Here is a 109,913-nt window from a genome sequence, read left to right on the forward strand (position 1 = left end):
GGAGAGTTGGTGTCAAATCAAAACAACTGCTCGGAAACATCTTGGAAAATCAGCAGAGTTTTATCTTCCCCTTTGTGATGGTGGTTGATTTATTTTGTGAAGGGTATTTAGTGTATGAGGAGGTTCAGTATGAGTGGATCCTTCACACACAAACAGATGGTTCTTTCTTTCTTTCTTTCTTTCTTTCTTTCTTTCTTTCTTTCTTTCTTTCTTTCTTTCTTTCTTTCTTTCTTTCTTTCTTTCTTTCTTTCTTTAACTTTTGGCCAATTTTTCTATTTCCCTTTCTATTAATTTATGTTAATCACTGATGTGCTCACTAAAGAAAAATGTGACTTACAGTACAATGAAATTTATCTTCCTGCTTTTTACCATATTATCTGTGACCTTATTGTATGAAGTGATGGCTTTTTTCCCTACCTGACAACTAGATTATTACATTTTAAGACACGCGAAATCTGAATCATAATACGTGTGTGAAATCCAAGTGGCCCGTGTGCAAACGAGGGCTCTATATTTAGCCTTCGCATTAACATATCATCTGAATTCAGTTACCTGACACAATTGCAGAGATCAACACAGTTGATGTGTCAGCTACATGTATGTGTTGCCTTGTAAAATCGCCTGCACTCAAAGTCAAGTGGATGTTAATGCCTCACAGAGCCGTCAGTCTGATTTGCCTCATAAAGCAGGAGCACATTTGTGCGCTAGCTCTCCTTGCATCTTTTAAGAGAAAATTGTGGAGTTTAACCTCCCAATATTATCTTTCCTTTCCTCTTTGTGCAGGGGACAGGCGTATATCCACAAGGAATTTAACACAGTCCACACAGTCAAGACGCTGATAATCCCACGTCTTTGACTGCTGATAAGACGGCCAATTTAACTTAATTATAAACCACTAGTATGAATAGTAACGATTCATTAATTCCGGACATAGAAGCAGTGTGGACGATAATTCTCATCTAACATCTAGTCCAAATTATCACTCGTGATAATGATTTCATTAAATCATGCTCAGTTTTTGGCATTATAAACATAATTGTTACACAGTAAAAAAAAAGCAGTTTAACATAATAAAATCCCGGAGTGTAAATTAAAGCATGTCTGTGCTGCATTAGAGAGGTGAGGCTGACAAATTCCTCTCTCAAAACAAATGCTGTTGACCAACACTATTATTACCTCCACACTTAATTACTTTTTGCTTTTTGGTTTAATTGCTTCAATAAAAATAATCTATAACGCTTTTTTAATTACACTTTCTGAGTGACCTATGTAAAGAGAATTTTATTATGTGTGCATAGTAATTACCCTGTCACAGTTCAGTTGGGGTCTATTGTCTAGCTATCCATTGCATGACCAGCATGCCTAAATACCTCTTTGCTCAGCTCACAACTTTAACTCAGCGGTTGCAACGGTTTGGTGTCAGATATTCAGCCAAAACAGCAGCAGCTGCCTCTCATTTGCAAAAATACATGAAAAGTTAAAGCAAAAATGAATCCTCTAATGCAATAACAAGGATCCCACCACAGTTTTCTTAGTACAGTAGCTGGTGCACACATCAGTATGTTTTGATGTGGGATTTGTCAGCTAATTGGTGTTTTTATGATTAGAATTAAAAAGGTAGGGGGGGGTCTGTGAGTGATGGAATCACTTTAATTAAATGGCTGAGGAAATTGTACAATATGTATGTTGCTAATGAGTTGCTAATACACGCGCGGTAATTGTAATGTTTTGTCAGTCTTAGTAATGGCATGCGTACCTAAATGTTGGGTTTGGTTAGAAAGCTGTAACAGATTCTCAGCATCACTCTGTGATTCACTTCGTGGGGAGGGATCCGTTTTGTGTTCGGCACGTGCGAATGACAGTAGTTAGGAGCGATAGAAGTATGATCAACAAAATGAGGCTCCAGGAAAATCAGTATTTGTGTGATGATTAATACTACGGCTGCACCGCGTCATTCGCCTCCCCTCCCCCAAAGTAGGAAACGAAAGGCTAACCCTTCCTTTGTGTCTGTGGCCTTGTCAGTCCTCATCCATTTCCCAGCAGCTATGGCCTCCCTTATTCTAGCAGCAGCACATGTAAATATGCATGGGCACAATGAAATAATCAGATTTTAAGTGTAGAGTATAGTGAAGACAGTATTCCTCATATTACAGCATTTACAGTAGCATGCAGAAACATACACAACATACAAAAATACTAGAGATATTGTGTTTCCGATCATAAAACATGATATTTGTCTCCTAACATTTTGATGCCTTCAAAATAAAAAAATATGATACAGACACTTTAATGAACGTGATTTATTGTTTTCTCAATACTTGATAAATGAATAAATAATAGAAATAATGTAATATTAATATAAATATGAATGTTAATGATGTTAATATAAATATACACAAGAGTAAATTTAGTCATTTTGTTTATGCCACAATAATTTTTTTCCAACTTAAATTACTTCAGACCTTTAGAGAGAAACACTGAGCACAGACCTCATTTAAGCAGTTTAGCATGTGACCCCGCTATAAAACCACCGCTGACCAGGCTGGGAGCGGACCTTCGCAGACTTTGACTGCTTCCAACCGTACTGTAGGACGCCCTCGGACACCAAAAGCCTCAAAGCGGCTCAATCGTCCTCAGAATCTGTTAGTGAGGGCTGAGTGGGGAGCAGTGGGACAGCCTTGGGACTGGGGGCCTTCTTCATGCTGGCTTGCCAGAAAGCTGCCCAAAGCATAGACAATTAGAGGGGTCCCTGGTGCCTCTTTGCTCTCTGTGCGCCTGGTGGGCTGCTCTGCGAGGCACCGGGGGGCTTGAGGAGCTGCCTAGGTTGGCTTGGCTGGCTGGGCCAGAGGCATAGAGCTGGAGGAGGCCTGATCTCAATAATCCCTTTGCCCCATGAGGCTGTCACACCACTCACACTGCTGGAAGCTAGAATGGAAATGGACCAAGGGCTTTCTGAAGCTTTTATCTGCGAGGAGAGATCGTCGGGAGGAGAAGACAGAGACGTACAGCACTGGAAAAAAAAAACAGACACGGTGTTTGTATATAATTGAATGAAAGCCTTTGATTTGACGCGCGGCGCCCTAACCCAGCTTTTATTAAGACACTGTTTACAAATCTGTAAATAGACGTTGTGGTTAAGCAGCGCTGGGCACGTCTTTATTTGTACCGCCATAAATACAAAAAGGCAAAATCAGCCGTATTTTACACCCCAGAAATCTTCTCCTCTCAGGAGGTCTGAGACTCCTTTACTTAAAAGATGGAGACAAAAAGAGCAATAACCCTGACGCAACTCTTCTCTGCAGCCATTCCCTGCTTTCATTAATCTACAATTTCTTCTTGAAATTCCCTGGACCATGTCATAATCTATTGGCCTGGTGGAGGGTATATGATGTAGAATCACCTTGTTGTACAACTTAAAGTGAGTCGTCCCATATGAATATGGCCACAGTCAAAACCATTGGCCTAATTAGACCGTCATGCCTCCGAATGTGAGAGGAAACTTAGTGCAAATGGATAAAGGTCTTTCAGCACTGTGCCACTGGCTGTCTCAGTCCCTTAATGTATTACCACCTGCACCTTCAATCAGCACAGGAACATTTAAATGACTGCGATTCAGAGGAGACCAAGCTCCAAACTGGTGGGAAACACATGAGAGGTGATTTAAGATATTGGCTGTAATGAAGCTGACCGTTGGCTGCTCTGCTCTGAATGCGATGGGGGAAATTAGGGGCGGGAGCGGGTCAGCGGCGGACGTATACCGGGGGCACGGCGGCAAATGAAATGCAGAGTAGAAGCCTCCAGTCCGGCGTGCTGTTTACTCCGTGTCAGGTAAACATCAGCCGCGCTGAGCTCTGGGTGTCTGTAAAGATGATATAATCAATGTTTTGTGTTTGTTTTCCAGCAGCTAGACTATATTGTGGTGTTCCCCTCTCCTCACCTCTGACTGCTCCCCTCCCCAAGACGCCGGCAGCAGCACAGAAACAGGCTGGAAAGCAACCATTATTCTTCCAAAGCCATACATTTCCTTTCGTCCGCGTGAACTATGAATTCAGACGCAACATCAAATCGAATTAGCATAAGCGCCCGCCGTCATTTGTTTATGACGGATAGGCGGAAAGGCTCCAGCGACGTTAATGGAAGGAGGACGGCCCGTGGTTCGGAGCAGAAGATGAGGATGGAGCACAGACGTCTGGGTACGGCTTGTCAGACTTCTGGCTGCTAACTGATCCTTGTGATTGTGATTGACAGGCACTGACCACCACTCTGCTGGCCCCGGCTCCTCCACACTGCTGAGCACAGCAGGTAGTGTGAAGGCTCGCTGAGATTCCCAATAAAATGGACATTACAGGGATAAACAACAGGCGGCCTCGCCGAGGTGAATGTCGGGCACGTAGCGCTCCTCCATCACACAATGTACCAGGGTTCAGCGACTCGGCACTGGTTCGGGAGTGCAGAATATAAAGCCACACTCAGACAAGCGTCGTGTTGCGAGAGCCAGAACGGCCAGCGGTTCCCTCCGGAGGCGCCGGCGCCGCTCAAACGAGAGCTCAGCCGGACAGAGGAGCGAGAGGCGGCGTCGGGCCCCAAGCCCACGTACGTGCAGTCGGGCTCACAATGAACACAAAAGCCGCCTTGCTTCAGTCTACAGTGCGTCTTTTTTTTTTTTTTTTTTTGACAGGTGCCGCGGCTAAAAGCGCGGTTGTCCTTGAAAATGGCCGCACACTCAGAAATGAAAGGGTATGTAAAATGTAGGTTACGTAAGTGGCGTCTTCATCCGGCGCATATTCCCACGAGCGATGAAAATAAAGACTCGGAGCCATTTACATCTCTAATTTTCACATCCATTAAAGAGATGAATGTTTTGATACCATTGCAGTGTTTATTCGCCGTCCCTGGGGATTCATTAAAGTGAACACTCCTTTCAAAATATAATCTATTGCTTAATTAAACTTCCAAAATATGAAATTTGAACCCACATATCAGGAGAGAAGTTGCTGCTTTGTTACTCCCTCATTTGCACAATATTTTAATGAACAAGTTGCTAAGATATATTGTCATTTGCATGTAAATAAAGGTTTTTCTCAAGCACTTAACAGCTTTGATTTGGGTTATATGTTTTGTGTGTGTGTGTGTGTGTGTGTGTGTGTGTGTGTGTGTGTGTGTGTGTGTGTGTGTGTGTGTGTGTGTGTGTGTGTGTGTGTGTGTGTGTGTGTGGGAATTCAGCCCCGCTCGCTTGCTTAGGAGATTTCACAGCTTCCAGCTCTGAAGTTAGCTCTAAAGCACATCATTACAAGGTGTGAAATTTTAATCAGAGATGTTGTGAAGAAACAGTGATCAGCCGACGCACATAATTAATGTCCTCTGTCATAGAGATTATGATGGCAAATTTGAATGTGCAAGTGTTTTAAAGACCAAGGGGGAATGCATTAACTAAATTGCGTAGCATGACATGAATGAGCCATCAGGCTTTTCTGTCACTTTATATATACAAAAATATTCTTTATTATATAGGATGCCATTACTTTGCTTTAATTGAACAGCATTTTGTTTGGCACAGGCCTACTGAACTTTGCATCAGCCATGCATAAATTTTATGCATAAATTTTATGCATGGTTTCTCTCATACTTGTCACAATCAAAGTAGATTTAGAAAGAGCAAGATGCTACAGTACACGTGGTTCGGTGTACGCACAGAACACAGTAAATTAAACACCATAAAAACTACAATAAAATATTAAACGCGCTGAAATGTGTTAAATAGCCTCCAAAGTATAATAACGAATTATCGGCAAATGTTTAAAATCTTTCAGAGTCATATTAAGCCGTACTGTAGCGTTACTGTACAAGCTGCTGATGTGGGAGCCGTTTGTTTCATAATACTCATTTTCTCATTAAAATGCAAATTGTGCACATGCTTTCATTCTCCAGACTAAGATTGTTTGTCCAATCATCAGCCTCACTGTAAAGACAAGCAAGGCTGCTAAGACCAGACATAGGCACAGATACATTCACCTACTAGTCCTTGCACACACACACACACACACACACACACACACACACACACACACACACACACACACACACACACACACACACACACACACACAAACACACACACACTTTTATCACTCTGATACATACAGTAGATTAATAGTTGGAAACTCAGAACAAAAGTGCTTCAAAACTGTGCTTGACTAGAGCACAATCCAGTACTCGTTGTCAAGGACTAAATGTAATGCAAATCTAGGAATATTTCTCTCTTTTTTTAGAAATACTGTAAAATCCATTTTGGTTCCTTTAAATAAGAGGTCATCCATGTGAAGAGTCCTCGCTCACGAGCCTTCTACAGTCGCTGGCGAAATTCAAGGCAACAAAGCGAAACGCTCAGGGGGAGATAAAGCCGCTAAAGTTGTCCCGGTGGTCACATTGTGGGTGTCGTTCACGTGTCACTAATGTGTGTTGGAGAGCGCGGGATGCGGTGGAGAATGACTGCACGCCTGGCACAGAGCCCAACAGTCCGCTGGGCCGCTCCTCTCCTTTCTGTCGCCGCCATTTGTTTCACGATCCTCCTAATCACTTGGAATGCAGCCTCCGGAGTAGGACTCGGACGCTCAGCTGCTCCATTGTCCCGACTGGTCAATGCCCGGAGAATGCGGCCCGTCACTCACGTCACTTTCCAATTCCTCCCTTTAACGGGGGTTAGTGGGGAGGACATTAAACACACTCTGCATTAGTGCCCTGCCAGGTTGTGAGATGAGGATTCCTACTGTACCAGTCATTTGCCGCCCAACCTTTTGTGTTGGGCTGACAGGCGGCGTTAGCGGTTAGCTCGGCCTCAAGGCCTCAAGACAACGCTGAGTGGGATCGGCTCAGTTTGAAACACCGTCAGGAGCCGGGACGCCAGCGGCTAATTTGAGATAAACAGTGGGAAAAGCCGAATCCCCGGCGGAGCGTGTGAGGACTGATAGACCGTCCCCTCCGTGACATGCCACTGCATCAGCCTCTGCATGTTGCCATGTGCTCCCCCGCTAATCAAGGTCAGCCCGCTTCTCATTGTCTCCATCGGAGCCCGGCAGCAGATTCATCACAGGCCGGGTTAAACAGGAATAAAAACACATTAGTGTCATGTTGGACTGATAGAGAGAAGTGCCTGGATCGCTGCTCGGCAATAGTAAAAGTCTGACTGCGTATTGATTTGTGCTACATAAATCTTGTTTTCTGTCTGCGCCAGTGAATCAGTCATGACCCCTCGGGTTAACAAACATTGTTGAGACTTTCAGCTTGCAAGTGAGCCAACAACGCCCATGCATCGCAATAGCCGTGCCCCATCTTGTCATTTCTCAGCCTGCCTGGCTTTACTAATTGCTGGCAATAAACACACAATATGATGGGGCTGAAAGAGGTGGTGGGCTTCTTGTGGTTTTTGGCTCTAACAAGGAGATTTGAGGCTCCTGCAGCCAAAAACTATCAACAATGGATGTGAATTGGTCAGCAGGAGTCTGTGAGTTACAACCTGGATTAATTGGCATAAGGGGATCCAGCATGGCCAGCGCCAGATCACATTACGCTGATGAGATTTGACTCAGTAAACTTTCACAAAGGCAAATCCCCAGCTGCAGCGGCTGAATGACACGATTGCATGGAAGCCTCACTACTTACCGGATCTGTTACTCCTCTGCTGAAAAGACGCTCAGAAAAGATCCCAGCTGTTGAACAATAGTGGTTTAATGGGCGAAAGCGCTCAAAACAAGAAGCTACTGTTTACTCTGAGCCCAAAGTAACAACGTACACAATATGTAGGCAATAACTGCTGTAATATGTCTGGGTCCCAACTGGCTAGTTCTTGTTTTAATAAGTCATGGAGACATCAGGTGTTAAATTGTTTAATCTTTCGGTAGTATATGAAATCCATTTGTTTGTAGCCTTGGAATATTACAATTGAAAAAGTAATTACATTATTACGTCTGCTATCATCATCGTTTATCTGTTTGACATTTTAAGACTTACTAAATGCCAAAGTGATCCTCAGAGGCAGGAGCTCAGTTCCACGGGATGCTTTTGATTATGTGATGATTTGGATTTATATATTTGAATCCCAGTAGCATCTAATACAAATGTTGGGGTGTGAGACGTGTATTACCTTGGCTATTGTTTTGACAAGAGCTGAAATATTTTTTTCCTCTTTTCATTAGACGAAGTTAATTCCGTCCTATTGGATAGATGGGTGTTAGAAGCCGCTTCACGAGTCCAACTAGCTGACATCAATCGGCTCACCTGCTGAGAGGGAGGTCTGCTCTGCATGTTTGCGGGTTGTGAGGCATAATAGAGGAAGTTAAAGAGATGGAGGATAACAGCATTAAACTGATAGATATAAAGGGGGGGGGGTGTCCCTGGAGGTCTCCACACCAGTGCTCACCCTGCTGCCAGGCACACCACACACACCAGAGACTTTATTTACCCAGCAGCCCCGAAGAGGCCCGGGCCCCAGCTCTTATTTACTCAGAGCCTGGGCAACCATCAGGTGCTGAGGGGATCTGGCCAGCAGCAAAAGCAAATACCCCAGATCAAAACCAAGCATGGAGGAAGAAAGGGGCACTCAGCCAAAGTCCTGGTCAAGTGCTAATGTTTACTCTGTGGTTTGAAGGGCTGTGGATGGACTCCATTTGAAGAACTCCAAGCTGACACAGCCCCCCCCCCTCTCCCCCCAAAACACCCGCCAAATAAAGCAAAAACTCTGATGGCTACCACTGTCTCATATCCATATATCTCGACTACCTGCGGTAATGTGGACCGCTCTCGTCTTTTATACCGGCACTGCCACCGGTCTTCAGGATCAGACATGGTGTCAGGGGAAAGAGAGATGAAGATGGAAAAAAAAGCCCAGCTAATGACTAGCTCTTATGCATCAGTGCACTTACTAATGAGCTTCCAGGGAGAGGCTGGCAGAGCCAGAGCTGAGGCTGAGCCGGGATGTGAGAGGCCTGGGCCATCACTTCCCCGCTGTGATCCCTGCCTTCCCACTCACAAGGAGCCCCGGCTCCCAGCCACTAATGAGTGTTAGAGGGAAAGTCCAAGCTCGCGTCCACCTGCCAGCCTTCAGAGCCCAGCCTGCTGCAAGACAGTAGGGGTCAGATGCATTCCTGAGCTCTTAATAATTTACATCATATTGATTTCCTCACTGTTAGACACTCTCACCTGCACGGGCTCTCACTCCCACTTTCTCTGTGCCCCCTTCTCCTCAGAAATAGGCACATTTCACCAGAGAGAGGAGTTAGAATGATACAAAGCACATAACGCAGCCCTGGTTCCGAACCAGTTAAATACAACATTGAACTTAATAGATTGCGGACAAGGTCTGTGTCAGTGGGGACGGTGGGAACTATCTACAGTATGTGTCAATTAGTGAAGCGTGAATTCTGGAAATGATTCGTTTTGCACAAAGCATATCTTGTAAAATAGAAATTTCAAATACACTGGACATTATTGCTTAGGTGACCAAGAAATTACAAAGTTCTTTGCCATATTTCACTTTTGAAAGGACAAAAGAAAATCTACAAAGAGCAACATCAAAAGGTACAAAAACAAAAGAATAAAAATAAATTATGCAGTTTGCATTTTGCCCAACCTCTAATCAGACTTTGCCAAAAAGACATTAGTATTCTCCCTTTGTCAATACGATGATCTGTATACTCAGCCCTTTAAATATTCATCAGCTCAGAAAGCAGAGTTTTCCTTACTCTGATTCATAATTCAAAAGATATGAATGTTACATAGGTATGCTACCCCACCCCATCCCACAAGAACAACTTTTTATCATCAGTGCCACACTTAAGAATGACTTCTGACATTATACGCCTCCCACCATTGGCGAGGCAACTTTAAAGTTTAATTGCTTCACTCTCTAATACGATGTCTCGCTAATAATTAAGAACAGGAAAACGAAGAAAGGGGGAGAATGGCGGGAGAACAAGCCAGCTGAGCGAGCGAGCGAGCGAGCGAGCGAGCGAGCGAGGAGCGAGCGAGCGAGAGAGCGAGCGAGCGAGCGAGCGAGCGAGCGAGCGAGCGAGCGAGCGAGCGATCGAGCGAGCGACCGACCGACCGACCTACCGACCGACCGACCGACTACGTAGCGAGCGAGCGATCGAGCGAGGCATCGAGCGAGCTATCTAATCTATCTATCTATCTATCTATCTATCTATCTATCTATCTATCTATCTATCTATCTATCTATCTATCTATCTATCTATCTATCTATCTATGCTCTTTTGTTTCCGTCTGAACATCTTTTGTCAGGTCATGTCTCTGGCTGCCTCTGTAGTTCTCACCCTGCCTCTGGCAAGCCCAGACAGACTTATAACTTTCCTCTGTTAATTCCCAGCGTGGTAATCTAACACATACTGTGCCACAGGGTTGGTCCGTCCAGACAGGTCACTGTGAGCATCGCTCTGAAGTTGTCCGGGACCAATAACTTCAAGCTTGAGATGAGCGCCAGAGTACAAGAAGCAAGAAGAAGGCTCTTGTTTGCATGTATGTTTCCGTGATCCGTGGACGACTTCATGCATGAGGTTTGAGACTCGATTCAAATGTCAAAAGATTTTGTAGGTTACATTAAAAACGATCTTACATTTGAAACGTACTGCATGTGCTACCGTTGATATTTATTCATAAAGACCAGTAATCCACAGAGACTCATATGAGGAAAGTGGAAAGTGGTGTTTTAACTCACAATAAAAACACAAGTACTCTTGACTTACTTAGTCATGTGTTGGTCAGCACTGCCCTCTTCTGTTTTGCATTAGTACTGCTTTTGCGTGCATCCACTAGCACAGATTTGGTTGTGAGCGAACCAATCTAGCTCAGATTTTAAGACACAGATGATAAACGGGGGACAGAAAACAAGATTTAAAGGAGCTGCAGATAAATGTAGATACGGTATAGTCACCAAATGGGTCAGGTGAGGATGTATTTAATAGTCTGTAATCTTCTTTTCATTCTATCAGCTGTCCAAACACTAAAACATGACACCGTGTACTGATCCCACACTGGGATAAACGGCAGAGTTTCACCATGTGGACGTAACTGTCAGTCATTATTATCGGCCTGGGCCTGATCTGCAAGGTCTGCAAGGTCTTACATGGGATCACATGCTCGTGTCACGTGCCATGCTGCTGCAAAGGGGGGCAGGATAAACAGGGGGACTTGGCCTCCAAGGTTGTAATTTACCACAGTAGCCTCATGGTGTCAGCACACACACAGAGTAGCTATTACTGCACTGATTCCTTGCTGCACCTTCGCTTTGGGTTAGTTGAAACTGATACGCTCGTTACGCTCACACTCGCAGGACAAAGTGAAGTCAGGAATGAGTACATATGAATTAAAATAACACCTAGCACAATCAGGCCGAGTTCTCTAAATCCTGCTGTAATCCATTGAGATACTGAATGCCTCATGCTTGAGTGCTTCCTCACTCTTCTTTGGACGTCAACAATCACGAACCCGTTTATGTTGTAATCCTTTCAAATAATGGCATCTCCATTAATTGATTTTACAGTGGACCACAGTGAAGATCAGGGAGAAGCACAGTGCAGTGCAGCATCGTGGGATAATCATTAAAACGTGTTTGTGCAGCTTCACTTACAAAAATAAACCTTTTCCCTCAGAGAGAAGAAGCAGAGAAACAGCACCTCATGCTTCCCGTTCAGACTTTTATGATTAATGATAGAACAGACTAACATGCTGCATTCAGCAATTCTACACTGAGCCGTACAGTAATACACAAGTAACCATGTCTATGTTAGCAGCCTCGGTCTGTCGCTAAAATGCATTAATCCAGTTACCCAGTCGATCTGTCATAGCACTGAATTAATTCGCAGGTGTTGCAAAGGTGCTGTACGCTGAAATAATAATAAGGGAAACACCACTGTGGAACAATCATGTGAATCTGGCTAGCGTTGCCGGAGGGGCAGGGGCAGTGGCATATCCACTGGGGCACACCAGTTTCCATGGGAACCTCAGATGAGCGAGGGGGATAAGTGAAAGGAGGTAAGCACTCCATTGAGCCCTGCCAGCAGTTTGACAAGAGTGGTAATGAACTCCTCTCAAAACTTGTCAAGAGGACGATAATAGCTGGAGCCTTTTCCACATCTTGATGACACAGATTCCGCGCGGCAGCGGTTGCGTTGTCGTTGTGTGCGTTAGCTTTGTAGACACTGAAAAGGGTTTGATGCATTTGGCTTTCTCGCACTTTCCCCCCGCCGACGTCCCGTCTAGACTGATTTAGCGGCAAAACGAGCAGATGCGTCTCATCATATGCTGCCAATCCAAGATTGATGGCGATGAGTAATTGCAGCTGATGAGTGAGCTGCTGTGAATTAACCACGTCTTTAGATTCTTCATTGTAGGAGCTCCATCTCCAACCGAGCAGAGGGCCGTACTTCTGTCTGCTGATGTCATCAAAGTCATTTGAACCCGTGCTCTTTCACTTTATTAGTCACTTTCAGACTGTTACTCATTGAGCAGCCTTCCACTGCCACCAATGGACGCCTGACCTGCAGCACAGCAGCTTTATGATGACTCAGCAGGCACAGCATAGTCAAAGGCGAAGGGAACAATAAGTCACGCAGGTAGCTGCTCCCTGTCAGATGGCTCCGTAGCCTATTTGTGGGTGTCAGCATATGGCGCCCGGAGACTGCGGCTGCATTCACATGAGTTCCCCGTCCACGGTGGTGACACAGGGGACGGATGCTGTGATATTTCTGACCCTGTAAATTAACACCGCAGCAACATGTGACGCGGGATGATTCAAAACAATGCGAGTCCTCAGGTTCTCGCTTACAACACAGTTCATTCACGCCGCGCTCTGAATGGTTGTAAAGCGTGCAGTTCAACATTTAATGCTGCTTTAACCTTTGCAATCGGACCCAAAGTACAAAGGACTCCCTTGTGGCAGATTATATGATACTGTCAAGTCACATACTGTACTAAGCCAAAAGTGCAGGGTGGCCTTTATTTATTTATTTGTTTATTTTCGCTCCCTTTTTCTCACCGAGGGCAGATGGTGAAGAATGTGTGCAGCGGCATATGGGGTGAGGCACAGCAGCAAAAGCAGCACTCTGCTCTGCAATGCTGGATTATTCTCCGAGACAGGACCTAATAGTTTATATGGACAATGAGCAAAGCCCCCGTCACTGTCCTTCACACAGTCGCTGGATGTGCATGGGCCACAGCAGCGGAGAGAGACAGGAGGGCTGAGAGACAGAGAGACATACTGCCGTGAGACCTGGATTAGGCTCTGGACAGTGGATTCTGCCGCTGCTGTTGCTGCGGCTGCGGCTGCTGCTGCTGTTTTTCAAATTGCTCTCAATTCTAAGAGATTATGTGGAATGAATGAATGAGTGAGTGACCAAATGAATGAATGGCAGTGTGGCTTGCAGATCAGTCATTCAGTATACAGAAGGAGTCAGCGCTGTAGACCTTGCACATGTTTTGTTATATAAACATATATTGATGGAAAGTTATAATTTTTTTTAAAAATGACTAATTTTTCATTCTTGTGTAGAAAATATTCCACCTTTGTTTGCATTTAAGGATGATTAAATCTGAGATCACTGGTAGTTACAGACTGATGGACATCATCTACCTACAGTATTAATCCAAATAGACCATATCAAGCAAAAAAAAATAAACCTGCAGTTGCAAACTTGATTTAATGTTGCCTTCATTTCTAAGTTGCCCGTTAATTTCAAAGTCAAAGAATTGCTGCCGCTGACTTTTAAATTCATCTCTTAAGGCTGGATGCTGCGAGGAAGCAGAGCAAATACTGCCCCTTCAAAATGTAGGTCAGTAAAGCTGAAGAAAATGAATGAATTCCTGTGCTGTGTTTTATTTTTCACGGCACACCTGCTGCCCCACACAAGCCTCCAGGACACACAGTACAGTATAACTCAACCAAACAACTGCTGTAAGTGTTAGTATTAGCATCATCTTCATATGAGGCACTGATGAAGATGTTGGAATAAACACTTGCTTTTGGCTGCATCTGCAGCTTGGAGTTATAATAAGTCCTACTTGAAATGCTGGGACAGATGTTTCCTGCCTTCCACTGAGGGTTTGCATTATGCATACAGCACATCTTTATTTTTTCATCAACTGGCTGTCGGCTAATTAGCTGAATTTTTATTTCTCCCATTTGCCTGCGTCTATTTATCAAAAACCCCCATAAACGACAGCGAAAGGTTAATGGTGCGTGTGTGTGGGGGGCTGTTTACTGTACATAGTAGCGGTTTACAGGACCATGGACAGCACCTCAGCCACTTGTGGTATGATACAACACATACAAATGAATTTGAATGAATTTTGAATTTTCACATGGATTAGCAGATATGCCTGACTAAATTGAAATTCTATTTTCGTCTTGGAAACCAGTCTTAAACAACGGCAGCCAAGCGTTTTGTTGGGAATCGTCCGCCAAGCGCAGACTGTGAGCCAAAAGTGGGTTTTTACCTTTCTATTACCTCTTCTATTACCGATCTAGTTTGTCTCTGCTTTGCACGTCCCATTGCACATTTCTCATTTCTCATTTCTCACCGGACTCACCAACCAACCAGCCCATCAGTTCTTAGATTTAAAGTCGGAATAATGGCAGCTTTAAAACCATTTCACAGTCTTAATACTTGCTCATAGGAAAAAGATGCCGAGGCAGCACCTGGTTCAACTTTTTATACACACACACACAATGTGAAAATACAGATGTGGGTTGTTGTTACAGAAGATGTGGCTGCTGAGACCAGAAATATCAAAAGCTGACAAACTCATACCAACACAGTGTGTCAGCTGTGAACCATTCCAGGTGACTACCTTCTGTAACTGATCAGCGGCTGACGCGGGTGCGCCAAAGCCGCACGCGTCCCCCCTCCCCCCCTCCTCCAAATGAGCGCATATTCCAGCGGTGCTCATTCTGCGCGCACAGCGCTGTAACTTATCCCCACAGTAGGTGGAGGGAACTAAGCCCCCTGGGAGCCACGTCACTCCTCCTGGCATATCAACCACCGTCCGCTGTGCGCGTGCAGCACACCGCCGTGAGGACGTCAGGATCGCATCCATCCGCGGCGCGACATGTTGTGCGCACTGAATCTAAGTCGAGCAGTCCTCCCCGAATCCGCGCGTTTCGGCGAGGAGGCGTTTGCGTGTTCAGGCATACAAGCGGGCTAAAGGGAAACTCCGCGGCACAACGGGGAAGGTCGTTCAAAGTGGAAGGGAGCGCTCGCGCCGAGCATGCGTCTGCGTGGCGACGGACGCATCACGAAGAGCCCGCATCCGTAACTTCGGGATTTACTTGTAAAGCCGCTTTCTGAGGAGATCGCGGGATATTCCGTGTGTACAAACATGCCGGTAAGAAGAGGTCACGTTGCGCCACAGAACACATTCCTTGGAATAATCATTCGGAAATTTGAGGGTCAGAGTAAGTATCTTGTTTATTTCAATTTGTGTAAATGTTAGTTAAACAAAAAAATAGCGTTATAAATAAAGGAAGACATATTGAATGCTTTTAAATAAATCTGGCATTTAATTTCAGCGTTATATAAACAATATGTGAAGAGTGAGAGTGAACATAATGTTGTTATTGCTGGTTGATATGTGCCACCTGATACTGTGCTGTACACTGGGTTCTGGGGTCAGATGTACCACGGCAGCGCTCACTGGCTTTTTCCACGCAGACCGCAAATTCGTGATAGCCAACGCCAGAGTGGAGAACTGTGCGATCATCTACTGCAACGACGGCTTCTGCGAGATGACCGGCTTCTCCCGGCCCGACATCATGCAGAAGCCGTGCACCTGCGACTTCCTGCACGGGGACCTGACCAACCAGGAGGCCATCGGACAGGTGTCCCAGGCCGTGCTGGGGTCCGAGGAGCGCAAGGTGGAGATCACCTACTACCGCAAGGACGGTGAGTGGGAGACGGGGGCTGTGGGAGCCCAAACGGGCCTCCGGGGCAGAACCCACTGCAGCCCAGTGCTGTGTTCACTGTGAGGTCACTTCCCACACTTTACAGTGGGAGCGGGCGGTTCTAAAATAGCCTCTGTCACTTCAGTCATGCCAGAGGCTTTTGTGTTCTAGGTGACCTCTGTGTTTACATCAAGAAGGTTGTAATTAGAGCTTTTACCGGAACCCATATTATATTCGCAGGGAATAATCACAGCATTAGAATTAAAGTGTGTCATATCCTTGTCCCTTTGACCTTAGCTTCACTTTAGTTGGCTGCTTCTTTGTGTTGTCGTAAAACCGGCTCCACGGCGACGTTTAGGGTGACGTGTGCAGCAGAGGACGCTCGTCAGTGAGTCAACAGAAAACGCAGAGGTTGAGATACTGTAGGAGACACATCTGTTTGCTTTCTTCCTCCGAAGCGCTCACACCTTTCAACTGGAACGGCGGTTCACAAACGCAAGCGTGGAGGACTTTTAGCAGCCAGCAGATCAGTCCACTAATCCGTAAAATTGCGCTACATGCGATAGGACGCGGCTTTGCCAGCTTTGCATCAAAACGCTCCCGCCCGTAACGCCGGACTGGGGCCTGTCATTCATTTTTTTTTTTTTTTTCAAGTTGCTTCCCGTTCTTGAATGAACGGTGAATGGAGACACACATCCTGAGTCAGAGAGCATTAATGGGAGGCCTCTCCTCGGCAGCACAAATCCACAGACTGACCACACGCACGTGAGCTTTTCACGGTCGCTGTTCCATGACTGTGTGGAGTCAACCTGTGCAACATCAGCTGTAAAACCCAACAACAAGAACATTTATTTGGATTATTGTCTTTATATTCTATATTTTAATAAAGGAGGACATTTAACACATTCTATTAAATCGCAAGGAGCCAGTTTCAATATTTAATTGTGAGTTTGATTAGATTCTAGGCCATGGATACATGTTTAATCTACCATCAGCAGGAATCAGCCTCACGTTTGTTTTTTTCTTTTTTTTCTCTTTTTTTTTTTTTGTTAATCATGATGAAGCCAAGAGCCAGCTGCTACACTGCTAAAATAGATTGTTTCAGAAACCTGGAAGACAATTACTCAAAACACTCCAGGGCCCGTGTGCGAGAGCACACGCAGCTCGGCGCACGCGTTGAACACGTACGCGCCGCTCGCCGCCTCGACGCCGTTCGCCTCGTGACGTTCCAATTGTGGCCGACGCGAGCTCCAGAAGCCTTCCAACATGATCATTGTTCTCCGTCTTCACAATCCCTCCCTGGTGTGCATCTCAACTCCTAATACTCCCCCAGAGGAATTCATGGCGAGCGCGTGTTGGTGAATAAAGATGTCAGGGCTGACAGTGCCGTGAGTGGGAATGAGCAGCTTATGGAGTAAATGCATTAACCCGGTGTGGGTGACGCCGCCGTGGCGGAATAAAAAGCCTGACAGCAGCCTCGGGAAGCGATGGCCCCCTCGATCCAAGTTGAAAGTCACTGCATTTCAAGATATCAGCCCTCATGCAAATCAGTTAATCCCTAAAGCTTTCGGTTTTCCATTCACCTGCTCTGTAGTACGTCAAAAATTTCCATGGGGGTGTTAGGAAACGAACTGTTTTGCAGCCAGTATTCCCCCCTCTCTGTTTTTCTGCAGACACAATCACCCTAAATGTTAGATTGTGATCAGTGAGCATGGGCTAAATGGTGAGTATGAAGCATTTGCTCCCACCAATAACCAGATTGGGAATATTGATGAATAAGGTTGGGATTTGAGGAAGCTCTGGGACATCAGGAGCAACAAAGCTTCGCCTCTTTTCAGCGAAAAAGGCAAAAGTTAAGCTGCTTATGCATATGCTTAGAAATTAAAAGTAGTGGAACAATGGGGGAGCGCCGCGACAGCACAAGAGCATGTTATTGTGATTTTTCATGCTCCCCTGAAAAAGGGCTCCGAGCGGAGAGCGCCACACGTGCGACCCCCCCCCCTCCAGTGACGAGGCAAAATCAATGAGATAAGTGCTTTCCCTGGACGGCTTTGTGAAGCTATCCTATTCCACGGGGTGTAATAATACTTTGTACCTGAATGAGTTCAAACAAAAGGAAGCTGACACCGTGCAGCGTGCGGCTAAGTTAAATGGATAATGGCTACATAACAGCGGCAGCTTAACTAATCGTGCTGAATGATCTCGGAGCATGTGGCGCGCGGGGGGTGTAGCGTTTCATAGCGTCGCCGACTCCCCCACCGAGGGGCCCGAAGGGGCATGTCCCACTGGGGAGGCTTCCAGTGGCGGCGGTAGGGGGGGCACGAGGGGGGGAGGCGCCTACGGTGCTCGAGGTGTGCTGCAGACACCCCCAAAGAGCACAGCCATTTTCCATCACGCTCAGAAAAACACACGGCGCCCCCTCATCAGGTTTCATCGTCCGGAGAGGAATCGTCTTGTCCGAGCAAATTAAAAAACATGGCCGTTCGACCTCGTTTGTACAGTAAACAACAGCAGCATCGTCTTCCCTCTCGTACACTGTGCTGATTTGTTTGGATCCTTCCGATACCAGTGTGAAGTAACGTTACTGGTAGCGAGGAGGAGCAGATGGAGCTTTGAACACTATAACAATGCATGAGTTTGTACTTGAGGTGGGGGTCTAATATTCCTCTCTTTGCCATCTGTGTTTTTCTGTTAATGCTGAACTACTGAATGCGATAACTTTAATTCCTCTCACCCATTCCAGTCTGCCAACACGCGTGATAAATTAAGCTGAATAATAGATGCTGAGGGGGCAAAGTATCGCAAATTGATAACCGTAAACACAGATTAAATGTAGCTTGAGTTGCTATCGCTGATGGCTCCGGAGACGCTGATTGATGTTGAAATTAGGGCAGGCCGCGTGGCTGCGAGCGGTCTTCGCCCGGGCAAGATAGCGCCGCAAGACCCGAGGACTCGGAAACAAAGGGCCAACTTGCGCGGCCTCTCCCAACGCGCCCCGCTCCCAATTGGCCATGCCCCAGTAACGTTGCGTATTGGCTTAAGCAGAGCAGCCCTAAACGAGAAACATGTCAGATTTCATTATACAAGATTTACTACCGGGGTGTAGTCTGGGGCTGTACTGTTTAAAAGCTGTGGTTGTGGACAGTGAACTGGTAGAAAAATACAAAAACAAAGATCAACGTGCCGATAATATTACTCATGTTTCTCCCTAAAGCAGATCAGCTTATGCAGATTAATAGGAAGGCCTCAATACATCTAAATCTAAACGTGAGGCTCAAATAAGAAAAAGCTCCCTTTTTAAAATAAGATTAAAAGATATTTAGTACTTGTTCTACTGTATAAATATAAACACTGCCATAAAGACCTCTTACGTTAAACTAAACCTCTGTTTGACCCACGAGTCATCGCTGAAGCAGCGCCCAGAGGATCACTTGATTAAGTATCAATGTTTTAATAATTGATGATGGAAATAGAATCTACAGTAATGAAATTTCCATCATCAAAAGAGAGCTAACGTTAATGCACTGTCCATTCATTCAGGCAGGTGTGAATAACATTCCTTGGGTAAAGGTCAGAGAGTGAACGGACGGACACTCTCCCGCTGGTCCTAACTGCTCCGCTGTCAACGATGGTACTGTAATTGTGTCCAGCGGCTACGGCCGAGTTTGGACAGCGCTTTGCTGTCCGGAGCTAAAGGACATAAGTATTGGCTAGTATTCACTGTACTGAGTGTACTGTGTGTTAGAGAAGGTCATATTTTAATTTCTATGATTGTAAAAATGTAATATTTGCTATAAGCTGGATCAGAATCACAATAAAGGGTCGGATGCAGTAGATTAAATGTATCAGCTCTGCTCATGTTGCTGACGACCAGCAAGAGGACTGGGTACAGATAATTCATTTATTAAATGTGGAAATACCAGAAGTATTTTATAATGTACTGGCAGAGAAAAGAGTAGTCACAGCCAACAAAGCTGTGTTCTCTGTTCTGCGTTTATTCTTAGTATTATATAAAACTTCCTAATGTGCTGTGGGTGCTTCGGCGGAGGCTTTTCCCATCTGAACCAAACCCGGTGGCCACATCTGGAAAACGGGTCAAACTGCAATCCCATATTATTTCCTAGCGAATCTGAAAAAGGCTGCAGCGTCTCCTAAAAATGCCTGGCAGCTCATCGTTGCACCTCAGCCGCGATGTCACGTCGACCGAGGCAATTTGTGGCTCAACGGGGGGTGCAGCATCACACGTCCAGTAAAACGGGATCTTCCATCTGACATCAGTATTTATTCTGGCTTTGAGCGGCTGAGCCCATTTAGACAGCGACATTTGGTTTGGCTTGCGGCGGCTTTGTAAACACGCCGGTGATATTTTGAATGTGGAAATGATAATGGCTCTGTCTGGGAAGTCCAGACGCTAAATCTCCTTAAAGATGAAACGCTCCAGAAGTCAATCAGCATAAGCACCAAGGAGATAAAGTGAATGGGGCTTTGTTATGTAAGAATCTCCACAACCCGGACAAGGGGAGGTTTGAGTGCGCATCATTTCCTTCCCAGAATATCTTCGGTTAACTGCTTGACCAGGTCAGACGTGGGATGGCTAACGCGCTTGTTCCCACTCAATAGCTGAGCCTGTGTTTCCCCACGTCATGAGTGGCGCTGCTGATCGCATGGTTTGCTGCCCCCATCCCAAGGCCGAGCAAAGAAAAGCGCCCGTTGTGTTAATAAAAAACCTCACTTGTGTGTTAGTGTTGAAGCGCCGCAGGGGAAATACGCACACGTCATCAAATTGTTAATTTGAAGAAATGTTTTATAATAGCATATCATATTTAACTCCGAACTGCCCCAGCTTCATTGACTGAACAGAGTGGCTACAGAGGAGCCTTCCTTTGGTCCATTTCGGTAGAGGTGACATTCAGCAGGAGGCCCGATGAGAAGCCGCCCCCATAGCTTAGCCGTTCAGCACCACCATTGTTTCCCATCTGCTGGAGTAAACTCCAGCCCAGGAATTATTCTGCTGAATGAACTGCACTATATTGGTGGCAATTAGTAACAGTACAAATATAATGCTTTACTTTTAGTTGTCTTTATTTATAGCTCGGATATGTGGAAAAACCTGTACTTTGAAGAATAAATGAAGTGAGCTGGCATGTACTACAGTATATAAGCAGTAATAATGTTCTGGAGAAAACACATTTTTAATTTATGGGCTCAGGATTCCCTAAACTAAAGCTGTTTATATTTAATGCACAAGCTATTGATTTATTCATAAAACTAGAAACCCCCAAACTAGAAAACCCCAAAGAGTGAGCAGAATTTAGATGATGTGCATCTGTACGTGCGTACAGATGCCTGAGGAGCAGTGAGCACATCTGCAGCTGATTCCTCTCAAGGAGGAAGAACACAGATTTTTACAGTGTATATAAACTGTGGATGTGCGTGTCTTTATTTATAATCATGAATGAGTCTCTCAGTCTCTTTTCCTGCTCCCTGAAAGATCAGAGCGTAGTGGAACCAAACGTGTTCTTTCTGGGTGGGTTTAGTCATTGCTTAGCTCCTTGTTTTCCCCGCCAAATCCCGAATTCCACTCACATTTCCCCATTTTCAGGTTAAAGTATTAAAAATCGCATGGCCGCATGGTCGGAAGTGACTTCTGGGAGTTTTGATGGGAAGATCTTTCCAAAAGAGCCGCGGCATGCAGAGGCGGCCCGAGCTTGTTATATTTAGTCAGACAGCGAGCCCACTGCTAATGAATGCTGCTGGCAGGGTGTCTGTGAGCCCCGAGGAGATTACAGCAACCATTGGTAATATGTGTCCTCTGCGAGCAGGAGAAGCACCACAAGCCTGACAGATGAACACAGGGCGACAAAGGGACAGTTTGTTATTCAAACGTGTTTTGGGCTTTTTGCGTTGTTGGCTGGAGGAAATTCAGTGACACCGGAAGCCTTCTTCAAACTGTGATAATGTACAGTACTGTATGTCATTTTACAGTAACTATCCTGTTGGTGACCAGTGGCCAGGGACGTTTCATTGGAGGACAGCTGGGCCTGCAGGCGCCGCTGGCTTTTGCTAACACAGCTATAACCAGTGCAGATGAGAAATGATGATATTCTGGGCTCCGGACTAACTTTAGATCGTGGGCTGTTTTCTGCTCCACTGCCTCACACGAAGCTCAGTCGCAGCGATTATTGCTATGAGCACGTTGCAAACCTCCAAATTGGCTCTAATTTGTTCTGCCCATTTGATCCATTCTAATAAACAATGCTGCGTGGCTCATTTTGACGCCGCGTGTTTGCTCATTAAAACTATTACATTCCAATTGCAAATAAAAGCGATGACCTTTGATTTCTCCCAGTGGACAGATAGAAACATATGAGGGAAGGATATTGCATGATTCAGCTTTTTGCCCTTGGTTTTCTCTCAGGCTCTGATTTCCAGTGCTACACTCACATAATCCCAGTGAAGAACGAGGAGGGCGTGGTGATGATGTTCATCTTAAACTTCGACTACGTCCTGGACGAGGGAAGCGACAACTCCGCTGAGAAAATAAGCCCCACGTCGCCCACGAAGTCTGATCAAAGTGAGTGAACAAATTAAATGTATAACGATTCTCAGTTCTTTATACACGACGTGTGCAGCAGTACGGTGTGTGGCTGCAGCGAGGGAAAGTCTGCTTATGTAACCTCATCTCGCAGACAACATTTAATTATTCATATCTGCTTTATGTCTTTATGGGAGAGCAGCGTATACCACATGCCTGGTTGCTTCTCTTTTATTTAGACGCGTGTCAGGAGATGTAAATGTCAATGAAACCTTCCTGCTCCAATGCGATTGGAGACTCTCGGCTCAACTATCCACTTCGCTCAGCATGAGTTGCTCCAAGGCCGCTGACATTTGGCGTCTGCTATAACGACGTATATTACATGCTGATACAGTATTGTATGTGCATCGGAAAATGCAGTGCAGTGTTCAACAGCATCTATAATGAGTGCAAGGCTCAATTAACAATTTTAACACATCATTACCTTCAAAAACATTTTCCTGTAGCCTCATTACTATAAAGTAGCAGCTTCCAAAAAGCAACTTTCAGATATTAAGGGTCTAATTAGAACTATGGAGGCATAAATTAATTAGCTTCTACTCTATCTATCTATCTATCTATCTATCTATCTATCTATCTATCTATCTATCTATCTATCTATCTGTCTGTCTGTCTGTCTGTCTGTCTGTCTGTCTGTCTGTCTGTCTGTCTGTCTGTCTGTCTGTCTGTCTGTCTGTCTGTCTGTCTGTCTACTGTATCCAAAAAATCCATCCATCCATCCATCCATCCATCCATCCATCCATCCATCCATCCATCCATCCATCCATCCATCCATCCACCTCTCTATCTACTGTATCCATCCATCCATCCATCCATCCATCCATCCATCCATCCATCCATCCATCCATCCATCCATCCATCCATCCCATCCATCCATCCATCCACCTCTCTATCTACTGTATCCATCCATCCATCCATCCATCCATCCATCCATCCATCCATCCATCCATCCATCCATCCATCCATCCATCCATCCATCCATCCATCCACCTCTCTATCTACTGTATCCATCCATCCATCCATCCATCCATCCATCCATCCATCCACCTCTCTATCTACTGTATCCATCCATCCATCCATCCATCCATCCATCCATCCATCCATCCATCCATCCATCCATCCATCCATCCATCCATCCATCCATCTATCTACTGTATCCATCCATCTATCCATTCGCAATCCGTTAGCATATGAGGACTAAATATATATATATGTCATCTGCAAAATCTGCACATACGATACACCTGGCCTTTTTACAGCCCAACTGTCTATTGCAGCAATCAGATGACTGTCAGAGCTGCAGCTGTCAGTCTCTCGCTCCATGTCTTGCTGAGACACTTGAGCTCCTTCACTTGGTGCAGCATCCTGCTCACAGCCCAACTGAAATAATCCACTTCCTAGCAGCGTGCAATAGCAAACAACAAATCTGTAAAGTCAAAATACACGCATCTTTGTCTATAGTATGGGGAGTAATCACATACAGGTATGGTTCATTTTAAAGATCATTATGTGCATTCCTTCACTGTCTATTTATTTTAGGTTATGCTATTCTGTACTTTAGCTGGACTTTTTATTCCCTTCCTTTACATATCGTTACTTATTGAGGTCCTTGCGATTTTCCAGAGTGCCAGTTCAAGGCATTCTCAGTACAGATGACAGTCACCCCACAGAGAGGCAGGTTGTCCATGGCACCGTATCTGCTGCCAGCTCAGGATGTCATTATGGTTCCTCTCCAGGAAACCTGTTGACTGTCACGGCTCTATTGTGAGCTGCTGGAGTTGTAGCCTCAGCACAGGGACTGGAAACAGATGGCAGCGACTTTATGTAACAAGGGTGCAGAGAGGTTTCACATTCGCCATAATGAGCTCAAAACATTCACTCTTTCCCAGGAGGAGTTAAACATATGCTACTGGGCCCCTCCATTTATATGAAGGGGCACAGTAAGATCATAAGGCTTTTTTTTTTGGCTTCCCAGTTTTTCTGTGTTGCCTTTACGTAATTTTGTTTGAATGTTTTTAGGGAGGAGCCGATTCTTCCGCTTCCGCCAGGCTGCTTTGAGCCTAATGAATACCAACAAGCAATCTCTTCCGCAAGAAGACCCAGACGCTGTAATGGTGGACTCCCCCAAAGAGAACGAGGACTCAGTGGCCCTGCAGAGCTTCCCGTCTCCCACCAAAAGCACTTGTACGCCCATCGAGGCAAACGACACGCACGCCCTCATCAGCTCCAGCCACCACTCCTCCCAGGTCAGCGTCGGCCCGGAACCAGTTGACCATTCGTCCCCCAAACTCCCATGGGAGAAGCTGTACCATGCGGAGCCACACCAGTCCTCAACCTCCCTGTCCAACACCTTCCCCCGAGGCAGCATCAGCAGCATGAGGCGAGCCTCATCCGTCCATGAAATCGAGGGCTATAGCTCGAATCCTAATAGCCTATTCAGGGATCGACACACCAGTGAAGGTTTGTACTGAAGTCAGATCATTTGAAACGAGCTGAAACAACTCCTGCTTCAAACATTCCGTGCTGTTTCGTTCTGTACCACAGGCCCTTTTAACCACATCAAGTCCAGCCTTCTCGGCTCTACCTCCGATTCCAACATCAACAAGTACAGCACCATCAACAAGATCCCCCTGATTGCGCTCACCTTCTCCGAGGCGACCGATAAGAAGGCCCATTCCCCGCCGACATCGGAGAAAGCAATCATAGCGCCAAAGGTCAAAGACAGAACTCACAACGTCACAGAGAAGGTCACACAGGTGAGTCACAGAATTCTGTTCAGGACTAGGTTTCAGGTCCTGACAGCACTCGGGATTGTATTCTGCATTTTAATTTAGTGGTTGAGACGCTGGTTGTAACGTCCTTGTCACTGCGCTAATGATACTTAATGCAATTGGTGGCAGGGGAGCCTCCGGGGGGAGGCTAGTGCGATATACTGATGCACAGCACATGTTACACACTGCTCGTGACATTTGTTGCTGGCAGGTTAGAAAAGCAGCCGGTGATCTCATGCGTCACATGGCCAACAAATAGCTGTCTGCCCCTGTCAACAGTGGAGCGGTGACATGAAGGATAAGAGAGAATAGGAACGATGCAGAGGAATAATATGTCAGTTATGGGGCACTGGTTCAAAAGTGGATCAAATATTCTGTTACCCTGCAGTCCCTGCAAGAAACATTACCTTGTACCCTCTGTCAACACCGTGTTTCATTCCTGATAATGGCCGGCTCACCATCAGAAATAAGTAATAATCTATCCATGTGTTGAACTCGGAGGGATGCGCTGAAGTGAACTATATCCTGACTCAGACACAAACCTCTCTGTTGGTCTACCTCTGCTTACGAGGCACAAAACAAGGGGTGCCTCGCTTCCACAACGTGCTGAATAATTTACAGTGCCATGCAGTCAGGGTTCACATGGCAAAGTGTTTCCTTGACAAAAGGTATGTGTAAAATATCTATGAGTACAAATACAATAATACAGTAAAGTAAAGTCCGCCGCCACTGTATCATTCATAAAGTCAAGAGTCAGCAGCGTTTTCTTCCCAAACTAGTGAGAAATGCTCTCGCACTTCACGGTGCCAGAGAGGAATCTTACTTTCATAAAGTCTTTACAGGATGAGGTTTGATAATTTGTTCTTCTGTACTTGTTTTCCACAACCTGTCGAGGCCGATGACCGCCCTCCCTGGGCCTGTTGTGGTTCTATGTTACGAATGATCTAAACCCACACGTTTGTCTCCTCTGTCCGTTCTGCCCCGCTTTTCCCGCCTCTCCAGGTCCTGTCGCTCGGAGCTGACGTGCTGCCCGAGTACAAACTCCAGACGACCCGCATCGACAAGTTCACAATCCTCCACTACAGCCCCTTCAAAGCCGTGTGGGACTGGCTGATCCTGCTGCTCGTCATCTACACGGCCATCCTCACCCCCTATTCCGCCGCGTTCCTCCTCAACGACCAGGAGGAGCAGAAGAGGCGGGAATGCGGCTACTCCTGCAGCCCCCTCAACGTGGTGGACTTAATAGTGGACATCATGTTCATCATTGACATTCTCATAAACTTCAGGACCACTTATGTCAACCAGAACGAGGAGGTCGTCAGCAATCCAGCGAAGATCGCCATCCATTACTTTAAAGGCTGGTTCCTTATAGACATGGTGGCAGCAATCCCATTCGACCTGCTTATATTTGGCTCAGGATCAGACGAGGTACAGTGTGATATCTCTAAAACACGCACAGAAGTCCTTATTGTTTTGATTCTTCCAGGGAGTTTTTAAGCACGTCACCAATCCATGCTTTCACTAAGTCCAGGGTTGTGCCCGCGGGCCACTACTTAAAGCTTGAATCTTTCTGTCTCTGGTTCTGAAAGGATTACCTTAAACAGCATGTTATTTTTTTCCCTTTTTCTTTTTTTTCCTTTTTTTTATTTCTGAATAGCCCTCATTCTAGAATCCATTTACACGGATTAATGGCTTACCAAATGGCAATCAATGATGCATTTATGTGAGGAGCAGGCCAACAGAGCTGTGTGCACAGCTTACATGCAGATGTGAGATGGCCATTGGTAGGCCGGCTGCCAGGCCTGCTGGCTGGTCCGTCGGTAGGATATGTCCCCTCGGGCTCTGGATCTACTTCAGTGCTTTATCGGTCTTTGTGCGCACTCCATTACACCAGAAAAGCTCCTGATTATGAAGCATAATCATCCACCGCCATCGCTGCTCTTGCTGAGTCAGTCCGATGGTGACGACAAATGAACCGAGATTGAAAAAACAAGATTTTGATAGATAACCAGTGCAAAATTGACTAATTCACGAATGTTTCTTTATTTCTTTAATTTAACATAATCCTTTTCCCTTCAGGTTACCGTGTGATACATTTCTTCTAAATATAGCTTTCCAGCTGGGTGTTTCTAGGCTGAACACGCAAAGTACCGCTCAACTGCGTTCTCATTCAGAAAATAAAAGCAACTGAGACAGCGGCAGATGGTTTTCGCAAGGCTCATTTAATTCAGCAGTTTAATAAGACGGTTTTAACCTACAAGCACTTGAGTAAACCTTTTGATTGGAGAGGGAATATATGTACAATAGATGACAATCAATGTTTGATGGCTTTCAAGACTTTTCCATAGGTTTGAACGTGGCCATTATGCTATATATAATATTTATATATAATATTAAGCCGTTAGCATTAAGATGCTAACGGCTGTATATTCTGTGTAGACCACCACTCTGATTGGCCTCCTGAAGACCGCTCGCCTCCTGCGCTTGGTGCGCGTGGCCAGGAAGCTGGACCGCTACTCCGAGTACGGCGCCGCGGTCCTGATGCTGCTCATGTGCATCTTCGCCCTCATCGCTCACTGGCTGGCCTGCATCTGGTACGCCATCGGCAACGTGGAGAAGCCCTACTTGGAGCACAAGATCGGCTGGCTCGACAACCTGGGCGTGTCCATCGGCAAGAGATACAACTACAGCGACCCCAGCTCCGGTCCGTCCATCAAGGACAAGTATGTGACAGCGCTTTACTTCACCTTCAGCAGCCTGACCAGCGTGGGCTTTGGGAATGTTTCCCCGAACACCAACTCTGAGAAGATCTTTTCCATCTGTGTCATGTTAATTGGCTGTGAGTATGTTATGGTCCTATTTTGCATTTCTTTACATTTAGCTTTAGGTGGTTAAAGTGTTTTATTACTCTAATAATGGAGGATGTGTGCAGCAACATTTGCTTACACCCAATTAAAGGTGACAATAATGTGTGCGTGGCCCATAAAAATGCAAAATATTGCATCTGAACTGAACTCACCTCATCTGTTCTCCCTGTGTCTCAGCTCTCATGTATGCCAGCATTTTCGGGAACGTCTCCGCCATCATCCAGAGGTTGTACTCAGGCACGGCTCGCTACCACGCCCAGATGCTGCGGGTCAAAGAATTCATCCGCTTCCACCAGATTCCCAACCCGCTGAGGCAAAGGCTGGAGGAGTACTTTCAACACTCATGGACCTACACCAACGGCATTGACATGAATACGGTAAATAGCAATCTGTCGACAAAAAAACTGAGCTTGTTGAAAATGAAGTCATCATAATCTATAATATACTATAATAATAATATTCTAAAGACAACTTTCTTTTTCTCTTCTGCTTTTCAACTGGACTTAAATCTCTTCATTGGTAAGAGCAGGAGGTACTTATTTATTTTTATGGCTAAATGAAACTTTTGTAGAGTTAGTCAGAGCCTAATTGTTCTGCATCTGTGCATTAATAAAAGGCATTAATGCTTTTGTAATTGTCCATTTGTCTAAGCTGTATGTACTCATATTAGAATTTTATATTTTTTTATCAGCAGGTTTCAGATAAACGCTTGATATTAGCCAAATTCTTACATAACAATATTTTATTGTCTATATGAATTTTGTTTTATATATTCTCTAAATGTTCAAAGATGAATAAACCAAATTCCTCGTCATTATTTAATACAAAAAACTCCTTTTTACATTTTAATTCAACAAACGTTCTTCATTATTAGTAGTAGCTGTCATGTCTGATCCTTGTGATGATCTAACAGTAACAGTTACAGGAGCATCTGCTTCCTTCTGTCAGCCTCCATTTAGTTTTAGTTTAATAACTGATGTTTAAACATCTAAATGATTCATCAAATAACTTCTTGCCTTTTACTCACTGATCTTCTCTGCACCGCAGGTGTTAAAAGGTTTTCCTGAGTGCCTGCAGGCCGATATCTGTCTTCACCTCAACAGGAATCTTCTCCATAACTGCAAAGCGTTCCAAGGAGCCACCAAAGGCTGCTTGAGGGCGCTGGCCATGCGTTTCCAGACCACGCACGCGCCTCCTGGAGACACGCTGGTCCACTCTGGCGATGTGCTCACGGCTCTCTACTTCCTGTCCCGCGGCTCCATCGAGATCCTCAAAGACGACATTGTGGTGGCCATTCTGGGTAAATACAAGCCTATTCGTTTCGTTGAGGAGGTTTATACAGGACAAATTGCAAAAGGGACCTGTAAATGTGAAAACATAAGCAAGGTAGTTTCTGATGGACACAAAATATTTGAGGTCCGTATGACTCAGAGTGGTTTCCAACCTTTATACACTGTGACTTCCTCTGCACGTGAATAGTTTTCAGCTCACTGCAGCAGCTAAAGTGTCCTGTTCACACATTCTGTGTAGAAAGGCAAGGAATGGCTGCCACCACCCCGTCTCTGTCCTCTGGGCTAAAGGGCTGTTCATGTGACAGGTCTGAGACTGTGACATTTGTATTAAGTGGCTCCGTGTAAGGTTGTTTGGCAATTTCAAAGATCGTGGGTAAAGAGCTTCCACTTTCCTGACAGTGCAGAGAAATGTGGATTATAGAAAGGGCAGGAAGCTACTGGGAAGCTCTGGCTGTAACGAATGCAGGCTTTAAATGTCTCGCCTTAGCAATGCAGCCGTGCTGAATACTCTGTAGTGTGTGGGTTTATGGTTTTGTTTAGGTCAAACCACAACCAGGTGCTACAGGCCAAGCCTGGACTAAACTTGCCATTATTCATGAGATGGATGCTCTGCAAAGCTGCACCTGACAGAATGAGGCGTTAGCTTAGCAAAGCTGCCCCATCAGAACAGCTACTATTCACACACACGGCTAACAATGTCTGCTGTGATTGACCAGACCATAATGCTCCATAAGCAAAAAAGTCATCCATGTTACCATGTCCTACACCAATTTACCTCAGCCTCCAACCAGGTACTGGCCAGTTCTGTTAAAGCCTGTTCCTCCTAATGGCGTCCAGTCCAACCCTCTGCCTCCGTGTCTGTATCTGCAGGCTAATGACGATCTGAATCTTTTTGGTCAGGGCTGCGGGGGCGCGAAGAGACACCACTCTGTGTGATGGTCCGCTCTGTGTGTGGAAAGGTGTCTGGTGCATGCTGGGAAAGGCTGCACATCACATCTCTTCCTCCCGAACCCCTGCTTGCATTGTTGGCATTTAGTGAACCCCGGGAACAACAAAGGGATTTTTTATGATGCCCTTTAAGCAGACCTCTGTATCTTTGCGCGCTGGAGCCCTATATATATCTTCGCTACTTTAAAAGCAGAGCTTCTACCCGATTCCTAGATGCTTCATTATGTGATCGCCATTACCAACACAAATATTTGCTTTGAAGTGCACCACAAGTATGTCAATCTCAATCAAGGCCTCCTTCCCCCCCACATCAAAGTTGCTTTGAGTTAGCGGTTATTCCTCAGCATAAATTATGGATCAAAGATAGAAACACAGTTGATGTGCAACACAGAGAGAAGAAGCCTCATGATTTTCAACGTAAATGCATCAACGCTTCCCCTTCGAAAACATGACACAGCTCATTTTTCTCAACAGCCCGTGCATGTTATTTTCTATATGTTTGTGTGTGTGTTTGTCACAACCAGGAAAAAATGACATCTTCGGGGAAATGATCCATCAGTTTGCCAGTCCTGGAAAGTCCAATGCTGACGTGCGAGCTCTGAGCTACTGTGACCTGAGCACTATTCAGAGAGAGGATCTGCTGGAGGTGATTGACATGTACCCGGAGTTCGCCGACTACTTCTTCAACAACCTGGAACTCACCTTCAACCTCAGGGACGAGTCGGCCAAGGTAGATCATTGTGGGTGCCAATTAAATGAAACTGCATTAATGAATAGATAAACAACCCCTGCGTTGTTGTAGCCCCCCGATCCCCAAGGCTGTGACTCGGATGGACAAGGCACTAAAACCATGAAAAGGAGGATCTCCTTCACGCCAGATCCACCTAAAGGTGAGAAGCAGTCTGTGAAAAGATTTACTCAGCTTTCTGGCTGCATGTGATCTTCCTGTTACCAGGGCGATGAGTACGGTGTTAGTCCACTTCTACTGTTGGTCCTTCTACAGGGGAAAACAAGGAAATGGAAAAGAATATGAGGAAGGAGAGAAGTAGCTTGTGCCTAAAGACGGGGTCAGGACTCCTGAGCCCCCCTTCACCGAAACCCTCCATCCACAACTCAAACGCTACTGTAGGAGATGCCTTGGAGAGAAGCCCATCGTTTGAAGGTAATGTGTTTAATTTAATTGTAGTATTATTGTAGTGCTCTAATAGATTTAAGTATTTTATTGAATGTCTTTTTTGGTGGGACGAAAGTGAAATATTATACTTGTATTCTATATTGATCTGCAACCGAACTTGCTTCAGCAAACTGAAATTCTTTTACTCGCAATCTATAACACACAACAGCAACTGCAAAAGTGCCCAATTATCTCCCACTGAACCCAGAGACTTTTAATTAGCCGTTACACAAGCATCAAGAAGAAAAACCGCTAAGTGACAGACCGGGGCTATTTTTAAGTTCTATTCCTCGAAAGAGGGAAACAAGCCACATGAGAGCGAACGTGAGTCCCCGTCCGCGTTGAACGCACACGCGGCCAACAAAGATCCTCACATCTACATGTCTCATCGTGGTCGAACAATGCCTCCCGCACAGACTGCTGCCCGAGATAGGGTGATCACTCTCAACGCGGCACAAAGGGAGCTCAGCACATATCACAGAGCAGCGCGCTGAGACCCAGGTGCCAGGCCCAGATAGCAACGGGGCTGGTCTGCCGCTAGAAAACCTTACATTAGCAGTTCTCATGGTGCAAAGGTTTGATTAATTGCAATAGAAAAACATCCTACGCGCAGCTCTGCTGTAGAGATTGATTGCAGGTTATTTCAGTGTTTTGTTTTGTTTTGTTTTTTTGCTTTTGGCCGTGACGTCGGCTTCTGGCCTACATGTGTGGACGTAAAGCGCAAAGTGTTGCCTTTGGTTTCTCAGATCTGCGCTGTGAAAAATGGGCCTGTAAAAAGCCAACGGACTACCTGGATGAGTCAGCGCAGTTCCAGGACCTCCGAGAGGACGATAACTCTGCCAGCGAAATCACGTACGGGGAGGTGGAGCAGCGCCTGGGTCAGCTTCAGGAGCACTTGAGCAGGTATTCGTCCCGCTTTGACGGTCGGGTCGGGAATGTTTGGGACCGATGAGTTATTCCACCCTTACATTTGCTTTGTTTTTTAAAGTTGTCGCCTCCCCCAGTTGCTAATGTGCACGAGGAGGTGTCAGAAGGCAACTAGTTGGCAGAAGTCGCTGTTAGACTCAGAGTGGGAGGCCGGAACTGTGGGAAACAGGACATCGGACTTGAGCATGATTTGGTACAGTGGCCACAGGACGCCTGAAAGCAGCATTCCAATGAGCGGCAGGAGGCATTTTAGCTGGAATTGTCACAGAGAATTAAAAACAGCATCAGGGTGTCGGAAACACTAGGCCGGCTCATTTTATTTAGCACAAGTGAGATATTTGATGCACTGCACTCGGCTTGAATTCGCGCTTTTCAGTTATTCTAGTCGCTTATGTCTTTTTTTGTGTGTTTCTATGTGCGTTTTTCAAAATAAAGCAGCGGGCCTCCTCAATCAATCCAGTTATAAAGCCAAGGACAATGTTGTTTAGACCTGAATTGAATTCCACAATTTTACACTTCTACGCTGCCTTTATGCAAATATCATCTAGGAAATAAACGCTGCCTCACGTCAGCGAAGGAGCCCCGTAATCCAGGAACGCGATCAATTTGACACGCTCTGTGTGCTTTAGATGGGAAAGAGATAATTGAAAGGTTGGTCAGCACTCCCCAATTCTGCCCTAAATTTAGAGATTGGAAGAAACCTAGTCATAATTAGATTGAACAAATGAGTGGTACAGTCATTTCCACAGTAAATGCTGAATTCACACCTCCCACACGAGACTTATTATCACTTCTAGCAGCAGCAGCGTCTTTCGTCTACTACTCTGTCGCCCCCCGTCGAGGAGCACCAGCGCCACCTGGTGTTCGCTACGGAACAGCTGAGCGGGTTCGGGGCTTTTTGCAGGACTTGATCGCTCTGTCCGCCCTTCTGCTCCTTTTAAAGGCTGGAGTCTCAGCTGCTGTCGGACATTCAGACCATCCTGCAGCTGCTGCAGAGGCAGCCGACGCTGGGACCGCCGGCCTACAGCGCCGTCACCAGTCCGCACTACCACAGGCCTGCTGTGAAGGTCCAGCCGGTCGTTCTGACGGCAGGCCACTATTTCAGCTACGCGGGAACTCAAGTAAGGATGCCGACCTTCAGCGCTAGCTCTTCGCCCCACGCAGATGCAGTGGCGTTCTCTTTGGCGTTCCTCAGCTTTAAACGTTCTGCCTCCTCGTGTTAGGGCCCCGTCCACAAGGCGGAGAGCACGGAGCCGGCGCCGACGGAGAGCGGCCTCGTGCAAAGACACGCGGAGGCCCGACCGCAGCAGCAGCAGTCCGCGGCCACTCTTCTTCCAGCTGAAAGCTCCTCCTCTTCCTCCTCAGCCCCTTCTGATACCAACCTCAGCACCACCGGGCTCCTCAGGCCCGGCTCGCAACTGGAAGTTCCCCGGCCGTAAACCAGCAGCACAGTATTCTACTGTAGGAGTTGTAATGCTGTAGTTACTAAGTAGCAACTTTTTTTTTATCAGCATGCTGGCACAGACATATGTATTGTCAATTTGTAATGCCTTGTTATTAGAAATACGACGTTATTTTCCTTCCATGATGCATGTGGACGAAACACTGCTGTCTGCGGTTAACACTGTAGTAGAATGTGTTTTCTGCAGCTACTAGTACATAGCCATGGGTCCATTTTGTAGCAACGGTAGCCCCATCGAGCGTCATCATTAGGTTCCTCATATGACATATGTCCTGACGCGTTTTGATGCCCAAACAATCGGAATGAATGTAATCTGACCGCCCCCACGCGAGGACGACCGAGGGACAGTCTCTCCAACGATGAGCCCGCCGGCCCGTGCTCACGCTAGCTGGGCCCGTTCCACCAGAGCGCCACGTAATGCGGGCCGCTTCCCGGTGTCATCTGCAGAGCCAGGGTGGGTCCGGCTCCCCCGGCACTCGGGCCGTAGCCTCGCCAGGCTGTGCGGCAGATGGAGCAGGTGAGCTGGGCAAACCAGGAAGCACGGTGCCCAAGGTTGGTAGGAATAGCCTCAGGAAAGACACGGATGCTGGGCTCACGAGGGTCCAGGGAGAAAGCGAGAGAGGATGATTCCAGCCTCTTGGGCTCCACTCAAAAGTGACACAAACCATCCATCTTGTCCCCCCTGGCCGGTGCCAGGCGCTACGAGGAGGTGGCCGAGCTCTGCGGGACTTTTTGCATCTCCGTGAACGTCGTGCATGCGCGAACGCCCGAAGCCAGTTGCCGCAACTTACGCATCGCACCTGAAACGGAGACACCGCCCGATGTGACGCATGACGGTCACAGCTGACGTTATCCATGTTAGAGCCCGTTAGAGTCTGAAGCCTGTGTGTGTGTGTGTGAGGCATATTCCACTTTTCTTAGAGGGCCTGCACCTGCACGCACGCCGAGCAAACGGACTGAGTCCTTATCCGTAGTAAGTGTTCTTGTTTGCCTGTCTTCTCTGAAGTGAGACTCAGGGGTCATGGACAATTGCACTGCAATAACATTACAGTATCAAGTATACTGTAGTTTTCTTCTCTAAACGTGCATTATTTGGGCTGTCACTGACGTGCACCTACTGTACTATACGAAGCCAAGAGAGCACAGCATACGTGCATGTCCAGGCGGATCTGCTGACGCAGCGCATGTGTTTTTTTAGCTCATCATTTACTGTGCGCCACTGCTCATCAGCCCCAAGTAGCACAGTACAACAATAAATGATGTCAGCATACGCGTCTCATTCAGGGTGCACTTAGAGCGTAGGAGGGGAGGAACTGGGGAACGCATGGAACGTTAGTAGTAAAGGCCCCAGGGAGGGTCACGTGCCTAAACAACCAGTCCAGATGCTACGTCGGCATCTTCATTTGTAATTAACCATACGACAACAAGTCACACTGTTTCCCTGTGCTGCTTTTGTTGAACAATACATACGATACTGTTGGACACCTTTTAGAAAATAAATGCATTATATTGCCACATGTAAAAGGAAACTTTTTTTTTAACTGAACAACTTATTTAGCAAAATATTAGTATTTATGTTTGTTTTGAAGCATTGGGAGCAATAAATGAAACCACTTATACCTGTGTCACTGTTTTCCCCTTGTCACTAACAATATTATGGGATATAAGAGGCTATATGAGGATTATTATATAGTGCCTCTATAAACTCACTGGCCACTTCATATTCCACATTAAACAAACGTATACTTATTAAAATGGCCATATTATTATTATACCTTTTTTATAGTATGATGTTATATAGCAACAAAATATAGTTACCGGTATTTCTACAGATAAAAGCAGTAATTATCTTTGTAGGTCATCGTGGGCTTGTAAAATCTATCTCGTGTCCCGATTGCGACATCTAGTGGTGAGAGCCGGAGTCGCGTTTTTGGTAAAACGAAACCGAAAGAGTTTAATTTCCCTGGACAAAAACCCGGTGATTCCCTTCCAGTGGGATATAGGAAGCTGTAGCAGAATACTGTCATGATGGCATCCGATACGGACGAGGTGCTGGAGCGTCTCATTGAGGACGTCAGGCCGAAGTTGAGGGAACTCCTTAAGGTCGAGCAGGTGCTGGATCATTTGTATTTTGTCGAAAGCGACCAAAAGGACCAGATCAGACAGAGGGTGAGGACGGACGGCGACCAAATGGCTGCAGATGTTCTAATAAACGCCGTCATGAAGAAGCCGCACACCCAAGGCTGGTTCACGGCCTTTGTCGACGCCCTGGAAAACTCGGGCTGCGTGTCCGCGGCGGAGTGCGTGAAGAACACGCCGGTGGAGCCCGACGTGGAGGCGGAGAACGACTGCTGCGTGCGGCTCATCCAAATAGTCTACCCGAGCCTGGTGACCATGAACACGGACGAGGTGTGCGTGCCGTGCCACGCTGAGGGTCTGCTCAGCGCCGAGGACATGGACATCGTAAGTCTCGCTTATGTTTCTGTTTCATCTGCTCGATACGAGGAAAGTCAGAACTCACAATACTAAAAATGCGTGTTTCCGTGTATTGCATCACGTGTTTTTTATCCAGCACCTCCATCTTCTTCCTTCACTCTCCCACTCTCACCGTGTGAGGTGAAACCCAAGTGAGAAATAGAAACCTACCACTCTGACGAATCTAGGTGTACTGACGGGGATCGTCCACAAGGTGGCGCCAGAGGGCGTTTATCCTTCACGGCTCACTCTGGATGAGCCAGTTTTTTTTTCAGCGTTTGTTTTCATCCCATTTTAGGTTAACGCTGAAACAGCACAAAGAGGAGCCAGGAACGGAGCCCGTGAGCTGCTGAGAAGGATCGTGAGGCAGCCGCCAGGGTGGTTTTCCACATTTCTGAGTGTCCTGCGGGAAACGGATCACCATGACCTGTATAAGCTGCTTGGAGGGTGTTCTGACAGTAAGCAACAAGGTGACTGACTATCAGTGAGCTGGAGCACGTTCACTAAGTGATTCAAGTAGATGTCTGTAATACATGCGAAACTATTTTTGATAAATGTCTGTGTTTTGTTGACGGGCTCTGATGAAATGCTGTGCTCAGTGAAAGACGGGGCCACAGGCGAGTGTCCGGCGGCAGCTGACGGCTGTGATGACTCGGCGCTTACGGACACCAGCACAGCTGAGGATCCTCAGGATGAATCCACAGGTCTAACTCTGCTTAAAAAGAGCCCATAACCATCACACGTAAGCGTGAGTTAAAGCCCCCGTCGTCTGCTTCCTTCTCAGACATGTACCGAGGAGCAGGCGGTGAATCCACACAACTGTCCAGCAGCTTGGAGCCCTCAGAGCCAGGTGGGATCCATTCACTCGTGGCCTGGCTGCTGGTGATGTTCCAGTATTTAAAGCACGTCAGTAATCTGGGACGCTTGTCGTAGCTGGGCCCAAGGAGCCCACACACAAAACCCAAACTCATGGCAGGGAGAAATCCCCCTGTGTCTGTGCAGCCCTATAGTATGAAGCCTGAGCGAGCGCAGTTGGAATGTGCTGCAAGTGGAACATTTCTCCCGCCTGCCTGCTCCACACCAAGGAATATGTTCCATGTGTGCACCACAATGAATCACATAGAGGTCATAGAGGATGGTGCATAGCTTGCGCTTTGAATGGAAACCACATGCTGACTCGGGATTGTCAGATTGTAAAGAAGGTTGAACGTAAGATTTGATATAAGCTTGTTGAGGAAAGGGCCCCGTTCTGCACCTCCACGCGTGTCAGACCTATTTCAGTCGAGTAGTTGGCTACTACTGTACATGATCATCATCGCTCTTTGTCGACTAAAGTGGCTCTTTGCGTTTAATCAACCATCCACAGAGATCTGGCACAAAGTGCCGACTAATGAGAATGTGGAAACGATTATGTGAAGTAAAGAAGTAGAGGAAGTGTATTTTATTCTCCCAGTGTGAGTAATGAGTTAAATCTGACCATATGAACAATCTCAGGATTGTTCCAGCCGAGGTCCACCGCACTAAATCTCAGTGGACGTCCATCTTTAATAAGATAATTATCTAAAGTTTCAAGAAGAAGACACTTGTTTATATTATGTAGCTGCATTTTAACCTTTAACACAGGGACTCTGGGAAGGAAAATTAAAAACTGTCCGCCTTGAGAAAGACGTCGTTCTGGGGGTTTCAGCTAATAACTGAGACGGATGTAGAACCAACGTGTGCCCGTGAGAGGAGAAGGCTGTAGAGTGGGGGGTCCACACGCATTGTGCCTGGATCCTTAGTCATGTTTTATCCTTGGCGCAGACAGAGCAAATGAGTCACAGCTTCTCAAGGCCTTCAAGTCTAAGTGAAGTACAGCTCTGTCCTTGGAAGCAGGAAGAGAGGAGAGACGAACGGCCTGGTGATGAAATGCTAAATGTAAATAACATGTGAGAAGGACATGTGATGTGCGACTATTTAGGGTAAAGTTACAACAGTATCGTAAAGGCATTCCACAGCGCGACCATAACCACCAATGCCCCAGCGCAGTCTTTCCCTGCTGGTAATGCCTGTAATTGTGGCTTGCTGACACGGTCAGCAGTTCTTGTCTGTCTGAACCTCTGCACTGCTTCAACAGATGGACCCGCTCCAGCAGGAGCAGCAGCGGCGGCGGCGGCCGATAGGGATAATATTGTTCTTCGAGATTACCAGGAGGAGGTCGCTAGACCTGCCCTGGAGGGGAAAAACATCATCATATGCCTCCCAACAGGAAGTGGTAAAACCAGAGTTGCAGTTTATATTACCAAAAAACATCTGGACAGCAGGAGGGCAGAGGGCCGAACGGGCAAGGTGGTCGTCCTGGTCAACAAGGTATGAGAACCTAGTTTTGCATCCTGACATGAGAAAAGGAAACCCACATTTATTTATTTTTATTTTTTCAGTTTCACATGTGGGTCAGCTCGCCACAAGGTTTAAACATTCCCTGAACCTGCGCTGAAACAATCACTTTGAATTGTAGCTTTCCAGTTATTTATTTAAAGCTTTTATTTGAGTTTAAGAACAGCTCGGGAAAAACAGAGATCGTTACGTGAGCGGAACCCGTCATCATGGTTCCTTCTGAGCCCCTTCGAACAACCACAGAACGACTTGAATGGAAACCGTTTGTCTTCTGCAGATCCCCCTCGTCGAGCAGCATTATTCCACGGAGTTCTTGCCGTTTCTGAAGCCCACCTATAAAGTGGAGCGAGTCAGCGGCGACAGCCAGCTCAGGATTTCTTTCACTGAGATCGTGAAGAACAATGACGTCATCATCTGCACGGCCCAGATCCTGGAGAACTACTTGGAGCGGGACACCAAGGGGGAGGACGAAGGGGTGAAGCTAAGCGGTACAGTATGGTGGAATAAACCTGTGCGGAGTTGGAGGTGTTTGAGAAAGAACCAGTCAGACAATGCTAACTATTGCTAGGGAAAGCAGAGAGTGGCCAGAAAGGGAGGAAGTAAAGTAATGTGCACAAAGCACAGAAGGGAACACAAATAGTAGGAGGATCCAGCACGAGAGCCTCACGCAATAACAAATAGCCGATCCAAATAAAACATGGCCATAATTTCCCCTCCAGCATCCATCAAAAACGTGTCCGGGCCCAAAACCGCAGACACTGACAGGTTCTGGAATAGAAAGCCGTCCACGGGGGAATCGTAGCAGCAACTCCCCCGACGACGCCTGACAGGATCTTGTCAAAGTCTTTCCGGTTCTGCTGTTCACTCGCTGGCACTCGTCAGTCCAAGGTGGATTAGCCACCTCAGTGGAACATATGCTGTTTGTTGAAACGCCTCAAAGCGTGTGCTGCCCCCCCCCCCTCATATCTGCTGATTTCTAGGCCGCGTGTCTGTGCAAGCTATCAGCGTGTGGCTGATCGAACCCACACGGGAGCTTTTATCACCAACAGCACATCAAGCTGCCAATATCCATAGTCCGTCCCTGCAGAGACTAATCTTCATCGTCCTGTTCGTGTGAAGGATCATAATTCACACTGACTATGCTTTAGGCAAACAGTCGGAAGGTGACTGATCATAATTCCGCTCAAGTAAACAGTTTTACCATCATGTGTTGTTGTGTGGCTCAAAATGATGCGTCAAACTTTGCTGGAAAATGATGGTTTGTGTGGGAGTGTGTTGTGTAATGAGAGACAGTGTATCTGGAAGGGAAAACGTCCCTACAGTATGTTTATTCCAGAAACATAAATAGCTTTTTTTTAAATTGTACATTTACTTACACTTCGATATAAGCAATTTTGATTAGAGGCCACTGTTTTGCTCAACAGTCCGATGTTATCCACTCCAGCTCAGTAGTGAACTGCATGGGTCCAGCGAGCACAGCATTCACTTTTGAGCAACACATTTGTTTTTCTGTCTCCCCGCGCAGACCTGAGTCTGATTGTGATAGACGAGTGCCACCATACGCAGAAGGGAGGCGTGTACAACCACATAATGATGCGCTACCTGAAGCAAAAGAACAAGAACTCAAGCAGGAGGAAGGTGCAGAAGGAGCCCGTGCCCCTTCCTCAGATTCTGGGCCTGACGGCTTCGCCAGGAGTCGGCGGAGCCACGATGATGGCAAAGGCCGAGGAGCACATTCTGCGAGTAAATACCCTTCTTACCCTGTGTGTTATATTTGCCTTAGACAGCCAGTAACCTGTTTGACCAGCTACAGTAAGTAGCCTGTACACAGGGCAGCTGGATGGTTTCCAACTAAAACAAAGTTAATGAAAGGATGTTATGAATTCCTAAAGATATTTGTGTTCTGTTTGTAGATCTGTGCAAACCTGGACGCTTGGAAAATTATGACAAGCAACCTTGGGAATTACAAAAGGGAACCCAAGAAAACAGTTCTACCTGTAGAAGACAGAAAAGAGGTTGACTTGTTTAAAAAAACATTGCCTTATATCATCAATTCATTAGAGTGCTGAGTTTTCAATAACAACATATATATTTCAGGATCCTTTTGGTGATGTCATTAAGAAAATCATGGATGCTATTCATGCCCATGCTCAGCTGACTCCAGCATGTAACGTTGGCTCCCAGACCTATGAACAGTGGGTTGTTCAGCTAGAGCGGAAAGGTGAGCGCGCCCTCAAGCTCATTGTTGTCACCCTCAGGAAAGGTAACGTCGACCTAAACACTCCGACGTCTTCATTTCAGCTGAAAAAGAAGAAAATCACGACGTGCGCGTTTGCACGGAGCATCTTCGCTCCTATAGCGAAGCCCTGAACCTCAGCAACACCATTCGCATGTGCGATGCCTTCAGTTTCCTGAACAAATACCAAGAGGAGGAAATGAAGAAGAAAACAGTTCCTGATGCTGAGGAAGCTGTACAAATTACAGACACTGAAAGATTCCTCTTCAAACTATTTAAAGGTAAAGTAACAGAAATTATGAAAATACCTCAGCTGTTTGGTTGTAGTTTGACAATAGCATATGGTTATCTTAGCTTAGCATAAAGCATAAAAATGGAGGGAAACCTTTAATCTGAAAAATCAAAACTCTTGATAAGCAAACACCCTATATTGTTAAACCTTCCTTCAACATCTAAGATTATAAACAGAATCAGTCATAAGTCTGTCAAATTCGTGCCCTGCAGATAACAAGGAAAGGCTGCAGGAGCTCGCCAAAAATCCACAGTATGAAAACGAAAGCCTGTCAGAGCTGAGAAAGATCATTCTCAAGGAGTTCAGCAGCAGAGCGGACGCCAGAGGGATCATTTTCACCAAAACACGCCGCAGTGCCATCGCTCTAAACCAGTGGATTCAGGAAAACCCCAAGTTCGCAGACATCGGCGTGAAAGCAGCGTACGTCATCGGAGGAGGAGACCAGAGTGTTGTAAAACCCATGACGTCTGTGAGTGGCCCAACGCTCCTATGGGGTGCCGAATGTAAAAGGAGCACCTATAACTAGTTTTCTCACATTTAACTAAATGTCACAACATGTTATCTGACATTTAGTTAAATTTGCAGAAGTCTAAATGTTAATGTTAAATGTAAATGTTAAATGTTAAATGTTAAATGTTAAATGTTCGCCGAGTGTAAACTGAATATTCATGAATGTGCAAGTAGACTCCATCCCTACCCTCAAACAGCGCTGGTCTCAGATCAGAGACGCGAACTCAATCACCTCAAACAGTGCGCGCAAACCCCGCCCACATCTGATCTGGAAACTTTTGTTTTTAGCCTGGACGTAACTTCGGCTAGCTAGTATAGTTAGCCAACTAATTCTCCACCGGCGCCACAGAAATATTCTTTTTAAACCTACTTAACTCCCCATTAATGGTGTTTACGACAGAACAGCAGTTTGAAGCGGAGCCTCAGCCCGCACACCTGCCGTTACAGCCCGTTCAATCTCCCCCAACGGGAGGGAGTCGGAGCTGGCGGCCATGATGGCTTCGACTTCAGGCTTCTCTCCAGTATTTTCGTGCACCGAGTCAGATGTGGGCGGAGCTATGCGTACTGTTTGACGTGTTTGAGTCTGCGTCACTGATCTAGGATAGGGGGTGGAGTCTACGTAAATATTCAGTTCGATCATTTAACATTTACATTTAACATTTACATTTAGATTTAACATTTAGATTTAACATTTAACATTTAGATTTACATTTAACATTTACATTTAACATTTACATTTAGATTTAACATTTACATTTAACATTTAACATTTAACATTTAGATTTAACATTTACATTTAACATTTTTATTTAACATTTATATTTAACATTTAACATTTACATTTATATTTAACATTTACATTTAGACTTTTGCACATTTAGTTAAATGTGAGAAAACTAGTTATAGGTGCTCCTTTTACATTCAGCACCCCATACGCTCCTTCGGGACTTTTACCTCCAGAATGCTCATGTATGTCGCGTTTAACTGTCGAATGCCTTTTTGTTGTCGCCAGGCGGAACAAAAGAACGTACTGACCAACTTCAGTACCGGGGCTGTGAACCTGCTGATCGCCACCACTGTGGCCGAGGAAGGTTTGGACATACCAGCCTGCAACCTCGTCATCCGATACGGCCTCGTGACCAATGAGATCGCTATGATTCAGGTGGGCGGCATCCGAACGAGAAAGGACCTGTTGATTTTCTTGCCGGGTTGTGACCTTGTCGTTATTACTGCAACTTGTACAGGCCAAAGGCAGAGGACGAGCTGAGGACAGCAGTTACATCTTAGTAGAGGTGAAGAACTCCGGGGTGGCGGAAAAGGAGGTTGTAAACGAACACCGACTAAATATGATGAACAAAGCCATTGACAAAATAAGAGCCATGAGTCATGAGGTCTATGAGGGAAAGGTACGTGAACAAACATTCAAGTTACACTGAACACGTTGATGTGCAATTCAAACAGTTTTGGTTTTTGCTGCTTCAACAGATCAAAGAGTTTCAGTTGCACGCTATACTGGAGAATAAGATGAAAGAGAAGCAGAAGATAAGGAATGCCGTTAAAACCATCGACCCGTCTGACGTGAAGTTCACCTGCCGAGGCTGTGGGGTTCACGTGTGCACGGGCAGCGACATCCACATCATTGAAAACAAGCACGTCGTCAATGTGACGTCACAGTTTAGGTACGAACCTCAGTTTTCACTCGATTACTCTCGTTCTGAAGCTCCTGTGGGTTTTGGTTGATGTAAAAGCCAAAGGGCTGTTCCTTTTCTTACAGCAACCTTTTCAATCGGACAGAAAACACGTCTCTCTCCCAGCGACTTCTGGAGTTGGAGAGCAATGGCTTCATAGCGTGCAAGGCCTGTGGGGAGGTAAATCAGGATTTTTTAGGTTTAGGAAGGTTTATTTTTATAGGTTAAAGTTGATGCTTCACATGTCATGTTCATCCTCCATCTTTGCCAAAGGCTTAACTTTTATGGGCCTCCTTTCCAGAGATGGGGTTCGATGAGGCTGTATCGCAACATCGAGTGCCCCAGCCTCCTGGTGCAGCACTTTGTGGTGTGGCTGCACGGGGAGCCTTATAAAAAATGCATGAAGTGGAAGGATCTCCCCGTGACGTTTGCCGACTTTGACTACGTTGAGCACGCGGCACAGCTGGCAGAGAGCTCCGATGAGGACGAAACCGAATGAACTGCAGCGGATTCAAGCGACCATCTGATCAGCCTTGTTCTTATCTTAACCAGGTGGCTGGTTTGGTGTATTTTGTATTTGATTCACTAGAATTTCAGATTATGTTGGGATATTTGACATGATTTTACTGTACTCTGTTACTCCTGCTGGAATTCTGTCATTCATGAAATATGTGGCGTGTGCCTCACTGGGAGAAAAATGAACTGGAAACATTTACTAATAATAAAACAATCCCTTGAAACCTGCGCAGCCTCATGGGATGGAAGCATCCGGGCCTGTGATTGCCCCTCAGAGCCCACCTGTCAGCACACATGGTCACGAACAGATGATGATTTTCCCTGAAAAACAAATGTTAGTCATTATTGGTGCTATTTATAGAACCGCTGTTTCCATCTACAGACCCAGAGACCTGTTAATAGGGCGTGTGGAGACATACATGCTGTAAAATGTGAAACTCTTCATTGTCTGGCTTAAAACAAAACCAAAAAAAAAAACATTTGAATTGCATTTACCCTCGTTGGCCACTTTATTAGGTACACCCATACAATCTGATGCAACCCAATGCAGCAGTTATGCCATTAATTATAGTTAGAAGATGTTTCACTGGTTTGGCGACATTCCTACAACTGTAAACATGTTCTTATTTCCAAATGAGGAAACGAACTGTGCGGAGCCAAGTTGGGACTTTTTGCGCGCTCTCACATTTGTTGAGTGACTTGCGCCCTCGGTTAAAAAAAGAGCCGCTTCCCAAATACCAGCGAAGTGGTGCGTTCTTGGAAAGTTGTGCTGACTCCGTGGAGTCATCTCTGTCTGGTGCCGGACTCCTCTCAGGAATGCAGCGGGACGCGTGAGGAGCCCCACGCAGGACGACGCACGGCTCGCGCGCGCGCTATCGAGTCAATTACTCCGATCGTTCTTTTGCAGTGAGTTCATGAAGCGCGTGTCCAAGAAGCGGCTCTAAAAGTAATGACAGCGCCCTTAAAGGACTGACCGAAAGCTTCAGTGCGACTCCGCCAGCGTCATGGTTAGTAATCGGTTTCCTCTAAGCTTCAGCAATGCGAACTTTTTCAGAGACTTGAGGTTTTATGTGGAACTAACTAAGTGAAGAAGCGCCGCGGCGGCGTCTGTTTGGCTCGTGCGTCTTTCCCCCCCCCCCATCGATGAAGTTTGTCGCAACTTTTCTTTCTGTCACCTTTCGCAGGGCTGCAGCAAAGTGCTGTGGGGGGCGGCGGGGGCGGCTGTCGTCATCATGTTAATAACCATCCCAGCGGTTTATTTCAGCAGTAAGTGAAGCTCGTCCGTTTCTGCGTCGAGACGCTCAGTAAGAGCGTAAATGTAAATCACAGTTAGTGTCGTTCGTTTGTGTTTGATTGTTTGTTTGTTTGTATTTATTTCTCATACTTAGTCTAAATGTGTCCTAAAGGACGCATGTGTGTTTTTAGTAAGAAGCTTACCTTGTCACGTGATCAACATAAAATAATAGACGCGAATGTGGGCTTCTAACCCGCGTGTGTGGGCGCATCGGCGCAGCAGCTGATTCAGTTCGAAGCGCGCCACCGTGCGACGCGCAGACGCACGTGTGACTGTTACACTGGCACGACAGCGACACAAAGCCATGGAGCCTGTGTGATGTTTCAGAGCCCGGTGTCGACACGCGGCCGTTCACCTTTGACGACTACTTCAATGACACCATCCGATGGAAGGCCTACAATTTGCACTGGATTTCAGGTACCACCTCCAGCCAGAACACCGCTAACCACACGGTTAACGGCATTTATCCGAGTCCTGGCGTTGTGTGCGAACCTGTCACAGATGTATCTGTTGTCTTTAACATCTGCAGATAAGGAGTATCTGCATAAAACTAAAGATGGGGACGTCTTTCTGCACAATGCTGAAACCAAAGAGGAGTCGCTGTATCTGAGCAACTCAACCTTTGTAATATGCACATGTTTTTAAGAATGAATCTTCAGTCACAGAGTGCTAATCAGTGTAAGTGAGCCGCAGTAACGTTTCATTCTTGCCGCAGGCCCAAGTGGACGCCACTGATTATTGGCTGTCAGGTGATTATAAATTCATCGCTTTTGAAAGCAATTACACAAAGGTGAGAAAAAATCAATCAAAATCAAGAACGATGTCCAGTTCAAAATGTGTGATGTTTAATTATCTCATGATGAGCATCATTTATCATGAGTTTTTGTCTTGCATCTCACAGAAATGGAGACATTCATTCACAGCGTCATACTCCATCTACGATAGGGAGCGTTCGTAAGTCACCGTGTTTCATTGTCGACGTATTAAATGTTTCGACTGTGAAACATCACTGATCATTAAACCGAGGCGTAAACATAACCAGCGATTACGATCCGCTGAGCCTGTATTTCCGTATCTCATCGCAGAACATTTCTCACACCTGTGACTCTTCCAGCTGTTGTACAGTACTTTGCCTGGGCCCCGACCGGAAACAAATATGTGAGTTCACACCATGTAAACAGTGGTGCAGCTAGTTAAGCATCACTGGTTTGGAAGAATTGCTTCACACGTCCTCAGACGGGGGATTTGAAGCAGTTTCAAAGTCCTCTTTTATTACGAAAATGACCCCTGACACTGTAACTCTGAATAAAGATGTGGTGTAAACCAGCAGCCGCCTTGTGATTTCCAGGCCTACGTCTCAGACTTCAACCTCTTCCTAAAAGCCAACGTCAGCGCCGACGCCGTGCAGGTGACGCACGACGGCAAAAAGAACGAGATCCTCAACGGCGTCCCCGACTGGGTGTACGAGGGTAAGTCCCGCGTTGTCGCCCGCAAGCGCGCCGCCTCTAAGTCCGGTGAGTGCCCACGGCCTGTGTCCCGCCCCTCCAGAGGAGGTGTTCGCGTCCAACGGGGCGCTGTGGTGGTCCAAGACGGGCCGGTTCCTGGCGTACGCCCAGTTTAACGACACGGACGTCCGCAAGGTGGAGTTCACCTGGTTCGGAGCTGGGCAGTACCCCGAGACGGTGGCCGTGCCGTACCCCAAGGTTTGCCAACGTCATTCAATGATTATTGATGTACTGTATGACCAGTCATCAGTACCGCATGTGCCGCAGGCCGGATCGACCCTCACCAAGGTCCAGCTGTTCGTGGTCGACACCACGGATCCGTCCCAGCGCACACAGGTGCTTCCCCCTGCGTCTGTGGCCTCTGGGTCTGTACAGCCTTCACTTCATATCGCCTCCTAATTCGCATGCGTTCCAGCCGAGGCCTAACGTGAGACCCCTGTCGCTTCCTGTCGGCTCCTCCCCAGCGATCACATTCTGTGCTCGGTGACCTGGGCCACGGACCAGCGCGTCGCCGTGCAGTGGCTCGCGAGGGCGCAGAACTACGTGATCGTCCAGGTCTACGACTTCGACGGAAGCCGCTGGAGGGAGAAGCAGGTACGGTGGGTGACGTCAGGGACAATCGTGTAATTAGGCTGTAATTAACCGCGAAGGAATGCGTCTGTGCAGAGCTTTGAACAACGCAGCAGGACGGGCTGGGTGGGACACGTAAGTGTGAGACGAACACCGTCACTCACTGGTCACGTCATCTGAACCCGCGCGTGACTGTGAGTCCTGTTGTTTTCAGTACGTGCCTCTGCCGCTCTTCTTTGCTGAGGATACTCTCAGTTTCTACAAAGTCATGAGTGACACCCAGGGCTACAAACACATCCATCACGTCAAAGACGTAAGTGTCAGCATAAACGCGCGTCGTGCATTGTGCGCACGTTGAGCAAATCATTGACTGAGGCCGTGTTGCTAAGGGCAAAGCGACGCCTGTCACGTCGGGGAGGTGGGAGGTCACCTACATAGTCAAACTAACCCCAGACGCCATGTGAGTGCCCATACAACAATGATCAGTCACAATAAAAGGCAACGAAATGCAAATGTGACGTGTCAGAATATTACACACAGATATTTTTCGAGCAACGAGTACGAGGGAGTGCCTGTGAGAAGAAATCTATACAAGTATGGATTCATTCATTCATATTTTATCCTGCATCCTCTTTACTATTATTATTATTTCTTAACTGAGTTGCTGCTCGTTTCTAGGGTAATGATCGGAAGCAGCCCCTCGGCCCCTCGCTGCCTCACCTGTGACCTGCACCACGACAGGTGTCAGTACAACTATGCCTACTTCAGCTACTCTGCCTCCTACTTCCTGTTGAAATGCTACGGTCAGTTACCTGTTCAGGAGCACCTCATCCATGATGTTAGGCTTGAACGGGTTTCATGTGCAAACGTCTTATTTTGGTTTCCGCCAGGACCTGGATTGCCGCTCTTCTCACTCATAGACAACAGGAGCCCGAGTGCAGGTACAAGGGGGGGGGGGGGGGTTCCAAAAGTCACATCCATTTTTTTTACCTTTGGAAAATTCCTCCTACTACTGCCTGGATGTGTTCTGCTTTCAGAGCTCGCAGTCCTGGAGGACAACAGGGCACTGGAAGATATTCTGTCACAGTTCCAGATGCCCAAAATGCAGCGCGGAACACTGAGAGTTGCAGGATTTGGTGATTTGAACAGAAATGTTTGATGACGACAGATATGGATGTTTTAATTCTAACTTATTAATGTTACATTAAGTTACATATGATGAATTAACCTCGAATGTAACGGGTATTTGATCACTGGCAGATCTTTGGTATCAAATGATGTTACCGCCAAACTTCAAGAAGTCTAAAAAGTACCCGCTTCTCATTGACGTGTAAGTGGAAACCCCTTTGTTCTGTAAAGTTCATGAACCTAAAAGCTGCTGATTCAAGGAGGCCCACTGTCGCCGCCCGGTGCAGGTACGGCGGCCCCTGCAGTCAGAGGGTGGACTATCGCTTCAAGCTGAACTGGGCCACGTACCTCTCCAGCTCACACGGGATTATCGTCGCCAGCTTCGATGGGAGGGGAAGCGGTTACCAAGGCGACCAGATACTGCACTCCGTCTACAGGCGCCTTGGAACTTTTGAAGTGGAAGACCAGATAACGGCCGTGAGGTGAAGTGTGTCTGAACATTTGGCCTCTGTGAGAAATAATTAAATATCAATTATTAGAGGTTAAACGTCCGGTTTAGTGACATAACAAACTTTGTGTTACAGAAAATTTATTGACATGGGTTTTATTGACAAGGACAGAATAGCAATATGGGGTTGGGTGAGTTCAACTATGTTCCTGTCATCTCATACTCAACATAATTTTATTTATTTATTTATTGTTATCGTTTATAAAATGTAATCACTTATGATCCTCAGTCATATGGTGGGTACGTGTCCTCAATGGCCTTGAGTGCAGGCACTGGTCTCTTCAAGTGTGGAATAGCAGTAGCCCCAGTAGCAAAGTGGGAATATTATGGTGAGTGGAAATTTGTTTGATATCAGCATAATCAGTGGGTTGTGTTGCAGATCACACCTGAGTTGTGTTGTTACTGTGCAGATGCAGTGTACACCGAGCGCTACATGGGCCGGCCCTCGGAGAACGCAGACTCCTACAAAGTAAAAGCCCTCCGCTCTATCACGATGATCAATGATGACTCGGCGTGTGCGTTGTGAAGTCAAGCGTCTCGTTTGTCCAACAGAACTCCTCGGTGACGGCCAGAGCGAAGAACTTCGCGGGCGTGAAGTACCTCCTGGTCCACGGCACCGCGGACGGTACGTCTGAACCGTCCTCACCGAGCAAACAGACCCATTTGCCTTCACGGCAGCGTGAGCTTGGAGGCTCGGTCACGTACGCGTGCACTAAAAGCGCTGTCTTTCCTGTAGACAATGTCCATTTCCAGCAGGCAGCACAGATCTCCAAAGCGCTGGTGGACGAGAAAGTGGACTTCGAGGCCATGGTAAATATTGGTTCAGGGAAGTGAGCGAATGTTGACGCTGACGCTGTTAAGTCAATCAGGGTTTCATTTGAAGAGAAGTTGTCGTGGTTTAATTGTCCACACGCTTGATTTATCACGATTGTTGTTTTTGTGAATATGATTCATTCGCATTGCCTTGTGTAGAAATTAGACACTAATTGTGTTGTGCAGACACTAATGGGAGCTGGGTTGTGATTGCAGTGGTACACGGACAGGGACCACGCTCTGGCTGGATCGGCCACACGCCACCTGTACACGCTCATGAGCCACTTTCTGCAGAAATGCCTTGTTAGCGCCAAAGAGACGTGAATAACGTGGCAGCATTCGTACTGAGCATCACCACTTGTGTGTTATAATCCGAAACCTATTCTGAAGCCATTAGACAAATTTTCAGTGTATAATGAATTACCTGTTCAAATCAGGATTTTATGTGAAGAAATGTGACATTTATTGTGATTATTGCTAAAAGCCACTGCATGCAGCGATGACTGAAAACATCTTGTGTACTGTAAATATAATAATGCATTAAAATCTAAACTGATGATTTCACGTGTTGCAGTTCTGCCCTGATGACAATCAAATAAACCGTGTAAAAAAGTAACAGTTTCATTATTTTTTTTGAGCAACATGATCTTCAGCAGAGAGAAATTGAAGATATTGTTGTGAACCACGGGGCAGAGGTCACGCTATGTTGGTGCTGTCCACAAAACCAAGTCAAACACACCGAGGTTTGGACGGAAGCTGACTAATGGGTTGGGAGTAGGAGAGGACGCGTGAGGAGGGAGTCGCCTGGGAGAGTGAACCTCCGCTCCGCTATAAAAGACGGAGCAGATCAGCTCCTGGAGCCAAAGGAGAAGCAGGGGCGCCAGGCAGCCGACTCCACCCACGCTCAGCGCGAAGCGGCACAGGTGAGGACGCCCGGACTTCCACATACGGAGCGGCTCCTCGACACGTGGCGACGTAGCCTCCTCGTCTCTCTTTCTGCCTTTCAGAAGCTCGAACCATGACCAGCGCCCACTCTTTTGCTGGACTCCTGCTCCTCGTCATGATCCAGAGCAGCTGGCAGGTGCCCGACCAGGACGCAGAGCGGAACTTCATGTAAGAGCACATTTCAGCTTGTTCTCGTTCACGCTGGCCTCAACTTTCCTCAGGCAATGAGCCATCGCTAGAGGAAGAAGTATCTGATACAGTAACTTAACAATTAAAGAAGACCCGCTGACTAATATTTAGTTTTGCAGGGACAGATGTTGATGAGACAAGGTGTTTGCGGGAGATGAGCTGATGCTTTTCATTCCAGGCTTTTGGCTGAAAACTCCATGACCCCTGAACCCATCGAGGCTCCAAACATGAAGAGACATTCAGAGGGAACATTTTCCAACGACTACAGCAAATACCTGGAGACGAGGAGAGCGCAGGACTTCGTTCAGTGGCTGAAGAACTCAAAGAGGAACGGGTAAGAGCTTCCTCCACTACACCGTCATAACCGACCCCCCCCCCCCCCCCCACACACACACACACACACACCGTGCACCACGTTGTCACTCATGGCGTGTGTCGTCGTTGCAGTCTGCTCAGGCGCCACGCGGACGGCACCTACACCAGCGACGTGAGCTCCTACCTGCAGGACCAGGCGGCCAAGGAGTTTGTGTCCTGGCTGAAGACGGGCCGAGGCAGGAGAGAGTAGGCTCAGCATCGCGCTGTTGACCCCCCCCCCCCTAAGAGAAGCTCCACCGGCTCCATGTTGTCCATATGCAAAACGTTACAGTTTGAAATGTGTTTCAATCCAAACTGCCGTGATTTTTCTTATTAATCCTTCATGTTTTTTGTCGACATTTTCGGAATTGTCACCTTTCAATAATGGAGTCTGTAGATAGGTTCAATATGTGTTCTTAACAATGAGAAAAGTCACGTTTAGTTTCAATAAAGAAATGTGTTCATTGTTCGAGCTCCATCCTTTAGTGTTGTCTTGGTAACTCAGCATCAGCAACAGAGCGTTTTTCAATAGAATATAAAGAAATATCTATCAGATGTTATTGTGGATGTCAACATTAATGCTCAGAGGCAGAATCAGTAGCTTTTCTGTCACATTCCCTTCTTCCTCTTGATTATGAACATGTAGAGGGGGAACATGTCAGTCTCCAGGGAGGTTTGCACCAGGTGAGACGCGTCTCGCGTGATGGGTGTCACCCGTCAGCTGTTCACTGAAGAGTGAGCTCCCGCCGCCACCGCCGCCGCCGCCGCCGCCGAAGGAGCAGCGAATCCCGTCAATCACGGCGGACGCGGCGGAACAATGCCTGGGTCGACGCTTCGGAGCCGCTCTTGGCGCCGGGACGACGCAGACGTCCACGTGAGCCAGCCGCCTGACATGCTCGGGGATGTGGCACCTCTCTGAGCTGTCATCGTTAGCTTATCAGACCATCTGCTGACTGCGCGAGCCCAGCCTCCTGCATTCTGGGCCAAATCTCTGAGGGTTGGAAACGGGCACGTCTGCATGGATGCCGGATGTTTCCTGCCACTGCCCGTGCAGGTGTGATGTCATTTAACAGCTGACCTGTGTGGTGATGGGCATAAGCGACTGCAGACTATGGGAGGATTCAAACCTAATTAAGCTGTTCAGTGTGACTTTAGGACATTTAAGTCAAACAGGTGATTTGACTAATGCCGTGCTTAATTATTGACAACCATAATATGCTCTCCTTTATCTAACGCCGGTTTTACACAACCTTCCTCTCATGCATGGAACATGCACGTGTGACACTGACATAGGGAACAAAAGTACTCATAGAAATTTATTACGTTAAACCAGCAGTGACAGGATAAACATAAAGTGTGTTTTAGAAAATAAGTAAACCTTCACAGATCAAACCTAATACTTGGATACCTCCATTAATAGAACATATGACATAAAACTAAACATCTTATCAACTTACATATTATAATAATAAACACATTTATATTTACACTGGATTTACATTTACAACATAAACAACATACAGTAAATACTTTGTTACTTTTATTCTAAAAAATAAATACAGACATCATTTCTTAAAGACATTTGTTGACATTAAAGCAAAAGAACCATTTATTTGATTCTCGAAAGATTTGCGCTAAATTGCCCTTTAGTAAATATTTAAAAGCAAAAGCTTGACAGACATTAAGCCGCGTGTTTATTTTAGGCTTATCAGTCACGCATCCAAGTGTGCAAAGTATTTGTACACATTAACATATGGCTTTCCCAAGGATTTGAAGTGGTCGGCAGTGACCTAAAGCTTTCAAAGTATATAGTTATTAGAACTTCATATTAATTTCACACCACACTCTAAATAAAACACCAAGAACGGAAAGAAAATAAACAGATACAGAGGATATGTAAATATTCAAAATACAAAGTCTGTACAAACTCATCCAAAAAGAAAAGGTCTCTTAATTGGACCAATCTTCTATATTGTTAAATTCAGATAATAACAAAGTACAAAGTCAAAGGTGACGTAACACAAAGAATGATAATGAAAAGTGGTTTTCAATGGTTCTTTAGGAGTTGGGATATTTGCAATACACCAGAAAACACTGTTATTGTTCTAGACACAGAGGTTTCACAAACCGAAGCTGGAGGAGCGACACACTGCACCGAGAGCAACGTGGTCTCAGTCAGACCGGAGACGCGCAGCTGTAAAACCGTGTGCGTGTTGACAATGCTTCTATTTACTATCACAGACACATATTAGAGAACCAGCAGAGGATCAAGCAGCCAAATACCAGAATGTAAAAATACTGCAGGTTTAACAAAATACTTTACAATTAGCATTGCTCTATTATCATATAACACTATGTTCAACTGGGCTATTTAAAAAAGGATAATAGATAGAAAACACATTATTATTGAGATTTCTGTGTACTTACAATATTAGGAGCATGTTCTTATTTATGTGTATTTAAATCAACAGAAATGATACGAACTGGCTCTTTTATATAAATGAACACAGTTACGGATAAATCTAAAGTATTACTGAGCCACGGGGACAGAGACTTAACGAGCAAACAGCAGCCAACCCCGTAGCTCGCTACCAGCAGTGTTTCCGTACTGAAACGTTCACCTGAGCTCATTAGTGCCCACACGTCACCCAGAACTAATTATGGCTTTATTGTTAGTCTATAAGGTGCTGAATAAGTTCCTGTTTGGACCGAAGTTGGGTTGAGCTGCTTGGTCATTACTGTCAGCACCAACAAAGCGTGAGTGTTCAACATTGCTCAAAGTTTGAATTATTTCCCAGATGCCTTAGCTGTTGGCGTTCCAAGTGTTTCCAAAGGACCCTTTAGACATTTCATCCGTGATATTGATGATGGGTATTCCTCTGTGAAAATAAAAAAACAAAAAATTATTTATAAATGAACTAAAATTCAGAAAAAGCTATTGATTGTTTCCTATAACGTATGCTCACTTGTATCCTTCCAGTGGAACTTGTACCACTCCTTCGTCCTCTGCCAGTATGCTCTGCTCCTCCTCCTGATGAATTAATCAAACACAATTACAGTGCGTGTGAATATGAAAGAAGCCGGTGCGAATGAGGAAAAGAAGCAGCACCTCTTCAGCGTCCTCCAGCTTCTTCTTCTTGCTCTCTGGCATGAGGTCGTCCAGCCAGCTCAGCTCTCGCTTGGTGAAGACGCAGTCCATCAGCTTCCTGATGAACACCAGCGCCAGCACCTAAAAGATTGACAGGCACAGAATAAGAGATAAATTCTCAGAAGAGATGAGGAGGACGTCGTATAAATGAGCTCACGTTTAGTCGATAGCAATAGCAAATCACACGACTCCTGCACCGACGTATACCTGAGCGCCCACAGAATAAAGAGCTATTTACACACCATCATAGGAAACACGATGGCCGCCCTGGACGTCTTGATGACCCAGAGCAGAACCAGACAGCTGAGCTGGGTGATGGTGAAGAGGTGCACCTTCCTCAGGGGCACGTGACGCAGATATACGAAGTCTGGCTGGTGCTTGGCCGGCATCCCGAAGAGCGTCAGCCGGTCGAAGAACTGCAGAGAACAAGGTGGTACGCACTCAGGAGGATGGAGGTGTAATGTGAAAGGGATGCGAGCAAGAAACCCACTAAAAAGGAGGATCTGAGTAAACCAGTAAAGCATCCAGCAACAAAAAGTTTACTTTCTGTGCTCACTTCATAACTACAACTTCTTTCAAAAAGCATATTTTAGTTTCAATTTAATTCAGTACTTCAATGAGGAAGTACTGCAAATGAAGGAAAACAAGAAGTAAACAGGGCAATTAAAGACCAGTCAGGTGTTCTGGAAACGCTGGGAACACACTAGAGGCCAATTAACACGTTTTAACTGGGCAGCCAGACAATATGGAGGCGATTCCCTGTCATGGTGAGAATTAACAGTGCGCTCGGATTATCTAGTAGAAGATTCTACAAACTGACAACACCGAGCGTGGTTCTGTCGGATCTAAGCAGATCATTCACCTGAATTCCTCTGAGAGAAGACGCTCCCATGTAAAGGAAGACTCCGTACAGCACGGGCATAGGAATGAACTGAAGAACAACAAAAGCATTATGTCAGCAAAATGGCCTGCATATAAAATGGAGAACGGGCATGGATCTAAGCAATGGACCTTCAGCACAGACGTCATGAAGACGGAGCAGCCCATGAGGGTGAAGATCATGAGGCCCGTGAAGCGCTGCTCTCTGATGCCCAGGAACTTGGGCTGCTCCCCCGGAGCCGAGCATTCGGACTCCAGCTTCAGGCTGTTGACGTGCGTGATGGAGAGGACGGTGGCGGCCACGAACCAAGGCAGGCCCATCAGCGAGCACACGCCCAGCATCAGCCCCACCATGAACAGGTCCAGGTGGTACCCGCAGCCTTTCTGGAGGGAGGGAGGACCGGGGGGGGGGGGTGAGGAAAAAGCACTCGCTCTGCTGTCTGGAGCTAGGGGTCGGTGTTAAGAGGGCTTTTACCTTGAGCTTGTGTTCCTTCCTGTTGATGATGACAGCGGTGATCTGCTGGTCCATGAAGATGAGGATGGTGCAGAGCAGAGCGGGAACCACGCTGATGACCGCCGTCCACCAGGGGTTGGGCCCCAACGGGTTGATGAACCAGCCCCGATCGTCTCTAGTTGGCTGAGGAGAACGATGATTATTACTTTTGCTTTGTTGTAACTCTGATTATTCTTTTTATTTATTGTAGAGTAGCTCACCTTAAAAACACTGGGAACCTTTAGTTTCGGAGAGGGAATCCCTAAGGCGTAGTCGACTAAGACCATGGTAAGGATGGTGAAGAAAACAGCAAAGTCACTGATGATGGACCTCACCTGACAAAAATGAAAAATCTGTCAAATGAATAAATGTATATAGGAACAGGAAACAGATCCCATTACTGTTCCGTTGCAGTACCACAGTTGAACCACTAGGGCGCACCACTGCACCACGCTGCGCCACCAAATCAAAGAAAAAGAAGCAATTACGAAGACAGCGTTTAGGGCTCGGTACCTTGGTGGGAAAGTAATTGCTGAACTTGAACTCCTTCAGAAAAGCGGACATGAAGACGGTGGAGAAGAAGAGGATGACGCACCAGAAGAGCACGTCGGGGACGTAGGGGCCGTGAGGGCCGCAGGCGCTGCCTAAGAACTCCCCTCGCTTTTCAACACAGTCCTGTGTTAGACAGCAGCGATTCAGTGTCGCACGATTAGCAACACAACAGCATCAGCAGCCACGCACGGCAACTTTAAGCCGCCGTGTCCACGGAAAACTTAACAGAGTATAAAAATGTGCTTTTATAGTGTTTTGCAGTGACTAATCCACTGTAATCCAACCCACATGCCCTTAATCTACCATTTCCAGCTTCCTCCATCTGGGAGAGGACGGCACTTTAAGGTGGAAAACCTGGACGTTGTGTTATTATCAGTTCTATGTTGGCCGACTTCCTATGAAGTCGCGTCCCCTGTACCTTGACCTCCAGCGCTTCCCAGTAGATTTCCGACGCAGTGATGTTGTTGAGCTCCCAGAATTTCAGGGTGCCATTGGTGGGGTCGGAAGGCTCCACGCACGAGCATCTGTGGACGCACAGGAACATCTGGGTGACTAACGGCCCCCTGCTGTGTCGGGGATCGACCGTACCTCCAGTGGACGTACGAGTACATGGTGAGCTTGTTCAGGTCGTTGTTCTTGTTGAAGGGGAACTGCTCGCCCAGGTGGATGAGCTTCTCCAGCGCCTCGTAGATGAAGATGATGCAGATGAGCGAGGCGAAGGCCTCCTCGGTGAAGCGCGTGATGTAGCAGACGAGGGAGCTGGCGTCCGTGGCCACCAGCATGATGCAGAGGAAGGCCGTCCACAGGCCGATGCAGGTCCTCAGCGACAGATAGGACAGCTCGTACTCCCTGCGTAGAGCAAGAGCCCATGCTGATGGGAAAAGACTGGCGGAGCTCAAATCTTTGGTTGCATCACGACGGTAAAACCTACTTGCAGAATTTGAACAGGATCTTCTCGAATACCAGAACAGGCCCCGTGCTGCCCAGGATGGTGAGGGGCTGCCCGGCGAACAGGGAGTAGGCGATGCCGGTCAGCGAGGCCCCGAACAGTGACTCGATAGCGCTCTGGGAAGCAGAGAGAGCGATTATTGACCCAGCTGCTGCGTCCAGATGTGGCCGACGCTGGGATTATCAAGAGCGGCTGACTTACGATGCGTCCTTCGGTGGCCTCGCCCAGCAGCCCGCCGAAGGTGATGACGGGGGACATGCAGGCGCAGTAGAGGAAGAGGAAGGAGGCCACGCACTGCAGGCTGATGGCGTCGGTGTAGTCGGACAGGTAGTGGGGCGCCTTGCGCTTGACGTCGAGGAGGAGGCCGCCGAACCACCTGGGGAACGCACGGAGCAGCTCGTCACGCACTGCACGCCTCACAAGCGTGAAGCCTTTTTTGTTGGAGACTGTCTCCTCCACTGCTCGCATCCCGGCGCTCAGCTCCCGCTCGGGCTTAGTGGGATGTTTCTATGGAAACCACTCCGGGCGTACAACCGTGCACGAAGTTCACCCAGAAATAGACAATCGGCGCGTAGTGAGAGAGTGTTCCTCATCTTGTGATGATAAGTGATGGCGTTATATTAAATTAGATTAACGCTGATGTCAAAGCGCCACTAAAATCCAACTTATATTCACATTTACAGACATCTATGCCAACATGCATGCAACTATAAGCCAAATAAATCTCATTCGAAGAATTAAATCAGAAAATGTCCTGTTTACACATTAAAACATTATAAAATGTCCGCTAGTCTGAAGCTGAATACTGTATCCTCTGCAAGGACGCGACTTTGAGTGGGCTGCATGATGTGCACATCCACGCTTTGGCAGCAGGTCTTTACTTCAAATACTATGTTTTCACCACCTCTGTATTTAGAACCAGCACAAAGGCTTGACGGCCCCACCTCCCGGTGCGTTGCAGCTCTGGGCCCCCGTGGCCGCCGTGCTCCTCTTCCTCGTCTCCCTCCACTAATCCGTTGGGTAACAAGTTACTTTTCTTTCTCTTCTCCTGTTTAACAGCCAGTTCAGAGCAAGCAGTTAGTGTTTTGTTTAAGTCAGCGGTTCTGGAAATGGAACCGGAGAACACACCAACCTGGGAGGGAACATTTTTGGGGGGCTCTATCCGTATGGAGGGGTCCCACTCTCCGGGAGGCAGGACGGTCACCTGGTCGAGGAACTCGTCAATCCCAGCGATCAGATCATTTCGGTCTTTCGCTTTATAGGCGACATCATGGAAAACCTGGCAACATAAAAGGCGTTAATGCTACAAAAATAGCTTAAAAACAAGTTTACACCCACTGAGCAGGAAGCTAAAACTCCAGAGACAGAAGTCAGACCAGGATGTGACCTGAAAAGATTTTCCACTCCATCATTTGTCTCCCTAAATCTACTTATTCCAAATACTGAATAATAAAGTTAAAACTTTGCCCAGTCTTTTCCTCTGTGATGATGGATGCCGGCCTAAATCCTGAACAAAAAAAAAAAGAGGACATGAGGTCTGACTAATCACCAAAAGCATGTCATAAAAGCTCAGAGCTGCGCTTCATGCTGAGAAATGTTCCATCACTTCAGGAATTTGTTGTGTCCTGCTAAACTGTGAATTTATGCAAAGCCTTGCACAAAAATCTGGGTTTGGCATCTGGTTGACATTCAGAGCAAACCTCCTCACTCCGAGGACTCTGGCAGGTAGCGCCGTCTTACTTCATCCGTCATGAGCGTCGCGATGGACCTTCCGATCTCGTGATACTGAGGCCCTCGACCGGGTGGCCCCAGGAGGATGAACAGGAACCTAAAGGCAACAGAGGGCGTTTTCAAACGACAGCTCCAGGTCGAGAGCGGCTCACGAATGGACGCGGAGTCGTGCCGGCAACCTGGTGGCGATGGGGACCTCCGTCAGGCCGCTGAGCAGAACCGCCGGCAGGAGCCGCACGAACGCCACCACGGGCTTGTTGAGGAAGTCCAGTTCTCCCACGAGGACGTTGCACGCCTCCGCCCCCGGCGGGATCTTCTTCATGAAGTGGAGGTCTATCTGGAAGGCAGAGAACGTCCAGAGGATCATGAAGCAGCCTTTACAGGCGGCCGACCATCTAAGCCGCTTTGACTGAGAGCATGCTTTGAAAAGATTTTAAAAAATAAATAAAACGTTGCTCATGTTCAAGGGGACTTTCTATAAATGTGTCATTTTTGCTGTTTATCCTCACATTAAGCCCTAAATGCAATGGGTCCAGGTCTAAAAATAGCCCGGCTGTCCAGACGTGGCGCGTAACCGGATGTAATATTCACATAAGTCACAGATGAGCTACGCTGGAATATTACAAATGACAAGTGCAATGTACACGTTAGGTTGAGCCGTTGCGTAATATTTCATAAGGAAGCGTTATCCCCAGAGCCAGCCATGAAACTGATCCTCTTACACTATGGGGGCTTCGCTCTCCCTTTTTTCATGCTGGTCAACTGCACTGTACAGAATGTTTGGGAATATTAAAGGTGTTGATTTTTTTTTTGTTTTTTTGGCTGTTCACGAAAATATTTTGATCATTTGACGGGTTATGAGTGAAGGAAGAATTCTCATGATCTGTGTAAATAATATCAACATTGAACATTTCTGCTTATGTCTTAATGTTCATACTACACAAACTGCCTCGTCTTTGGAAGAACCAGCAGTTCAGAGCTGGAAATGGAGGAAAGGGAGAAGTATTATGTTGGGTAAATCAGCGATCACCTTGCTGAAGTCCACAGAACTGTTCTCTCTGCTCACGTCCCCTTTCCCATCTGGACCCGCCAGCTGAGACTGGGAGGCCGTCAGCTGACCTGGATCAGAGCAGCGACGTGAGTCAGTGCCAGAAATGGCAAAACATCAGAAAATCAAGAAAAGAAAACAACAGCTTTTACCTATTGCTCATCACTCTCGTGTTTTTATTATTATTACCAATATGCTCTAATATCTGTTTTAGTTTTCAGTTAAATATCAACACTAATGACATTGTTTAATGTGCTGAAGTTTTGCTCTGAAATTAGACCAATGTGATTTAATTGCTTCTGAGTTCTAGCACTGAAGTGAGTCAACAAATAGTTTGGTGTGTGCTGCGCACCTAATTTTAATATGTGGAAATCTGGCAAACCTGAAGCTTATAAAATGTAGCTGGCAATGAAATCCTGTAACGGCGCCTCCAATTATGAGCCCGGGCTAAATTTATCCCGCACTTGGGCTCTTACGCCGTGAAAATCCACAGACAAACTTGCATATTTATCAGATGAACTACATTTTTCTGTCAACCTCCACGCGACCGCGCAGCAACAACCTATTCCGAGTTGCCAACGTCGTCACGGACCATAAGAACACGCTGCCCTGCAATATGCTTTGGAGCGTGAGCCGGTGGAGACGAGGGCAGGCTGCATGAATGGGCACCTGTTGACTGCGGTGGGACTGTGGCAGGTGGGCGGGCAGATGGTGGGTGTTGGAGAGACCCGCAAAACATACGCAACTTGAGCATATGTGTGCATGGCACAATTAAAAGGATTCACGGTGACCACATCTACCAGCATCCCTTCAGAAGTTAGAAGACCCCCTCTCATTGGTGCAGGGTTAATTCAAACTCTACGTGACAAACTTTGTGTCTTCCCTTACCATTTTTATCCAAGTGCAGCTCCGACGACCTTCGACCCATGTCGGCGATGGAGCGGACGATTGGCAGGCGGTTGGCCAGCTTCTTCTGGTTCTGGTGGTGATGCTGCTTCAGCAGCGTTTCCCGCACCCTCCTCCTCAGCTCGTCCCCGAGCGGCGAGTGGAGCTCCTGGTGGTCCAGCACCATGTCTAATGCACAGGGCGGAGGGCGGGGTCACAGCACTGGACAAACGGGTCACCTAGCGTGGGCGGGCAGGCGGGCGTCGAACCTGCCACCTCCTCCACGGTGTGGGCCCTCATGTCCAGCAGCACGGTGCTGTTGATGATGCAGCTGCGCAGCTCGAACAGGCTGTGCAGCGACAGCGTGGCCACGTAGGGCTTGCTCCAGCGCTCGCCTCCGTCCTCCACGTCCTCCTCGAACTTCAGCCACCTGCAACGGCAGTTCCAGCCCCGGGTCAATTCTACACTTTGAACGGATTCTGACCACGCGACCTAAAGAAACCGAGACGTAATGATTCCTGTAGTAATGACGACAGTGGACGACAGTTGCCTAATGAAATGGAAACGCCAGCTACATCTCTCATCAGCGTAAGTGGGATCATGGACCGGGTCCATTCAATCAGAGCTCTCCCAGCTGTGTGCACACGCTGTGTTAATGTCAGTACCTGGCGCTTTCCCTCCACTCGGCGTCCTCCCCATCCTTCACGCAGATTTCATCCATCTCCGTGAAGAGGTCATGGGGTATGTGCTCCTCGTCGTCGTCCTCGGCGCCCAGCAGGAACTGGACCCTCTGAGAGGGCGTGTCTAGGGGTCCAAAGGCGCCGCGGCTCAAGACGTGCAATGAGACAGAAGCACCAATGATGTGTCATGACTTCATACCATAAACAGGAGACTCCCTGCCCTCAACCAGGGTGAGGGTCCGGTCTCGGCTCTTTCTCCTGTGTTTGTTTCCATGGTGACGGTGCCGGTGATGGCTGCGGTGCCTGGTACTTCCCAATGGGACGTGGACCCCGATGTAGAGAGTCCTGTGGCCTGGAGAAAATGCCCAAAGTGCTTAAAGGCTAGTGTTAGTTATCTGTGTTAGCTTCACGGCTCCTGATCACAGCTCGCATGACTCTAACTCACTTTCATGAAAATCATCTGCATTTTAAATCCCCCTCCTAGCACTGAGGACAGGTAGGAGGTAGAATTGCCTATGTGAGTCCATGCTTATGGGGTTTTGTGAGTGAGACAGTACAGTGTGTGTCTCAGTCAGCCCACTCTCTCTGCAGTATGACATAAGGGTTCAAACTGAGCTCCACAGTAGCAGCAACAGTCGCCAACGTGCTCCTCGTGCACAGTTACCTTAAAAGCTACCAATACACTGAGCCTTTGTGCTATAAATGCGCTGCAGGGGTTGTAAATTTACTCCCACGCCGCTCCTGTCTTTGAACTGTGAGGAGCTGTGGAGACGGAGGCAGCTCAGTGTTTCCCGCAGACATTCGGCGTCGGCCACGGTACCTTCGAGGTCCTCCTGCTCGAAGTTGGTGCTCTGCTGGGACCGCGTCCCGCCTCGGTCCACCACGGCCTCGTCGTCATTCCTCTGCGGCACACAGACGCACGACACACGTCACTCAAAGAGCAGGGTCTCGTCAAAGCGGCCAACGGCAGCCGGGGGTTTGAGTCCTAGAGTAAAGGGTTCGCTGACCTGCTGTTGCCTCACAGTCAGTGCCACTAGGAACAAACACATTATCCAACAGAGTAGCACGTTGCCATGGAAACTAATTACAGTCTCTTCTTGAAGAGGAAAGTGTGTCGTCTACATCCAAACAGAGAGCTTTACAAAATAGATCATCAAAGTCTACTTCTGTTCAACAAGACACTTGCTCAGAAGGTGGTTTTAAGCTTATTATATTATTTTGGGGTTTTTATTGTTTCCCAATTGACTGTTGTTACGTAATTTGCTTTTCAAGCACAGGTTCCAATGTTCTGGCTGCACATAACGCACTCCACACATCCACCGTTCAGGTGCAGCTAATGGAGCTAACGTGGCCAGTGTGTGCGTATCTTACAATGGGCGGCATGAAGCAGCATTCGGTGGTGTGAACGCTGTCCTGCTTATGTAATAAGCGAGAAAACGAGAGCGAGGAGGCGGCAGGAGCCGCCGGGATGTGAGTTACACCACTGTTCTGCCTCCAAGAACACACTCCATCCACTCAGCATGAGCGCTAACAGCTACGCTGCGCAGCTGCAAGCTGTGAGCGGCCACGCTAATGAGGGGCTGCAGGTGATGACCGTGTCGAAGTCCCAGCCGCTGTGTGGTTCGTGCAACCTGACGACACAATCAGACACGAGGACGGCGACAAAACGCAATAAGGACGAAACACTACACAATCTCTGTCTTGCACACGGATGCAGACTTTTGTTATCTCCGGGTACCTGACGTCTAACAGGGTTTATGACTCAACCACCTCTTCTTCCCAGGACCCTTGTGGAGCATCTGTTGGTTGCCTGGCAACCTCACAGTGAAAACAACCCTCTGGTTAGTCATTGCACCCGGTCAGGAAGCGGCCCAGCTCATACTGCAGCCTCAGGAACGAGCAGTGCTTTCCAGCACTGGAGTCATTAGCGCTTCCTCCCCATGCAGCCACCTTGGCCACCGGCTGACCATCAGAGCATTACGATAATGAAGGGCACCGCTGTTCACAGCAGGCTGATGCCGATAATCTGTCTACAAATACGCAGGGCACAGGATCAACTTCCTGCCTCAGATTAAACTGCCACTATTCGTTACTAAAACATTAGCTGGTATTAAACGGCCGCCGCGGACGCTCACATTAAAACGGCCACACCGAAGTAAAGGAGGCGAGTTTCAGGCGTTCAGTGCACACGTTGGCCTCCGATCAAAACATCCGAGCAGCGAACGTCTGCTGATGAGCGCAAACCCGCAGAAGTGCGCTGGAAATAGCGGCGGCGTGGTCCAATTAGGAGCGACGCAGCAACGACACCCCACGGTTCCCTCCTTACGCGTAATCAACCACTAACGCGGAGAATCGCGCGAGGGAACTGGCAACTCGCGCAGCTGAAGCCGGCGCAAAGGATGCGCCGCGCGCTTGGACGCGATCCGCGCAGATGGCGGCGTTGGAGCCGTCGGTGGCGGCGGGATCATTAACGGCACCGGCTTTGGCGCGGCGCAAAATGCACCGTAATCCTTAAATGTCTCTGCTCCAAACTTCAACATCCTGCGAGAGGATACATTAGCGCTTAACAGATTTCCCCCACAGCTGCTGTTTAAGGTGTTTTACGGCCCTGAGCCCTTCACTCTGCACGACTTAATATGAAGAAGGAGCAGAACGCACGCGGCGTGTGTTGGCCTTTGAAAGAGCCGTCTCCAAAGAGCAGGGCCGGCGACTGGAGCAGCGCACGAACCCTGTCCTACCTGGTTCTTGAAGGGCCAAGGAACCTCCGGGTTCTCCGGATGCATGAGCGTCTCCCTCCGCGTCCCCTGCTACACTGCGATGGGTTCCGTCAGCTCTGAGCCGTGCGGTAACCAGCCTCCTGCTGCCCCGCGTCACACCATGCCTGCTATATGCTGATGCCCTTCTGCTGTGTCAAACAACTGTAATTTGTGATTGAGCACGAGATTACGGACGTGACATCATCAGTGATGCCCCTGCAGCTTTTCAGTAGAGGGAAAGCTCGAGTCACAGCGTGTCCCCGTTGTCTCTGCCTTTGAGTGAGTAAAAGCCATTAAATAAACCTGGACCCTATTTCTGCATCTCTTCTTAATGGGGAATAGAGATGTTGAGGTTAAAGTACATTTCTCATGGTGCTTTTTAAGTTTGATGGCCATTTAGATGAACGTGTAACTCACCAAACTTCTACGACCAACTGATGACACAAAGGAAGGACTGGCCTGCAGAAAACAAAGCATCACTGTAGTTCAGCTGTTTCAAACATAAAGACAAATAAAAATGCAAACACACTAAAGGAATCAGCCACTCAAACGCCCAACGCTCTCATATGTTTTGTCAAATCGGATAAGGATTAAGTCTGAAGCGGTATTTTTAAACTTTAAATCTTAAGTGACTCCTCCGATCCAGTTGTGACCTCACATTTGGAAGTCAAAGCTATTAAAAGTAGTAGCTGGAGCAAAGAAACTCTCGGCTAAAGCCTACGGCTAAATGGAAAGTCTGTTTGGTGTAAACAGCAAATGGATAATGACAACTAATCTCTTCTGAAATGATCATCAAAGATTAATAGAAAGGCTCCACTTCGTTCTGAGAACAGGCCCAGAGCGTCTGTCTGGTTGAGACCAAGCAGCTTCTCCAGACTAAATGACTCCATTGCATTGCGCAGCGTTTAGCTCCATTGTTTTGAAGCTGCATCTCCTCATCAAATAACCTTAATCCATCTGAAAATCTATTTACATTAGTAGACTGTAGTAGTGTCTCGATTTACTTATTAATAGAACGCACGAATTTATCCTGTGATGATACAGAACAAACTAATGGCACAATTCATCAACATGCAATACTATTAAGGTTTATGCTGGAGTATAAAAAATAAGCTTTAACATCAATAAAGTGAAAAAGCCTTCAAGGCTGCAGGAAGCTCCAACTAACACCTGTGGGGAAAACCTTCCCCAGCTGTTTCCGTTTTTAGTAACATTGAATATTTTACCATAATTCACGCAGCACGTATAACATCCTGACCACACTTCAATATTCACCGTGTACCATTAATCTACATAACAAAATAATCTCCCCAGGGGGAGTTTTTTTTACCGATGGCAGCAGCGGCTCTATCTGAGCGCCCGGCTCCGCGCTGTCCGTCATCTCCTCCCCGCAGTTCGCCGCACGGAGCTGGAGCAGAGTTCGTCCTCCGTGCGTAAATCCCGCCAGGTGCGGTCAGCAGCGACTGAGCGGCCGCGCAGCGGTCACATGTTTATATCGCCGCCGGCCGGAGACGATTAGCGCTCCTCGCGCCGCAGTCCCCTCTCCGCGACAACATGCGCGTCTCCGCTGACGTGGACGAGTCGCGCTGGAGGGAAATGCGCGTTTTAAACGGAGCGGAGACGGTCAGCGAGGTGCGCGGTCGCTTATTTCAAGTTATATAACGCCTGTGTTTGCTCCTGCTTTTTTATTAGACGGTTCCAGTGGGCGCAGGATCACTGCTGAGGACTGTTACGGCACAGAAAAGTGCGGTCCAACTCTCCGCTCTGCCATCTGTGTTTAGTGTTTTTGCGCGCATATTTCCTACAATATCCACCCATAGTTAATGGAAACGGTTTGCAAAGGCAGCACATTAACCCTGCCCCCGTATAGTACAGCGTTGAATTATTATTTTTAAAATCTCCATCACAGGAATATTTACATGTTTTGTACTGACGTGGCTGATTTTGTGGACAAACAGGCCTTTGCGCAGAGAGTGTGCTTTGATCCAATGAGGCGCATCTGCTGCAGCCGCTCCCGTTTATTTGTCAGTCTGCTCGTTATTCTACGCAGGTGTGTCTGAACTGTGACTTCTCTGGCCGTTGCGGGAACAGTGTTCGAGCTCGCGGTGCTGCTCGCAGATTGAGGACCTCTGATGAAAAAGCGCGTTTGGCACCAGAGCGCTGAGCTCCTTTAACAGCGGGGAATCCTTTAATAATAGTAAAGCACCGCCATCTGGTGTAGATCACGGTCCATGTGTAGCTGGATCCAGAGGAGAAAAAAAAACTCGGAGAGGCTGTTTAATGGAGCCTCGGGAGTCAATTCTCCAGCAACGACTAACGTTTAAAACGAATCCCATTCCTTCGAGCTGCCCCTGGACTGGACTGACCCCAGGAGCTCCGAGCTGCAGTCTGAGGAGCTGTGTGATTGCTCGACCTGCATTTTTTTTTATCGCCATCTGCTGTTTATCTGTGGGAAGGCCCGTGACAGGGAGAGCGAGCAGCATCCACGCCGCATGACAAGCTAAACGCCACACCTCTTATTGACAGCTGTGAGCATCTTCTTCACACTCAAACTCCAATTACGCGCACATTGAATTTATTTGTACACTTGTAATTATACATTGTGAACGTCATTAATTTGGTTTTATTATCGAATGTTCTTTTCATTTGATGATCGCCGGGGAGAAATCATCCAATCGGCAAAAAAAATATGCAAATAATTTAATCAGTGATAGTACATAAAACAATTTCTTTCTGGTTTCTCTCTGGTCTGCTCTTTCGTGCAGGCCAGACTTTCGTTTCATGTTTCACCTCACCTCATAGTTTCAGTGTGCGTAACTGTGACTAAATAAAAGTTTTCACACCACTAATTTGCTTCTTCTCTCCCTGAAACAATTCTTGAGTCGGAAACAAGGAAATAAATATCTGTTGGCTGATTTATACAGTCACGTAGGATCATATTTATTTTATTTTAATCAACCATTATTATTATTATTATTATTATTATTATTATTATTATTATTATTATTATTATTATTATTATTATTATTATTATTATTATTATTATTATTATTATTATTATTATTTGAATTGCGTTTTGGGCTGTGTCATTTTTGACAATTAACGAACCCTCGTTTACAGTGTGTGATGTGTGAAGTACGAGGGTAACGACTCAACGACTTATCATAAGCAACTGTTAATATTTTTAACGAATTATATTGAAAAATAGGATAAGTTCAATCGCTTTCGTTTGGAGTCAATTACACTGCGCCCTGGTTCCAGCTGAACTAATTTCTGGAAAGACGCCCAAGTGACGGGTTCATGAAAAGTAGCCACGTACTTTTCATTACATTCAATAAAACATTACTTGTCGCGATGGTAACATCATTTATTATGTTTCAGTCACATTACAGCAGATACAGAGATTTTCACAACAGCATAGCGTACAGGCTATGAAAAGTAACGGCTCAAATAAAGAAATAAAACAGACCCTAAGTCTACATTACCAACATTTATAACTCTTTATCACATGAAAGTAGCAGTGATCGGTAACGTCATAAATTTTTGGTAGCCTACACCTTTGATAAAGTACAAAATACATGTCACTGACAGAGATTATTATGCCAGTATATGCTACACAAGAACATTTCATGTACAGATTCTCAGCATCTTTTTTCCACTAACAGTTTAGGCTACTTAACAAAAGGGTTTGCTTTTTTAAACACTACTTATATTCAGATTAAATCTATGCTGTGTACATCCAGTCACTATCACCAAAAGTCAGATATCTACATTATATTCATAATTACAGTGTTTTTACTTTAACAGTGTGGAAAGAATGCGGCCAGGAGTCAGTGGAAGAATTTACACTTTAGCCATTTACTGTGGAGGAGTCTCTTTTTTATTAATTAAACTGATAGATAGATAGATAGATAGATAGATAGATAGATAGATAGATAGATAGATAGATAGATAGATAGATAGATAGATAGATAGATAGATAGATAGATAGATAGATAGATAGATAGATAGATAGATAGATAGATAGATAGATAGATAGATAGATAGATAGATAGATAGATAGACTCGTCGACTCTTTGTTTTAACTGTGGGGATAGAAACTATAATAGCCAATGTCCTTTGTGCAGTTCTTCTCACACTCTCTCGGTGCCAGCAGCTCAGATTTTAACGGAGACACTGTCTCTGAAACCGGCGTGGCAGAAGGTGAGATCCTTCTCCTTTTGGCCTGTTCAAAGATACCAGAATCACTCGAATCGATGGACTTTATGGAGGACGGCGTCTCTATCCAGCTCGACTCCGACGTCATGTCCTTAGGTTTGGTTTCCTCCGAGCCGCCAATCGGTGACCTCTCGGTGGGGATGGAGTCTCCCTCCTCGGCCAGGTAGTTGGTGCTCGCCCTGCCGCCGAGAGAATTGGTGGGCCAGCATGAAAAGACCGAGCTGGATTTGCTATTTACGCCGCAGTACTGCGGCGGCGTGCGTCCTCCCCAGCCCGATGGGTCTGCGTAATAGCCAAGAGGCCGGTTGGAGCAGCCTGCCGTCGGCAGGGGAAGAGCTTTCACTCCGGCCGCTGCGTAGGACAGCAAGGTGGCCGCGTTACCGGCGAAATCAGCGGCGTCGTATGCCGAGGCAGCAAAGTCCAGTCGGTTGTTGGCAGGGGTGACAAACCATCGCTGCGGGGGGGTGGCAACAGTGGGCTCCTCGGTTTGCTGCGGGGATAGCAAGCTGTTGCCGAGTGGGACGCTGCGCTCCGTGCCAGGACCAGTCCCCACGCCAGGGTGAAAGCGAGATTTGGCATAAGTGCTGACAAATTGGTCCTGCAGGAAAGAGCTAGGCATGGCATATCTCGCACCCGGCACGATCTGTGAACGCGGAGAGTCACCCGGTGATGGAGTTAGGCGGTCGATGTCGCAGCCTGTGTAGACACTGAAAAGATGGAGAGTAAAACAGAGACACAATTCAGCAACTAGACACTGCGCTTTGGGCGGCCGTCTATAAATCAAGCAAGTCTCCGTTTCCCCAGATCGTTTCTTTCACGCGCTGAGAATAAAGGAAAAAACTGTCATTCTAGCTCCGATGCACTGGTCTGGTTCATTTGATTCAGTTGTACAAATAAAAATCCGGTCGAAATAAACGTACGATAAAAATATATTTTGTAAAAATATTTACATCGTTTTTCCAATTGCTCCAGTTGATTGAAATTGCATTATTTCACACTCTGTCTTGGTCTCCGTCCAAACCGGACGATGTACAGTAACTAATCTGCAGAATTTGTCAGATTAATTTCATCTTTCAAAGCAGAACGCGACTGATTGTATATTAGAGGTATTAGAAGCATATTAGTTTTAGGTATAGAACATTATCATAGAAAAACAGAAAACAAAAGGGAAAACAAAAGAGCATCTTACGTGTCATAGTTGTCCCGAAATCCTTTAGCAAACGGATTGTGATCAATTTTCAGTTGCGTGATCTGTAAAAAACAGTAGCGTTTGTAAGGCGATTTGCAGTTTTAGAATAATGTATCATAGTTTTTTGCATGTGAGTAAATGGGGAAATAATTTGCTGTTTAAATTAATATCCTTTTTTATTCAAAGTCTATACCCATTTTGTGGTTTAGCTTTATTTATATCATTGTTTTAACAACACCAACTATAAACACAAAATGGAATATTGCGATTCCGATAAAGTTACTGAGGCTTTGTGTCGTTACGGTGCGCGGTCTTACGTCGGTATTCTGGTAAGCGGTGACGGCGATGAACTGCGTTTCTGTGAAGGTAAAAGTCTGGACTCTGCCTGGTTGGCTTGTGTCCTCTGTCCCATCCTCGTTTACTTCCACCACATGGAGCCTGGGCTGGTACTTGTGGAGAGACTGGAGAACCACCATCTGGAGATTCAATTGAAGACGCACGTCAGAAGCTCAATCTCAAACTTTGGGTAGATGAAAGACACACAATAGTCTGATAATCCATTTTAATTTGATAATTATTATAGCATCACTGTTACGATATAAATTGAGAAACTCGTTGAATGCAACCCTTCACAAATTAAAAAAATAACATTTCGACAGTGCAACAGACAGGGTTCCAACACAAACTCTGACCGCAGCGATGCATTACCTGTCCCGTGTTGTTGGAGGCACCTTTGTTGTTTGTGAGCTTTAGTTTTCCAAACGATATTTCTTGACGCATCCAGTGCGCGCCAGTATTTGGTGAGTCCGGGTGCATGTAAACCCTATTGCCTTTACATAAAAAAAGAAACAGGAAGACGAATTTTTATATGGCTATTTATGATTATTGAGAAAGAATTTCGATTGCTATAAAATATTTAATTTGAATGTAAAAATACTGTGAGCACTAACTTCTTAAGAAAATTATTCTAATGTGCATGAAACGTGATATTAAAAAAACTATTTTTAAATATATACCTATTACATTTGTGTCTGCTTTTCCACATGGCACCCACTTTCCTCCTTGGAATCGCCAGTGATTTGGATCAGCGAGTATTACATCCACAAATATATTGTAGTGCGCGGTTGGGTCGAGGCCAGAAATGTTGAAGCTTAGAAATGGGAACATTCGCCTGTGGGAAAAAATGGAAGGCTGATTTAGGAACATTTCGAAAAATACGAAAATCAGATTCTATTCCCAGATTATTGCCAGCTCGTCTTCTTTTACTTGAAAAACATCTCATTCGACGCCGGCGCGTTTAGATTTTCTCAAACTTTAAATAAAAGCTCGACGGCCGCGTGGCCAAAATTCGATTCGCTCCGCGGGCGTGCGGCGGACGAGCCCGCGTGCGCGCACTTACCGCCCTTGCTTTGTGATGATCATCTCAGTCTGGTGCCTGTGGAACTTCAACCACAGGGCCCTGTTGCACAGATACACCTGCGCCTTCCCCGGAACCAGTCCCGCCTGCGCCGAGGAGAACTGGTAAAAAGCCCCTCCTTGGTACGTGTGTCCATACTGCTGCGCGTACGGGTAGCCCGCCGTCGGGTAGCCTTGAGGAGACGTGTTGGTAAGAAGGCTGTTATAAGCTCCATTGGTTATGACCGGGTGATGGGCCATGTAGCGACTGGGACTTCCAATAGAAAACGCCGGATGCGCCGGTCCATGCTGGCTCGCGTACGGGAACATGGCAGTGGGAGCTGCTGAGATCGGCTGTGGCTGCGTGGATGGAGAAAAGATGCACCTTTCTCCTGCAGCTCCATCGAAATTATGACGGATGTCAGAGACTCCGTGAAGATCAGGAGAGAGTTTGCCCCTCTGGACGTCCCCTGATGCGTCCTTGGAGTCGGGAAAATTGTCTGCCTCTGACTGATTCGTCATCTCCCTGGAGTTTTTTTTCAGAGGTGAACTTCTCTCCAGGTTGTCACTTGCAGATATAATAGGATGGTCCTGCAACGAAAGCTCTGCTCCATCGGCGCTCGGAAAGCCACTGCCCACATTCATAAATTTCTTGGAGAGATCACTCGCTGGCGAGATGCAATTCTCGACTTGCATAGCGCAATGGGAAGCCGCTATTAGCTCAACCTATATCACAAGCGTTTGCACACGCCTTTCCCAATCTAACACTATGAGAACGCCTATGCTATGCCTTGAAGCGCGGAAGGCAGCAAATTAGCCAACTGACACCATCCTGCAATCAGGAAGGATTTTCTTTCCATCACTCTCCCGCTTTGCTAATGAAACAAGTACCGCCATTGGTTAACTCACGGCTGTAATTTAATTAGACAGCTCTTAATTAGGACAATATGAGGAACGCTGTGACCAAAGTGATTTGTTTGTAGTGTGACACGGGCCTGCACGTGACTAACGCGTCCACTCTCCACTGTTACTTTTAATACATATATGAACTAAAATATCGTATGGCTAAAAATAAAAGGAGAGAGGATGCGGCGGTTTCCGGCTGTCAGTCGTAACGCCGGCCGCGTTATTTACCTATTTATCCGCGTTATTTACCTATTTATGCGCCATGAGTGCCAAAGTGTGTTTGCGGAGGAAACCAAGATTTATTATTAACAGGCCAAAAATGACGGTCCATCACAGGCAGAGCACGGGATGCCTTAAAATGTTTGTGATATAGCGTGAAATCATGGCGTCCCTCTGAAGATGTGTTTATGAGTCCCACAGCTGGTAAATATTTCATGCACTAAACTTATGAACCAGGGCACTGATAACAGGCTGCTGTGGCGAAGACGAGATCTCTAAAAGCAGGACACGTCTGGTACTTTTGATTTTCACATACAATTTATTATTATTATTCTAAGAAGCTAATGATTAGGAGCCTATTTAACAACAACTCGAAGTGCATAACATTATGTAATGTGCCTGCAATGCATTGGAAAAATAACATAGGGAAATTAGGACTGACTCTAGACAAACAATGAAGAACGAGTGACAGACAAATGACACTTAAAGTAGAAAAGAAAACAAAGAAACTATATTTAATTACAGTTACTGTCAAATATGTTTTATTTTTTTAAGTTTTTACTCTTGCTGTCTTTCTGTGGCTGCTCCAGCAATTGAATTTCCCCAGTGTGGGATAAATAAAGTTTATCTATCTCTCAATCTAATGTGGCTACAAGAGGTGAAATCCACTTTATAACTCTTGAAGTCCTCCAGGTTGTACAGGTTGTTTACAACTGAAATTACAGAGCAAGTGAACACGACTGTAAATCAGTGCATGAGTCGTCCAATGTCAAAGAGAACTTGATTGCGTCCGTTTTTTTGCGTAGAAAATGCAGTCATCACATCCTGCAGTCTCGCTCCACGGAGCAGCGTTTCCAGCTCGTTCCGCCGAGCGTGGAACGGTCTGAACACGCGAGGTTAAAGGCAGACGGATCGGGGCCCGCTTCGCCGCCGAGCTGGTCCACGGGTTTGTATCTCTAATGAAGAGCCAGGACTCTCTGAAGCTAACAAGAGGGGTCATTACAGTAGGGCTATAGGGTCCAGCAATCTATTCTTGTGAAATGTACAAGCACGGGCTTGTCTGTGCCCGAGGAGGAGAGGCCACTCTCTGCTCTCCTCATTACAGGATTATGGTTCACTTCCATCACTGGTCTTTAATAAGCATAAAAACGTGCTTGCTCTCCTCCCTCCTGAACAAACCAATTGTTGAGTCACCCGTGCAGCAACTCGGTGTGTTCCCCCAGGTGCTTTGGTGCCTGTTTATCGGGCTAAGTCCTCCCTTTCCATTGGCTCAGCCGGCCAGTGGACATAACCAAGGAGGAGGTGGGGGGCTGGTTTGTTGTACTCGTGGCCAGCTTTGTTCCTCTGGGACTTGTAGACGTGAGTGTGTTGGAGGTTTGAGACTCCTGCCTTGCACCAGCCTTCTGTTGACCAGCTGAGCTTCAGGCACTGGCCCCTGATGAGCAGCAATTATGCTACTTATCAGCTATAAGTCGTTTCATTTAATTTCTTTACATCTGTACAATCGGGGAGTACAAAGACCGGCATAAACAATGAGAGACCTTCCCAAAAACATCCTTCCAGGATAAATGCTGTTTTCAAACCAAATCTGGCGGATAATGTTTATCTGAGCATTAAATTAGCTTTTTATTAAGCGGCGCGTGACTTTTTTTTTTTTTTTATTATTGTTGTACCGGAGGAATCTGCTTTCCACCTGGGTCTAATCTAATCAATGTGAATGACAAGGAGAGAAAGAGCCTGAAAGTGAGCACCAGCTTAGGGACTTTACCTAATGCCCAGCACTGTCACTTCAATGATATGATCACAGCACACAATATGACAACAAAATTATAGCCAGCAAGGATATGGGGACATAGTGTGCTACTCCAGTCAGGTGAAATTGCTTTTTCCGACTATGAAATGGCTTGTCTCTTGTCGGATGGGTAAACATTTCCTTGTCAGGCCAGTAATAAGGAATGAGGCACACTGGGCTGAACTAAGAGGGTAGAGCCAAGGTTATTTGGGATTCATGACAGGTAGTGGCTTATATTACAGCGACACTAAAAATTTTATGGGAATGCATTTAAGATGGCCTTTAAGTTATTTATATGTTGTTTGCCACATGTCACATTGCAATTTCCATCAATACATCAAAGTGATGTATTCCCTCCCCTTTTTTTCATGGTTTGGGTTTTTTAAAATAGGCAAAACCTGTGTTTATCTGAAGTCTTTAATTAACTAGCATGACTAATCCGGCCGCGCGTGCTAGTCCATTGTGCTATGCTAACGTAGCTTTAGCCCCCCTGTGGTTTCCTGCCATCAGTGATCTGCTCTGTCACAGGGCGTCAGGGTGCTCTCTGACAGCAGGAGGGCTGCTAAGGGGCGGAGTGGACAGTTGTGGCTTTTAAAGCCTTATTAGCAGTCCTCCCTGGACACACCAAGACACGCGTCTACGCAGAAGTGCACTCCTACACCTGCTCATTATTGATGGCCTTAAAGGTCGCCCAGCCAGACCAGACCCAGCCGCGAGTCCTTACCGCACAGCTCACAGCAAATTAACCTCAGGACAGGTGATGGCGGGGCTCGGCGGAGTCACACGCCAGCCATTACCATACCTGAGACTGGAGGGATGCTCCACCCAAAAACAAATATTTATACACTAATTACCTGAACCTGGGGGTAATTCAAATAAACAATGTGAATCATATGAGGCCAAATAGGAACCAAACGCAGGTTGCAATCATGTGGGACTGGTGGCACAATTATACATCTTTTCATCGTTATTGATTTGTCAACTCATCATGTTAAACATTTTTAAACATCTTACTTATTTTTCTGAACGCAAAATGTTCCAAGGTTATAACTTCAGCGTGACAGACGCCACAATTTCACTTTCAGCACGACTGACACATAAATCCTGATCTTGATATAGACTATTTATTTAATTTTATTGCTCACAACAAACTGCGCTAATAATATTTTAACTTCTACATTTCTGTCACTGTCAGCTCTTTTTTTTCCCCCTACATCATAATTAGCACACTCTTATGGAAATAATAGTTCACCTCCTAGGTACGAGTCATGAGCTCTCTCCACGCTGCTAAGCTGAGCTCTCTCCTCTGCAAAAAAAAAAAAAAAACCTAGAATAACATGAATCCACTTGATGGTGTGTAAAATTCATGCATAATTATAAACGTGTGAATTTAGTCTCATACCAATTCTGTGGCAAAGTAACACTTGTAAAATATAGTAATCCTTGGGGTACTACAGTCCCTGAGAGTAATGTCTACAGACGCTTCACGCTCTGTAATGTGTATTATTTGGCCTAACAAATGGCAGGGGTATAATGTCAGGGCTCCCAAAGTTAGTAGAAAGGATAATGTACCCAGGAAAACTTCTCTTATCACCTGCTACTGACCCGTTATCAGCTGTTTGGTTCGCCGCTAGTCTCCCTTTAAATTTTAAAGAGGCTGTGTGACCCGGTGAGTGCAGCTGGGGTTTGTGACCATTTTGTTATTTCTGCTGCCATGCGCCGTCAGACGTCTGCAAGTGAAGAACATGGCCACTGTCCCCAGCAAGCCCACGGGCATGAAAAATTCACAGCGACCCCACTTTTTGAGCCATTTCCGATGAAAAGCACGCCGAAATGAAACTGACTTATGCCAAATGAATATCATTGAGCCGCTGTGATTGTGAGGCTGATGTTTGTAACTTGGGAATTATTTATAAAGCATCAGGTCCATTTTAAGAGCGCCTGTGCCGTGAAGTGTGCACCTACTCCATTGAGAATACTGGGAGGTTTTCCCGTGTGCTATCAGCCTAAACCTGAACAATAGGAAACACAAGGCTGCAGTCCAGTAATTTAAGCTTTGCCTTTTTTTTGACGTGAGCCTACTTTGCTTAGACAGGATGAAAATAAGTACTAATTACCCAGTCACAGCTGTGTCCGCCAGCTCATTGTTCAATTGATAACTAGGTTGACATGATGATGAGTGTTTTAACTAAGAACAACAACTTCAAAACCTGTTTTTTCCGATCAATCAAATCCGGAGGTTTGCGCTTTAGTATCTTTAATTACACTCATAATAAAATGATGCATTTGGGGAAACATTCATATAATAAAGCGCAACTGATGCGCAAGAACCTGTGGAAGAAATCAAAATTCTCCGTTTGAGGAGAAAATATTTTGGGGAGAATAGGAGCAAACAGGCGACAGTCGTGTTACAAGAATAATCTTCATTAAAGTCACAGGCAACAACACCAGGCCAACACACAGCTCATTGGGAATGCAGTGTGAAAAGAGAGGCCCACAGATTATCACTCTACGCAACTCATGTTTAATTTATCCAGGAGCAATATTGTCAAGAGCCCTACCGTTCCAAAGAAGCCGAGGCTGATAAAAGCTGGAGGAAGACTCAGGGAAGCCCAAAAATAACACAGGCTTCGAGTAAAATGTCGCAAAATGGAGAGAACACACTGGAGAGGGGACGCATTAGAGACATCTGTGATATGTTTAGCGCAGCTTCACAGCAGTGAAACCTACCTGCTTTGGGCTTGTTAATATTTCAAAGGATGATATCTAAATGGGGGTTGACTTTGAAAAATGTTCACACAACAACTAGACATGATACGCGGCACTTAACCTTTGCTCTGATTCGGATCTATTCTACAGACCTCCCCCCAAAACCGTGGAGCAGAGAGGATGCTCAGCCCTTGAATGCATGAAATAAAAGTAGAAAAAACAAAATAGTCCTACACTGGTATAAGAAGTAACCCTAAACCAATTTCTGTGCTCTATGGTGTGCTTTTTTCCCTCCTCCCCCTCCTCCTCCCTATGGCTGAGAGTGAAATGGAATTGCCTCTCACATTCAAAGACAGCTCTAGGAAGGTGATAATAGAGCTACTCCCTGCTGTCTGCAGGCAGGAAATAGGAAAGTGGCATATGGGGCCAGGAACCAAATAGAGAGGAAATGTGACCAGGCAAGGGAAGAAACTAAAGGAAAGGTTAATGATCAGTTCTGAATTCTACTGGGAAGAGAACCGTGTTCCAAGTTGAGAGGAAAAATAAATGTGACACGATTTATGTCTCCGCCGCGCACATCTCGGCTGTCGCAAACAAACACGTGGAAAGCGGCTGATTTCCTCGGCAAACTTTTGCCGAAGACGCGGCCCGAACAGGACGCGAACGCGGCCCCGTGCACGCAACAGTAACAGGAACGCGCCGTGTTTCGCGAGGGGCCCAGAAAAACAATATATCACACGTTTCCATTATTTCACACTGATTACCGAGATGAGAAATGCAGACAGGGCCCTATAATCAAGATAGAATCCGTCTTCACAGTCTCACCAGTATGCTCCAACAAGTGTGAACTACTGGCTGGAGTCCTACTGCTGCCTTTATAGCAGCCCAACGCGCTCTCCGGCCTGCATCGTCTCCACCAGCCTTCAGGAATTGATCCACTTTTCAAGCGATCAGGAAACTAGTGACTAAAATAGACACTGGACACCAAGAGGCGATTCAGGGAGGATTTTAAAAAAAAATACAAAAGGACAAATTGTAGGAAAGCGTTTGCAGCTTAATGTGAGTGACAAGATAGGAATCGGTGCTGTGGGTGTGTGATCATTAGGGCGAACGTGGGCCACATTAGCGGAGAGTGAATACGCTTTTCAGAGTTTCATCCTGTTACCACACCTTGGTGGGAAGAGTTTGTGCCCTTTCACCACGAGGCTACGTCCCCAGTCAGCTACTTGGAATCAATTCTGATGCAATTTGCACCTGTCTGTTTAATTGACTGAAGAAAACGAGAAAAGAATCCGCCGTCGTTCCTGCACGATGTGGAGTTTAGCGGCATTTCACCACAAACGTGCGTCAGTGTTCTGTTTGTGCGTAGAGTGAAATCGTCCATTATCTTCACATTAGCGCTAAATCACTCCAGATCTGCAAAGTGGGCTCAGCCGCTGGACATTAGAGGCCGAGCAGCGTCACACGGGCCGGGCTTTTCCAGATCTGACAGCTGGATCATTTGAAGCTGACACGATAACACTTAAATGCAAAGGTGACATGACAGTGTCTCCAGAGCCAGATGGATCAATACTCAGTTGGCTCATCAGGGTCTGAGCAGTGGTTCTGCAGCCATGTTGGGTTGTTGGTGTTTTTTTTGTTTTTTTTTTTGCTGCTGCTGTTTTGAAAATAGGCTGTCGCTGTCTGGCACCGTGTCGGCAACGTTATCAATGAGCAGATTTCCCTTTCTTATGTTGCGACTGAAATATTTGTAGACCGGATTTAACAAAACAGCTCAGGATTCCAGAGGAGACTTTACGCCGTGTAGTTTAGCATTTTAGCATAGTCGGACAGGAAAAGCTCAGGTCCCGGTGTAAAGGCAGCAGCGGCTGGTCCGTCTGAGGTTTGCTGTAATATCAAAGTAAGTTGCGGCCAAAATGATCAACGACCTCTCGGCCTGTAGTTGCAGTCAAAAGGCGCTCGAAGAAGCCCGCTTCTCCAAAAACGCCCCCCAGTGAGGCGGCCAAGAAGTCCCGTAGATCAGTTAGAAAATCTCGGCAAGTTGCCTTGGTGACCGTCCAGGCTGCACCGACTGGCACCACGTCCAGCTTCACCCCCCCCCCCTTCTCCCATCCACATCTATACACTTAAATAAAAAACCTAATTCTGTCTTTCAAATAATTCAGCAGTCCCTTTTCCCTGGTAGAGGTACGGACCATTGTTGAATAATGCAGCCAGACAGGGATCTCCCTGAGCTGGTCTCCACAGGCATCACTGAGTAGGGCTGATCCCAGTTGAGTAGCATCTATGACGGTGACATCATCATTCACACAAGGAGATATGATAAGACAGTAGTACACTACTACACAACTTGAGCCAACTCTAAAGCAGGCAGTGGTGTTACTCATTTAAACCAATCCACTGGCCATCTGTTGATGCTAAAACCATGGTCTGACTGCCATTTCTAAATCAAATACCATCAGTGTGCATTCATTGCTTTCTTAACCCAGACATGTTTTTTTTTAAAGCACTGGGAGAAAAAAAAATTCGTAGCTTGCGAGACACATATTCTCTTTTTACCTTGTGTGATTGTGGTGGGTGTGTAAATGTAAAAAACCACAGGGACGAGCAGCTAAGGAGGAAGAAAACAACACGTGCATGCAGCCGCGGCAGCAGCAGGTCTCTACCTTTGCAGATTAGGGCACTGGGAGCACTTTGCAGGTTGTTGTCACAGGTATGACGAGGGAGAATTGCGCTTTCTATCCCCAGGTTGCACGAGGTGTGAAAATGTGCAGCCAATTTGTTTTGTGCAGAATTAGACAAGGGAAAAAACCGCATTGGTTTCTATACCTGCCTCGCGTTTGATTTGGATATTATTTTATTATTTTATTCTTTGTTTTTTTTTTTTTGTTTTTTTTCAGTATCTTCGTGGTGCGTTTACGTTCTGGTTCAACGGTTACTTTAACCGGACAGCGCGTGACACCAAATCGACCGAACGCAGCGCTGCGTCGGAAACAAAAGCCGTCCAATTCAGCGAGCGCCACGAAATCACAAGGACAAAGAGAGAGTGTGAGCATTGGCACAGGAATCACTGATCTTGGGGGAATTGGCAAGACCAACGGCAAGCAAGTGTATTACATATGGCGTGCCATTTTCACAGCTTCCACAAAGAGAACATAAAAAGTGTTATCCCTAAGATATCCACGGAAGACAATAAACAACAACCTAGACGCGCGGAGTCTGTTTAAATGGCGCAACAAAGACTTTGCGGGTGCGCGAATGCGCCGCTCCTGTCTGAGCCCGGCGCGATGACGAGCGCGCGCCGACGGCAAACGAAGCCGTCCTCCCACTAATCCTATGAGGTGTCAGTCAGGAAGCCGGCCCGCCAGGATGACTTTCAGCTCTAATCAAGCCAGATGGTTTCTTAACGCTGCATAAATGAATGGATTCGCCTCTAACAAGGTTCATGTTCTTCCACACGTGGCGCAAAGGTGGTCGGCGCGAGAATAGGGGAGGCGCGCTCGCAGCCTGGAGCGAGTGCAGTACAATATGCGGCCTCCGTCGTCACGCTCGCGCTTCCGCGCCCCGAACCCGCCGCGATCCTATTCCGCATCGCGTCGTGTTCCGCCGCGCCTTCCCTGCGCCAGCCGCTATCAATTACGCGGCCATCTTTCAATTATTGTATGTTGTTTTTTTTTAAATACCTGCTAATGATTTGCGAATCTGCCGCGGTTGTGGTCTGATTGTGCCGGGCAATAAGCAGCTACTGTACACTTAGGCACCTTTTTTTCAATTAGATGCGGCTGCTGGCTTTTGAGTCATTAAGTCATTTGGTGCAAGCGTGTCCACCTTACACTTTGCCAAAGGTGTTTCTGCAGTTGGTGTTAGGCAGCAGCCTCTCAGCCCCGATGCAAAGCCGCCGCTCCATGTAAGAGGACTCCGAAGACAACACAAAAGTGCCCACTGTGATGCTCACTGGGGATTTTGATATTCACACCTGTACTAGGTGTTGTTTGGGAGCCTGATAAGCATGTGTGAAGCCAGAGGGGTGACTAGAATGAGGGCCTTATTTGAAGGGACAGATCTTTTTTGCTATATCTATCAAGGACAACACTGTTGTGTTTTTTTTTATTTTCATGTATGACAATAACAAGGGACAAAGCTAATCAAGCACGGTGTATCTTAGCTACCAGCCATGTGTCTAATTGAAGCTGCACACGGCCATATGGGCATGTGCGAAAAATAGAATGTCCAATAACTACATAAGGATTCGAGCAGCACGTGGAAAAATAAAATATTTCCAACATCATTGCCAGTCTGATAGTCAGTGACAACACAGCTCATGAACTGAGGATTCGGCTCAAAGCTGTTGCAACAATTCATGTGAAAATTCCACGACGAGGGGGAAATTTACCGAGCAGCGCATCCGGCGAAATCATTTTCAGCGTATGAGGAAATCGCAGACCTTATCATTACAGGATCAGAGGCTGGAAAACAAAGTGCATGAAAGTTGCTCCTCCTCTCTCTACATTGGTGATGTTCAGAGGCAGCCTGTTATTGGAGGTGTTAATTGGCAAATTCAGTACAAGTCAAGAGCATGTTCCCTGTCGTCCTCGCCCGGCGAGGCTAGGTCATTAAACCGAGAATGGATTCTTTCATGCTGCCTTAACCCTTGAATTGCAAGTTACCATTCCACAAACATCCCCATGCTCCATCCCACCCCCACGTGTCAAGGAGAAAAACAACCTACACTGCTTCACCAGCTACAATCAAGTAGCGGGAGGATGACATCTTGGGAGCCAGACCTTCAGTCATACAATTATTTCAAATTGGCAGCCAAATGTCTTGGAAAAGTTCAGAAGCTTGCAAATGTCCAACACCCCAGCATTCCCTCAGTAAACATTTGAAAGTCTTCGCCGTGGCGGCTGCGGAACAAGGCGATCAACAACCCCTGATCAGTGCGTTTTGTGTTGTGTGTGTGGAACAAGCCCCTCATCCGCCTGAAATGTGAGCCTCCTCTGGGGTTCCGGGTGCGATCTCACCACTGCCTCTGTCATCACTTGCTGTGACTGCCAAATCTCTGCTCCAGGAATCAGGGCTCTCAGACCAGCACCGAAACAAACACAATGGAGACGACGGGGCCGTTCCGGGACTCTGCACAGGCGGCGGCGGCTTCGACACGTTTAATCGAACACAAAGTCCGGGACCGGGAGCGACGAGGAGCCCGACGCGTGGCGGGACGACTGCGAGGTGATGCTGTCAGCTCTCGGCGCCACCAGAGTTGGCAGTGCCTCCTGCCAACGGTGACCAGTGCACACACAGTTGAATATGCTTCCCCCCTAAGTTGTTAATTATCTAAATGACATTGATGTGAAGAGGCCATTCTAGCCAGGTGACCTTAATCCACTTGCTATCGCTCTGTTTGGTTTCCATTTGATTAAACCCTTTAACAAGTCTCTTTTTTTTATTGTGTTATATCTCTTTGGCGATAGCATGATCTGATAAACGTTGGTTAAATATTTAGAGGAGTAATTGACGAAAATAGTGATGTAGTGGAACTTTCTATTGTCTTCTGCAATAATAGTCCAACTACTGGTCAGGACAGTCAAATGTATGGGGTTAAAATTAAAAATGGTATATTTATTTTAATATAATATGACTTTATTGACATTTATCAAGATGTCATCAACCCATCATGCACAAATACAGTGAGATGTCCAGGAATACAAAGACTACACGTTATAAAGAATCAAAATGGGATGTCAATACTTTTAAGGAATGGCAGGAAGAGACGCTGCGACCATTTTGTGTCGGTGTCAAAGGATGTGTACAAATACAGTAATTAGAAAACATACAAAATGTTGTATGCAAAAAGAGCTGTTTGTGACAGGTCAGTTGTAGTAATGACCAGGTTTCAGGAGTTAGTTCAAAGCTGCTATTTTGTGAATAATGAGATTATTGATTCCATATAATATTACTGTTAGTGGCCATTGGATATTTTTTGACATTGCAATTAGAAAGAAACCGTAGTTTCTGGTGACATAATAAAGATACCATTCATGTGAAGGAGCTTTGTTATATTAATAAGTGTTGTTTGACGTATTTGTTCATTTATCAAAAGCATTCCTAATCTCATTCCCAGTCAGTTACTGACTCTCCGGGAGCACCAGCCCGTCCTCTAGGTGCACGCCGGTCGCAGGCCGCAGAGATCGGGCTGTGCCCAGGATAACGGACAGGCTCGCTGAGCAGTGGTAGAGTGCCAGCAGCTTCGCGGCGCGGCCGTTTCCTCCCTCTTCTCCCTACTTGGAGTGACTGTGGTCCCCCGAAGCCAACGACTTCCCCGTCTCCCCCGAACTCCGCAGCACCGAGCGGCGGTGCAGAAGCGCTGCTGATTAGCATGCAGTAATGATGGTGAGCTGGGCTCCATTGTTCTAACACCTCCCCTCTCCTCCGCACCAATCTGTCACCATTCAGTGGGCTAGAGCTGCCTCAAATGCTTCTCTCCACAAATGAGATGGATAATTAGTTGCCCCTCACGAATGCTGCACTCTTCTCACCCCTGATTGCTTTCACCTTCTTGCTCCTGGCAATTTTGACACCTTGTAATCAGCTTGCTACTTCTCCGTCTCAATCCATATCCTACTCATGTTTTTGTCCTCTCTCATTTTTATTGCTATTACATCTATTTCAAATCCACTGCCTCCGGTAGGAAATGTCCCAAAAAGCCGGACTGCACTTTCTATTTAGTGAAAGAGCGACCAATAGCAGTGCACCAGAAAAGCAGCAGTTCACATTACTACGTGTACAGTGTAAGGAAACGCAGCGAAGGATCTTAGCTGTCAGCACGAATTTCCTCTTCCAAATAACAATGAATGACAACATAATTATGAGCAAGCAGCTGTTCATGATCCCTGAGAGAAAAGCACGCAGGCTGCACAATGTTCGACTCTTCACAGATTAACCAGAGAGGACCATTAGGGATGTGCATGTGCCAAAAAAAATCTGAATAAAAATTGCTTTCAGTGTCCAGGAGATGATGTGAAATGTAAAATTAGGTGGTTTATATTACACCAAAATAATCAGGCCTTATGTGTTGCACATAATTGAGATATAATATTCTATAATACCCGTTAGATGTATACTAAATGAAAATAACTGCACATCTTTCTTCTAATTAGTCAAACTCATTTTAGACAACAACTCATTAGTTGGGCATCACAAGGTCACATTTTTAGAGCCGTCATTGTTTTTTTTTTAAGTGAAACGCTCAGCATCAAAGATCAGTTTAGCTCGAAATAACAAATCAATCAGTTTATTAAGCAGTGTCTTATTACTATAAGCCCATTAGAAGAAAGAATGAGCCTGTATGCGATCACCAGCTCATCCAGTAAAACCAGCACAAAGCTGGTGAAGTGCTCCATGCACAGCGCCAGTATTCCTCTAAACTACACAGTAAAGAAGCAGCGTGATTACTCCCAAATGTTTGAAACAACCCTGCTGAAGGCTGAAAGCGATGTGGCGTCCGCGTGTTAGCTCAAACCATAGGCGTACGTAGGGCGAGGGTTGAACTCCTGCACACAGGAGAACATGCAGTGACAGACACATCATCTGTTCTGCTTCCAGTGGCCACATTTCACTTTTCAGTCTCCAGAATATTTGGCGAATGTGTGATGTCTGTTTGTAATTATTTAAAACACACATACATTCTATATAAGAGTTCTGCATTTCATAAATAACCAATATGCCTGCATATGCTATGTTGTATAATACTGCAGGGGACCAAAGCTCTACAGTGGAACATTTAATTAAACCATTGGTTTGTGTCTTGGGTTATTTATTGCCATTTGTGTAGATAATTTTAATGAAGAAATAACAGACATCCTCCACAAAAATAAATTTGAGACATGAGAGAAATTGTTTGTTACACTCGGCACAAACGACATACAGCTGCTTCAAATGATCCTGACGTAAGCATACAACACTGAAGAACAATGGGAGTTCATGTGCAAATAGTACTAATCAATATGTCCGCCGTCCTCGAAAGGCCTGATTGGTTAACGTTTAATTGATCTGACGCATATTGTTGGTACAGTATATCTAACACATAAGAGATGGTTGTTCCATGCCATAGAAAAACCAACATAACAGGTGGGGCAAGAAAAGTTCATATTCACTTGCCTCAGAATTAATGTCTCACTAAAACGAAATGTTTGCGTGTTATTAATGCAACAAATGTTCTCATATAAAAATATATATAAATATATCATAGAAAGTTCATATGTACACATCCTGATATTTGACTCTGTGTCCAGAAAGTAAGGCATCTAATGTTTATATGTTCACCATTAATTCAAATTAAAAAAAGAGTAAATGTTGGCTTTATTTGCTCATATATACCATATTATGCATCATCAATACTCACTATAAGAAAATCTCAGCGCGATTTTAGAGAAATATCAATATCATGGGCAGGATATGTACCATTCAGTTCATCAATATTAAATAAATGGATTCAAGTCTTGTTTCAAATCCAGTACAGCGCACGTACTTCATCTCAGGCCGGACTAGACCATGAATACAGTAAAGTCTTGGTAGTAGTGGTGGCCTTGGCCCTCAAGTCTGTGCTTCCACTGTCAATTGTCCTCGCTTTTGAAATGCGAGTACAGGTGGATGTTCATTCGGTCCTGAGGAACCACCGCGTGGCAGAAAGCACATTTATCGGGGCTGCTGTTCTGACGCGTCGCCAGCTCCGTCCCCACGCCGGCCGCCTCGCACAGCTCGGGGCTCCAGAGAGTCTGCGGGACGAACCCAAGAAAACGACGTATGATTGACGCTCTGAACAATCCTAGCGCTCGCGCTGTCAAAGCATCCTGCACCACGTGGCCGTCGGGCTGCAGTATCTGCTGCTAGAACGTGTCCTCTGTCAAACCAACAGATGCACAAATACTCTAAAAGCAAAAGGTTATTCTCATTATCTTACTATTTATGCGTTCACGCAAGCGATCAAAACAGCCATGTCTGTTATAAAACCCAAAGAAAGAATGATATTATGGAAACTGGAGCAACTTTTAAATCGTGCTGCGTGTCATTCACAATTTCCATTAGGCGTTTAGACACATCAGCAAATAAAATCCCACTTAACCATCATACTTGTTTTATCTGATTCTGACACTGTACTGCGCTTCCATCTGGCTCACACTTTCCAGCAAAGATGCCAAATATAACCAGAGCATCCATGCTTAAGTAAAAAAAGAATCAGCACACATTACACAGTAATAAATTTCAAGTTAAGCCAAGGGGATTTTTTTGGACTTCACACGGTTTCACTCCTCCATTAGCAAAGACCAATCATAAACTGATAATTTGCTACTAGTTTTCGGAGACCTTCTCCTGTGATTCTCACCTGCTGGGGTCCCCGCACGCTCTCCTTGGAGAGTGAAGATGATGTGGAGTGGGAGGGGGATGGAGGGTAGACAAAAGGCATGGGCAGTTCCACGGGCTCTTCCTCCGACAACGTGGACGGGATGCTACTGTGAGGTGGTTTCATGGGCATGGTAAGACCTAGGTTCCTCTCCGGAGCACTGTTAAGGAAGTCATATTCACCGTCCGCAGAGGGTGGGAATTTGACACTGAGTTCGGTAAGAGAGTCTACTAATTCCCTGTCCTCGGGGCTGGCTCCGCGGGACGCCAGAGACGCTGGTGGGTGCGGGACGTCCACTGCTGACCTTAGCCCTGGGGTGGAAAATGGTGTCTCTGCCTCCGCTGTACGGTCCGTGCACTGGATGGGCATGGAGAAGCGCTGATCTGTCAGACGGTAGAAAAATAGGAGGTTTTACGCACTAATTCTGTATCCAGTGGAAGCTTTTTGGACATTTGACCTTTGCAATGTTGTGAGACGATGCACACATTAAATTAATAAATAATGTTTTATACATAAATTCAATTATAAATGTATAATTATGCTATTAATTAGACTGCCTGTGTCCATAGCCAGCATCATGTACCTGTACAGAGGTGTCCAGTTACGGGTCAAAGGAACACTGAGGTGTTCATGTAAAGTCCTACTTAAAGTGTTATTTAATTCTTGTGAAAAACAAACAAAAGCTAATAAACGCTTACACTAGTATGACATATGCAGAGATTTTCAGTAATTGAAATAAGTGAACAGTTAGATTTACTTTCAGGTGTTAAAATACAGCAGGTAACATTTGGTAGTTATTGTTTTATTACCATTTGATGGATCGTTTCCTCCATGGAATCTTTTTAGGTGATCTTTCTGCCTTCTGGTCAGAGACCGAATCTGCCGGAATTTCCCTTCAATTGCTTCGAATGCGTCTAGCATGTCCTGACTGACAAACAAATAAATAAATAAAGAACCGAGGAAACCCCATCGTTCTTCAAATTAAATGTTTTAGATTTTATTTAAAAAAAAGAAGACTTTGAGCGAGGAGAGACACGTACTAGTCAACGCTGCTGTTAGGAGCAACAGCAAGAGAGCCCACATTCTCCTGTAAAAAGACACACACCACATTTATAGGTATTAACAACAATTATCTGAGGACATATGTTTTATGCATCTGCAGCTTTATTAACATGCAACTAATTAAACTACTAGTAGTGAAAAACAGTGCAATAGGGAACAGCAATGCTGAAGCTGCTTCAGTGTGCAGCCACACTATCCTCTAGCACCATCTGGTGAAGTAAGCTTGGATATACCTTGGCACAAAACAAAGGACACATACTACTGCAATGCAACATTTAGCCCCCTCACTGGTTTGGATCTGCTAATAATAAATGCACCGGAGCATGATAATCATACAACTTCCAATTTCCTCCTAATCAGCAACACTGGAAGAAATAATGTATCTGCAGGATATCTGCACATGTTGGGGTAAAATTAGTTCTATTTTAAAATATGCTCAGATCTTAAAGTTACAATGCTTATAATGTGTGAGTCTAACTCACATGAAACTCACAGCTACAGTACAGTACACTGATTGGCCACTAGCCTAATAACATCCTCTCAGTAACAAAGCAGCAACATCGAGCAGAAGAACAATCAGGGTGTGTTTGTGTGTGTGAGAGGAAGCTGTGCATATCTTCGACGTGTAATTTTAGAGTCATCGTATTGCACTTGACCTTTCAGCATTCAGTGTTAGCACAGTGCGCATACCTGGTATTGCTTTAACCTATAGGAGCTGACCCCGTCACGGAGATGGATGTAAGGCTCACACTTCATCTCCCCTAAAATCCCAAACAGTGGAAAAATAACAGTTTGAAACAGCCGTGAAAACACAGCGAAACACTTTCCGCACGCTTTGTGACAATCTATGAAGATTTGTTGTCATGCAATGAAGCGCAAAAACGAATTGTTTAGTCATCGCATTAAAATAATAAGCCATCTGGCTCGTCTCACCTGATGGTTGCCTTGTTGCTGACAGCTTAGCTTGAAGTTCTGAAATCAGCTGCTGCTGCTCGTCTATCCGCTTTTCAAGTGTTTGTGTGTATCTCTCATAATATTCAGTCTATAAAAATGAGGTCTGTGTTATAAACATATTCATTTAGGCCTTTACAGCAATATTACATTGTACACATATACATAAGCAATTAAACTAATTTCTTGCAATTGCACAGTTTCAGAAAACTTAGTATTTCACGTCCCTATGCTTTTACCATTTTCTGCAGCTCTTGCTTAGCATTGTCCTTTTCAATGGAGACCTGGCGATAAGCTTCAAAAGCTTTGTTGAGCTGGTCTCCGATGTTCCTTTCCATGCCGTGTGCTCCACAATCATCACTGACACAGCAGACATGAGCCCTGCAAGCAATATCACAATGTTTCAGAACATACCAACAATTATTGCCAAGCAACAAGTATTAATTTAATGAAGGTTCAGAGCTCGTGGAGCTTTTGATTGTTTAAAAAACTCACATCTCTTGTGCTTTAAAAATAACAATATTGTTAAAAAATCCGTATAAATTAAACAATACATTTGTTTAAGTTGTTAATGCAAAGATAAAACTGTAGAAAACACACACTTCCTAATATTTGTATTTTCTGTTTAAGCAACTGAGCAAATGATAATAACTGAATGTACGCAATACTGTACATTTGTAATGTACACAACTTCTATAAGACATGCTGAGCCACAGTCCTTGTTATTGAACGGTTTATGTTACTTCGGAGCACTTTTGGGACAACTGCAGCATCACTCACTACATTGTAAAAGCTGCTAAACAAACGAGAGCACCGTCAATCAGGCTGTTGCTCGCTTTTCAAAATAAGTGTCGTGACAGCACGTTAGCTGTCAGTGACGCTGCGGAGCAGCGGCTCCCGGGTGAAGCCCACAGGTGAGCTGCAAAGCGCCGCCGCCGCCAGCGCCGGAGCCTACCGGGACCCCGCAGCGCCGTCCACGAGCCGATCCCCGCAGTTCCGTGTTCCTCAAAGCGCCAGGAACGGGTCGAGCCATGGCTCGTGCAGCCGGTCGGCGGACAACGGCTCCGCGTTTCACTTTCGCCCGCTCCCGGTCACTCGGTGTCCGCTTACCTTCATCCGAGTAACTGCCAAAGTCGAAATGATTGTTTTGACACCACCGCAGCGTCGCCGCCTAATCTTCAGACGCAAAGGTACGAAGCGCTGGAGAGGATATGGCAACGTATGTTTTACATAGCCTAGTTGAGTTGGGAACTTCCCTCGGGGAATCCCCGTGCTCTGTGGACTTCCGCCTTTAGTCGGCGGCGGCCAATCAGCGCGCGGCTCGCTGGGGCGCTGGGTGGTTAGCTGGTTGAGGGTTCTTCCAGCCTACGCGTCTGCAAACCGACTGCTGTGCATGTGAAAACTGTCCCCAAACTATACCTCCAGTGTGCTCATTTTGCTCGCCAGCCTTACTGAACGTTCAAGTGCTGTTTTTTGTGTGATTTTGTTTTTTTTGCAAATAAACAGCATAGGATTTCAATATGCAGAGGTCAAAACTAGCTCCCAGCAGGCCTGCAGCATCTGCATTACCTGATATTGTTCTGTAGTTTTTTTTTTAATCCTGATGAATATAGACGTTATTAGAAACCAATGCAATCCAGCACCACTCCACCACCCACTATGACCTCAATAACACAACAGTTTCAAACAGTTTTGAAAATTAAATTCCGGCAGAGCTCTTGTATTGCATTGCATTACGCTGTGCATGTTCAGCCCTATCTGATACTGTGGCCATGTAATTTTAATAAGTGTAATCGTTTCCATTAAAGGCCTGGATTACCACCTGGGAACATTGAGAAGGGCCCTGAACCTCCAAAGGCTTCGCAGGCCCTCGTTTTATTGGCTGTAAACAAAAGTGCACTCTTTACTATTGCTTACATATATTCTATAATTTATTTTCAACAAATCTCTCAAAAACATAAGCAGCAATGATGAAATATAGTTCACAGCTCCTGTTATAAAACCTTTAACAAAATATTTATGTCCAGTTCTCATTTGAAAGTATTTTGGTCTGAGACGCACAAGAGAGGACATCCTTCAAAGTACTGGGCCAAGACGTGGAATGTGTTGACAATTTGCCTGACAGTTCATCAACAAACAGGTAAAAAGTACCCAATATTCACAGGCGTGTTTGCTAAGTGTTAGTGCCCCCTGGTGATACGTATGGTTAAAGGTACATGTGGCCACAACCTGCACCGCATGGTATCATATTCTTATGTTGTGGCGAAGGCTCAGTAATGTATGATGTTGAGGCCTCGTTGTGCTGCAAACCAGTTCAGAGTCAAACTTGTGCAGGGCCTCATGAGGCTGAATCATAAAGGTAGATGTAGTTTAGGGCCACAGTTATGATTTAGGTCATGTAACTTATTTGGCACATAGTTTTCCACATTCACATTATTTTTCAAAACAACATCATAAAGAATAAAATGTCACTGCTCCTTGAAAGCCTCTCAATAAACACTGTAAGTTGTTCTCTCTAATGCCATAAACTTTTATCAGCACTTGTGTATTTGCAAGCAATAATTATTTTCTCTGCTTGGTTCTGATTGATTATGTTCCTGTTTCAGAGCAACTACTGCTTTTACATTTCCCCAAACCTGCTATTACTTATTATTTCGAGGCACAAAACAATGGTTGATATTTTTAATCTGACCGCTGACTTTCACTAAATACATCCATGTCCCAGAATGCATTGTGTGTCACAGTGAGAACCACAACACCTGGTAACAACTCAACAGGAATAACCACTAGATGGCAGCTACGAGTGACCGACACTAAAATTGTTATTAAGCAAATTATTACACATATTTAGAGCCTAAAGGCAGACTGTGATGATAGCTGTGAAATAATAATAACATTATAATAATAGTTTCAGTGTCGCTGGTATTAGAGTTAAGTAAATGCTGTGAATACAGCTGAATACAGGAGACGTTGGTGTGAATCGGGTTCATTGAAAGGTAGAGTGAGTATTTGTTTGATGCACTATTGCACATCATGATGACATCACTATGCTGCATTACCTGACTACTGTCAAAGACTTTCCTTAGAGGTTACTACAGGTCATTCCACCACTAATATTGCTGTAACTTCCTACTTTCTGGCAAATGTCAGTGAAGATCTAATGTTATTTGGTGTCACATATGTTACATAACAACAACTAGAGTCACCAGTTCATCACATGAAGATAAACGTACTTAACAGACATTCTCCACATCAAGTCATGTGTCAGCATATCATATACTACAGTATAATGATCAATACATATATGCTTTAATACCCCTCATCTTTAAATAAAGACCCACTTTTTCAAATTTTCCTCCGGCAATATTTAAAATCTGTTGATCTACAGTATTCTACTCTACTTCAGCCTGGTCAGGATGCCAATGTTTACGTTAAATGAGCCAACAAGGTTTCTTGGTTTCACTCCAGACATGATTTAACAGCAGGATAATTACATGAGCATTTTTGTGTTCTTCATCAGTGTGATATGAATGACTGGACTTCACACCATTGTGTCCACAGCCACGCAGCTGGACTCCAGCGGTCTGGCTCCTCTAAGGCTTGTTTTCTAGAGCCACGCCGCAGAGATAGTCATCGCTGACCCTCGCTGACATTCCAAGCACAACCTCTGTTAGATACCGACAAGCAGCCCCGTGTAAAAACTCGATTCATTTAAGGAACAGAGCAGGGGCCTGTCGTAGGGATTTTACAGAGATTTTACAAAGATTTTGTCTTTGACCTCTAAAATTATGGCAACGTGACATAACTGCGGTTTTGGAAAAATGTCTTGCAGACTGTGGTATATTGCTTTGCAGCCATTCCAGATTCTTATCATTTGGAAAGTCATTTGAATGACCACAATCGTTGAAATAACTCAAACAGTCATTTCTTTTTATGTGCCTTTATCAGTCCAACTTTACTGAGGAGGAAATTAAACCAGCCAGGTGGCTGTTTATATTTGCATCTTATACACCTTAAAATCTAATTGGAGGAAAAACAGGTATATTTGTGCAATGCCCTGCTCTCTGGCAAGCATAAGTGAGAAGAAACCACACATAAGATGATAAAAGTACAAACATGAAGGGACAGATTAATGAATACAGTCTTCTCTTTCATGTGGCAATGTGCTCTGTTTGAGCTCGCTTTCTCTCCTTCCTTCTTCCAAAGAGAGCACTGAATTCTCCCAAGACTCATAAATCCAAATCGCCTCTACAAAAATCTGCCATGCATTACTTGCGACAACACTCGCGCAGGCTGAACACCAAGCTTAGCATGATTTTTCTCACATCACACGCTAAAGCATTTTAGTTAACATGCACATTTCTCGCACGGTGCGAGAACACTACATTAGCACTTTAATTATCAGCTCAAACTCAGGTCTGATACACAAATCAGCACAAATGCTCTCCATGGATATGTGATTTCGCCATTACCCTGAAGTAGTGATAGGATCCGATGTGGGCGATTTGTTGATTGTCCTTTATACGACATTGGTGCATGTGATTCACAGAGCAGTACGTCCACAATCTATCCAATTAGCAGGATGAGTAGATTATTTTTCCCAAGGTTTATTCCCCTGACAAAAAACCCTCATTTGTGTTGTGTCACTGCTGAGCAGGAGACAAGGCTGGCTCTTCAAAGAGGCCCTGTCCAGAGCCGGGCCATAAATCTGGATGGAATGAAGGGCTCGTCCGTGTTTTCTCCATGTCCAGTAAAATAAATAATCTGCTGTAGGTCTGCAGAAACATGAGATCAGACAGAGCTGCAGACACTGGCATACCAGGGGGAGGAGGGGAGAGGCGGAATGCAGGGGTGGGGGGATGGGGGGAACACACACATATCAGATTTCAGGAGCCCAGAGGGAGGTGGAGGAGAATGGTAAGTAATCTGGTGGTCAGGACACAGGCGAACTACAAATAAATGGAGTTTTCATCTTCGTGCCTTTCAAAATAGTATCTTAATATATTACAATATACTCAAAATACGTATTGATGTGGATTATGAACACGTTACGAGGAAGTGCAATTTATTTAGAGCTGTGCATGACATCACAGCAGATCAGCGAGCCACTATCAGATGCGGACGGTGCAGACAATATTGTGTTGGTTGAGACTGGCTCTGGCCTCAGGGGCTTCCTGCTTTTTGAAGAAGATGTGAAGGGAGTAAGTGTATGAGGAAACTGTGAGACGATTCTGTGGTTCTGAGAAATATACACAAGTGGTCATTGTGGCCTAAATTTTATGGAACCCCTTATCATAATGATATTCATTGGATTCATTCGCTGTCCGAATCTGGTAAAGAGATCATAGTTGTTCGAAGGATTAATTTGTGCTACAGCTCCACCGTATGTGGGCGCCTCCAATATGGTCTAGCTCTTCACAGTACATAACAGTCCTATAGGGCAAATAACAAGTCAGGTATGTCACTTTGTAACAAAAGGTTTAGATGGAACAAAAAGGGTATATCTAGTTAAGAGGAAAGTCCCTGACTGACAACTAGACACCCTCTAGCATTAGCTATTATCCAAGCTCATTAACATTTTATCAGCCGGAGCCACCGGACTCCACATGGACCTCAACGACCTGTGACAGAAAACAGGAACATCACTTTTCATGTTGTCTTACTGGTGGTAGTAGTGAAAATAAAGAGCTTCTGTTTGTATTTTATATAATTCTCACTGGTTTGCTACGTAGCGATAATAACTGACTGTATTTTGTTGACATTGGCAAATCTAGTCGTTTTAAATTTTTAAATAAGTAAAAGAATATCTGTAGAAGCATTGGGTATCTGTAATAGCCAATATTCCAAGTGGTCTTTTGTTTTATTGGGCTCCTAATTTTAAACATATACTAGTGTGAACAAAAACAATAATTAAAAATATAATACATTTATATCATATCTAAAATATTATGCGGTTGTAACATGCTGAGGAATTCTTTCAGATCCGTCATGTGACAGACCATCAATCTGTTCAAACATACTCTTTCATTATATAGTGTAGTGGTTGTCCTAGGGGTTCAAAAAGATAAATCCCATAACCAGCGCCTCTATTTCAGAGTTGGGGCTTTTGTTCTTTGTGACACACACATATATATTGTAGACCTTCATAACTCACTTTTGTGAAAAGTCTGCAATCAAGAGTCAGAAGAAATGAGTCCAAGGCTGCCAGAGAGGGGATTCACTACCCAACCCGACTCCATCATCCAGGCAGGAAGGTACAGATCTGTTGCTAAAAGTTTCCTGGAACTGCTAAAACACTGTGCACCACTGATTGCCGTGGTGTCATTTCTCAGGAATCTAACACAAAGAGGAAGTGAGGGGAAACATCTGCCTCTCCGTCTGTCAGATTGACAGATTGAGCTGTGACACTGTAATTGCTGCTGTAATTTGTGAGCCCTAAACAAAGAACATCACTTCTTCACAAAGTCTAACCTGGAGTCGTCTACTGGTACAGAAAGTGTCAGAAAAAAGTAGGACAATGGCCTAAAACAACTTCACTCTCTTATTTCCCTTGGAAATACCCGTGTGTGTGTGTGTGTGTGTGTGTGTGTGTGTGTGTGTGTGTGTGTGTGTGTGTGTGTGTGTGTGTTCTTTGTATCTGTACATGTGTGTGCCTGTTTCAGAAAGTATAATAAATAAATGTAAAATAAAGGGACATCTCCTTTCGAGGAACACGGGTCTCTGGCCTATTCCTCTGGCAACTGTTGCACTAAAACAACAGGCCTGAAGTGATTTCATGCTGCATAGACTGCATGTTTAACATTTGAAAAACTATTTGTTTGAGGTCAACTATGTGAGTTTATTCACACTATGGAGGACTTTGACATATTCTGTGTTACCTTAAAATAGAAAACAGGCCCTGCACAAACACAGGATCAGAGATAACCTTTCCTTTCACTGTTTCATAAAGGTGGTGGCTCCTTTGCCTTTATGTCGGCCCTGCCCCCTCTTTAGCAGAGTGCTGAATCAGATTTCTCTCCCTGTCCTTTAATGCTGACTTCTCCAGGTGTTCTGTGACCTTTGTATTAATTTAGTTTATATATAGAGAAGCATAGAACAGACTTGTGGTAGATGCACATTGTGCTGATGGCGTCAGTAAAACTATTATTAATAGTGGGCTCATATTTTGAATTGATATTTAAGATTAAGTGACTCAACATGTGTATTGCAACATGTTATGTTTTGATGAAAAAAAACATACACTGGTAACCTGTTCTATAATCTGCTCAGGTGCAAACCAACACAGAGCGAATACAAATTAGGGGGTTTTGCAGTAGCAGTCTGTACTGATGATGAGATTATGAGGACTGGCCAATTCACAGTTATTCTGATATGTAATAAACCAGCATAGAGGTCTTTAATGAGAGAGAGAAATAACTTCAGTTTGGCAAAGTTGTTGAGGTGAAGTAAAAATGACACCGGAATTTCTGGCATTGGATTAGTCAGTGGTTCTACATGGTTAATTATCCTCCCTGGCATCTGCAAACCATACTCATTCATCTCTGTAGTGGCATAAAAATAACATGACAGGGAGAAACCTTCCGATGTAAATAATTAAAGGTGCATTCTTAGGTTAATACACTGCAATTAATACGGATATAGAAACAAAAACAACGTAAAACGTGTCACAATAAAACATTCAAGTGTAGTAGCCACACAGTGGAATGTGTGATATGCATCTTTTAATAGGCACAAAACGAGAGGGGTGCACAAAAACTTAATATTACCAATTTACAAAACACGAACATTTTTGAAAGTCATCCATACCAGATTATATGTTAGATGTTTAATTTAACGCTTTATTGATATTCACTCAACCATAGCTGAGTTGATGCGTCACGTATTTTGGGGGCCTTGTGTAAAGCCGCCCCTACTCCAACCGCCTGAATGGTTTCTCCCACCGTAGAGGAGCCTGTCCTGCGCAGCGGTGACTGCGAATCAATGAAGTCAAACAAACTGGGCGACTCCCCCCAATCCACACTCCAACTTCAAAGGTGGCGGTAACGCGCCAAAGAGTTGTTTGCCAACCGCCGGAATAAAAAAAGAGAAGAAGAAGACGAACGGGGCTGGGCGAGCGAAGTTGGGGCGATTTACGGAGGTTTCTGCCGTCGGACAGTCGACGGCGATAAGAACACAAATGCAGCGAACATGTGTATGAACGTATGTGGTTGTAATGCGGCGGAGTAAAGCGGCTTTACGTGTCAAGGCATCTTCTACTTGTACGCGGAGTTTGGTGTGTTTCGTACCGTAACTGAGAAACAGCGTCCATTCTGAGCGCGAGGATGATTTTTGCTAATACTGGAAACTCACAAAGGACGCCGCATCGCAAACAGGTAAATACGCTAATACCGAGTAAAGAGCAGCCTTAAGGCGGTCATTTACACCAAACGGACACAGCGAAAGTCACATAGTCGGTGTTTGACGGCGGCTCACTGTCCAAACGAACCCAACTGGAGCCGCATTCACAGGCGTAGCTCCAACTTGGCGTTACTTTGGTGAACTTGATAGCTGTGTCATGTACATGACATGTTGCGTTCAGGGGCAGACTGGGGCTCAGTGCTTGGCCACAGGCCGATGCCGTGATCTTATGCCTGTGACGAGGCTAAGGTTTTCCAGAAACCACCCTCAACAAACGAAGACTTCTCGCCTAACCTCACACAAGCTCCTATCATTAGATTTGCATAATGTTTAGACACGTTTACTACAACAAGCCGTGAATTAAAGTAATGTATACATCATTTGTCTGGCTGCCCAATCGCCCACTGATGCGTTCACTTTGTCCCAGTTACATATAGATTTTTCTAAATCCTTCCCAAGTATATTTGAATAAGCACATTCACTGGTGCGCTCTCGCTGTTATCCTGTGGCTGGAGCTCTACTGGGCGAGGCCTGTTATTGGAAGCCCTGCGTGTTTCCAGCTCGGATATGACCGGCTCAGCTGGTCTGGGTCTGGCAGATAAGGTGCCGTCCGCTCCCCGTCCTGGTCTGTCCCTGCCCTGTCCTAGTCAGACGCATGAATGAAAATGTTTGTGCCGGAAAAGGAAGTAGTAACCAGAATCTGGGGCATGTTTTAGCTTTAACAGTAACTGTGTAAAAGCTAATTTTCTATACAATTGAAACTGATTCTCTTAAGATTATGTCTTTATTTCTAGACGATCCATATTTTTGTTGGTGTATCTTGGTCTACAGGTGAAGTTTAAGTTGTCAAAGCTGTAACGAAATGCACCTTCATAGTTTAAATTCCTGAAATTCATGCTTGAAACTTCAGTGAATGCAAGAGATGATTGACCCTTTGAGACATAGACAAAAGTAATTTGTGATGGCTTGCATTTTTTTTATACCTGGGCTAAAAATGTAAGTTGGCTGCATTGACTCAAGACTGGTTTAGTTGGAAGGCATAGTCATTATTTATTCAACATTGAGACCATGTGTGGCAGGTTATTTTAAACTTTGATTAATTAGTTATTCTATCAGCTTTTATTTAGAAACAAAAGCTGTGGAGGGGTGAGATAATTACATATATTAAACATTCCCGTGTAATTTCACATTGAATTTGTGGAAACATTTTGGTTGTGCTTTAAGCCAATATAATATTACTGACCTTGCTAAAGAGAGCATGTAATGTGTGGTTTGGGTGGATCATCAATATGTTGGAAAACTGTAGGTCAAACTGGTTTTGTGTTGAAGGCAGTAGAGAAGGTCAACCAGCCATCCCAGAGAGTACTAAGGTTGAAGCCCAGGCTTGGTTTGCTCAGTCCTGTCACCACTTCATGCTTGGGATTCCATCAGCTTCCTCTTGGTTTGTGATTCCTCAGAAAAAAGGGGGGAGGGATGGATAATCAGTGTCAGATACTGAAGAGAAAGACAAACCCTGAAGGGAGCTCTTTCTGAATAAGGCATCTGTGTCTTGTAGATTCAGAAAGTTTTGCAATCATCGAGGCTTCTCCTCAGCTTTCATAACCACTACGAATAACCATCTTCAAACTTCCATTTGTGTCACTGTAAATATTTATGAACTAATGAATGAATGAAATTTCTTGGTTCTCTAGCTTTTAGACTAAAATAGAATAGAATACCTTTATTGTCCCGCGATGAGGAAATTATGTTGCAACAGCAGGAAGACAAATGGTACAAAAGAAATAGATACATAATTATTATAAGAAAGGCAAAAAAAGATCGCCTGTACTTGAAGTCACTCATTAAAAGAAGCATTAAAGTGAAGTCTTCTTTTGATGCTCGAGGCAGCGTGACATTAATGTCACACTAATTTCAGCATTACTAGTCCCTGTGGACTATGAATGAGCTGACTGCCAAGGTATGGAGGGAGAGTGCCCTGCATTTATGGATCGCAATCTTCATACTCAACAGAAACCCACATGATGGAGTAGGGTCAAGACAGTTTACCTGCTGTGTCCTAATATTTAACTATAAAGAAACTGTTCAGTCACTGTCATCCTTATCATCAGGTTTATCTCTAGTCACAGCAGGCAGCGAGACCTACTGTAACAACGTTGTAAAGCACATAGCACCCTCTCTACAAACACTGTTACTGTCACCAGGAGCAAAACTTGAATGAATGCAGGATGTGTGTTTAAAGCACAGCTTGACAAAATAGGTAGTTAAAACCTCGCTCCTATCACGTTGTTGGGTGGTGTGAAGTTGTTTCTGCTGTCTTGATTTGACCTCCAAATAAGTTAGGCTAATGTATTTTGCACAATTTTAAATATATACATAGGTGATCAAATATTTTCCCTAAATGGAACTTTAACCCTTTTTTCCCCTGCCTATTCTAGTCGTCTGCAGCCCTGTCACAGCCCATGGCTCCACCAAGCCCAGGTGCAAATAACAACAGCAGCAGTAGCACTGCAAGTTGGGACCAGCTCAGCAAAACAAACCTTTACATCCGAGGCCTGTCCCCTTCAACCACAGACCATGACCTGGTCAAACTCTGTCAGCCGTGAGTACAGCACTTCCTCTCCTCATTATCGGCTATTAATCAGCCTTGTTTTTACTTTTTGGTCTGAACAGTTTTAAAGTCTAATTTTTCATTACACATTCTCGAAGGATGTTGAGCTGCTTGACAGCATGTAGGGCACAGCGGCTAAGCTTTTTCATGTCATGTGTGCAGAGGAAGGAGACGCACTGTCAATGCTGGGATTATCCACAGTTCTTATTGTGCACTGAATTCTTTGTCCTTGCCCAGCAAGGAGACCACCCCGCTGCTTGGATCGTTGTCATTTTTTTTTTCCGACTACCTATTTGAATGCTGAACTCCATTAACCACTGAAATATATTGCTGCGAGTTTATAGATTTACCTATTCACCTCAGTACTTCACTACCACATCAAAGTTTCTTTTAAGAAATGACACTAGTAATATGGTACTCTCAGGCGTTACCATTACCACATTCCTGTGGTCTATATGCATACTAGGACTTCTCTGTTGAAACCATAGCAACAGCACAACAACAGTGTACCATTGGAAAAAGTAGAAGGTGTAAGAATCACCTAAATATTTAATTATAACCGTTATTAAATGTCAGTAATTTACATATTGGTGACTTCCCATATATAGAAGTTCGGAAACTGCTAGATGCTGCTCTGTGGGGCTTTACCAAAAAGATACCAGAGAAGAGACCTAAGTGACGCTGTACCCTACACAAAGGGACTGTTTAGCTTTGCTCTCACACAGTGGGGATTTTCAGCACCACATGGAAACCCACTTCCTGTTTCTCATATTTTTACAGTGATGTCATAGGTTGTTGCACAACCCTCTTTCTCTGTGCTTTTACGACTGGCTGTGTCTGGTACGTAGCCCGGCTAACAATACCTCGTCTCTCTGCTCCTCCCTAGGTATGGCAAAATAGTTTCAACAAAGGCCATCCTGGACAAGACTACAAACAGATGTAAAGGTGTGTGATGACGCCACCCTTTTTACCATTTACTTCCAAATAGTTATTAATAAAGGCATTTCAGAAACTGCCCTGAAGGATATTCAAAACAAAACTTAGGATGGTAGACATCCAGTGTGTGAATTCAGCCTAAACCTCAAGCCATGTCAGGAAAGAAGACTCATGTTATTTTAAGCCTCAGCCCTCGTCCGTTTGTGTGTCACTGCTGTGGGCTGTTCCAGGGAAGCAGGCCGACTCCTCCTCTTTGAGTGACTGTGCTAGCTTTGTTCCTTGGCTGTCTTACTTTAAAAAAAGACTGTTGACTGGAAGAAAATGCTTTCCTCTGGTTTTCAGTTGAAGTGCTTGCTGTAAAAGCCTTTTAACAGATTTTTACAGTAAAGATATGATCTTAAGATTCTCTGAAATCCTTATCAGCTAATTTCACACTCCATCTGGAATTAATTGTTCTCATTACAATTTTGGCGCCACTGTGACCCACCTATACCTAAACGGGATTTGACATATTCACAATAAATTAGTTTGAATAAGATAAATATAGCAGCTGCAGTAGAAGTCAGGGATTATGGGTTGACCATATGTACACATGAGGTGAAAGAGCTGACCATGAACATCACACTGGCATCTGCAGCCTCAGCTCTTTTCCTTCTCTGCTTACGCAAACATTCACAAAAAATTGCACAAACCTGTAAAAGATGGACCAAAAATGCATACTGTACAACATGTCAGAGACAAACTACAACATTCTGTTAAACTAACAAATGAACACGCAGGCTGTCACCATTACTTACACTGAGGTGGATAAATCCACGCTGGAGATATCTGTACTGGCTTTGGAATATGGATCTCACTGTGCTGCTTGTCTCCCCAGGTTATGGCTTTGTGGACTTTGACAGCCCCACTGCAGCTCAGAAAGCGGTTGCCGCCCTAAAGACCACAGGCATCCAAGCTCAAATGGCAAAAGTAAGGCTTCATTCGTGTTAAAATCACATTCATGCCCACACTTCTCCATCTAGACAGTCAAGTAGATTTAATGTAGTCCTCATAGCATTGTTGATGTATGCTCGCTAACAATTCAACAAATCATGTGGTGAAAACACTTTAATTGTGCATGCATTTAACAAAGAGAATGTGATGCATTGCACCAGGTTTGGTTGTTGCATTTATAGTGCTATTTTTTTTTTCCTTTTCACTGGTCTATATGAGTAATGGGTGGAGTTATGTTATCACAGGTTCATTATGTCTCGCAGTCATGGAAATTATATTGTTCAAAGGCTGCTTTAATATTCTTTGAACTGTGGACTTATTGTACTTTTTCCATCTTTCACTTTTTGCTTGGAACAATGCTTATCTTATTTTCTTCTTCCCTTTTTCTCCTAATTTCTTTTTATATTTTCCTTTAAGTCAATTTGATGTCTGTTGAATTGATAATAGAATTAATGGAGTTAGAACTAATGGGTTAACCTTATACACAGATATGGCCCTCCACATCTACGTGGAAAGGACGACTGGTTTTAGAAAATTGGACCAGTTCTATTTAGATTGAGTTCATAACATGTGTGCTACAGCAAGATGGGCTACACCACACAAGTTTGTGGTTTTAAAGGCTGGATGTGGCTAGACTTTGTGCAATACAGGACTATATCTCCCATAGTAAAACACGCACGAATGTTTGGTTACTCAACGTAAACCCTGGTTCTTTGATAACAGTGAGGAGTTTCACTAACACCCCCATTCTTGCATAAGGATGGGATAAAACCAAGTCAGAATGATTTAGGAGGGACGGTCGACTGTGTCATTATGGGGAGGGCGTAGCCTCGAGCACCTGTCTATCACTAACAGACGTAGTGTCATTGTAGCTTCCATGGTTGGTCTTGTTGAGGCAATTCCCATAGTGAAGCACCTCACTCTTCTCAAAGAAGCCGGGTTTGCCTTAAGTAACCCAACGTTATCACTAAACTACAGCACAAATGTGTACTGTGTTAAGCTGTCGGTCCTCCTCCAAGAGGAACAGGGGTGAGTGCAAATCCAATAATTTCACAACTGGGCACCTGTATGACGGATCCATCTCCTTCGACACAAATGCAGAATTGGGCCAAAGATACACCTTGACCAGCTCTGGGCAAATCGCTGAAATGCTTTGCTGTAGTTGGTGCCAAGAGCAGTGCAGTTTTTGCAGAGAGAAACTTAAATTTTACCATCTCAATAAGATAAAAATAAATGGTGGGCCGGTGTTCCTGCTGGTTTTTGCCCACCCCGGGCTAAGAGAACTGTCAAATCCTACATAGGAACCAGTAGCCTCGAGACTGGGCACTTGCTACATGCCGCCTTCATAAACTGACACGTCAAAGGATGCTGATTAGCGTCCGAGAGGGAGAGAAACATCATACAATAAGTGTTGTCCCAAGAGTCAAAAAGATCTATTGTGACTATTGTATATAGAGGGCGGTGCATGTTGCACCTGGATGATGCAGAATGTGAACAAATGAAGTCCCTGAATGCTTAACATGCCGGTTGGGCTGCTAAACTGTCTAGGGCCCTGGTCATATCCTGCTTTTCCCTTATTTACAAGAAATGGCTCATTATTATTACACAGTCGCCACAAATATTGCAGGAGACCTACTGAAGCTTGCATGGATCCGATATTCACCCAGAAAACAGTGAAGTTTGGCGGAAAAATCATGGTCTGGGGTTATATCCATTATTGGAGTGTGTGAGAGATCTGCAGGGTAGAAGACAACATCAGTAGTCTAAAATGCCAATAAATCTTAGCTACCTATATATTCCCAACCATAAAAGAGGCCAAATTGGCAACACAACTTTTGTCTTGCCAGAATTTGACTTTTTTTGTCTTGATTAAATGATGAATCTTTTTTCAGTGAAACTGATTTATTTCAGTGCATTAAACATCATTTTGGAGTGTTTTAGCTTTACATATGAGCTATTTCTAACACCAATTCATTAATTAAATGTCAGGTTAATAGCAGGTGTTTCTACAAAATAAATGAGCGACAAGACTTTTGTCAGGGACTAGAGACTAATCCACCCGCGCTGTGTGGAGGAGAGATATTGCAATTCTTTCCTACCTGCTTCTATCAGACTATCCAATCAGAACTGTTACTGCATTTATGCTCTTCATGGATGTGTGCCCTGTTATGGATTTGTGTTTGTATGGTACTGGTCGCCGCATAGCTCGCCTTAGCTAGACACTTTGTTTGGTGGGTTTAAATCTTAGCTGAACATGGGGTTCTGGGCTAGCTTGCCTTGACACTTTAGCTAGACAGCAAATACCTTCCTGTCTGACAAGCTAATGCTGGACAAAGTTTGAAATAGGCTGGTAGTAAAACGTAGCCTGAGTTACACTAGCATGATCGCAGCATTAACATATGATGTTTTAGTGGTTGTTTTTGTTGCCCCAGAGCCAGAAGGAACCCGGGAGTCTCTGTTGTTTACATGTTCCCGATTACTTGATGAATAATTGAATACCTAAATTATCAAAATAATCGTTTGTGGCAGCCCTAGTATTGAGTAATGAGGTAATGCTTTTATCTTTGGTTGTTGTTGCCCTGCCATGTGTTGTACGCACAAGATACACATAAGCGGTGCTTTGGTCATTACAATTCTGAAAAAACACAATTCTCATAAATTATGGCCATATTGTTAAGTTCTCATGTCTGAGCCATCAAACATCTAGCATGTGTACATGTTCAGTATCTCTCCTACTCTTATCTCTTCATGAGTACTGGTAAATATATCTAAAAGTATTACCTTTGCCTTGTCACAATATGAACGTGTACAACTAAAAAAAAAAGGGGGTGTCTAGATTTTGCAGAACTGGTCATTGCTTTTTATTTTTGGAAACCATGGTTTTCCTTTCAATAATTCATCCGGCTTTGTAAAGCAAAACTAAAGAGTACCGTGACCCATAGTTGTGTTTCTTGAATTTTGCTGATGCTACTAACATGCAACAAGAAATCTGCTGATGTAAGCGTCCCCCCACTGTGGGCTGCATGCAAATCTGTGTGTGTCACAGCATATAGTGATGTGTCCCTTTGTTACAACACACACAGGGACAGACAGAAAGAAGCAAGTACATGGTAACTCTGGTACACATGGTTGTGCTATAGGTCTTTTGCATGGTTATTTATGTTTAATTGACCCACCCCCACTGGTTTTTGTTTTTGGTATACAGCAACAAGAACAAGATCCGACAAACTTGTACATCTCCAACTTGCCTTTGTCTATGGATGAGCAGGAGCTGGAGAACATGTTGAAACACTTCGGGCAGGTGATATCCACACGGATCTTGAGAGACCCAAGTGGAGCCAGCAGAGGAGTGGGCTTTGCCAGGTCAAATACCTTTTGTAATTTATTATCAATGACCCATCACAAAAATACTGTTACTGCGCACGCGCGCGCACACACACACACACACACACACACACACACACACACGCACTAAATGATGAACTTTGTTCAAATATTTCCATGTGCAAAAATGTTTGCCATGTACAAGAAAAGGCTGAGGTTCAACCAGTTAAGTGCAAGTTCTTTAGTGAAACTTGGGTAAAGAAAGAGCTGAGAACCCACAAATATAAATTACGGGAAGCCTGTTTTTAAATACTACACAAATGCATACTACAAAAGCACATGACGTCTGTAACAAGGCAGAAAGAATAGTTCATGTGTGGAGAAATGGAAACTCCTTGAAAATAGTTTCATAATGAATGGGTGTTTTAATTACAGTGGTATTGCTCTGTGCTACAGTTGTACATACACAGCATTACATTTGACGCAAATAAGTCTTGACACAATGAATCATATGGTTGATTGGGTGTGTGAGTGTGTGCTCCTGGCTCTATATGAACCAGATGGGGAACACTGTACCAGGGGCTTAAAGATTAAAATCTTGTATTTTGAACCACCCTTTCCACCCACCCAGAAAGGAAGGAACCTGTGTGTGCGGCAGTTCTCACTGATGTAATTATGTTCCGTTTGCCTTTTCTAATTTCAGGATGGAGTCACCTGAAAAATGTGATGCAGTAATTGCTCACTTTAACGGAAAGTTTCTTAAAACACCTGCAGGTGTTCCAGGTATGTTTGCAAGATTAAACCCTGTGGAAAAAAATTTAAATAAATGTGCACAATGGTAAATGTGGCTCAAAGTTCAGCCAATTGATTCATGCTTTTAATGGAAGTCAGTGAGTATGCTAATAAAGAGCTTCATATATACTAAGTCCATAGTGTCAACAGAGTACAAAGGAAGAAAACAAGAGGGGCAGAGCTGCTGTGTGTAGCTGTTCCACTCCCTCTCAAAGTGTTTTAATTGGATTATTAGACTGAAATAGTCTCCACTGGCCTTGCCTCCTTTAGGAAAGGGAGGGGATTACAGCACCACAGCTGCCAAATTAGATGTCTGTGTTCCCAGGCCGGCTTGTAAATGGAACCTCCCAGGCTTAAGGGAGTGAATGACTACATAGCCAGCAATGACTGACAGCACTGTGTGTTTGTTAAAGAAAAGCCTCCGGTCTTATTCCATTATCGTTTCTCTCCCTTTAGCACCATCTGAACCATTGCTGTGCAAGTTTGCAGATGGCGGTCAGAAAAAGAGACAGAGTCAGAATAAATTTGCCCAGAATGGTCGGGGTTGGGCAAGAGATGTTGACTCCAGACGGGTGAGTGCTGTATTTATGCTGGCACTGTGTTGGTTAGGAGTTTGAGTTCATCAATCACTTATTAAACATGTTCTTTTCCACAGGCTGGAATGACACTTACATATGACCCTAGTGCAGCTGCAATGCAAAATGGGTACGTTATTGTAATAATAATAAGACACCTGAGTTATTATAGCCAATACATTTCATTAAATAATATTAAATAAATTTACTTTATCTTTCCACAGATTCTTTCCACCACCATACAGTGTTTCAAACAGGATAATTGCGCAGACATCCATGCCTCCCTACATGTCTCCTGTTTCTACATACCAGGTTTGAGTTGTTCTCTCCCCTTATGTGTGCAATAATACTTACATAAGTTCAATATGTAATTCAGCAGGCAGTAAGCTTAAGTTTACATTCCACGTGTTGTCACCATTCTCAAACATGTCATTTGAGGTTGTGGAAGTGTGGGTTAAATTGGTGACAAAGGGCACTGTGGCGTGGTTCTGTGCAAGCTCTGAAAATAGCAGCTGTATGTGTTTACCAAAGTGAATTTGTGTGATGTTTCAGGTGCAGAACCCCTCGTGGCTGCCTCATCAACCCTACATCATGCAGCACCCAGTAAGAGAAGCACGACTTTGTCTTCCCACCTTTTAAGACTTCATTCATTCATTACGTTCCCCTTTTCGTCTGTTTCTTCGTCAGAACATGTCTTTATATAGTTGTTTTAAACATTCTGTAAACAAACCGGCTCAATATGGAAGATTAGTAGTTACACATAAGGTGGCAGTGATCCTTGAAGATTCAAAGTACGAAAGTGTTTGCATTGCAATGTAAAAAAACGACTGCTCGGCGAGGCGAGATAAAGCTGTGCATTCGATGACAGATGCCGAATATTTTAACAGATGGGTTTGAATTGAGAGAGGGAGAGGCCTTTCTTGATTTGAAAATGTGCCAGCAGAGATGAGAAAACACTGTAAGATGCATCAGACCAGCCAAGATGCCGTTAGACAACTTGTACAATTTGCTCATCAGGATGATGATTATGAGATCACAAATCTGATATTTTTGAGTTTCTCTATGTCTGTCTATTATCATTTAATTTTTTAATCCTTATTTAGTATTACAGAAAGATGCTCTCTTAGACGTGCGGTATGTTTCTCACTGCTGCTTCAATGTTTCTTCCAGGGTACAGTGTTATCGCCCTCTTTGGACCCATCTATGTCACTGCAGCCTACTTCCATGATGTCCCCCCTCACTCAGCAGATGAGTCACCTATCTCTGGGCAGTGCAGGAACGGTGAGAGAAGCGTTGCATTGCATCAAAAATTTGGAAAAACAATGTAATGCGTTCCATTAAAATCATTTTGATTATGAATTCACATTTTGTCTTTCTGCAGTTTATGGCCGCCAACTCAGCTATGCAAGGAACCTACATCCCACAGTATGCACACATGCAGACATCAGCTGTCCCTGTGGAGGTATCTTTTACACAGTATTATATGTGGAGGGAAAAAAATTAAATTTATTCTGTAGTTGACATTACATTTAAAAACATTGATATGAACATTGGCATCAAAGTTTTAGTTCTCTTACCTTGCCTTCCAGGAAAATGGTGCACAACCACAAGTGGACTCCCCTGGAAATCATTCCCCATATTCATACCAACAAGCAAAGTAGTGCTGAGGTAACATTTGGATAAGAGCTAAAACAATCCTGTCTGCAAACTCAACAGATGCAATGGCTCTCATCAATGTTTTGCACAGCTTGTGCAGTTACAGTAAACAACAAATGATTCAAGTTCTATTAAAAATAAAAGTTTTATTTTCATACTAGAAAATCTTTATTTTTTACAAAGGACGATGACAAAAATCACAAGTTGTTAAAATAGTACATTTTTTCTTTCTTTCTTTTTTTTTTCTTTTTTTCAACCGGACATTTTTTATTCTGTGTTTTTGTGCTTGCTGTGTGAGTGTTGCTATGGTGAAGTATCACATGTCTTGTTGTAAAGCGGTTTCTTTTGGTAGCTTATAATGATCTTGTTGTCTTGCCTTACTTGTTTTGATACGTAGTTAAGCAGAACGCCACTTAAACAGCAATAAGCAAAACAAGTAATTGCAGTTTTAATTTTATTTGCAAATTACTTTTTAAATGTTTTTCACCTCAGAACTGCTAAAAAGTGATTTTTTTGAAAATAAGATTTTTGAGGAGGGGGGTTATGAATTTGATGTTTCTGAGGGGATGTACTATTTATTTAGTAAAATGGCTCAATGTCTTTTGGCTGAATGAACTTTTAAACCATGCCTTTTTACTTGCATTTGTAGAGTAGCTAATTTTAACTTTCTGGTTGGGGAAGCAGACGGAACTAACATTCTGCATTGTAAATGTTTTCTGCTTTTTATTATTTTGTTTTCTTTTTTGATGGCTTGTGTTTTTTCATTTTCATTCGGAAAGCTAAGAGGAAAGCATGGACTTATGATTTTGCAGGAAAAACAAATCGATAGTAATATAACTTAACTTAAATATTCAGGGAGTTGGGGGGGAATGAAATGAATATGTGTCTTTTATTGCACCTCACTCATTGACAGGAAACAAACAAACTTGGCACTTTCAATCATAATTTATGTCACCAAAGATTATTTACTAGTACATTAGAATAATAGCATCCCTTGTCTGTAACAAGGACAAAAGTGACTTTGCAAACCAGATTGCAGTTTGAACAGTGTGCCTTTATGTACATGTACACGTAGTCTTTATAGCTATTAGTACAATGCACATGTGCCACAGATGGTCTATAGGTATAGAAAATGCAGCATGGTGTCTAGAACGAACAATTTATGTGACATAGGATACTGCATTGGTCTAATTCTTTTCTATAGCATTTTAGAGTAGCTTTTTAAGGTATCCTTCAATAAACAAGTTAGATCAGTTATCTACCTCAGATTTATCTTTTTCCTCTGTTAGGTCAGGTTAACAGGTCTAGCCTGCCCATCCTGACTCAACGCCACGCTCAGGAGCAGGCCGCCTGTAGGTGTTTTGAATACTTTTTGATTTTACGCCACACCTATTTTCATGATGTACTATTGTTATCTTCATAGACTTGGAAACATGTTTCTTTCATTCATTCAAACAAGGCGCTGCTTTCATGTCATTGGAAAAAGGCCAATTTAAGATGACTATAAGCGACAATGATACCAAACTTTGTGCTAATCACTGGATCTGTGCTCCTTTTAAACAAATGTTGCTTTGTCTTTTCTAGGCAAACACACAGCAGCATTTCCTCTAGTTAGCTAGCCAGAGTGGACAACAAACATGTACAGGTAAAAGGCCGCTATACTTGATTTCTATGTAATGCCTGAGACTGAGAAGTAATACTGTCTAGTGAGGATTCTGCTGCTAATGGTGTTTGAACCAAGTGCCATAATATCTGGGTCAAGAGTCAGAGAGGTGCATCCAAGGAAACATAACCGTCATGTTGAACAGTCCTTAAGTTATATGACAAAGTTCTAATTTATGAAGGTTTTTTTTGTACAGACAGATTGAGCAACAGAGGAGATTTTCATAGAGCTATAAGCTTTTTTTTTTTCTTTTTCTAAACTTGTGCCACACAGTTTTCAGTGGCGACTTGTATGTACAGTTGTTTTGTAGTGTTTGTTAAAGCCAAAGACTTTTTTGGGGGGGTAAACCTTTGCCTAAGATCTATCTTGTTAATTCCTTTGACATTTTTCAATAAAATTTTTAAACTTTTGATCTGTTTAATCAGTATTTTGTCTAACACCTTCCAATTCAAGAGGAGCCATTGCTTTAATATTATGTTGGGGGTTATTTGAAATGAAGTGGGTTACAATTACTAAGGCATTCGTTAATTGACAGGGTCAGAAATGAAAAGAATTGAGGAATAATGTTGCAACATCTGTTTAGCAGCAGCTGACAAAGGTCACTCTGTTGTCTAGGGGAAACTAGA

General features: G+C 45.1%; 8 protein-coding genes across 10 annotated transcripts; 5 read left to right on the plus strand and 3 right to left on the minus strand.

Moving 5' to 3' along the window:
* The first annotated feature begins 14,949 nt into the window (after window positions 1-14,949).
* Window positions 14,950-35,606, plus strand: LOC114846710 (potassium voltage-gated channel subfamily H member 7-like). The gene is made up of 15 exons (XM_055504858.1): window positions 14,950-15,460; window positions 15,717-15,947; window positions 22,365-22,520; window positions 24,561-25,001; window positions 25,086-25,297; window positions 26,315-26,740; window positions 27,752-28,151; window positions 28,357-28,556; window positions 29,227-29,479; window positions 30,944-31,149; window positions 31,222-31,309; window positions 31,423-31,581; window positions 32,340-32,496; window positions 33,464-33,641; window positions 33,744-35,606. The coding sequence occupies exons 1-15, from the start codon at window positions 15,385-15,387 to the stop codon at window positions 33,957-33,959; spliced, it is 3,399 nt and encodes a 1,132-aa protein (XP_055360833.1). The 5' UTR covers window positions 14,950-15,384; the 3' UTR covers window positions 33,960-35,606.
* A 329-nt stretch (window positions 35,607-35,935) lies between these two features.
* On the plus strand, window positions 35,936-44,303 carry ifih1 (interferon induced with helicase C domain 1). Its single transcript, XM_029135707.3, has 16 exons — window positions 35,936-36,445; window positions 36,756-36,927; window positions 37,057-37,161; window positions 37,242-37,307; window positions 38,574-38,806; window positions 39,111-39,321; window positions 40,359-40,576; window positions 40,747-40,848; window positions 40,931-41,054; window positions 41,135-41,350; window positions 41,574-41,830; window positions 42,884-43,033; window positions 43,116-43,277; window positions 43,357-43,550; window positions 43,646-43,739; window positions 43,861-44,303. Exons 1-16 carry the CDS (start codon window positions 36,008-36,010, stop codon window positions 44,056-44,058), a joined length of 2,940 nt encoding a protein of 979 aa, XP_028991540.1. The 5' UTR covers window positions 35,936-36,007; the 3' UTR covers window positions 44,059-44,303.
* Window positions 44,304-44,701: 398 nt separating this feature from the next.
* fap (fibroblast activation protein, alpha) lies at window positions 44,702-50,509 on the plus strand. Of its 2 annotated transcripts, XM_029135708.3 has the most exons (26): window positions 44,702-45,082; window positions 45,260-45,341; window positions 45,697-45,786; window positions 45,899-45,993; window positions 46,085-46,159; window positions 46,271-46,323; window positions 46,455-46,527; window positions 46,718-46,838; window positions 46,918-47,072; window positions 47,142-47,239; window positions 47,339-47,468; window positions 47,541-47,579; window positions 47,659-47,757; window positions 47,834-47,904; window positions 47,985-48,038; window positions 48,123-48,247; window positions 48,335-48,385; window positions 48,482-48,580; window positions 48,705-48,774; window positions 48,860-49,054; window positions 49,157-49,211; window positions 49,310-49,409; window positions 49,491-49,549; window positions 49,633-49,705; window positions 49,817-49,890; window positions 50,110-50,509. In XM_029135708.3, exons 1-26 carry the CDS (start codon window positions 45,080-45,082, stop codon window positions 50,215-50,217), a joined length of 2,247 nt encoding a protein of 748 aa, XP_028991541.1. In that variant the 5' UTR covers window positions 44,702-45,079; the 3' UTR covers window positions 50,218-50,509. The 2 variants fall into 2 exon arrangements, with proteins under 2 accessions (XP_028991541.1, XP_055360834.1); XM_055504859.1 differs by having other exon boundaries at window positions 46,918-47,239.
* A 128-nt stretch (window positions 50,510-50,637) lies between these two features.
* gcgb (glucagon b) lies at window positions 50,638-51,871 on the plus strand. The gene is made up of 4 exons (XM_029135709.3): window positions 50,638-50,816; window positions 50,901-51,006; window positions 51,206-51,361; window positions 51,475-51,871. The coding sequence occupies exons 2-4, from the start codon at window positions 50,912-50,914 to the stop codon at window positions 51,590-51,592; spliced, it is 369 nt and encodes a 122-aa protein (XP_028991542.1). The 5' UTR covers window positions 50,638-50,816; window positions 50,901-50,911; the 3' UTR covers window positions 51,593-51,871.
* An 813-nt stretch (window positions 51,872-52,684) lies between these two features.
* slc4a10b (solute carrier family 4 member 10b) lies at window positions 52,685-66,252 on the minus strand. Its single transcript, XM_029135706.3, has 25 exons — window positions 65,833-66,252; window positions 64,920-64,961; window positions 62,567-62,648; window positions 61,946-62,098; window positions 61,732-61,870; window positions 61,336-61,496; window positions 61,070-61,255; window positions 60,164-60,252; window positions 59,313-59,470; window positions 59,143-59,230; window positions 58,535-58,681; window positions 58,347-58,450; window positions 57,604-57,778; window positions 57,385-57,518; window positions 57,057-57,302; window positions 56,872-56,977; window positions 56,415-56,576; window positions 56,123-56,236; window positions 55,884-56,045; window positions 55,541-55,792; window positions 55,392-55,460; window positions 54,772-54,945; window positions 54,491-54,610; window positions 54,348-54,412; window positions 52,685-54,260 (listed from the first exon to the last, which is right to left on the minus strand). Exons 1-25 carry the CDS (start codon window positions 65,881-65,883, stop codon window positions 54,185-54,187), a joined length of 3,255 nt encoding a protein of 1,084 aa, XP_028991539.1. The 5' UTR covers window positions 65,884-66,252; the 3' UTR covers window positions 52,685-54,184.
* Window positions 66,253-67,848: 1,596 nt separating this feature from the next.
* Window positions 67,849-72,103, minus strand: tbr1b (T-box brain transcription factor 1b). The gene is made up of 6 exons (XM_029137791.3): window positions 71,309-72,103; window positions 70,926-71,080; window positions 70,618-70,739; window positions 70,227-70,385; window positions 69,910-69,971; window positions 67,849-69,427 (listed from the first exon to the last, which is right to left on the minus strand). The coding sequence occupies exons 1-6, from the start codon at window positions 71,998-72,000 to the stop codon at window positions 68,584-68,586; spliced, it is 2,034 nt and encodes a 677-aa protein (XP_028993624.1). The 5' UTR covers window positions 72,001-72,103; the 3' UTR covers window positions 67,849-68,583.
* Window positions 72,104-84,726: 12,623 nt separating this feature from the next.
* tank (TRAF family member-associated NFKB activator) lies at window positions 84,727-89,627 on the minus strand. 2 transcript variants are annotated; one of them, XM_029137786.3, is made up of 8 exons: window positions 89,454-89,627; window positions 88,583-88,724; window positions 88,326-88,434; window positions 88,083-88,153; window positions 87,371-87,417; window positions 87,140-87,258; window positions 86,313-86,713; window positions 84,727-85,704 (listed from the first exon to the last, which is right to left on the minus strand). In XM_029137786.3, the coding sequence occupies exons 2-8, from the start codon at window positions 88,679-88,681 to the stop codon at window positions 85,543-85,545; spliced, it is 1,008 nt and encodes a 335-aa protein (XP_028993619.1). In that variant the 5' UTR covers window positions 88,682-88,724; window positions 89,454-89,627; the 3' UTR covers window positions 84,727-85,542. The 2 variants fall into 2 exon arrangements, with proteins under 2 accessions (XP_028993619.1, XP_028993620.1); XM_029137787.3 differs by lacking the exon at window positions 89,454-89,627 and adding an exon at window positions 89,299-89,442.
* A 6,715-nt stretch (window positions 89,628-96,342) lies between these two features.
* On the plus strand, window positions 96,343-109,697 carry LOC114847455 (RNA-binding motif, single-stranded-interacting protein 1). The gene is made up of 14 exons (XM_029137223.3): window positions 96,343-96,715; window positions 99,176-99,339; window positions 100,235-100,293; window positions 101,162-101,253; window positions 104,483-104,640; window positions 105,305-105,384; window positions 105,850-105,965; window positions 106,049-106,098; window positions 106,193-106,280; window positions 106,521-106,571; window positions 107,139-107,249; window positions 107,350-107,430; window positions 107,558-107,636; window positions 109,209-109,697. The coding sequence occupies exons 1-13, from the start codon at window positions 96,665-96,667 to the stop codon at window positions 107,627-107,629; spliced, it is 1,173 nt and encodes a 390-aa protein (XP_028993056.1). The 5' UTR covers window positions 96,343-96,664; the 3' UTR covers window positions 107,630-107,636; window positions 109,209-109,697.
* The last annotated feature ends 216 nt before the right edge of the window (window positions 109,698-109,913 follow it).

The sequence above is a fragment of the Betta splendens genome, chromosome 21 (genome assembly GCF_900634795.4).
Source record: "Betta splendens chromosome 21, fBetSpl5.4, whole genome shotgun sequence".
NCBI lineage: Eukaryota > Metazoa > Chordata > Actinopteri > Anabantiformes > Osphronemidae > Betta > Betta splendens.

What these genes read in the sequence shown, in the direction of transcription:
- LOC114846710 (XM_055504858.1), top strand. Translation starts at nt 15,385, where the DNA reads ATGCCGGTAAGAAGAGGTCACGTTGCGCCACAGAACACATTCCTTGGA. An exon ending in TCGGAAATTTGAGGGTCAGA is followed by an intron (nt 15,461 to 15,716) that starts GTAAGTATCTTG and finishes TTTTCCACGCAG; the next exon opens with ACCGCAAATTCGTGATAGCC. An exon ending in CACCTACTACCGCAAGGACG is followed by an intron (nt 15,948 to 22,364) that starts GTGAGTGGGAGA and finishes GTTTTCTCTCAG; the next exon opens with GCTCTGATTTCCAGTGCTAC.
- ifih1 (XM_029135707.3), top strand. Translation starts at nt 36,008, where the DNA reads ATGATGGCATCCGATACGGACGAGGTGCTGGAGCGTCTCATTGAGGAC. An exon ending in TCCTCAGGATGAATCCACAG is followed by an intron (nt 37,162 to 37,241) that starts GTCTAACTCTGC and finishes CTTCCTTCTCAG; the next exon opens with ACATGTACCGAGGAGCAGGC. An exon ending in TGGTCGTCCTGGTCAACAAG is followed by an intron (nt 38,807 to 39,110) that starts GTATGAGAACCT and finishes TGTCTTCTGCAG; the next exon opens with ATCCCCCTCGTCGAGCAGCA.
- fap (XM_055504859.1), top strand. An exon ending in ATCTACGATAGGGAGCGTTC is followed by an intron (nt 46,324 to 46,454) that starts GTAAGTCACCGT and finishes ATCTCATCGCAG; the next exon opens with AACATTTCTCACACCTGTGA. An exon ending in AGAACGCAGACTCCTACAAA is followed by an intron (nt 49,550 to 49,632) that starts GTAAAAGCCCTC and finishes TTTGTCCAACAG; the next exon opens with AACTCCTCGGTGACGGCCAG.
- gcgb (XM_029135709.3), top strand. Translation starts at nt 50,912, where the DNA reads ATGACCAGCGCCCACTCTTTTGCTGGACTCCTGCTCCTCGTCATGATC. An exon ending in GACGCAGAGCGGAACTTCAT is followed by an intron (nt 51,007 to 51,205) that starts GTAAGAGCACAT and finishes TTTTCATTCCAG; the next exon opens with GCTTTTGGCTGAAAACTCCA. An exon ending in AAGAACTCAAAGAGGAACGG is followed by an intron (nt 51,362 to 51,474) that starts GTAAGAGCTTCC and finishes TCGTCGTTGCAG; the next exon opens with TCTGCTCAGGCGCCACGCGG.
- slc4a10b (XM_029135706.3), bottom strand. Translation starts at nt 65,883, where the DNA reads ATGACGGACAGCGCGGAGCCGGGCGCTCAGATAGAGCCGCTGCTGCCA. An exon ending in GCAATTACTTTCCCACCAAG is followed by an intron (nt 56,237 to 56,414) that starts GTACCGAGCCCT and finishes CATTTTTGTCAG; the next exon opens with GTGAGGTCCATCATCAGTGA. An exon ending in GGAAGGAACACAAGCTCAAG is followed by an intron (nt 55,793 to 55,883) that starts GTAAAAGCCCTC and finishes CCCTCCCTCCAG; the next exon opens with AAAGGCTGCGGGTACCACCT.
- tbr1b (XM_029137791.3), bottom strand. Translation starts at nt 72,000, where the DNA reads ATGCAAGTCGAGAATTGCATCTCGCCAGCGAGTGATCTCTCCAAGAAA. An exon ending in AGCAGACACAAATGTAATAG is followed by an intron (nt 70,740 to 70,925) that starts GTATATATTTAA and finishes TTTTATGTAAAG; the next exon opens with GCAATAGGGTTTACATGCAC. An exon ending in CCTCCAACAACACGGGACAG is followed by an intron (nt 70,386 to 70,617) that starts GTAATGCATCGC and finishes TTGAATCTCCAG; the next exon opens with ATGGTGGTTCTCCAGTCTCT.
- tank (XM_029137786.3), bottom strand. Translation starts at nt 88,681, where the DNA reads ATGGAAAGGAACATCGGAGACCAGCTCAACAAAGCTTTTGAAGCTTAT. An exon ending in ATAGGTTAAAGCAATACCAG is followed by an intron (nt 87,418 to 88,082) that starts GTATGCGCACTG and finishes GTCTTTTTACAG; the next exon opens with GAGAATGTGGGCTCTCTTGC. An exon ending in CCTAACAGCAGCGTTGACTA is followed by an intron (nt 87,259 to 87,370) that starts GTACGTGTCTCT and finishes TTTGTTTGTCAG; the next exon opens with TCAGGACATGCTAGACGCAT.
- LOC114847455 (XM_029137223.3), top strand. Translation starts at nt 96,665, where the DNA reads ATGATTTTTGCTAATACTGGAAACTCACAAAGGACGCCGCATCGCAAA. An exon ending in CTCTGGGCAGTGCAGGAACG is followed by an intron (nt 107,250 to 107,349) that starts GTGAGAGAAGCG and finishes GTCTTTCTGCAG; the next exon opens with TTTATGGCCGCCAACTCAGC. An exon ending in CATCAGCTGTCCCTGTGGAG is followed by an intron (nt 107,431 to 107,557) that starts GTATCTTTTACA and finishes CTTGCCTTCCAG; the next exon opens with GAAAATGGTGCACAACCACA.